A 144,179-nucleotide genomic window follows, 5' to 3' on the forward strand; every position below is an offset into this window, starting at 1 on the left:
ATATATATATATATATATATATATATATTGTTTATATTTCTCAAATAAACCTTTTAAATTTGCAAAACAAACCTACTTCTTGGCTCAGTGGGGTCAGGGGGATTCTAAGAGGGGGGTGTTATACAAGGGTTGTCATCCAGAGTACTGAACTGGACCTAAAAATATATCAATAAGGGTTTCCCTCAGCATCCCAGACTAGGCATTGACTTAGCTGTAGTGTTGAAGTGAAGCCGCTTAACAAAGTGGGGGCTCGTAGCCGGAGATTCTGGGTTAGATCTATCACTTGTGCAGATTAATACAGTGTGCTAACTGACAGGAGACATACATCCGGTTGGATCACCACGCTGTGTTACGCTGTAAAGCACTCCTCAAAGGAACGCTCTAAGGAAACGGTCTGTTTTGCAAAAATAAAATACAAACTTCTGTAAGTCAGGAAGGAACTCAAATTCCAGAATGACGACACTGGTAGACATCAAAATAGCCAGAGAGCACTTCTTACATAAGCTATTTGTGAGAGGTGAGTGGACTCATCAGGACCAAACGGTCTGGTTGCAGGCAATCGCGCAACAGGTCACTGAAACAGGGTCAGATAAATGAAGAGATCAGGGTCCCCTACATGTGGCCCTGAGTGAACTATATATGGCCCCTAAAGCCAAAGATGAACATAATAAGATTGCCAGGATAGCAGCATATTTGTACCTACATATGGGCGCCATGCAGGACAAATGTGCTGAAGGCCAAGATCTGGCAAATAGGCAACAGATGGCGTTAGAGAAGGCTGCTCAGGAGCCAGGAGTCAGAAAACGACAGCAGACAGTACATCACTAAGATAAAGGAGGATATGGATGTGCTGTAACAGGAAAAGGCTGACCAGGATACCAGATTTCTGGCCTTGCAGAAGGAGTACCAAGAAGGTTTGGACTCCCTACTGCAGAGCCAGAAAAAGCTGGAGTAATAGTTAGACTTCAATAGGGCATGTGCTGAGCAGGTAGTCACCCTGCAAAGCCACCTAGATAGGGAGAAGGCAGAGAGCAATAAACTGATTTTGAAAGACCTGGATACCCAGGCAGAGTTTGACCAGGAGCGCCAGAAAGCTGGTGCCTTCCAAAGGCAAAGGGACGACCTGGCGGCACAGATGCAGGCTCTTAGTCAGGAAAGGGATACCTTAGGCCAGGAAGTCTGCCACTTAAAAAGGAAAATGGAAGAAAATCACCAGGCCCTCCAGGGACTGGGTGACCTCCAAAAAGAACACCAGAACTTGTTAGAGCACACCAGGAGGGTGGAGGATGCTCTGGCAAGAAAGGAGCTGGCCAATAGGGACACAGCTCAGGAGGTAACCCTCCTGCAGCAAAGACTGGCCCAGTACACCAGGACCAATCAGGAGGCACAGAGAGAGAATGAGGCTCTCTGCCAGCACAATGATAGGCTCCAGCAACAGGTAGCGATGCAGGAGAGACTGATAGAGTCTAGTAAGGCCTTAACTGAGGAACTGAAAGCGCAGGCTCTTGCATTGCAACAGGGAACAGGGGCGGATAGGGATGAGGTTCGCTGGGAAAGAGAAACTCCTGAGCATAACCTCAGCAGCCCTAGTACCAGAGGCCTTCATCTCTCCCAGTCCCTGGACTCTGCCACCCCCATGTCCCCTCGCGCACATGAGTCCAGCGCCACAGGGATGGCAGATTACTATCCAGCTACAAGTATGGGGCTCATAGGCCAGTACCTCCCAGGAATGGATGGGCGGGCATCCGGGTGTGGGCACCCAAGCACAGTGCAATTTAGTGGGGAACCCCAGGAGAGTAGGCCCATTAAGAGCATCCTGAAAACCTCTGCCCAGTTAGGTCAGTGGGGGGGGTACCCATCAAATCCTGGCAGCAAGGAGGGATCTGAAGACTCCTCTGAGCATTACAGGACACAGGAGACCAGGTCCCCACATTCTGCCAGCCATTCCCAGGCTCGCAGAATCCGGGAAAACCTGGAAGATCAGACGGGCACCTCTGGGAGCAGTGCTTCTGAGTCAGAGGATGAATGGACCAGGGTGGCCCGAACCAAAAAGGTCAATAAGGCAAAAAGGGCTTTGCTTAAGGACCCATTAAAACAAATAAAGGCAATAAGGAGTGTCATCACGCCTTATCATAAGAACGCCAAGTATTCTGTTTGGGAACACTTGGAGCTCTATGAGCAAATGATGGAGACTTTCCATTTGAAGGACAGCAGTAGCTGCATCCAGTACGTCAAATGGACCTTCTCACCAGAATACTCTAGTTTCTTTGCAGGGCTGGAGGATCAAAACCATTCAAGGTGGTCCACATACAGGGCGGCCATCTTGAAACATTTTTCTGTGCACAGAAATCCTCAAGAGGCTCGCAAGGCAGCCTACAATCTGCAATGCGGGGAGGATCAGGCCCCACAAGAGTTTGTGCAAGAATTAAAGCGTGCTTTTGCGCAGACCACCAGAAGGGTGCGCACGGATAGCAGAGAATTTATCAATACGTTTTTCCATGCATTACCCAAATACATAATGACCCAGCTTGTGAGAGATTTTCATGAGAAAAGATCTTTAGACTGGGTCATTGAACAGGCTACCCGGATCTATGAGGTGCAGAAGCCCATCGAAAATATAGAAAATATAAAATAATGCGCAGAAAACCCCCAAAACCAACAGCACCCCTGCTGCTGCCAAGGTGGCAGAGGTAAAGGTCACCCCCGTTTTGGATTTGGAGATGGGGGGGCCTAAAAACCTACCTGCACCTAATATTGCCAAGCCCAGAAGGCCCTCGGGCCAGTCACAGACAGGGAGCCAAGGAGGTAGTCCCACAAATGGGGTCACTCACTCCCCTGATTATGTCAGTCCCCGCTACAAGGGAAACCGACCCATCCTGGGTTATGTATGGACTCCTCCAGCCCAAGGGGGGGGATCCAGCCAAGCACCTAACCCAGGGAACTTCCCTCCTAACGTCCCCCAGGAGGGCAGAAATTCACCAAATCTTGGGCAGAACTTTTTCCCCAGGTATCCACCCAATTTCCAACCCCAAAATCATCCATCCTTCTTTCCCCAATTCCCTGAGCCCAGACAACCTAATCCGGGAGAGGGGAGGCCAAGGGTGGAGGGGTACCCAAATCTTCCCAATCCGGGGTATTACCAGAGAAGGGATAGCTACCCTTCCCGGGATCAGCCCAGGGGAGAAAATAGAGCCCCGTATCAGCCTGAGTGGGTTTCCCAGTTAGAGCGCCGGGTCCAAAATATGGCACAGGATCTGGGTCACATACTGAGGGCTCAACAGAACCCTCAGATGAGCATGCCACCGCAGAATGCCCCAAACTCTGGGCCTGGTGCTCCAGAACAATGACGGGGGCAGCACCCCGATAACCCACCGGTTCCCAGGGAGGAGGCACAAGGGGAAGAGGGGTGTAAAGCCTTGGAGGAAGCTTCCTTCCTCACTTGTAAACAGCCCCTGGAAACCCAGGAACCGGAAACAAAATCTCCTGCCCCTGAAAGTCTGCCTCCAAAGGAGCATAGGGGGGGTAGGAGAAACAAAGTACCCAAACAGGCCCAGTTTGTGGAGGAGGTACAGATCTTCCAATTTGAAGGAGAGGGATCCTCAGAGGATCCTGGGAAAAGGATCTTCTCCTTTAGAGATGGGGGAACTCCTCCCAAAGAAAAATGGGTCCCAAGGGATGCCAATTCAGACTGGGGAGATGTGGAGACTGAGCTACCGCCACCCACCATCTCATCCCAGAACCAACAGCAAGAAAATCCCCTGGTTCAAACCCATCCTGGTGACTGCCTCCATAAAGGGGGGGTGGCCCAGAACTGGAACCAGGGGAACCCACAATGGCTCTGATCTCCAGTTGCCAACTTTTTCTTTCAGATTCCCGAGACTCTCCACAGAATTCTGCCCAAATCTATTCTCTCGCCATGTCCAAAACCAGAAAGTTAGCCCACCAGTTGTCCAAAAATGTGCATTATCTGTGCCCCCTTGAGGCGAAGGAGAGTAGATATTATGCCCCGGTACAAGTACAGGGGCAGGGTACAATTTCGGCACTGGTGGACACTGGATCCCAAGCTACCCATCTGTCCAAAAGGGCCTTTGATGAACTAAATGCAGGAAGGGGGGAGAATTACCATATTCCTCTCACCTCTCTTCCTGGACAACTGCAGAACTTTGACGGGAAGGAAATCCCTGTCGAGGGGACTGCAGATTTGGCCATCAAAATTGGGCGACACAAGGTGAAACACCCGGTCATAGTAGTGACTCCAGAGGGCACCCCTTGTTTACTAGGGAACAACCTCCTGAGAAGGTTGTCACCCTGTAACTCTCACCTGGCTCCCACGGAGGCGCTGGTCTGGTCTGGGTTGCTGTGGCCTCTTCAAGCGTGATGCACAGAATTTGGACCACCGATTGAACAGGACCCCCAAATCTTGCTTGTCTGGCCCGTAGGAATATCCTTCTGCAGATGAGAAAGGGGATTAACTTGCCGGCATAAAATCAGGCGAGTTAGTGATGAGGACGACCCCTCTAAATGTCTTTATAATTCCCCAGTAATGAGTTTTGTCCTTTCCCCATAGGGGCCGGGCTGCGGTACCTGCCAGAGATGTGGCGCCGACCCGAGATGTGGAATGGTTCACCAAGAATAGCCGGTAAGTAATATGGCTGAAAACTCAGCTTTCCTCTTGTGCTCCCTTGCTCAACTTTTGTCTCTTCTTCTCTCCCTTAGGTGCTGTGCTGAGATGTGGCTACCGGCACTGAGAGCCGCGATGGAGCCGGGCGGCGTCTCGGGAACAGGTGAGTGAAGCGCTGCGCTGCAGCGAGCAACGCAGTGCTTTTAAATGGAAGTCTTCCTTAAGGAATGCTGGCGTGAAGATTCCGGATGCAGGTAAGAAGGTTGAAATAGTTCTTGGTTTTCACCTTTCTCTTCTCTTATTCCCTTACAGGTGTTCCAGCTTCGAGGCGGGCGTGGCTGGAGTCCAGGTGCAGGAGCAGACACGGTGAGCGTTCAGCTGCTGTGATGCAGAACAACACGAAGCACGTGTGGCTGTCCGGGCGTGTCTTAAATAGCCTTGGAAGAAGTTCCAGGTGAGTATTCTTCCACAGCCCCACCCAAGTAACAAAATAGTTCCTTCAGAAAAATAGTCCCTCCTAGCCTCATTTGGCTTGGTTCTTCATGCAGCATGGTCTGCATCAGGTGAGTGTGCAGCATGGTCTGCTTCAGGTAAGTGCACCAAACACTTCCCCTTATGAGCCTGGCGCCTATGGCGCCAGGACTGATGTCCAACATGAGCCTGGTGCCAACATGAGCCTGGCGCCAACGGCGCCAGGACAGAGTCCAAGGAGCCCCTATAAAGGGCCGCTGGGCTTTTACCCGGGGCGTGATGCCTGCTCCCGGGGGTGCTGGGCCTGGCCTGGGGCTCCGGGGGTAGGCATCATGACAGCACTCTCCCCCAAGGCCCCTCCCAAGGCCTTTTCCCCAGGAGGTTTCGGTTTGTTCGGGAAATTCCGATGGAACCTTTTTACTAGCCGAGGTGCATGTACGTGGTCGCTGGGTTCCCAAGATCTTTCCTGAGGCCCGTACCCCTTCCAATCAATTAGATAGAAAAGTTTTGATTTTGAGATCTTAGAGTCCAAAATGTTCTTCACCTAGAATTCAGGCTCCCCATCTATCTGGATTGGTTCTGGTGGCTCTATTAATCTGGTTCCTGGTTGTACTGGTTTCAAAAGCGACACATGAAAGACGGGATGAATCTGTATGTTAGCTGGTAGATCTAGCTTGACTGCCACTGGGTTAATTATAGCTTTGATCGAGTAAGGGCCTAAATACCTTGGATTAAAAGTCAGAGGTCCCTTGAGCGATAAGTGTTTGGTAGAGCCAACCATACTTGATCCCCTATTTGGTATGGAGGCGCCTCCTTGCGATGCAGATCCGCATTCTTTTTGTATTTCCATTTCGCATGTTGCAAGTGTGCAGTAGCATCCTTGAAGGCTTGAGTAATCGTAGAATGCAAATGGTCCACTGTGGGCATTTTGAGACTCAAAGGTGAGTCCAGGTCTGAAGTACGAGGGTGATGTCCATATAGGGCATAAAAGGGGCTCTGACCAGTTCCAGAGTGTATCGAGTTATTGTATGCATATTCAGCCACCCATAAAATGTCCTTCCAATTACCCTCCGATTGGTGCAACATACATCTTAGATATTGTTCAAGGGTCTGGTTCGTTCTCTCCGTCTGACCATCGGTCTGTGGGTGGTGGCTGGTTGAGAGTCTTACGTCGATTTGTGCCAGTTGACAACACTTTTTCCAAAAATGAGAAATGAACTGGCTTCCCCGATCGGAGATTAGTATGGACGGGAATCCCTGCAGACGGATGACATTTTCGAGGAATTCCTTGGCAAGAACAAAAGCTGAAGGTAATCCTTTCAACGGAATAAAATGGGCCATCTTGCAAAATAAATCCACCACCACCAGAATAGTATTGTATCCATTACAAGAGGGCAGGTCAGTGATAAAATCTAGTGACAAGGTGTGCCAAGGTGCTGGTGGAATGTCTAAGGGTTGAAGAAGACCGGTGGGTTTTGTTTTTTGACCTTTGTTTTGGGCGCAAACTCCACAGGACATCACGAAAGATTTAATATCCTTTCGCCAGGACGGCCACCAGAATTGTCGTTTAATTTTTTCCTCTGTTTTGGCAATGCCAGGATGTCCTTCCATCAGAGTATCGTGATGACAGGAAATAACCAGTTCTTGCAATTCCTTTTCTGGCAAAAATAAACGACCTTGGAAGTAAGGTAAGCCATCGTTGATTGAAAAGGCAGACCCCCTTTTGATCCAATCCTGCAAGGCTGAAGAGTCCAGGAATAGTTTTACCCGTGCTTGAATGTCTTCAAGGGTTTGTAAAGTGGTTATCCCCAAGATTCTTTGTTCGGGAATTATCGGCACAGGTTCTGAGTTTGTGTCCATTTCTCCCATTCCAATTCGAGATAGCGCGTCCGCTTTGCCATTCTTACAGCCAGGACGGTAGGTGATTACAAAATCGAACTCAGCAAAGAATAAAGCCCATCGGAGCTGTCGTGAAGACTGAGCCTTGGCAGTTTTTAAATATTGTAAATTTCGGTGATCAGTGATCACGGTGATGGTATGCCTGGCGCCAAGAAGATAATGCTGCCAAGCCTTAAAGGCGGACTTAATGGCTAATAATTCCTTATCAGTGATTGCATAATTTATCTCCGGCGGCGAGAACTTTCTGGACCAAAATGCTACGGAGTGCAGTTGGTTGGTTTCAGGGTCTCTCTGAGACAGGACAGCTCCCATGGCTAAGCTGGATGCATCGGTTTCGACTATATATGGGAGATCAGGACGCGGATGTTTCAAAATAGGTGCGGACGTAAATTTAGCTTTTAATTCCTGAAAGGCCTGTTCAGCTTCCTCGGTCCATTCAAAGCGTTTATTCTTCTGCAAGAGTGCAGTGATGGGTTGCACCACCCGTGTAAATTCTGGGATAAACCTGCGATAAAGACTGGCAAAACCAAGCATGCTTTGGACACCTTTCACCGAACTAGGTGATGGCCATTTGAGGATGGCATCCACTTTCCGTGAGTCCATTCGGACCCCTTTAGGTGTCAGGATGAATCCAAGAAACTCAACCTCGGTGGTATGGAAAACGCATTTTTCCAGCTTTGCAAACAGTTTGTGCTGGCGCAATTTCTCAAGGACGGCCCTGACATATTTTCTGTGATCAGATTCCGAAGAGGAGTACATCAGAATGTCATCGATATACACGACAACACAGACATCGATGAGTTCCCGAAGGACATCGTTCATGAAGAATTGGAAGGCAGCAGGCGCGTTGCACAACCCTAAAGGCATCACCTGGTATTCGAATAGTCCATATTTTGTACGGAAGGCCGTTTTCTATTCGTCGCCTTCTTTTACTCGTACCAGATGATAAGCCCCCCGGAGATCTAATTTGGTGTATATGCAAGTGTCCTTCACCTGGTCAAGGAGTTCAGGGATCAAAGGCAGAGGGTAACGATTATTTACAGTTATCTGGTTCAATGCGCGGTAATCAATACAAGTTCTAAGGTCGCCTTCTTTTTTTGGCACGAAGAACAAAGCCGAGGATGCCGGAGACTTTGACGGGCGAATGAAACCATTGGCTAGGTATTGATCTAAATATTGTCTCAAATGCTGATTCTCCGACTCAGTAAGAGCATAAATCCTGCTACAAGGGGGTTGTGCACCGGGCACCAGATCGATTTGGCAATCGTACGATCTGTGAGGAGGTAACGTGTTGGCCTGTTCCTTTTGGAAGACGTCCTGAAAGTCTTGGTATTCCGAGGTAGTTGCATGGAGACAGAGGTTACTGATGCTAGACTGACCTTCAGATTTTCTGGGTAGCAGGTCTGTGCACACTCCGGAAAGGTTATTCTCTTCGCTCGCCAATCAATTCGAGGATTATGTGTCTCTAACCAAGGGATTCCGAGTTTAACCTGAAACTGTGGAGCCTTGATTACATCAAACACAACTGCCTCCCGATGGCCGTCCGGACCTACAAGTGTTACCTCAGCTGTGGAATGTGTTACCGGTCCCGAGGCAATTTCGGTTCCATCGACTGTGGTGATGACATCTTTGCTGGTTTTAGGACGCAGGGGGAGGTTAATCCTGGAGACCAATTCACGATCCATGTAGTTTCATATAGCCCCACTATCGATGTATGCCTTTATTGCATGCAACCGCTTAGGCTGTTCCGGATCTACGAGGACCATTGGCACAGTGAAATGCGAGGTCTGAGAGTTCGTTTTCAAGCTCGGCAAGCGGACCCCTACGCTTGTCGGGCGGGGTCGTTTCCCGATACAGAGGTTTCATGGATTTTTTCAGCGGCTCCTACCACCTTCCTGGGCGGCCTTGCCGGGCAATCTCGTAGAAAGTGTCCAGAGGATCCACAATAAAGACATAAGTGCATCTGCCGTCTTCTTTCACGTTCCTTTTGCGTTAAAGGTCCTCCGATTGCATTGGCTCAGAGGCTTCAGCCCCCTTGAGGTTAGTCTTGACTAACACCCGGGTCTCAAACTTGGACCGATCTGCTTTTCTGTTTTGCAGTCTGTGATCCAATTGGACCACTAAGTCTATATATTCGGAGCACTCTTGGGGCGGATTTACAACTTGGGCCAGGACATCTTTAAGTTCTCCGCGTAGACCTCGATAAAATAATGTGATTCTTTTATCCTCTGGCCACCCAGTTTCCACAATTAGTCTATTAAAGGTTGCAATGTAGGAAAGGAGGTCTTGATTGCCCTGTCGCAGAGATAGAAGTTCGTCATCTAGAGCCTGCCCCTGGGAGTGACGAGCAAATAACCTTTCCATGCTTGCTTGAAATCTTTGAAAATCACGAAGAATCGGGTCATCTTGAGTTACCAGTGGAACTGACCAATCGGCAGCACTGCCGCTGAGATATGACAATACAAAGGCTACCTTGGTCTGGTCATTAGGGAAGACCCCAGGTCTGCACAGGAAATGCAAACGACACTGATTCATGAATACGGCAAATCGTTTGGGGTCCCCAGCAAAGCGTTCGGGTGGGGCCAGCGGCATGTTTCCAGGTAGATTAATCTGCACCGGGTTACTGGAAATCACAGGAGCGGGGTTCCCTCCGGAACCCCTAATAGATTGTGTAAACAAGGTCCTCTGGACCCAGGATAGCCGACCAATAAAATTAAAACAGAGTGTCAACCATGTTAGTTTAAACGGCACCTGCCACATGGTTGAACAAAAATCTGACCAAGTAGAATTTCACTTCCAGAACAACCAAATTCCAGATGTGACAGTAATAGCAGTAGGACAACAGACTGGTGATGGGGGGTCCTCTCTATTTCTGAAAATCAACCTTCCTTCCAGTTTAAGGTGGTATTCCACACTGGAAGGAAACACCCTGAAAATCTTTACTAATCCACAATCAGAAACTTCCAATCCGATAGTCCAGAAAGATGTGAAATCAGCTCAGAACCTGGCTGATATTCAGCAAATTGGAGAGCAGTTGTCCATCCCTGTTCAGTTAAATGACGGGAAGGACTCTGTTCTCGCTCAAGTGTGTGTGAACAACGGTAAGAGCTTCATCAGCGAAGCCATGTTTCGCCAATTCCCAAAAGATCCAGCCATTCCCACATTCAAACTGATAGACAAATGGGAAATGGATCTGGAAACACCCAATTCCAAACATCTCCTGCCAAGCAGGTGCATGCCCAAAATCTCCATTGGCAACAAGAGCATCGTCCATAATTGTTGGGTCGTGCGAGACGTCACTGCCGCCTTTTACTTAGGCAGTGACATTCTCAATCGCTTTGCCATTAGTTTGGACCTAATAAACTTCAAAGCTTGGTCCCGATTAGCGGATAATCCCATGGGCTTTGATGATCCAGAAAAAGCATTTAGGTCAGCTCAATTGCTACCATATGCAGTTGAAATTCAGATCAAAGAGGAAGTCACCATCCCAGAAAGGACCCGACAATTCTCCCTGGAAGTGAAAGTTAAAAGAGGACAAAAATTGAAAAACCCTGATGCTTATATACATCTAAATGCTTCCCTCCAACAGCAAGGGTTGGGGGTAAACTCAACACCATTAGTCAACATAGAACATGACACCATTCCAATAGAGGTGGATAACAGCGACTTACAGAGTATTACTCTAGCCGCAGGCACCATCATTGGAATGGCGGTTGATGACCGCCATTTCTCCATTGATTTAGGAAATGAACTGTTAGGACAAATCCCCAAGGACTGTTTTGACAGTGACAGTGAGGACAATACAACACCAGACAGGATCTTCACCCGGCATGGGGGGGACTTCCTGGTGTACACTTCCTGCCCTTATGGTAAGGAAGATGTGACTTGTGACTTCAGGAGGGATGAGGTGATTTTCCAGGTCCACGAGGGTTGCCTTCCCCACCTGAAGCCGCCAGTCCAAATCAGCACTCTGACCAGGGACTTCTCCACACAGCTGGAGGAGGCCGCTGAGATAGCCAAACCAGAAGTCTTTCCAGGCTTCAGGCAGATGGTGGAAGAGAGAGTCAACCTAGCTGATGCCTGTGTGACTCTAGAACAGAAGCAAAAGTTGAAACAAGTTTTCTTGGATTTTCAAGATCTCTTTGCAGTAGATTCATATGACTGTGGTCGCACTGACATCCACACCACAACAATTCCCACAGACCCTGGAATGACTCCAGTGTTTGTGAAGCAATATCGTTTGCCTCTCGCATCCATGGAGTCCCTTACTGAAATAATTAAGAACCTTGAGTCCCGAGGAATAATCCGTCCAGTCCACAGCACTTTCAATAATCCGGTGCTGGGAATATTGAAGCCAAACGGCCAGTGGAGACTCTGCGCCGACCTTAGGGAGCTCAACAAATGGGTCCATACTTCCCGATGGCCTCTGCCCTACATTGACCAAGGGCTGGCCCAGATTCAGGGGTCACAAGTATTCACTGCAATAGGCCTGACCGATGGATACTGGACCGTGCCTGTCAGTAGGGAGGACCAATACAAACTGGCTTTTACCTTTGGGGGCCAGCAGTACACCTGGACCCACACTCCCTTCGGATACCTCAACTCCAGCAATGAATTCAACATTTTCTTACATAAAGCCATGCCCGACCTGGGTGCGAGGGGTAACCTGGCTTATGTAGATGATGTCCTCATCAAAAGTTCATCTGTGGAGGAACACATAGCGGAGATCCGTTATGTTCTGACGCAATTGAGGGCCGCCAGAGCAAAACTTTCCTTCCAGAAAGCACAGTGGTGTAGAACCCGTGTTAATTTCTTGGGGCATGAGATTACTCCTCAGGGTCTCTCTCCCCAAGAAAAGAAAGTGGGAGCACTCCAGAAACTGAAGGATCCCACAACTCTGCGGGAACTAAGGAGCCTCCTTGGACTGACTAATTACAGCAGAAAGTTCATTGAGGGCTACGCAGAGATCACTAGACCCCTGATTCATCTCCTGAAGGGGGGGGTCAAGTGGGAATGGGGTCCAGAACAATCCGAGGCAGTAAGACAACTCAAAAGAAGCCTCTCACAAGCGCCTTGCCTAGCTTACTCTGTCAGAAACAAGGAGTTCTTCCTGGAGACAGGGTTCTCTAATACATGCTTGACGGCAGTATTATACCAAAAGCATGACAAGGTCAATAAAGTAATTTCCTATGCGAGCAAAACTTTATCCTCTGTGGAGGAAAAATTCAACGGGAGAAGGCACTCCTGGCAACCGTGTGGGCATTGAAGAATTACCGCCCGTTTATCCAGGGGGAACACATCATAGTGGAGACTCCACACCAGCATCTGCAATATCTCCAAAGTGACAGAATCCGGACCGGAAATGTGAGTAAATCCCGAATTACTTCCTGGATTCTGTCAATGCAAGGCTTTCCTGTGGAGGTCAGATATGGCCAAAACAAGAAGAGTCTGTTACGCTCACCTGATTCCCATGGGGGCGTCGATCTGGACTGGCCCGCTGTTGCTTCCACCAGAGTAACACGGAGAGCCGAGGTGACAGACTGGACAGACCCACTTAGCTTCGTTTGTTTGACTCGTACGAATATCTTTCTGCAATGGAGAAAGAGAATTAACCTCCCGTAATCTGAGCGTTAACTCGCCTTCCCACTCCCCTTGTCTGCCCACAGAACACTCCTGAAGTTCCCTCTTAATCTCACCTGAAGATTTGGAAAGATGAGCTCTCCATCCTGCGTCGGGCGCAGGGGCACGTAGACGACCAGTTACTTCACTGGCGTGGAGGAATTGGTGAGTTCCAGTATTGACTCTAAGTCCAATTGTTCGTAAGAGTTCAAAAGTCTGATCTTCACTCTGCCAGATTCCTTGCAGGTTGTGGATTTAAAGCACCAGAAGAGTTCCAAGTGGCAATTGGTAAGATCCTGGTAGGTCTATTGTGGTTCTCCCCTTTGGGGCCGGGGTACAGCGATGATGCAGAATTAACTGCGCTGACCCGAAATGAGGTGAGTACCCCCCTGTGGTAAATCAGTTAAGTCTTTGGGGTTAGGTTGTATTGTCCTTCTTTTTTCCACTTAGGGGCCGGGGTGCGGCGGTGATGCGGAATTGACTGGGCCGACCCGAGATGAGGTGAGTACCCCTCCCTGTGGTTATCAGGTAAGTTTTTGGGGGTGATTTGTATTGTTCTTGTTTTTCCCCTTAGGGGCCGGGGTGCGGCAGTGATGCAGAATTGACTACGCCGACCCGAGATGAGGTGAGTACCCCCCTGTGGTAAATCAGGTAAGTCTTTGGGGGTGGTTTGTATTGCCCTTGCTCACCTATCTGTTCTTGTCTCCCCCAGGTGGTGAAGAATGGCCTGGAGATGCTGGATTCGCGATGGAGTAAAGGAATGCAGCCTCGGTTGGTGAGTTCAGCGCGGCACTGCGAGGTGCGTGGCAATGCACCTGAGAAGGCTTCTCTCTTCCAGATCGACGATGTGCTGGATCAAGGATTCAGGTAAGGGTTTTGTTCTGACCTCTTCTCCTTCTCCTTTTTGTTGTTCCAGGAGTTCCAGGGCTGAAGCGGGCGTGGCTGAAGACTGGAGCTGCTGAAGACACGGTGAGCGTTACGCTGCAGCAAGCAGAATAACGCGAAGCACGTGTGGCTGTCCGGGTGTGGCTTTAATAGCCTTGGAAGAAGTCCCAGGTAAGTATTCTTCCACAGCCCCACCCGAGAGGAAAGGAGTCCCTGAGGTAAAGTAGTCCCTTTAAGCCTCATTTGGCTTGTGGCTTCGTGCAGCATGGTCTGCATCAGGTAGGTATGCAGCATGGTCTGCAACAGGTAAGATTCCTGTAACGAGCCTGGCGCCCATGTCGCCAGTACTGACTTTATTCTTATGAGCCAGGCGCCATAGGCGCCAGGACTGTAGACAAAGAGCCCCTAACTGGGGTTTTTGGGCATGCTTCAAGTGGCATGATGCCTGCTTCCGGGGTTGCTGGTCCTGGTCTGGCTTTCCAGGGGCAGGCATCGTGACAGCACTCCCCCTCAAGGCCCCTCCTAAAGCTGTTCTCCCTCTCTGCCTTGGTTTGTCTGGAAATTCTTGGTGGAACCTTTTCACTAATTGAGGTGCATGCACATGGTCACTAGGATCCCAAGATCTTTCTTGTGGACCATACCCTTTCCAATCAATGAGATAGAAGAGTTTTGATCTCACCCTTTTAGAGTCCAAAATATTCTTGACTTCGAATTCGGGTTCCCCGTCTATGAGGATAGGTTCAGGTGGGGTGGTTAGTCTAGTTCCTGGTTGCACAGGCCTCAAAAGAGACACGTGAAGAACAGGATGAACACGCATATGACCAGGCAGGTCCAACTTGACGGCCACTGGGTTAATAATAGCCTTAATAGAATAAGGTCCCAAGTACCTGGGGTTAAAAGTCTGTGTTCCCTTGAGTGGTACGTACTTGGTGGCTACCCATACTTGGTCCCCTACTTGGTATTGCGGTGCTTCACTCCTGTGTTGATCAGCATCCTTCTTGTATTTATCCTTAGCCTTTTGTAAATGTGCAGTTGCTTCTTTAAAGGCTTGTGTGAGTCTGGTTGGTTCTCTCAGTTTGACAGTCGGTCTGGGGATGGTGGCTGGTTGAAAGCCTAACATCAATTTGTGCCAGCTGGCAGCACTTCCTCCAAAAATGTGAAATAAATTGACTTCCCGGGTCTGAAATTAACACGGAAGGAAAACCATGTAGACGGACAACATTTTCAAGGAACTTCTTGGCCAGGATTGAAGCTGAAGGTATTCCTTTTAAAGGAATGAAATGGGCCATTTTAGAAAAAAGATCTACAATAACTAGAATGGTGTTATAACCTTTGCACGGGGGTAAATCCGTGATAAAGTCTAATGGCAAGGTATGCCAAGGAGTAGGTGGTATGTCTAACGGTTGTAATAATCCAGCAGGTTTTTTCTTTTCCTCTTTATTTTGAGCGCAAATGCCATAAGACATGACAAACAACTTGACATCTTTTCGCCAGCTGGGCCACCAAAACTGTTTCTTGATTTTGTCTTCAGTTTTAGCAATGCCAGGATGTCCTTCCATCAAGGTGTCGTGGTAGTGAGAAATGACAAGTTTCTGTAGTTCCTCTAGTGGCAAAAATAGCGGCCTTGGTAATAAGGTAGATTGTTGGTGACAGAATACTCTGGGCCTTTCCTTGCCCAGCCCTGTAAGGCATCGGAATCAAAGAGTTGATGGACCTTTTCTTGAATGTCCTCCAGAGAGTGTATGGATGTCAGACCAAGGATCCTCTGTTCAGGCTTATGGGTACAGGTTCTAAAGCTCTTTCTGTTTCTCCCTTTCCTATTCGGGACAGGGCGTCAGCTTTTCCATTTTTACAACCTGGTCGATAGGTTATTACAAAATCAAACTCGGCGAAGAACAATGCCCAACGGAGTTGGCGTGAAGATTGGGCCTTGGCTACCTTTAGGTATTGTAAGTTGCGCTGATCAGTGATGACCGTAATGGTATGCCTGGCACCCAGCAGATGGTGCCGCCAAGCCTTGAAGGCGGACTTGATGGCCAACAGTTCCTTGTCAGTTATAGCATAATTTAATTCGGGAGCCGAAAACTTTCTTGACCAAAACGCCACTGGGTGCAGCTGGTTAGTTTCGGGATCCTTTTGGGAGAGCACTGCTCCCATAGCTGAACTGGATGCATCTGTTTCCACTATGTAGGGAAGCTCTGGGCGCGGGTGTTGTAATACAGGAGCGGACGTGAATTTCTTTTTTAACTCTTGGAAGGCGTTCTCGGCTTCTTCTGTCCATGTAAAGCGTTTATTCTTTCACAATAGTGTTGTAATGGGATGTACAATGTGTGAGAAGCCCGGGATAAACCTGCGGTAGAAATTGGCAAAGCCGAGCATGCTTTGCACTCCTTTGACTGAGCTTGGCGAAGGCCAATTAAGATTTGCGTCCACCTTCCGTGTATCCATCCGGATTCCTTTCAGGGTCAGAATAAATCCAAGAAACTCTACTTCCGTAGTGTGAAAAATGCACTTTTCCAGTTTAGCGTATAACTCATACTGGCGTAACTTTTCTAGGACTGCTCGGACGTGCTTTACATGATCGGATTCTGATAGGGAGTATACTAAGATATCGTCGATATAAACGACTACACAAACATCGATGAGCTCTCGGAAGACATTGTTCATGAAGAACTGGAAGGCTGCTGGTGCGTTACACAGTCCGAAAGGCATCACCTGGTACTCAAATAATCCATACTTGGTGCAAAAAGCAGTCTTCCATTCGTCACCCTCTTTGACGCGTACCAGATGATATGCCCCCCGAAGGTCTAGTTTTGTGTATATACAAGCGTTCTTTACCTGGTCTAGTAGTTCAGGGATCAAAGGCAATGGGTACCGATTCTTGATAGTTATCTGATTCAGCGCGCGGTAGTCAATGCATGTTCTAAGGTCGCCTTCCTTTTTTGGCACGAAGAACAAAGCGGAAGATGCAGGGGACTGGGACGGGCAGATGAAGCCATTAGCAAGATACTGGTCTAGGTACTGGCGCAAGTGGAGATTTTCAGGTTCCGTGAGGGAATAGATTATGCTGCAAGGTGGTTGTGCTCCTGGTATGAGATCTATTTGACAATCATACGATCTGTGCGGTGGTAAGGTGTTTGCCTGCTCCTTTTGAAAGACATCCTGAAAGTCTTGGTATTCAGCAGGTAATTGTATGGCAGCTGGGATTATTGGAGCCAGTATTGAATTTAGAGTTCTCTTTGGGTAACAGGTGTTAGCACATTCTGGGAAGGTTAGTCTCTTCTCTCGCCAATCAATACAGGGATTGTGTTTTTCCAACCAAGGGATTCCCAGTATCAGTTGAAACTGTGGAGCTTTGATTAAATCAAACACCATAACCTCTCGGTGTCCATCCTGACCCAGTAAAGCCATCTCTGCAATGGAATGAGTTACGGGCCCAGAGGCAATTTCAGTTCCATCAACAGTGGTGACGACATCGGTAGTGGTCTTTCGGGTGAGAGGTAGATTCATCCTGGAAGCCAATCCGTAGTCCAAATAGTTTCCTATGGCTCCACTATCTACGTACGCCTTTACCGCGTGCATGCGTGATGGCTGCTCTGGATCTATAAGGAACATGGGTATGGTGAAATGCGAGGTCAGAGTGTCCTTCTTTAAGCTCGGCAAGTTGACCTCTACGCTTGCCGGACGTGATCGTTTCCCGAGTCAGGTTTCAAGTGGTTTTCGTCTGCTGCTCCTATAGTTTTCTTGGGTGGTTTTATAGGGCAGTTCCGAAGGAAATGACCAGTAGCTCCGCAATATAAACATAATTGCTGTTGCCGTCTTCTTTCCCTTTCCTTCTGGGTTAAGGGTCCTCTAACCCCCCGATTTGCATGGGTTCTGAGGCATCTACCCCCTTCGAGGATACGTAGGTTTTTACCAAGACCTTGTTTTCAAACTTGGTTCGATCAGCCTTTCTGGTTTGAAGTCTTTTATCTAACTGGACCACAAAATCTATATATTCAGCACAGTCTAAAGGTGGGTTCACGACTTGGGCAAAAACATCCTTGAGTTCTCCCCGAAGCCCTCGATGGAATAATGTAATTCGCTTGGCTTCAGGCCATTCGGTTTCCACAACTAATCTATTGAAAGTTGCAATGTAAGATAAAAGATCCTGATTACCTTGCCGTAAGGATAAAAGTTTGTTATCCAAAGCCTGTCCTTGGGAATGTCAGGCGAACAGTCTTTCCATGCTAGTTCGAAAACCTTGCAAATCTCGAAGAATCGGGTCATCCTGATTTACTAGCGGAATGGACCAGTCCGCTGCACTGCCGCTGAGATATGACAGTACAAAACCTACCTTGGCTTGATCGTTTGGGAAAGCTCCAGGTCTACATAAAAAGTGTAAGCGACATTGATTCATGAATATAGCAAACCTTTTAGGGTCTCCGGCAAAGCATTCAGGCGGAGCCAAGGAAACGGCTCCAGGAAGGTTTATCTGCACAGGGTTACTCGGTGGCAACGGAGCTGGGCTGGTCCCGAGTCCAGGTAGAGGTGTTTGTCCAGCCTGGCTTTGTAATAGCTGTCTGGCCACATCATCAGTTCGTTCTTTTGACACTATCAATTCTCTACTGAGGGCATTGGTTTCCTGGCGGGCGGAATGCACTTCGGCCCTTAGTTCCCCTAATAATTGGGCCAACTGATCGGTTTCCGAGGTCTCCATGACGCCCAGGTGGGTATTTGTGGGTAGGCTTTGCGTTCTGTTACGCTCACCTGATTCCCACGGGGGCGTCGATCTGGACTGGCCCGCTGTTGCTTTCACCAGAGTAACACGTAGAGCCGAGGTGACAGACTGGACTGACCCACTTAGCTTCGTTTGTTGGACTTGTACGAATATCTTTCTGCAATGGAGAAAGGTAATTAACCTCCCGTAATCTGAGCGTTAACTCGCCTTCCCACTGCCCTTGTCTGCCCACAGAACACTCCTGAAGTTCCCTCTTAATCTCACCTGAAGATTTGGAAAGATGAGCTCTCCATGCTGCGTCGGGCACAGGGGCGCGTAGACGACCAGTTACTTCACTGGCGTGGAGGAATTGGTGAGTTCCAGTATTGACTCTAAGTCCAATTGTTCGTAAGATTTCAAAAGTCTTATCTTCACTCTGCCAGATTCCTTGCAGGTTGTGGATTTAAACCACCAGAAGAGTTCCAAGTGGCAATTGGTAAGATCCTGGTAGGTCTATTGTGGTTCTCCCCTTTGGGGCTAGGGTACAGCGATGATGCAGAATTAACTGCGCCGACCCGAAATGAGGTGAGTACCCCCCTGTGGTAAATCAGTTAAGTCTTTGGGGTTAGGTTGTATTGTCCTTGTTTTTTCCCCTTAGGGGCCGGGGTGCGGCGGTGATGCTGAATTGACTGCGCCGACCCGAGATGAGGTGAGTACCTCCCCTGTGGTTATCAGATAAGTCTTTGGGGGTGATTTGTATTGTTCTTGTTTTTCCCCTTAGGGGCCGGGGTGCGGCAGTGATGCAGAATTGACTACGCCAACCCGAGATGAGGTGAGTACCCCCCTGTGGTAAATCAGGTAAGTCTTTGGGGGTGGTTTGTATTGCCCTTGCTCACCTATCTGTTTTTGTCTCCCCCAGGTGTTGAAGAATGGCCTGGAGATGCTGGATTCGCGATGGAGTAAAGGAATGCAGCCTCGGTTGGTGAGTTCAGCGAGGCGCTGCGAGGTGCGTGGCAATGCACCTGAGAAGGCTTCTCTCTTCCAGATCGACGATGTGCTGGATCAAGGATTCAGGTAAGGGTTTTGTTCTGACCTCTTCTCCGTCTCCTTTTCTTGTTCCAGGAGTTCCAGGGCTGAAGCGGGCGTGGCTGAAGACTGGAGCTGCTGAAGACACGGTGAGCGTTACGCTGCAGCAAGCAGAATAACGCGAAGCACGTGTGGCTGTCCGGGTGTGGCTTAAACACCCTTGGAAGAAGTCCCAGGTAAGTATTCTTCCACAGCCCCACCCGAGAGGAAAGGAGTCCCTGAGGTAAAGTAGTCCCTTTAAGCCTCATTTGGCTTGTGGCTTCGTGCAGCATGGTCTGCATCAGGTAGGTATGCAGCATGGTCTGCAACAGGTAAGATTTCTGTAATGAGCCTGGCGCCCATGGCGCCAGAACTGACTTCATTCTTATGAGCCTGGCGCCATAGGCGCCAGGACTGTAGCCAAAGAGCCCCTAACTGAGGTTTTTGGGCATGCTTCAAGTGGCATGATGCCTGCTTCCGGGGTTGCTGGGCCTGGTCTGGCTTTCCGGGGGCAGGCATTGTGACAGAGTCCCCTCACGCAAGGTCTGGCTGACTTGCATGATTATGCCAGAGAAAACTGTCTCGAGGACGAAAGTCTAAAAATCAAGGACAACATGGAGGCATACCTTAATTCCCCACACAAAATCATTTGAAGAAGACAAGTGTGACTGAATGCCCACTGTCTATGTGGATGGATGCTCTTACCATGTTGAGAACAACGGGGAAAAAGAACTGGTGGCCGGCATAGGGAACGCATGGGTGAATGAGTCCCCAGAACCCTCCGCTGGATACAAAATTGGTCCCCGAAGTAGTCAGGTGGCAGAATTGATGGCTGTGCACCAGGCCATCCTCACTGCTGTCCAACATCAACTCCACGAACTGGTCATAATAACAGATTCGGATTATGTACGGAACGGGTTCGTGGAGCACCTGGTTAATTGGAAAACCAGAGGCATGTTATGTGCTAATAACAAACCCCTGAAACATGGGAAGTTAATCCAAAATATTGATGATCTGGTCACATCGAATGGGATGACCATCTACTGGAAAAAGATCAAAGGTCATTCCAAAGTAGAGGGACCAGACAAAACTGGAAATGACTTAGCTGATCAGCTGGCCAAAACCGGGGCCATCCAAGGGGATCTAATAGAAATAGAGTCCCTGTTGGGGGAAATCCAGGTCACTGCTGTCACTAGGTCCCAGACAAATGCTCACAATGATCGTTCAACTGCACAATGGAGTAAGGAGACCCCTGATGCTGATTTGATTACAGCTCAGAAGGGGGATCCAGTAAGTTTTACCAACACATTGAGGACCCTGAGAACTTTCCCCTGACGGATACCGATTACATTGGGAAAGAGGACCTAAGAGTGTTGATGAAATGTCCAAAAATGTTCCGAATCCAAGATGGTTTGTTGGTAAGGAAATCCCAAGCTGGCCATGATCAGTGGATGGTTCCTACCTCATTCTGAAGCCTGATGTTAAGTCACGCCCATGATGCGGCCACCGCCGGTCATAGGGGGTTTCATACAACACTTGAAATCTTAAGAGAGGTTGCATACTGGCCACACATGGGGCAGGACCTCGACCAATACTTGAAGGGGTGTCTTGTGTGTGCACAATTTCAGCCATCATCCCTCACACACCGTGCGCTTCTCCAAAAGAGGGGGATGACACTGCCTTGGTCAGATTTGCAAATCGACTTTGTAGGCCCTGTAATTCACTCATCTAGAGGAAACAAGTACATGTTGACCGTTACATGCTTGTTTACCAAGTGGGTGGAATGTCTCCCAGCACCAAATTGCAAGGCAGAAACAGCAGCTGCCCTGATTAACCACATCTTTTCCCGTTTTGGTCTACCTCAAAGGATTGAGTCAGACAGAGGTAGCCACTTCACCAGTGAAGTAATGACAAAGATGTGGGAGATACTGGGGGTTAAAAGGAAGCTACACATTGCTTACAGGCCAGCTTCTTCTGGAGCAGTGGAGAGATACAACCGAACCATTGTGAACATATTAAAAATGTTTGTGGCAGATTCTGGGCCAAGTTGGGATATCTGATTACCTCTGGTCCTAATGGCCATTAGATCTACCCCTTCATCTGCAACTAAAATTTCACCATTTGAGTTGATGACCGGACGCAAGATGGTGCTTCCCCAGCATCTGCTCTAGAGGACCCAAGAGCAGACACTGATAAATGCCTCCACAACTCACGAGTATGTGGAGAATTTAAGGAAACACCTTCAGCATGCTTTTGCCTATGCTCAGCAGAATCTAGAAAGATCAGCTGATAGCATGAAAACCCACTACGACCTGAAGACCACCAGGAAGGAATATACTGTAGGGGACCGGGTCTATCTATACAATTTCCAAAGGAACCAGGCCAAACAGCGAACATTTTTGCCTACATGGAAGGGACCGTTTGAAATTATAGACAAGATCTCCCCTGTAGCGTACAAGATCCGCATCCCCAAAGGCAATTTGGCAGAAGGGGAAGATAAGTGGGTCCATATTAATCAGCTGAAGTGTTGCCATCCCAGGCACACTCTGCAGCAACTGGAGGAGTCCTCTGCAATACCAGAGGGGGCCGCTCCAGAGTAATTCAGTTCCAACCCTGAAATATCCCATATATAGTCTCTAAAATATTATGACGCTTGTAAGCCACTGTCTCTGAATTATATCTTGTTTTTAAAAATTGGAATGCTATGTCTATTAAAGTATAAAATGTATATGCCGCCCCACTATATCAATAGTGGGGGAGAAATGTCTATGAATAGGTATTGCCACTTTCCTTTGTTGTCCTAGGAGAAAGAAAACATGGAGACTGACCACGGAAGGCGACCTGGGGACCGGGAGCGAAGATCTGAGGGGCACGGGGTACCGCCCAATCCTCCCTTCAGGACCAGCAAGGAGAACTGATTGATCGACTGGAGGGAGAAAAAGATGCTGAACTGTGCCATCTATGGAATTGGAAGAAGAGGAGGCGAACATCCCAGATCTTGCGAGTTCCATCAGTGAAAGGACAGAATGTCCATCGCAAGAGGGGGGGCTTGTGGGATGTTTTTACCCATGCATCCAAGCCCTACCATAAAACTGTGCAGTACTGGCATGGAAAACATCATGATGGCCAGAACTCCCCAGAGAGTGCACAGGGAAAACATGAAGAATAGGCTGCCACCCATTTTTGCCTATGTTGTGAGCACAGGAGGGCACTGCCTAAAACCACCATTGGGCTACACACACAGTAGCCTGAAACCATTGGGAATGGCAATGCTGATTGCCAAAAAGCAACTCAGAACTGTGGGGAATTCATTTTCTTAATCCCAAAAATGGTTGCAATACCGGTACTCACCACTATCAGAAAGCCGCCGTTTTAAAACCACCAGACCTTTGTGTAAAACTGAACAGAGGAACCCAAACCAGACCAAGGAAAGACTTGCTAAGAGGTGGATACAATGTAAAACTATATTCTGAAATGACTTGAAGGAAGTAATTATTTAATGTACAGGTAAAAATTGTAAGTTTGATTTAAACTGGGAACTAAAGTGACATTTAGCTGAATTCTGCCTGACAACTACCCCCGACAGGAGAAACCTGCTCAGCCACTCTTCCCAGGCCTAGCTGCATCCTGCTTCCCCACCAAAAGGAGTTGACACCTCTCTGATTAGATTAGGGGAGGGGCACCGCAGGAGGTTGAACAAAGCCTTGTCCTGGACTCAGGCAAATGTTATATTGGGGGGGCCGTAAAGTGGCTTCCTCTTCGGAGAAGTGGGAGGAGAAGTGCCTCTGGGAGCCACCCGAGCTGGAGGCGGGGGCAGACAGAAGCTTCCCCCATGTGCTTTGGAACCTAAACCACACCCATCTGGGCCAGAGCATAATTGTAAAAAAAGATGGATAATTCATAGTACGGACTTGTCAGAATTATATAAGTAATATCATTATTCTTGTGATTTTTCTGTGCATGTTTTAAGAGGCGTTAGGACCCTGTGGTGTATTCTGGGGGGTTGCTAGCAGAAAATAGGGTCTTACTCCAAATGTCTGCATGTGAAAAATCTGACACTTCATCAATTAATGTCCATACTACTTGCACACATGTGTGTCATTTTTGGTAAATGTCCGATATTGGTAAACCAGTCAAAAAGCGCAAAATGTTGTTATTTTTTAATGCAAGCCCCCAGGAAGATCAAAGGCGGACAAGCATGGACCATAAGGAATATATAATGTGTACATGTAATTTCAACAAATTGTGTATCTGGGAAATATGTATTTGAATCAAATATAGATTTGTGGGCAAATTGACCAGGGGAGGATCCTCTGACCCATAAACAGACCTCATCACTCTGACTCACACTCCCGACAGGAGAAACCTGCTCAGCCACTCTTCCCAGGCCTAGCTGCATCCTGCTTCCCCACCAAAAGGAGTTGACACCTCTCTGATTAGATTATGGGAGGGGCGCCGCAGGAGGTTGAACAAAGCCTTGTCCTGGACTCAGGCAAATGTTATATTGGGGGGGCCGTAAAGTGGCTTCCTCTTGGGAGAAGTGGGAGGAGAAGTGCCTCTGGGAGCCACCCGAGCTGGAGGCGGGGGCAGACAGAAGCTTCCCCCATGTGCTTTGGAACCTAAACCACACCCATCTGGGCCAGAGTATAATTGTAAAAAAGATGGATAATTCATAGTACAGACTTGTCAGAATTATATAAGTAATATCATTATTCTTGTGATTTTTCTGTGCACATTTTAAGAGGCGTTAGGACACTGTGGTGTATTCTGGGGGGTTGCTAGCAGAAAATAGGGTCTTACTCCAAATGTCTGCATGTGAAAAATGTACTCCTTTGTAACGCTCACCTGGTTCCCTCGGAGGCGCTGGTCTTGACTGGGCGGTGAAAACGTCTTCAACGTTAGGCGTAGGATTCGTTTGGCTCCCGGATTTGACCCCTTCCTCACCGAAAGCTTGACCTGCAGAGTGAGGTGTCTGCAAGTGGAAAATCAAGATATTAGTGGCTGGAAGGTTGGGAGAAGTTCTTAGCCCCTCTCTCCCTCTCTTCCCGTGGTACTCGGGTGATTGTTATGCTCACCTTAAGTAAGTGAATGCTGAGCTCTCCATCCTGCGTCTTGTGCAGGGGCGCTGGGTCCAGTTACTTCACTGGATGTGAGTTCCGCCTCTTGATTGCAGAGGGTAGTTGAGAGCGAAGCCGCCGTTTGCTGCACGAGCGTGACTTGTAAGTATTAAAGTTCTCTTTAGATTGCTCTCTTCAAATGTCTTTTTCCCTAATGTCTATGTCTTTTACTTTTCAGATGCTGTCGATGGCAAAGAAGATGCTCTCCCCGATTCGTGGCAGAGAGCGTAACAAGAAGATGTTGAATTCGGAGGCACGTAAGTAGGACGGCTGCTTTGGGGCCGTAGAATGCACCTTAATGTCCCCTTTTGTCTTTACAGGTGCCGGAATGCTGTGCGAGCAAAGTTGGAGAAAGCGCAACACAGGTAAGCAGTATTGTATCTAAGCGTTACTAACCAATGTTCTTTGTCTTTGCAGGCCCGATGCCGGATGAGAAATGCAGAAAAAAAACGTCTTGGATGCTGCCGATGGATCGGGTGAGTTGAAGCGCTAACTTTGCCTTTGTCTAACCTGTGCCTTTTGTTTTGCAGGAGCCGCTGAAGACTGAAGATTGGTTCCCAGCAGGTAATTTTCGTAATTACAGGATCCGGAGCTGAAGATTCACTGGAGCTGACACGGTGAGCGTCCTGCTGCAGATGCAGAATAACGCGAAGCATGTGGTACCAATCGGGTGTGGTTTAAATAGCCCATAGGAGTGCTTAGGTGTCTTCTTCCACAGCAGCCTCGCCCAGATAAAAGAGTTCCTGCTTCCAGAAGGGTTCCAGCAGCAATGATCCAGGGAGTGGTGCCTGCCCCACCCAGAAGGAAAAGTAGTCCCTGCCAGAAGAGAGTAAAGCATCATCTTGCTGGTAAGTAAGCAGCATGGTCTGCTTCAGGTAGGTTCACCCAAGCACTTTTACACTTGATATGAGCCCGGCGCTTCCTGTGCCGGGACGGATCCTTACTATGAGCCTGGCACCACCGGTGCCAGGACAAGGTCCAAAAGGTCCCTATTGGGACTTGCTGGTGCCGATGAGTCATGTTATGAGCCTGCTTCCAAGGATGTTGGGTAGGTCCTGACTCCTTGAAAGCAGTGGTCATGACAGCACCCCCCCTCAAGGCCCCTCCCAAATTCGTCTTCTCCGGGGGTTTTGGTTTATCAGGAAAAGTTCGATGAAACTTCTTAACCAGACGGGGTGCATGAACATGTTCCGACGGTTCCCAAGATTGTTCCTGGGGGCCATAACCTTTCCAGTCAATCAGATAGTATAATTTAGATTTGGAAATCTTGGAGTCTAATATGTCTTGTATTTCGTATTCTAGTTCTCCGTCCACAAGAATAGGGTCTGGAGATTATGTCAAACGGGTTCCAGGTTGCATGGGTTTCAGTAGTGAGACGTGGAAAACTGGATGTATCTTCATATGGGCAGGTAGGCCCAATTTAACCGCCACTGGATTGATTATGGCAGTGATTGGGTAAGGCCCCAGGTATCGTGGATTGAAAGTACGCGGTCCTTTTAGGGGTAAATGTTTGGTGGATAGCCAGACCTGATCTCCCACAAGATATTGAGGAGCTTCCTTTCGAAGTCGATCCGCACACTTCTTGTATTGCTCCTTGGCCTGCTTGAGGTGAGATGTGGCCTCTTTAAAGGCTTGAGTGATTGTCGAATGCAGATGATCTACAGCGGGTGTTCCAAGAGTCTGAGGTGGGTCAAGATTTGAGGTGCGAGGGTGGATTCCATATGAAAGAAAAAACGGAGTTTTTCCAGTTCCGGCGTGGACTGAATTATTATAAGCGTACTCCGCAATCCAGAGAATGTCTTTCCAAGTGCCCTCTGATTGTTGTAACATGCAGCGTAGATACTGTTCCAAGGTTTGGTTGGTCCTCTCGGTCTGCCCGTCGGTCTGGGGATGGTGGCTGGTCGAAAGCCTTATGTCAATTTGGGCTAGGCGACAACAACTCCGCCAGAAGTGGGAAATAAATTGACTCCCTCTATCTGAGATTAAAACTGAAGGAAAGCCGTGCAACCGAACGATGTTTTCGAGGATTCTCGGGCCACAATTGGAGCTGTTGGTAACCCTTTCAATGGGATGAAATGAGCCATTTTCGAGAATAGGTCCACAATCACTAGGATTGTATTAAATCCGGAGCATGGTCTGTGATGAAGTCCATGGAGAGAGTATGCCATGGGTGTGGAGGAATGTCTATTGGATGTAGGAGGCCTGCTGGTTTCTCCTTCTGGCTTTTGCTTTGAGCGCACACACCACAGGACTTAATGAAATCCTTAATGTCCTTTCTCCAAGACGGCCACCAGAAATGTCTTTTTATCTTTTCCAACGTTTTGGCAATGCCGGGATGTCCTTCCATTAAGGAGTCATGGTAACAAGAGATCACCTGTCTTTGTAAATCGGTACATGGTAGATATAATCTTCCTCGAAAGTATAGTAGGTTCTTATCCATTGTGAAATCATTTCCCTTGAGTTGCCAGTCTTGCACTTCTGCTGGAGTCAGAAGATCTTTAACTTTAGCTTCAATGTCTTCAATGGATTGTGCATCTATCAAACCCAGGATTCTCTGTTCCGGAATTATGGGTACGGGTTCAGGATTGGTCGTGAGTTCATCTACTCCAATTCGGGAGAGAGCATCTGCTTTTCCATTCTTGTTGCCTGGTCGGTAAGTTATCACAAAGTCGAATTCGGCGAAAAACAATGCCCAGCGAAGTTGTCTAGAGGATTGAGCTTTGGCTGATTTAAGGTACTGTAAATTACGATGATCCGTGATGACGGTGACTGTGTGTCGGGCTCCCAAGAGATAATGCCGCCAAGCTTTAAAGGCGGACTTGATAGCCAAAAGTTCCTTATCTGTAATGGTATAGTTGATTTCAGGAGCTGAAAATTTGTGGGACCAAAATGCCACTGGGTGTAACTGATTTGTTTCCGGGTCTCTTTGCGAAAGCACTGCTCCCATTGCGAGACTGGAAGCATCAGTCTCTACTATATAGGGAAGTTCCGGGCGAGGATGTTTCAGAACTGGAGCCGAGGTGAATTTTGTTTTTAGTTCCTGAAAAGCTTGTTCAGCCTCTGTAGACCATTCGAAACGTTTATTCTTTCTGAGGAGGGCTGTAATGGGTTGGACTACTCGAGGAAACTCTGGGATAAATCTTCGATAAAAGTTGGCGAAGCCCAACATGCTTTGAACTCCTTTCACTGACGTTGGTGAGGGCCACTTCACGATAGCGTCCACTTTTCTTGAGTCCATGTGGACTCCATTAGGTGACAAAATAAATCCCAAAAATTCGACCTCCGTGACGTGAAAAACGCATTTTTTCCAATTTTGCAAAGAGTCTGTGTTTTCGGAGCCACTCCAGTACTGCGGTGACATGTTTTCGATGTTCCGCCTCAGAGGACGAGTAGACCAGAATGTCATCAATATAGACAACTACACATACGTCAATGAGCTCTCTGAGGACGTCATTCATAAAATACTGAAAGGCTGCCGGAGCGTTGCAAAGCCCAAAGGGCATTACTTGATACTCGAACAGTCCATATTTAGTACGAAAGGCCGTCTTCCATTCATCGCCCTCTTTTATTCGTACTAAATGGTAAGCTCCTCTGAGGTCCAGCTTTGTGTAGATACAGGCACTTTTAACCTGGTCAAGAAGTTCAGGGATCAATGGTAACGGATATCTGTTCTTAATCGTAATCTGGTTCAGGGCACGGTAATCTATGCATGTTCTTAGGTCTCCCTCTTTTTTTGGCACGAAGAACAAAGCTGAAGAGGCTGGGGACTTCGAGGGACGGATAAATCCATTAGCCAGGTACTGGTCCAAATACTGCCTTAGGTGAAGATTTTCAGGTTCTGTGAGGGCATAAATTCGACTGCATGGAGGAGTGGATCCTGGAACCAAGTCTATTTGGCAGTCGTATGATCTGTGAGGAGGCAGTGAATTAGCTTGATCTTTCCGAAAGACATCCTGAAATTCCCGGTGTTCAGGAGGCAGGTGAGGACTCTCAGAAGCAGTTGCAGCTAGCTTCGTGGGGGGCTGCGGATAACAGGTAGGTGCGCATTCTGGAAACCGGATTGTCTTTGCTCGCCAATCAATTTGAGGATTGTGTTTCTCCAGCCAAGGGATTCCCAGGATAACTTGAAACTGTGGAGCCTTGATCACGTCAAACACGATTTTCTCTTGATGTCCATCTTGGCTTACCAACGTCACTTCCATGGTGGTGTGAGTAACTGGTCCGGAAGCTATTTCCGTACCATCCACGGTGGTGATAACGTCTTTCACCGACTTAGGACAAAGAGATAGATTCATCCTGGCGGCCAATTCACAGTCCACGTAATTGCCGATTGCGCCACTATCAATGTATGCTTTAATGGCATGCATACGATTGGGTTGTTCCGGACTCACGAGGACCATGGGCATGGTAAAATGCGAGGTCAAAGAACTGGTTTTTACGCTCGGCAAGCGGACCTCTACACTTGTCGGGCGAGGTCGTTTTCCGACTCTGAACTTTTGGCACCCTTATCGGAAGCTCCTACTGTCTTCTTCTTTGGTTTCACTGGGCAATCTTGGAGGAAGTGCCCTGAGTTCCCGCAATAGAGGCACAATTGCAGTTGTCTTCTCCTTTCTCTTTCCTTTTGGGTTAGAGGTCCTTTCACCACCCCAATCTGCATGGGTTCCACAGTATCATTTCCTTTAACGGAGCTCTGTGGTCTTGAAAAAACTCGATTCTCAAACCTGGAACGATCGGCTTTTCGATTTTGTATTCTATGATCCAGTTGCACCACCAGATCAATGTATTCGGAACAGTCTTGTGGAGGATTCACCAACTGGGCCAGACCGTCTTTAAGTTCTCCACGAAGGCCTCTATAGAAAAGGGTGATTCTCTTATCCTCAGGCCATCCGGTTTCAACCACTAGTCTGTTAAAAGATGCAATGTAGGCCAGAAGATCTTGATTGCCCTGTCGTAGTGAAAGAAGTTCATTGTCCAGGGCCTGTCCCTGAGAATGTCTTGTGAACAATCTTTCCATACTAGCTTGGAAGTCCTGGAAATTATACAGAAGAGGGTTATCTTGAGTCACTAAAGGAATAGACCAATCTGCGGCACTGCCACTAAGATATGAGAGCACGAAGGCCACCTTAGCCTGGTCCGTTGGAAAAGCGGCAGGTCTACACAGAAAGTGCAAACGACACTGATTGATGAACACAGCAAATCTTTTCGGATCACCTGAAAAGCGTTCGGGCGGAGCCAAAGGTACATTTCCTGGTAGATTCATTTGCACCGGACTAGAGGAAGCCGTTGGGGCATGGCTTCCACCAGGGGTAGGCAGAGGAGTCTGTCACGCTTGGGCTTGTAACAATTGTCTAGCCAAGTCGTCTGCTCGCTCCTTAGAAACCACTAGCTCTCTCCTTAGGGCATTTGTTTCCTGGCGTGCTGCGTGTACTTCTGCTCTCAACTCCCCGAGCAGCTGGGCCAATTGGTCTGTGTCCGAAGTCTCCATTGCGCCTGGGCGGGAAATGTATGGTATGGCTTCGCGTTCTGTAACGCTCACCTGGTTCCCTCGGAGGCGCTGGTCTTGACTGGGCGGTGAAAACGTCTTCAACGTTAGGCGTAGGATTCGTTTGGCTCCCGGATTTGACCCCTTCCTCACCGAAAGCTTGACCTGCAGAGTGAGGTGTCTGCAAGTGGAAAATCAAGGTATTAGTGGCTGGAAGGTTGGGAGAAGTTCTTAGCCCCTCTCTCCCTCTCTTCCCGTGGTACTCGGGTGATTGTTATGCTCACCTTAAGTAAGTGAATGCTGAGCTCTCCATCCTGCGTCTTGTGCAGGGGCGCTGGGTCCAGTTACTTCACTGGATGTGAGTTCCGCCTCTTGATTGCAGAGGGTAGTTGAGAGCGAAGCCGCCGTTTGCTGCACGAGCGTGACTTGTAAGTATTAAAGTTCTCTTTAGATTGCTCTCTTCAAATGTCTTTTTCCCTAATGTCTATGTCTTTTACTTTTCAGATGCTGTCGATGGCAAAGAAGATGCTCTCCCCGATTCGTGGCAGAGAGCGTAACAAGAAGATGTTGAATTCGGAGGCACGTAAGTAGGACGGCTGCTTTGGGGCCGTAGAATGCACCTTAATGTCCCCTTTTGTCTTTACAGGTGCTGGAATGCTGTGCGAGCAAAGTTGGAGCAAGCGCAACACAGGTAAGCAGTATTGTATCTAAGCGTTACTAACCAATGTTCTTTGTCTTTGCAGGCCCGATGCCGGACGAGAAATGCAGAAAAAAAACGTCTTGGATGCTGCCGATGGATCGGGTGAGTTGAAGCGCTAACTTTGCCTTTGTCTAACCTGTGCCTTTTGTTTTGCAGGAGCCGCTGAAGATTGAAGATTGGTTCCCAGCAGGTAATTTTCGTAATTACAGGATCCGGAGCTGAAGATTCACTGGAGCTGACACGATGAGCGTCCTGCTGCAGATGCAGAATAACGCGAAGCATGTGGTACCAATCGGGTGTGGTTTAAATAGCCCATAGGAGTGCTTAGGTGTCTTCTTCTACAGCAGCCTCGCCCAGATAAAAGAGTTCCTGCTTCCAGAAGGGTTCCAGCAGCAATGATCCAGGGAGTGGTGCCTGCCCCACCCAGAAGGAAAAGTAGTCCCTGCCAGAAGAGAGTAAAGCATCATCTTGCTGGTAAGTAAGCAGCATGGTCTGCTTCAGGTAGGTTCACCCAAGCACTTTTACACTTGATATGAGCCCGGCGCTTCCTGTGCCGGGACGGATCCTTACTATGAGCCTGGCACCACCGGTGCCAGGACAAGGTCCAAAAGGTCCCTATTGGGACTTGCTGGTGCCGATAAGTCATGTTATGAGCCTGCTTCCAAGGATGTTGGGTAGGTCCTGACTCCTTGAAAGCAGTGGTCATGACATCCTTGCGCACATGTGTGTAATTTTTGATAAATGTCCGATATTGGTAAACCAGTCAAAAAGCGCAAAATGTTGTCATTTTTGAATGCAAGCCCCCAGGAAGATCAGAGGCGAACAAGCATGAACCATAAGGAATATATAATGTGTACATGTAAATTCAACAAATTGTGTATCTGGGAAATATGTATTTGAATCAAATATAGATTTGTGGGCAAATTGACCAGGGGAGGATCCTCTGACCCATAAACAGACCTCATCACTCTGACTCACATTTCCTTCCCCCAATCATGGGAGAGGGGAGAATTGGGCCAATGACAAGTAGAGAGGGGCAGGCTCAGTTATGCCACGCACACACCCACTTCCAAAACACATAAAAAGAGACTGCTGGGACAGGTAGAGAGATTCAATTCCATTTTCTACAGGACGCTCTGCCGGGAGACTCCAGACTTCAGATCCATCAATCTCCAAAGACCAGAACTTTACTTCAGAACTTAAAGCAAGGGCATAAACCCACAAACTGAGAACTCTTCTCAGCAGGCCTCAGCATGCTTAAAATCATCTGTAAACTATTCAACAGCCGGGCAAGCTGTTTGAATTCTCTGCCAAGAACTTTTGCCGGAACTGCAGACCAGACCCAGACCGCTGTGAGCAGAACCAGAGATCCGGATCGCTGTGAGCAGAACCAGTGCCTGATTGACCCGCCGAGCAGAGAGAATCACCGCTGGACGTGTTGACCAGATCCGTGACGAGGCCTATTTCAAATTTATATTGTGAGTACCTAGCAGAACTGTGCAGAACCAATCTCTTAGTTAAAATAATCTTTCCTCTGAATGCTTAGCATCTAAGCTTTCCAACAAGCCTAGAACCGACTTCCTACTCCCTATACTTTTTCCGCAATCGCGATTTACGCACACTCGCAAAATGTACCGCGATTTGCGATTTTGGCTCAATTTCTCCACTTGTCAAAATAGCAGCTCCATTCTTTCCTTTGTTAAAAATCCGTTTGCAACCTGGTAATAACTCATAGAGCATTGCTAAAGTGAGCCTGAACTAATACCAACAAGCATCTCTCACTCACCCTGAATCTCTAGAGGGAATTAAAATCAGTTAGCACATTTTCCCATCCATTGCCATCACATTTAAAAGCATTTTGGGCCTGTGTTTTAAAAAGCATACCTGTTGTCTAAGCTTGCTGGGGGGGGAACTGAATTCCGTATTGTATTCGATTGTATTCCTGAAGACTGTGGGCCTCATTACGACCCTTGCGGAAATGGAAAAATGATGGCGGAAATGCAATACCGCCATCGAACACCGCTCGTTGCGATCATGACCCGTCACCGTAAAGTACGATGCCATTAGCGACACCGCAGTGAACGGCAACGCTAACTGCACCAAGTACGCGCACGCGCGCCTTGCAAAACCGGAATCACCGCCATGGCGCAACGGTACGCGAATTCTGACCCTAGCGGACATGTACTGAACGCCATCAAGCACGTCGTAAAGTACCATTCCGCCATGGCGAGAAATACGGCATCGTGAACCAACCGTAAATGGCCCACTGAGTGCCTGTACTCCACTCCCTGGCCACATTGCACAACTCCTGGCAGGCGCAATGTACTCACACTATGCAACCAGTGAAATCTACAATTCACCCATGCATGCCAACGTAGAAAAGCATGCAGGGGCTCAAAGCGCCCAGTGAGTGGGCATCCATGTACGGCATGACATCATAGCCGTACTGACGCAGCACAGGCATGTGAAGGTACAATACATCAAAATGAAAATCAAGAACACATGACACAAAACAACAGTAGTCCCCCATCGCTTGCCACCAGCGCAAGGCAACATCCAAAACAGCATCCTGAGGGGGATTGCACCAGCCCTGTACTCTTGCCAGTAAACAAACCAACCATCAGCAGAAGCATGTACCACACAAGTTGGCAGAGTGACTGAGCAGCCAGGCTCATCCCAAGAGGGGCCGATGGGAGCTGCAGGGCACAGATGGCATCAATACAGAAGCTATTCCAATGGACATGACCCCAGTCCCCCTCCAACAAACGCACGCAAACACAGTCACCTGTGACCAGCCACATTCTGAACATCCCATCATTCCACCAATCGACCTGGCTGACAGGCACCAGTCGGCCAAAAGCCAATCCCCCGCCCCTGAACAGCACATCATGTAAACAGTCACAATGGCAGCCCCTATCCGTGACCATACTGTGCTACGTAGGCAAACGCGGCCAGTACTGTACCACACAACTCAACTCAGAAGGCGGAACACAATGCAGATCATCTCGCAATACATACCGCCACAAAGCGAAAATCGCCACATCACCTGCAAAGAACAACGCAACACGACAAATATCGGAATACAATTTAAATGCACATCCAAATGACAAAGGCCCCACAGCAATTTGCAAAATAACACCAAAACAACCATCATCACCGAGGGCTGCATCTGCAATAATTGACCAGCTTCCACTTGTGTGACGCCCTGTACCATCATGGCACACAGGGCCTACATCAACGTTCCAAAAGGCAACATGGAAGCGGCAAGAACCGCAGGTCCGTCCCATGAGGCAGGCACTAGTCGAGCTGAAAGGCCGAAATGTTGCACCTAGCCACCAGTACAGCGTAAGGGCATGTGGCCCATTGGCGATCGTCCCATAAGATCGAAATGGTGCTCCACTGATTCACCCGAAGCTGCAGGAGTCGAGAGTAAAAACCATCTGGAGGAGTGGCGTAGAGATGGCATCTGCAATAGGGCAGGAGATACCTGTCACCCAAAAGAAACACAAATTAACCGATTGCATTACGGGACTCATGATGCATTACAATCTTCATTCAACACACCAAATCCACACCCATATGCATGCTAGCCCACTCCAAAGGAATATACACACCCCTAAATCAGTATCGAATCATAACGAAATCAATCGAGCTAAATACACCATTGGCAACGTCGGTTACTGTGCATGCGTCCGTCAAGATAGAACCCATGACATGGGATTAGTAACGTGCCTAGACACAAGTGTATGAAGGCGCGTCGAGACAGGGAGGATCCGACAAGGGCAGATAGACGTATGTCCCACTATGGCAGCCTTGCATCACATAGCGCAGGGGAAGGGGAGTGATTCAAAAAACCCATGTACATGGCAGACCCTAAACGGAATCATCAGTCCATGCATCCATTCATCATTCCCTCATCCCGCAATGAAAACGCATGAATATTCACTCACATTATATGTGAAACTTCCATCGCGTCTGTGCGTAATGCAGTCCGCAAAAACCACTGTGCCCCTGGCCGGATCTGTAGTGTTGTGAAGCAAGATGGATTTGGGAACGTCCTGCCTTATCGTCCACTACGCTATTGCGCATCCCATTCAATTCATATCATTCATTGCCTGCTCGTTATGGGCCATGTCCCAAGGACATTCTACAATAGAACGTTACATTTCCAGCCAGACCTGTGGGCGTATCCTCGCCGCTACTTCAAAACCAAAAATGCTGGCCTTCGAATTCCTCACTTGCAACATTACGTCGAAAAGGCTTCTGTGAACGCTTGCATTCACAATTACATCAATGTAGTGCGGCTGTGTGTCATGATGCTAACTGGCTGCAATCACAAATGGGACGCCACGCCCGTCGGTGAAGTACGTTACTGTGCTGCATGAGGGTCGGCCATCGATCGAGCCCTACATACCACTGACTCTTCACAGGTATGTAAGCGGCTGCAATCATAGCATGTGTAACAATGGGAGCATACCATGAAAATCAGTCAAAGTACATCACACTGCCATCGGGATTTGATACATGATTCCAATCCCAAGATGCCATGCGGCCAAATGCAGCCTTACGTGCGGGACGTGCTCGGCCAGAAGGGATAGCATCTGCCACAGAATCATTCAATCAGCACAGGTGGAGGCCATACAGGCCGACAGCACATATATAGCAGACCCAAACCCCTCCCACAACCACTCCCACTCCAAAATGCTACCGGCAGGACTAGCGATGTTGGGCCTGGGGGACCAGATAGCACTGCAAGTGCTACAACTACAAGAAGACGACGAACAACAACAGGTACAACAACCGGGCGCACAGGGGAGACGGAGGAGAAGGAGGAGGAGGAGGGCAAGGCAGGGTCAGCAAGGCCCACAAGCACTGCCACTACCACCACGCAGGCGGGCCGCAATCCCACGCCTCCGAGCCGATCCGTTCAACCTCACTGCTGAGCAGATCCACACCCTCTACCGTTTGGACCGGGACACCATAATCGCCATTGTGGACATGACACATGCTGACCTCGTGAGCATGATAGATAGCCCAACCGCCATCCCACCCCTACTGAAGGTGGTGTCTGCACTCCACTTCCTGGCCACAGGCACCTACCAGCACACAGTGGGACAGTTGCATGGCATTTCACAGCCACTGTTCTCACGGACACTCTTCCAAGTGCACGATGCCCTCCTGAAGCACGCCGACGACCACATCACACTACCACGCACGTACCAGGAGATTACCAACGCAAAAGTGGGATTCCATGCACTTGGCGGCATCCCGGGTTGCATTGGTGCCATCGACTGCACCCATGTTGAATTGGTTGTCCCACATGCCATGGAGGTCCAGTACCGCAACCGGAAACAATTTCATTCAATCAATGTGCAAATGGTGTGTGACTCCAACAAGATATTTACGCATTGTTGTGCCAGATTTCCAGGATCTACCCATGATTCTATGGTCCTGAGGAACACAAGAATACCACGCTACATGGAGCGACACGCAGGGCACAGATCCTGGCTACTCGGTGAGTCTCATTCCATGCATGACATCGTGGCCCATTTGATGCGTCAATGACCTTGCAGGAGGGGGGGGGGGCTACTTAGCACTATCATTCCACTGACACCCTTTATTCGTCTCATACAGGTGATGCCGGGTATCCACTGAAGAGATGGCTCCTTACACCAATCCGGAACCCACAGAACGAGCATGAGGAGGACTACAACCATGCCCACTCACGTACCCGTGTGGTCATTGAACAGGCATTCGGCCTACTGAAGGCTCGTTTCCGCAGCCTGAGCAGGTCTGGCGGGGCACTCATGTACAGCCATGAGAAGGTTTCTAAGATGGTCATGGCATGTGTCATGCTGCACAACATGTGCATACGTAGGAATGTGCCCATGCCCCCTGACGCTGTACTGCATGCACCTGAAGATGATGATGATGATGAGGGTGGGGATGTGGAGGCACCTCAAGGAGTCCATGAGGCACAGGATGCACGTGCAATCCGACAGAGCATCATAGATGCATGCTTCTAGCAACCACGCATGGTGCCTATTACACGGAAAGGGGACCTGTGGCACTGTGTGTGTGTAGTACAGGCACATTGTGGACTGTACGCCTATGAAGGCCTCGTACGCAAATATCAATGTCCACACATGTCATTGGATGATTATGAGATGCTGTATTGTTAATGTGATTTGATTTATACACCCTATGGACCCGCCACCCAGTGAAGCCCAACACACCCCCTCCACCCTACTACCTCCCCCCCCAACACCAGTGTCCAAATATGCATGCTGTCCGTGGTTGGACGCTATTGCAAGCCCCCTCTACGGGTATCAGGGGCACCCCTGCCCGTGGAGCGCAGGTTCCTGCCAGATCTGCGTTGGGGGCTGCCCTGGACGGAACTTGCCACGGATGATGTCTCTGCCTGCTCGCGTCCATGCATGTCTCTGAGGGTTTGTGAGAGCTCCGAGAGCACACGGCGCACAGCAGCAAGTTCAGCACAAACGTCTTTGGACGTCGCATGCAGTTCCCCCCTCAGGCTCTCGGTGCTTTTCTCCATTTGTGCTCTCAGGCTCTCGGTGCTTCTCTCCATTTCTCCCCTGAGGCTCTCACTACTTTTCTCTATTTGTGCCCTGAGTGTCTCGGTGGATGTTTCCATGGCTGCCCTGGAACCCCCGCATTCATTTGCATGGTCCTTGAGTAGCGTGGACACTTCCTGCTGTTGCTCGATCAGCAGGTCGAGGGACTGTTGCCTCTGCTGGGCCATGGACATTTGCGGTGGTGTGACAGGGGGGCTGCTCAACACATGTTGCCTTGGCACAGGACTTGTGGGGGTTGGCCAGTCGTCGTCTTCAGGGTGCCCCTGCGTGGTTTCGTCATGGTGTAGGGGATGGGACATGCAGGGGGATTGGGAAAGGTCATGGATGGTACCTACGTCGCCAGCACTGTTTTCCGTGTCGGAGCATGCTGGCATGACAGCTGTGTCACCTATGGTGCTGCTACCACCAGAGGCAGTGCCATCAGATACGTTCTTTGGGGGGACCTGTGGTGCTGGGGTTGTGGACTTGCTGGCTGCTGGGGTGCCTGTTGCAGTCCCCTCCAGTGTGCTGCCACTTGATTCCTGCTGCTGCCGTGTCTTGATCCTTGCACCTGAGGTGGAGGCTCTTGGGACGTTGGTCCTGGCCCTCTTTGCAGGCGTGCTGGTAGGGGTGTCCTGCAGCTCGTCGTTGGTATCGGACCCTGTGGTGGAGTAAAGAGGGGCGAGCGTTAGTTATGGGTCTGTCGGATTTGGAATGGCAACGTATCAAATGCATTGGGGTGGTACATGAGGCTGATTTGGGACTGGGCCTTGGAGGTGGTCTCATTTTCGTGTGGATTGAGGATGCATTCATTTGGCTGCCTGCAGTTAGGGGGTGCATGCTGCACATGTAGGGGTTGTTTATGGCATCTTGATTGATTTGTTTATTCATTCTGACTTTTAGAGGGCGCTGTCAGGGCAAAGTATGTATTGCACTATGGGGTCACATGGTACTGCACATGTTCGTGGTTTGTGGATTTCGCATTGTTTCTCTTGGCCAACCTACCTGATTCTCCGGATGTCGGCACTCCTTTCTCCATCCCTCCGACTCCCTCTATGCTCTCCATTCCTATGGTGGAGGCGCAGATATCCTCCCAGGGGGTCAACTTGATGGGCGACTCTGAACCCCCCCCGGTAGCTGTGGCGATGTTCCTGTTCGCAGAAAGTATGCTGCGTACGCGGATCCGCAGGTCGTCCCACCGCTTGCGACATTGCTGTGGCGTGCGGGGTGTTGTCCCCACCGCACTTACGCGCTGTGCCACCAGGGCCCATATGGCCTTCTTGTTGGCAAGGGCCGTCCTGGTCATTTGACTGGAGAAGACGACGGCGGCATTTTCCTGGAGGGTCTCGGTGAGCACGGTCAGTTCCTCTCGGGAGAAGTGTACCTGCCGCTTGCGGTCACACGCTTTCTTGGCTACCTTTCCCATATTTATTTTTTTAACTGGGGTTGCTAACGGGTTGGGATGTGTGTCAGGGTCGGATTTTTAATGGTTGTGTTGGGATTCGGTTTTTATAGTTGTGCGGCGTGCTGGTTCCCGTTCCGGCCACATGCTTTTACTTCCGTTTCCGTATATTTACGGTGGCCGTAATTTGCGGTGCCCGCTCGTTACGGTGACCGCTCATTACGGTGACCGCTAAGATGGGTGGCGGTATTGCACCTGGTGCAGCGTACGGCGGCGGTAAGGGCCGTTTTGGGGTCATTTCCGCCATCGCAGCCTTTCGGATTCCGCCATGGCGTAATGCTCGTGCCCGATGGGTCGTGATTAGCCGCACTTTGCTCCTTCGTGCAATGGCGGAAACGCTATTTACGCTGTTGCGGTCCGGTCAGTCACTTTCCGCCAGGGTCGTAATGAGGCCCTGTGTGTGTTACTTCCATGTCCTTGCATTGCATATAGGGGGGGGGGTGAATTGCCACCAGGGGAAAAGTGAACATATTATCTCTTGTGAAACCATATCAGTTTATTTTCTGTACTGCATTTCATTCATCATTGCGTTTCCTTGAACCATATAAAGCACACTTTCCCACCTTATTCTTCTGTTCCTATTCATAAGTTACCTCTTGCTGACTACTGTTCATATTCACAAGTGTAATATCCATTATCAATTTATTTATAGAAGTGTGATATATATATATATATATATTGTTTATATTTCTCAAATAAACCTTTTAAATTTGCAAAACAAACCTACTTCTTGGCTCAGTGGGGTCAGGGGGATTCTAAGAGGGGGGTGTTATACAAGGGTTGTCATCCAGAGTACTGAACTGGACCTAAAAATATATCAATAAAGGTTTCCCTCAGCATCCCAGATAGGCATTGACTTAGCTGTAGTGTTGAAGTGAAGCTGCTTAACACAGTCCCGGGATGATGGCTGTAGGGAAGTTGGTGGTTGTCCTTTTCACCTGGATGGGTATCGCTACTTGGGGATATATTTCTTGGTCTCCATGTATACATGTTATCTTTACCAGGAAGGCTCCTTTTAATTTCTCGGGTGTTATTAGGTTGGCTCCTACAGCTGTTTGCTTACTCCCAGAGTCTACCAGAGCCTGAACTGGGATTTCATTTACGGAGACTGCTTCATAAGTGGACTTAGATGACGTTCCACAGAAAAAGTTACTTTGGGTCTCTACATTCTCATATGAGTCTGTATCTTTCCACTCTTCTCCGACCATACACCCCATTCCCTTAGGCTCCTCTCTTTTATTCTAAGGACAATTTCTGGCTAGGTGTCCTGGTTCTTTGCACGAAAAACAAATTGGGGTTATAGGTTTGGTTGGCTTACTATCTTCTCTTTTTATCTCTTATTTGGGCTAGGCTGATCTCCTTCCTAGTTGCCCTCTCTCTCGAGTATGGATGTCTCTGGGTTGATTAGAAAATTCCGTTCTTTGCTTTGTGAAGAAATTTGGTTGAATAGGCCCCTTATTGTCTTTCCTTTCCTTCGCCCGATGTAACATATTGAACTGTTTGTTAGCATCAGCGAAGTTCTGAGCAGTCTCAATAGCTAGAGCAAGGTGGGTTTATTAAGTTGTAATACTGCTCTTTGAAGTGTGGCAGGCAGGGAATGAATACAATGTTCAATACTTAGAGTCTCTAATACTTCTTGTAAGGCTTTCTTGCCCAACCACAAGGAGAGTGTATTCTTGACTCGTTCTCCCAACTCTACAGGTGTTTCCCGAGGGTTTAATTTCAGGCTTCTTAGTTTTTGGCAGTAGAAATTGCTAGTTTAACCTACCCATTGTAAAAGCCCTTCTTTGAAGTAATTAAAAGACTCTGCCCCAGGGAGATTTAATAACTGGTAGGATGTCTGCAGTTCTCCTTTGAGTAGGGGACCCAGATAACACAGTTTAAGTACTCCTTCCCATCTGAAATGATTGGCCAACCTCTCAAAGTTTAAGAAAAATCTTCCCAGATTGTCTCCCTCTTTATATGGTTGGAGCACTCCCTGTGGAATATGGGCCTTTTTTTGAGCTGCAATCAGCCGTGCCAATCAGGTTTGAAATCGTTGCTCAGCTTGGATATAATGTGCAGCAAGCTGGGCCAATACTTCATCTAGAGAAGCCATTAGACCTGGAGATGAAATGGATTCCCCTGAACTTCCCTCAGAATCAGAAATAGAAAAGAATTCTAGATCTCCGGTGGTATCGGACTGCTCCTCAAATTCAATTCTTCTAGTGGGACCTGGATTTATGTCTCTATTCTTGTCCTCTTCTAATTTAGGGGAAGAATCAGGGACCTGGCCAGAGGTGAACCCTTGTTCCTGATGTACAGGTTTGAGGGCTCCAGGCTGAACGAAGGCTTGAGGGTTTCTGGTTGTTAACAAAATTCTAATAGTGTGTCTCAAAAGATAGGTGGTCAAGGGGAGGAAGTCAAGGTGGAGCTCTGAATTATAGAATAGATCTTGCAAGTAAATTGGGATTTGTAGCTGGTTCGAAATTGATTTTTTTAATTCCAAGATCCTATCGTGTTCTTCTAGTTTTAGAATTATGTCTTTCCCTGAGGGTTGTGGCACTACTACCCACATAGGAGTTCCTCAACGTGTATTGGTTGAGCCGCAGCCCATTCCTGACACCATTTGTGAAGGCATCATGAAGCAAGACACAGACAACAGAATCAAAGTTCAAATAAAAAAGGTTTATTATCTTAAAAGTCAGGATGGTGGACGGTCTAACTTGCCCTATGCTGAGGTGGAATTTACCTACCTAAAGAAACTAAGGATATTCTGAGTCAGTAAATTCAACTTAAATGGCTGTCTGCGTCCAAAACCTATACTTGTCCTCACAACTAAAGCTAAACAATATGTAGGGATGTAAGCATCAAAAGAAATGGTGTTCCAAATAAAGTTATGAGCTTCTTCCAGCTCTGTGCGTATTTTCCAGCTCCCCTTCCCCAAGTTCAAGACAGTTCTACAAAGTATCAAAAATGAATCTCGTGGTTCCCTTCCCCAAGAAGACAACACAGTTCCAAAACAGTGGGACTCATTATGAGTTTGCCGGTTCGGTAACAACTTTACCAGTAAGCTTGCCGGTACCGTTGTTAACGGACTGGCAAACTACAAGTTCTGCTGCCAGGTGACTTTTTGCCCACCAGGTCTGACCATGTCGGATGCACCCGCAGCCATTCACGAATGGTGCCGGTGCATCCGATCTCCCCATTCCCATTGAGCCCCATACGTTCATATGCTCATCAAACGCTTTCATTCAGTTTGGAATTCAATAGTTTCCAGTTCTTATTTGGTCACACTTTGCAGTAATCATCAAAACCATTTACTTTGGTTCCCCGTATATTGCACTTTACTTCTTGTTCATTCGGCATTCCCGTTTTACCACGTAACAGCCCCAGGAGCATGCTGTTTGAGTCATGCCTTGTCCTCCATCACCGGTTTTCAGCATCTCCTCTGGGCGGCTGTCACCTCCTGCTCCGCTCTGCATATAAGTCCTCGGTGGACGGTGAACCCTGCTCGCAGTTGGCTCCTCTCTCTCTTTCTCTCTCTTTTGGTTTCCGGCAGCTCCGCTCATGTCCGACAAACACTGCTGGTGATTTACAATGATTGGATTTCTTCTCCGGCCCGCAGCTCCTGCTGTAGGCACAGGCCAGTGAGGCTCCCAATATTGTGGCCTTTGCACGGCCCTTTCTGGCCCCAGAGCCACAGTTTCTTACAGTTCTCACCAGCGTCCTGGTTTACCGACAGGACCACACTTGGCTGCCTCGTACTCTGCAGGAGTTCTCCCTCTGCAGGCCTCTCTGCTGGTCTCTCTCTCTCTGTTCTCTCTGACTCCACCTTTTATACACCTGCAACCAAAACTGAACAGATATTCTGGTTTACTCTACAGCCAGGAATATCTCTTTTTTCCAACAAAGATTTGTTATGACAAAGTACTTCTTTAATGATTGAGCTGTGTTGACTACAGTTAACAACTGTTCTCACTTCCCCCACACTACATCCCATGTGTGGAGAATTGTATAGGTTTTGCCTTTGGATCTTTTCTTTAAAGTCTTTGGCTTATAGTAATGTAGTTTCCAAATTTCCCCAAATTGACATCTCATATAAGGGGAGTTGTACCACTTTTTTACTTCAAATCTACTTGGTCAATATCCATGATATATTACCAAGTGTTCAATAACTTATGGGCATGTCCCAGGGATCCCAACTCCTCTGGGTAAACTCACCAATTCTACGTGCAGCTGCAGCAGAGATTTTCAGTTCGGTAGGCTTCTTCCACCAGGCCAGGCCCCTCTCGGTTCCCGCGTCGGCTCCTTATTGCATTGCCAATGGAACCATTTCCATTCCCAAGGACTGCGTCCACGCCGGTCCCGCAGTGAAGATTTCTCCTGTAGCAGTCCCTCCAAGACTCCCGCTATGAAAGTACTAGAGCTCCTCTCCTCCAGCACCTTACACTACCAGGCATCTCTGCTTCACAGCAACGCTTGTCTATACTGTTCTGCCTCTGGGTCCGCTTCTCACTCTGCACAGCTGATTGAATGATTAACAACTAGACCGCAAGTTACACTTGGCATTGTTGTTGCTCTGCATTAACTCCTCACTCCTTTTCTTCATCCCAGTACTCAAAAGCATTTTGGGAATTGGAGTCCACAAGATATTCACGTTGTTTTAGGTTACATAGTGAAACACCTTTGTCTACACAACAAGAATCATGAACATCAGATGTCAAATATGTTTTAGAGTTGTTAGGTACCTGTTATGTTATGTTATTGGCCATTTGTATAGCGCCTTATTTACCATTGGTAGGATCTCAAAGCGCTGTGGGTTGAACACCCTCTGGGACCGTAGTCCAGGTCAGTGGAGAGAGTAGGGTAGTAAATAGTGCTTGGGTGCACTCAGTATGTGTGCAGCAAGTGCAGTTTAGGTGGGGTGTAGCTGCATTCTAATGCTAGGCATGGTGCAGTAGTAGTTTGAGATCAGTAGAATGTTTGCAGTAAGGCCGATGACCTTGGTATCTGCATTCTGGTGGTGGTGGAGCTTGTCTATGCGATTATGTGTGCAGCTAGGCTGAATTGATCAAGCGGTATAGCTGCATTCTATTGTTTGTTGGTGTAGATTAGAGAGTAAGCATATTAGTATGTGTGAATGTCTATGTGGTTTGGAGGGAGACCCCTGATCATGATTGCCTTCCAGTACCTGCCGAGGTGACTGTATCTGTTTAAGAGTTTTGAAGCATTAGTTCTCTGAGATATTCTCATTCTAGTGTGGAGTTTGTTTTGATTACCAGGCGTCAGCGTGTCTTTTCCTGCTTGGCAGTGTCCTCGGTATTGAGTTGCCCTATTCCAAAACATTTCTGGGCTAAGCGATTGCAGGTCTATGGTCATCCGTGTGTCTTGTTGAGTCTGCGATTGTCTATTGGATGACACCTTCTCGTTGTGCAGTTACTTCCAGTTCTGTTCTATCGGACTTGATTGATTGGTATTCAGTAACCCGAAGGTTCAGCAACAGATCAGGCTGTGTTGTACCAGGCTGTGTTGTTTGTGGTGTGTCTAACTGGCATTGTTACGTGCAGCTGGGGTTTGAGTGTTCCTGGTCTGGTGTGTGGTTTGTGTATTGATAGCATGCAACAGCACATCGATATCACTTGCATGAGCTTGCCATGCCAGATTCCTCGCTTTATTTAAGAGCATATTCCCTTGAAGGTGGAACAGAGTCAGTCCATTTCTAAGACTGGGGTGTAAGTGCTAGTGGGACCATTTTTCCAAATCCCGGGTATTTGTTTACAGCAAGTGGAAGGGAAATTCCTGTTGTAGTTCATGGTTTGAATTGTGGAGTTATACTGAATCATTGTCCATTGCGTCAACTGAGAGTGCTCATCTGATAGGAGAGCGTAGTACATATCCACAAGAGACAAATGAGCAAGCCCAATCAACGCTTCAGAGCATATTTGATATTGAACCCCGGATAAAGGAGTTCAGGGCGTCAATTCCCAGAGAGATCAGGGTTAACATAATTTGATCAGACACCACATTGCACACCCGTTGTATGACAAGATCAGGCCCAATCGTATTGTTTGACCATATGTGCTATTAGGCGCTGGGTTTGTAGTTCGGCGCATTCATTCCCAGATAAGTAAGATTAACCAAGATAGACATCTCCTGGACTGATAACGTAGTTCATACGTGGAGAAAGATAATGATCAAGCTCAGTTATTGCGTAAGAGCATAAGTGCTATTAGGACCTGGGTTTGGAGTCTTGGGTATTAGTTTCCAGATAAATAGAGATAAACATCTCCTGGTTTGAGAACGTAGTGCATGCCTTGTGGGGGACAATGAGCAAGCCAGTCATACCAGGTTTGGAGTCTTGGCTGTTAAATTAGTAGAGTGGTTTAAGGTGGCACAGTCAGCTTATTGGCACATGGGAGCAGCTAGTCATATATTTCTGAGCCTGTCGGAGGTCAGCCAGTTGCTAGTGCTGAAATTAGAGCCGGCTTCCGTGTCCCAGTTGTTCTTGCCTCCCCGTATTGATCCGGTTCCAAGCCATTTCTGGCCATTAGTGCTAAGTCAAGTGGCCAAAATGGTTCCTTACATGATTTTAGGGAAAGAGACAGGTATTGAGTGCTTTCCGGAAAGCCATGTAGTTTTGCTGTGTGGAATGGGCAGAGGCACTGAGTTCCACAATGTTGACACGAGAGTTGATTAGGCGGACCCTTCAATTCTGGCTGAATTGGAGGTGACACCACTAGGAGGAGGGCCGTGCTTGTCCCTAGGGTGGGGGTTGGGATGTAAGGCATAATCTTTTCTTGTTGAGATTTGGGGCAGGCTTTGTGCACTGCTCGGTGAGTAGTGCACAGCATTTTGAAGGTGAGCCTTCGTCCAATTAGGAGCCAGTGTAGGGGGTGGAGAGCAGGTGAGATGTGAGGAATGAGTAACATTCTGTTTGAGATGTTTAACAGAAGTAGGTTTCAAGTTCTTACAATTAAAGCATTCTGAATAATGACAACATGCCATTAGAAACTCCAGAATCAGGAGTTCTTCCTCAGAGAAAAAGGAAGAAATACAGCATCTCTCCTGTCCAAGCCATCACCTGCCCCTGACAGCCATCTCTCCCCATGTGATCCACCCTCAGAATATCACCCCAGGGTCAGGATAAGGTAGTGTCTGCCTTCCCCATGCCACATGGGAGGGGACTTTAGGCTGGGGATTAGTGATGACTCCACATGATCCATCACAGTACTCAGGGGGATGCTCCCCTACCTCTCCCTCCCACATAGAACCCTTGCAATCATCTCCCTAGTACTGTTAAGAATCAAATATGCAAACAGTCTCTACCTTGGAATGCCAGAACGGCTCACCAAAAAACCTCAATGCATCCAAAACTCGGCAGCAAGGATACTCTTGAGATTAAACAGAAGAGACCACATCACACCAGCTCTGAGAAGCTTACGTTGGCTCCCAGTAAAAAGATGCATTAAATTCAAAGCCCTCTTCATTGCCCATAAATCATTACACGGACATGGAGACGAATCCCTCCAGTCGAAGATCAGCCACTCCCAACAAGGAAGAGACCTAATATCATGCAACAACCTCCAAATTGAACCGGAACAATACACAAAAAAAGGAAATTCGGAGGAGCCGCATTCTCATGTCTAATTGCTAATCTATGGAACACAATACCAAAGATAATTATGACAACAGTAGACTCAGATGGTGAATCACTACAAGGAACATCTGTGACAATGGTGAGGGCATAAATGTTTAGCACTACTTTGTCTTCCCAGAGGACAGTCTGAGAAACCATCATCTTAGATCTTTTTACGCAAGTTCAACTTGAAGATGCAATTATTTTTTCACAGCATGGCGACTTAGTTGGACCCTTTTGGGACTCTTTTGAAAAGTTAGCATTCTACACCCTACGTAAATGATTTCAGTGTGATATAATTACCAAGTAACTGCACACAATCAATATCATACTAAGAAAACATTCACATACAAAATTATCTTCAATAGGATTATACCTACATGAATGCACAAACTGTTTAGAACATATCATAACATTTTACCTTAATTATATTAATACATTTTAGTTTGACTTTATATTTCCTCCATAACCTTACTACTGCTAAAATTAGAAACAAGTGTCTACCTGTCAAACCCACATTCATCCGTTTGTATTGAACTGAAGCTATATGCAAATGTATCAAAATATACATGCCTAAGAGAAGAGAGCTTACCACAATGCAACAACAAATTGCGGGTGGTTTCAAGTTTTGCTTTTTTAGATATCCGTCATACTCTTTTCTCTAAGTCTGGACCATCCATGGTCCCAACACCGCCAGACACAGAAGTTGGTTTAGTCTTAGTAGCAGAAATAACTTCCTCTATTGCAGGGAAGGAAATTTCACTAGATACAATTGGATACTGCAAGGTCGGTATGTATAGACTATCAAGTACTCAATATGTTTGTTTTTTTTGCCTCTCAATGTCTACGTTTTGTATCTGGTCCCAGATGTAAGCTTTTTAAAAAAGATTGCTCCTTAATATGTTATCATCTAAATTCCAGTCGACCCACCTATTGATCTTATTAAAACATTCTTCATCTAAGTCACTGAACTTGTTCACTACTTTAAATAGCCTGCTGCAAATAATATCATTCAATAGAGTATAAATCAGGTCTTCCAGGGTTTTACCTTTTTTGATATGCAGTACACTTTTATTAATGTCCTGGTGCTCAGAGAGAGCACACCCAAATCTAACCGAATGAACTGTAAAGGGACAGAATTTGGGATACCCAACAGGTATCTCAATACTTTAGTCTCCATTTTGTCTAACCAATCAATTCACTCGATGACAGACAAGCCTTGTATCTATAAAGGATAGTAATGACTAAATTCTACCTATGTACCCACAATAATCCTTTTAAAGTGTAACCTTCTGGTTGTTTGATATAGTTCTTTATTACAGATACTTTTGTCATCACCTTGGCCCATCATGAATCCCATAAGGCTTTCTCACTTGCCGATTTAATGAATAATACTCACAGATGCACATAGGCATGAACCAAATGCCACAAGAACTTCTATTTTTTCTTTCCCATGTACATTATCTTGGTTTTCTCTGCGTTTATGTTTAAACTGCTACTTCTGGAGTAAATCACAATAGTGTCCAATAATCTCTACAAGCCAACAAGTCCATGATCTAGTATTACTAGACCATCTACGTAGCTCATCCAACAGATTTGCCTTGTGCCTATTTTAGGTGGAACGTTGTTAACACTATCTAATGATTTACTGATATCAGCTATACATACATTAAACAATGTTAAAGCCAACACTCACCCCTGCTTTAGTCTGGTGTTAGTATTAATCATGCGTGTTTGCCTCCCCTGATCATCCAGTTGTTTCACTATGTAATTGTATCAGCACGTTTAGAACACCAGCTGGAGGTCTTTTGGCATCCTAGCTTTTTAACTAAGCGGGCCTGAACTATTGTTCTTACAGTAGCCATATGTTCCTTCAAATGCTGGGCTGTTTGGCAAAGGGGTAAGACGGCTTCCTCCCATTCCTCTCCCTGCAACATGTCGAGGACATCCCGTGGCTCTGTACAATATAATAATTCAAACAGAGAAAACCCTATTGAGCAATGTGGTGTTTATCAGACGGCAAAAAGGGCCAAAGGTATCATGATGTTCCAATGTTTGCCGTCTTCCTCAACTAGTTTTTGTTAGGACGTGTTTCAGGGTTTTGTTGAACCATTCTACTAACCGGTCGGTTTGCGGGTGATAAACTGTAGTCCTGTGAGTTTTTATTTACAGCATTTCCTTCCCCTCAGCATCAGCCAACTCATGAAGGTAGTCCCTTGGTCGGTTAGGATCTCCTTAGGGAACCCAACTCAGGAGAGGAATAGAATCAAATGTTTTAAAATGTGCTGGGTTGTGTTATTGCGTAATGGGAATGCTTCGAGGTACCTAATTGCATAGTCCACAATGACCAATATATAGGGGTTTCCTAACCAAGATGGCGCAAGGGGTCCAACTATGTCCATGTCTATGTGGTAAAAGGGTGCATCAATAATAGGAAAGGTTTCTAGTGGGACTGGAGAGGGCATTTCAAAACTGTTTTTTTGACACAAGGCACAATTGAGTACAACATTTTTCACATCAGTGTACATTCTGGCCCAATAGAACCAGCTTAGTATTTGCGCCTGTGTTTTGGTTGTCCCCAAATGATCACCAGAGTGAGCAATTTCTAATACCATAATTTTGTGACTTTTGGGTACCATTATCTGAGACCTGGGATTACTGTCGGGACTAAGATCACCTCTATACAGTAGCCCAGACTTAAAGAAGAAGAATGGTCCCCCTTTCTGTCTGCCCTCCTCTTCAGATATCACATGAAGGAAAGCTTCAGCTAGCAATGGGTCATTGCCCTGGAAAAGTGCCAAGTCTGGAATAATCTCTGTTTCCTCCCTGAGGAACTTTGATAGCACTGCCTCAGATGTAGTTTGGGAAACCTTTTCTGCTTCCCCAAAAACGTTGCTCCCCCTCCCAGTTATATCAGCTTTCTTAATCTCCTCGGGTCAGGGAAATAAATCTCCTCGGGTCAGGGAAATAAATCCCTCTCCAGAATTCCCTGGGCTATTCATTCCCCTGCCTTTACTTGATATGCCACTTTCCGACTGTCCTGAATTAAGATCGTTATGTCACCTCTATAGTCAGGGTCTATGACGCCTGCTAAGAGGTCTAAGCCATAGGGCCTCATTACACGGAATGCGGTAAGGGTTTACCGGTACCGGTAAGGGCACCGGTACTGGTAAACCCTTACCGCCTTACTACGAGGTCCCTTTGCGGGACCCAACCTTAACAGCTGGTGTAGACCAGCCGTTAAAGCTGGGACCCGCAAAGGGACTTTGGTGCTAATTACGGTACTGCAATTTGTTTGTATCAACAGAGCCCGCTCCCACTCCTGACACCACATGTGAAGGGTCAGGAGTGAAACTCAGACACAGGTTATTCATGATTTTGGCCATAAACATTTATTAAACAAAAATGGTGAGGAAAATGCCTCTTTGTCCCTGCTCTAGAGATATTTTCCCTGCCTAAAACAAAACGAATGGGTCGGTCCTTTGTCAAGATGTCCAAAGAAAACTGTACTGTGTACAAAGTACTATTCTGACCCTCACGTTCTAAAAAGAACTATAAGGTGAACATGGAAATGTCTTTGGCCTTGGAAGGTGTACAAATGTTCAAAAAGAAAAATGCTTACCTCAAACTCAAAGGTCCCAGATGGATCAAGTTCACAATTCCAGAAGGTGTTCCCCTTCCATTGGATTTCTGGATTCCCTGGATTCCACTGGGGGACTAGAGTGAGGGGTGGTGGTACCCGAGGATGTTGCACCTGATGCAGTTTCTATAGCGGACATATAGGATCGAAACCTAAGCCAAATATCTCTGGGTCTTGAGTGAGTGGACTGTAATAGGGACCAGGATTCCTCGGTGTCCGAAGCCCAAGTGACCACCCTGAGCCACTGTGCATGAGTAGGTGGTGTGGGCCGCAGCCAACAAAGTAGAATGGACCTCACTGCGAGTAACATGCAGAGGCCGGGCAGTTTTTTGGAGTCACGGCGGAGTTCGGGAAAGTCGTGGAAGAGACATCTCATGGGGGATGGAATGATAGGATGCTCAAGAATAGTTGACACGGTAGCACATACCAAGTTCCAGAACTGGGTAAGGCGGGGACAGGACCAGATCATGTGAATAAATTTGGCAGTATCGTAGCCACATCTGGGGCATCTTGTGGGGTGTTCATTAAGCATATGATGGAGTCTGTTCGGGGTATAGTGATACCTGTGGAGTACCTTAAACTGAATTAATTTGAAGCAGGAGTTGAAGGATACCCTGTGTATGCGTGCGTACATATGGGCCCAGCGTTCTTCGGTCATTTCCAAACCAAGGTCATTTTCCCATGCGTGTTTCAGTTTGGTGAATTCTGGGGTGGTCCTAGTTTGAACCATGGTATAGAGCCTGGATACTTTACCCTTCGTGGGCATGGGGGAGGTTAGCTCCGCCTCTGCAGGAGCATCTGGTGGTATCGTTGGAAACATAGAATGTTTGCGTTTAAGGGTCTTCCGGAGAGATGAGTACTGAAGCCATATAGATGGACCCTGTCTCAGGGATAGTGGGAGGTCTGGCCATTCAATGAAGTTGCCCTGCTCAAAGATTTCTCGGATCAACTCATATCCTACCTCGGCCCAACGGTGCACTACGAGTGGTGGTACATGTGGGACCCCCGGGAGGAAGTTCCAGAGTGGGAGGTTATCGTGGAATGGGTGGGGAGTGCCAAGTAATTTCCATGTTTTTGTTAGGGCCAGGGACGTACAGGCCACCGGGTCAAGTGAGTCGGGGACTGACGGGATGGGTTGGACAACTAGGGAACGAATGTCCCGGTCGCCAGCTTCTAGTTTTTCGAGCCTGATGTGTGGGGGGAGGTCTAAGATGTTAAACCAGTGTGACGTGAATTGGACTTGGGCTACCAGCCAGTATTTGAAAAAGTCAGGAGTTCCGAGGCCGCCACCCTCCATGGGGGTGGACAGGGTCTCAAGTTTAAGGCGGTCCACACCCGAGTGCCACAAAAAGGTGTTAATTGTGCGAGTCAATGTTTGAAAGAACTCTTCACCCGGCCATAAGGGGATGTTAGTGAACCTATACAGCAGTTGGGTTAGTACTATCATCTTTAGTATCCCTATTCTGCCTGCTAGGAAGATCAGCAGTTTACTCCAGCCCAGTGCCCTGGTTGCAAGGTTCGTGAGATATTTTTGGTAGTTTTCTTCAAATGTCAGGTCAAAGTGACGAGCTATTTCTATTCCAAGATAGGTGAATTTGGACTGAGCCCAGGCGAATCCCAGAGTATCGGGGGGGGAGTGCAGTCTGTGAGCGGGAAGAGGGTGGATTTAGCGCAATTCACTTTAAGTCCGGAGATGTGTCCGAAATGGATAACATCTTCCAATATTGGGGCCAAATTGATGGAGGGGGAGCGGATGAAGAGAAGCGCATCGTCGGCATGCAGGGACACTATATCGGCCTGGCCCGAAGTTTGTAAACCTCTATGTGCGTGGGATTGGCGTAACATATAGGCAAATAGCTCCATCGCTATGGCGAAAACCAGGGGAGAGAACGGACAGTCCTGCCTCGTCCCGCTAGCGATCTGAAAAAGGGGAGAGCATCGGTCCTCAGTGCGGACCCTGGAAACTGGGTCGGAGTATAGTAGTCTAACCCAGGAGAGAAAGGAGAGGCCAAATTTGCATTTTTCAAGAACCGCCAGAGGTACTTCCATGATACCGAATCAAATGCTTTTTGCATGTCGAGAGTAGCGACTACTGTGTGGACATTTGAGTTTATTCTGCTAATTATATTAAAGAGGAGCCTGAGGTTCAAGGAGGTGGAGCGTCCTGTAATAAAGCCTGCTTGATCAGGATGAATAATATGTGGCATGTAGGGGGCCAGGCGTAGAGCTAATAGTTTGGCGTAGATTTTGGTATCGCAATTAATGAGCGAGAGTGGACGGTACGAATCCCCTTGGGGGGAGGGGTTGCCAGGCTTGAGTAAGACCGTTATCGTGGCCTCGCAGAGAGAGGGGGGAAATTTGCCTATCTCCACTGATTCCTCCTAGAGGGCCATTAGGCGGGGGAGTAGCAGCGATTTGTAGCGTTTATAAAATTCAATTGGGATGCCATCGGAGCCTGGGGACTTCCCTGTGGAAAGTGAGTCTACGGCATCCCAGAACTCCTAGGGGGTGAATGGGGAATCAAGAGACCCAATGGTTTCGGGGGAGAGTATGGAGAGGGGGAGGGCATCAAGGTAGGAGTCGATCTCCAATGTCGAAGCACTGTCCGCATTGGTATATAGGGATTAATAAAAGGTGAGAAATTCGGAGTTGATATCTTGCGATGAAGTGGCTGGGGAGCCACCGGATCTTTCCACCCCAGGAATGTGTGGGGCACCAAGCTCGCGCCGGAGAAGCCTGGCCAGGAAGTGGCCCAGACATTCACCCTCACCATATTTCCTAGCCAGGCCAGGGCTGTCCAAGAATTTTAGTTCGCGGTCCGCCAGGGTGCAGAAGGTGTCGAGTTCCGCTCCTATGGATGCTAGGGCTTCAGGAGTTTGGTGTAGTGAGCATTGGGCTTCCAGGGTCGATAGTTTGGACTCACTTTGAGCGATGTCATTTCGGATTGTTTTCCTTGGATAGTGATATGCCCCTAATGTAGGCCTTGAAAGATTCCCAAAGTGTGGCCTGTGAGAGTAACGAGTCAGTGTTTATATCAAAGAACTCTTCGATGGCTATCTGCAGTTCAGAACTGAATACAGGGTCGAGAAGAGAGTGAGGCTTCATCCTCCAGTGCCTAGTCCGATCGCGGTCCGGGCCCCAGCACAGAGTAATAGTCACTGGTGAATGGTCAGATAGGGTTCTAGGGAGGATCAGTAGCTGCGTCACAGTTTTTATCAGAATATCAGAGACTAGCCATCTGTCAATTCGGGAATAGGAGTCATGTACCGAGGAGTGGAAGGAGTAGGGGTGGGAATCGGGATAGAGGAGCCTCCATGCGTCGACCAGTGCAAGACGGGGGAGAGATGACAATGTAGTATAGGCTGCTTTGGTAAGTTGACGGGGCCTGGAGCCGGACCTGTCCAGGTACACGTCAAAAATTGTATTAAAGTCACCCCCCAGAGTATTGGTATTAAGGGGAAGCTATCCAGGAGGGACGTGAGATGCAAATAAAATTGGGGTCGTCAATGTTAGGACCGTAGATGTTCAGTAGGACCACTTCCCTGTTCTGAAGTATGGCATGGAGTAGGACATATCTGCCCTGGGGGGCAATCTGTTAGGATATAAGATCAAACTTGAGGCTCCTGTGGATTAGGGTCATGACCCCACAACTTTGGGTGGAGTAATTAGTGAAGTATCTTTGAGGGCCCCACGTTTTTGTGAATTATTCGCAGTATTCAGTACAGGCGTGCGTCTCCTGTAGGAAAATAATTTTGACCCCATGACGTTCAGACTGCAACTGGAGTTGTCTCATTTTCTTATAATTACCCAGACCCTTCACGTTCCAGCTCATGAAAGTTAAGTTATCTTCAGTTACCAGTGTAGAGATATTTGTGAAAAAGTCAATATTTGACGGAGCGACGGTCCCGGTGACTGATGGATCGGTCCAGTAGCCCTGCAATACCACCGGTTCAATGCTACCTCGCACTCAATCCTCGCTGCAGCCGCCAAGCCTTTTACAACATAACACCCAACATCACCTACCCCCACCCACATCCCTCCCCCAAACAGAGGAATGATAACACCATACCCCATTAACCAAATCCAAACCAATGGCATCAACGCCGGGGGGCCTGTGAACCGGCCTGGTGACGATGCTCCGAACCTTGGGACAATTTAAGGATAAACATGGTGCCTGACAGTGACGTCATCTGCAAATTGGGGAGGATTTTGTACGCATAGATATGGCACGGTCGTACAATGGTGAACCAATTTGATCTGGGTTGAGAGTGGTAGCGTCGTAGGTTACTGACACAGAGTGGAGCCTAGTTTTACTAACCTCTCAACAGAGTGACACAACAGCCGGAAATATTTGGTGCGGCGGAAGGTTTAGCCAGGGAAGCGTTCGTCAATGAACCTGGAGGCCTCCTCTGGAATTGTGAAAAAATGCACCTGGTTAGAGTGTTCAATTCGTAGCTTAGCGGGGTATATGTTATATTCTCCTGCCAGGGCTTTTCCTAAATTCAAACATGTGTTCTCTTGTAGAAAACACATATGACTTGAAATGCCTGGTGTACTTGCCTGCCAGGTCTTTTCTTATATGCAAAACACTTCTTCTCATACACAAAACACTTGTGACTTGGAATGCCTGGTATACTCTCCTGGCAGGACTTTTTCTTATGTGCAAAGCACTTCTTCTCATACACAAAACACTTGTGACTTGGAATGCCTGGTATACTCTCCTGGCAGGACTTTTTCATATGTGCAAAGCACTTATTCTCATACACAAAACACTTGTGACTTGAAATGCCTGGTATACTCTCTGCCAAGACTTTTTCCTATGTACATTGTGCACACTTGCAAACGTGACAAGTTCTTAAATGTATTCTGCTTTTCTTTAAGTAATATGGTAATTTGTGTTCTTTCTCATTTGCTTCATTTACTTCTGTTCGCTTTCGGACCCCTTGCCAAAATGTCCCGGCGTCCCCTCTTCCCCTCAGGTGGACTCACTGGTGTGTTGTAGCGGGAATGGCTTCTCCCGCAGTGAACCTGCAGCAGCTAGTTGGTGTCCTGCATCCTTCCTTCATGCTCATCGCCTCTGCTTCATGGTTCCTGTCCTTGCCACGGCTCACGCTTTCCTATTCTGCGCTCCCCTGGGCTCCCACAATTCGGAAGCTGCTCTTCAGTACAACTGCACGCCAGGAAGCTGTCCTCCTACCTTTGGGCTTCCCGCAATGTACTGATCTCTGCAGTCAGCCTCCCTTGGTTTCTCTTGTGAGCCGGTTTGCTCCACGGACTTTGCATTCGCCCAGCAGTTCATCGGTCTGCACTGATAGGACTCGATCTCTCCAGGCAGCTCCTCCCTGTCAGCTGGCTTTGCTGTTTAAATGTCCCACCGGTCAACATGCGCTCACAACTAGACCGCGGCTTACTTTCTGGGACTTCATTGATCTTCATAACTCGGTTCAGCTTCCTCGTGACAGTTCTTCTATCCTTACAAGAAGGGAAGTCCGTTTTTGATAACATGTAAACGGAGTCTGGGAAGGTGTTCACAGCAATGTTACATGTCCAGTTTGATGACTTGTATGCATGGTTTGAAGAGATATTTTCAGTAGTTTTAAAGCGGAAATGAGGAAAACTATCACAGTATGCCATAAAGGCATGGTGAGTGGAGAGGGTGTCCTCAAAAGGAAAAGGGGGATACTATATCTCATCCAATGATGTCATGACATTACCCTGTGGGTAACCCCCCCATGCGGTCCTCCCTCATATAGCCGCCCCCAAGGTCAGGATTAGGTATCTTCTGCCATTCCCATGCCACATGGGGTGGAAGCCACCACTGAAAAAGGAGTGATAACACAATCTGATTCATCACGCATGCTGCTAATCCACTTAGACATTCCTTCAACACCTTTCCTATGTTGTTACTGATATGATCCATGTATTTATTTAACTGTACTATATTCTTTTGGACCAACATTATTCTGTTTCCAGAATTGCTAGTAAGTAGGTCTCCGATCTTTCTCTCTCTACATTTTACGTTTCCATTCTTTATTTTAAACGTCATAGCGGCATGCTCACTCCAACGGTTATAGATTATGTACATGTTTATTACCATTGCAAAATCCTTAATGCTAATGAAAAAGTAGTCCAAGGTAGCCGTTTTCGTACCTAATTCGTAGTGTGTTTTCTTTGGATGTCTCTGGATATGCAAATATTTAACGTACATAGGATATTACTGGCCTTGTAATTTTGCCATTTAGTACCATGTCTATTGTTACTTACCCATTCAACTGAGATAGTTATAGAGAGGTTTGCAAATTTGAGTATCTTATGTTTATTTATTTCCCAACAGTGCGCATTGAAGTCCCCTCCCACAATAACCACAAATTTACCTGATTTGTCAGCAAACATATTCATAACCTCATCAATATAGTTCATAATCTCCATAGTATGTTTTCCTCCTGGGAGATCATAAACATTGAACCATAGTAAGGATTCTTTTGTCTCAAACATGATATGAATATGAGCACTGGTGGGTTGAACTATAATTCCTTCACATACAATTGTGCAGGAAGCCCCAATCCATAATCCACTTGAGGGGCGTCCTAAATTACCTTTACAGTCAGTCAGTCAGTCAGTCAGTCAGTCAGTCATTCAGTCAGTCAAGATGTTTATTTCGGATTCCAAAAATCCATAAAACATATAAAACCATCATAATACATACAATGATACAACCCAACATTTAAGAGCATCCCCAAAAACAATATTGTAAAAAAAATGTTTAAACAGTCACAAAGTAAAAAGAAACATATAAAAATACAATATATACTGCCAATACCGAAGCAATTTTAAAACATATCTAAGAACAATATGCTCTATTCAATACCGCTCGACAGAGGAATCAACGGCAGTCCTCACCCTGAATCCTTAGTATCCTGTTTCTAAAATGCATCCCTCTTTTCAGAATGTTGAGTAATGCCCATGCAACCAAAACAGAATCTGCACTTAAAGAAATAAAATAGCCTCTCTGTAATGGCGAATCTTAGACTACCTAAGAACTGGAATGAATGTCGCTCTCCGGATTCCATTATGCCCTGACCACAATATTAACAAATATTAATAAATGTGGCAAATGTTCAATGCTGTAGCCACACACCGGGCAAGCAGCGGAATCCGGATAGCCTTTCCAGATAGCCTTTCCAGTTCACGGTGTTACCTCGCAAGAGGAGACAATCGAACCTTGCCCGAGTGATTAATCAACAATCTTTTTTATGGGCTCCCCAGATTAAATAGGGTTGAATCACAAATAGCCGGCTAATCGTTACATGCAGTTTGGCAGGATTATGTTCATACTCCACAAGTGTTCTCTGCTTAGCAAACAATTCACCCAGAGCAAGTTTGTACCCATTCACCTCTGGCTTGGATAGAAGAGCAGCTGGAGGAAAAAGAATACTTAGGTTGGCCTCCCCTAAGGTTTTAGCTATATAATCCAGCTAAGGAATTTTTTGCCACCCGTCCTCCCCAAAACAGAACTAATGATAAAGTGATAAACGGAGGCATGTACATTCGCCCATAGCCGGACCCAAAAAAGTATAGGGGCCAATGCCCACTGATTCTCCCAAAATTCCAGGCCCAATTCTCCATGATTAGCAATATACATGTCTGACATAAGCCAACTTTCTTGTATTACACATATACCACCCAATTCTTCAAAAGATGGCTAACCTTGACAATGTTCAAGAGGTGTCTAAATCACCTAGTAGTCTAGGAGAGAATTGTCAATTCTATCCATCAGTAACACAAGTAATGTTCCTACCCATTTGATCACCGATAACCAGTTAACCAACATTTTATGGGTGTAGCATTCAAGTGTCCATCTTCGTTGATAGATATGCCTTAACACCCCTGCAAATCCATTTATGGAAACCCACCCCCTTCTTTTTTTATTTTTTATTAACCAAGTCATGTAGCAGTATTTTTCAACAGCTTTTTGACACAATTAAAATGAGAAATTAAAAAAATACCTATTTACATCATCAACCAGGAAAAGAAGTTAAAAGAAGAAACTTCCCAATAAAATGGCAACTCTCTCAACGCTGCCACACCTTTCACGGGAAAACCAATGTCTGTCCCTACTTCGCAGGCACCTCACTGCTATCCAGGCACCTCTGTAGGAATGATTAATGGCGGCGCTGTGAAACTTTGTATTTCCCAAAGAAATAAGGTAAGTGTGACAGTTGGATTTAGACTGGGGGATGGGGCCGGTGCGTAATATTGAAGATGTTTCTGTTTTGATCTCTCCTTGCTACGTCAGGGTCTACGGTGCTGGTTTAGCTGAATTTGCAAGGAAACTGGTATTTAGAAATGAAGTGCCATTAGCCAAAATAACGAAATTCTAAAGAGTTTTTTTGTTTATGGCAGTTGCTTGTAGTGGGCTGGCTACAAAAGTTGGTTTGAAACGAAATCTATTGTGTGCAAACAGCTGATTAATAGCTAAGCATACATGTAAAATCAAACCCTGGAAAAATGTAAAACACATCGTTTGCACTAAAAGGTGCCAACCTTTTCTTCATGAGCCACATTGCAATTTTTAAAAAAGAGATACATACTAAGTAATCATTTATTTAAGACATCCTGGGAAAATGTATAACAAACAAACAGTATTTAAAAAACTATATACCTAATTCTGTTTTTAACCATCCAATATTATCTTCAAAAAAAGAACTTGGGGTGATGGGGCACGTGTGGAAATATGTTCTAAACTGTAATTTCCCTTGCTGTCTAAAAGCACAATTGTATTCAGTTTCTATGGCAACAAATGGATCACTGCTCCTACACAGGCTACTCTGTTTACTTTGTGAAATCTGCAGCTGACGTTCAATGACTTTCATTTTCCGAAAGAACTGCGATGAAAAAGTCGTTGTGGAAATAACATAGAACCGTTACACCCTCCCCATAGCCTAACAATGGATTCTCCAAAATGCACTTGACATTTTTCACCAAAAATCGTAAAATATATGATACATGGTTCATTACTTCCCCCCATAATGGTGTCCCAAAGTTCCTCTGCAGTAAGGTCTTTGGTCAACCCAGCCGCGTCGAGAGCCGCACTCCTGAAATTCAACAATGGGGCACAGTGGGTCAGCAGATACTGGACTTACTCAAGGGCACCACAACCACAAATTCGGCACATACTGCGCAGGCCGTAATGTCGAAGGTTTTAACAGAGTTGGTTTTTAATTTTAAATAATCCCTGACCAGTGTGTTCCCCACAAATTGACCAACATATCTAGGGGTCCCTAGCCGTTCATCAATGTACTTAGTGAAAAGACCACTATTTGACAAGGAAGTCAGTTGTATAATCAGGGGCGTCATTTCATCAAAATGCAGGGGTAGCGGAAGTGACATCACATGATGTAATAACTGGAAAGAAGCATTTGCGTATGATGAAGGTAAGTTTATTTATTACGGATATAGCCCGGCGCTCCACCTGCATACGCTGCCCTGGTCCACACACTCTCAACTGACTCTTACTTCCCACGCATTCCAACATGAACGCCCTAACACTTCCAAACATAACATTCTATGTGGGTGGATGCAGGCAAGCACCAGCAAGCGTCATGGAAACATACCATGCAGTTTACATCACAATCCCCCCCCCATTAATAAACGAACAATGATATAAGAGTAACAAGAAAGACAAAGCATTTGGAGAAATGAAGCATAATAACACAAGAGAAACATGACAAATACATAGTCTCCAAAATATTGATTCGAAAAAACACATTTGCAAAATCCTAATCCATAATATAATCTCTGGACCACACAGGACGTTTCCTGGTTCTGGTCCTCTGCTCTACACCACCACCACCCTCCAAACTCCCATCCTTGTGCACACTCTCCAAGCTTCCATTCATATGGACTTCATCATCAAACAACTCAACAGCTTTCCTTCTCTCACTCCTAGCTAAACCCTTTTCTCTCACATATGACTCCAAACCATCCCCTTGCCATCTCCAGTTGCTGACACGATCAAAATTCCAAATGGTTCCACCTTGGACTCTGACAGCATGTTTGAATACTTCTCCGACCTTCATCGGGTCCGAATATTTAGACTTTCCTTTTCTGACAACTCTCCCCTTTTTAATCCTGACAAAATCACCCGGAGAAATTCTCAATCGAACCTTACCATCATGTCCAGCATCCTCTCTGATGTTCCCTTCCCCCTTCCTATGATTAACCCACTCAGGATTCAACATTGTGTTAGGCTCCCTGCCCCTCATCATCTCAAATGGTGACTTGCCAGTGTCACTACTGATTGCAATTCTTCTGTTCCATAGTTTTCCCTGAAGGACTTCCTCAACTTGCATATTGTTCCTTAACGCCTGTTGTATGGGTTCCACCACCACCCTGTTGCACCTTTCTACCATGCTATTTGTCTGGGGATGGTAATAAGCCGAAAACCTCCACTCAATCCCCATGCGTTTAGCAAAATCTCTCATCTCCTTGCTCTTGAATTGAGCACCATTGTCACTTATCATCGTTCTTGGGTAACCCTCTCTCCTAAAAACCTGTAACATAAACTTGATGACCTCACTCGTATCTATTTTGTTCGCCAACTTGACCTCCATCCATTTGGAGTAATAATCTACCATGACCACAACAAACCTTTTCTCATTAGCCAAATTCTCATAAAGTCCCACAATATCAATGCTGACTCTCTGCCATGGTTGCTCAGCCTTACGCATGCTTATCGATGCCCTTTTGAATATCTTACAACTTTTGTCACAGTTTTGACAAAGCCAACAATTCCTTGCAAACCTCTCCACCATAATATCAATTCCAGGATACCAATATTTTGCAAGCACATTGTTTTTGGTGCCCATATCACCAGGATGCCACTGATGAGCCTTTCCTACAAATTCTTCTCGCAAACTTTGGGGTGGAACCAACTTATCCCCTCTCAATAACAACCCATCCTCTAACGAGCATTCATCCTTAACTTGCCAAAATTTCAAACAATTCTCCTCCACCATCCTCTTATCTGGCCGCCCACTTCTGGTGTACTCCATTACCTTGACCAATTTCTGATCCTTCATGAGTTCCTACAACCACTCTTCTCTTGATGTCACCTCAATTACCGCAGCTACCCATTCTATGTCCTCAAATTGACCAGCATCTGGCCCATCCAATGGCAACCTCAACAAAAAATCTGCAACCTGGTTTCTTTTGCCTGGAACATATTTTACTACATAATGATAATCTTGGAGCTTCAAACTTAAACGAGCTAACCTGGGGGGCGCCAAGCACATGCCACGTACAGAAAGCCCTTCTACCAGGGTTTTGTGATCTGTATGTACTATGAACTTGTTCCCCCACAGGTACTTCCTGAAATAGTTGATCGCCCAAACACAAACTAACATTTCTCTCTCTATTACGGAGTACCTACTTTCAATGTCTGTAACTGCCCTAGATGCATGACATATTATTTTCTGCTGACCGTCTTCCAACAATTGTGACAAAACAGCTCCTAATCCAATGCCACTGGCATCCACCGTAACTTTCGTTTGCCTCCCGAAAACAAAACCATCCAATTCAATGGACTCACAAATGCCCTTCTTGATACACTCAGCTGAATTCTTGCACTCATCGCAACAACTGAATTTGACATCCTTTTTCAGCAACCTTCTTAAAGGCTCAATCATACTGGCAACATTTTCTACAAACTTGTTATAATATTCACATAGCCCTAGAAATGACCACAATTCATCTTTTGTTTTGGGATCAGGTGATTCCTTGATCGCTTTCTTGACTTCCAGTTTTGGTTTATAACTTTTTCCATTGACAACATGTCCCAAATATTCAGCTTCCGTCATCTTGAATTTACATTTACTCCGTTCCACTTTCAGCCCCTTCTCACTCAGTCTGAACAACACCACACGCAACCTTCCATCATGCTCAGTTGCACTCTTCCCAAAAACAAAAATGTCATCCTAATAGACCAAAGTTCCTTCAAGTCTTTTTAGCACATGCAACATGACTCTCTAAAATACAGCCGCCAAAGAGGCCAGACCGAATGGCATTCTCTTATATCGGTAGAGGCCAAAAGGCGTGTTAAATGCAGTGTAGTCTCCACAATCTTCTGTCAAGCGTATTTGGTGGTAGGCACGGGATAAATCCAAAGTGGTGAACGTGTCCGCCCCCTCAATACAGTTCAGCATTTCTGATATGATCGGCAATGGGTGCATATCTACCACAATGTTCCTGTTTACGTCCCTTAAGTCTACACATAGGGCCTCATTACAAGTATTGCGAAATGGGTTAACGGGCGCTGCTAATGGTGGCAGCGCTGTTAAACCCATTCCGCAATATAACGAGGTCCCCTCCTGGGACCTGATGTGGACGTCTGGTCTTACCAGACGTCCAGAGCGGGTCCCGCGAAGGGACCAGGGAGCTAACAACGGGCCCGTTGTAATCGGCCCGTTGTTAGCTCCCATACCCATTCCCATTGAACACTATGGGGGCTCAAATGGGAATGGGGAAGGTCCGTGCCTGGGTTCCCTGAAGGAGGAATTACCGGGCCCTCCAAACTCAGAATGGCCCGGTAATTCCCCATTCAGGGAACCCAGACACGGTTTTGGAGGCAGCCATGCCCTTATCAAGGGCATGGCTGCCTCCAAAGTCGTAATAAGGCCCATATTCTTAGTTTGACATTTCTTTTCACAGCAATGACAATGGGGCTCACCCATAATGACGATTCAATCTTCTCAATCACATCCTCCTCTTTGAGTCTGTTTAATTCCTGTTCTACTTTATCCACCAAGGCAAATGGTATTGGTCTGGCCTTGTTGTGTAATACTGGTATTGCTCCTCGTTTCATCCTTATTCTGTGAGCAGCATTTTTTAATAAACCTAAACCTGGCTGAAATACATCTTCAGGGTCACTCTCATGCTTATTTGGGCATTCACTGCTGCTTTTTACCAAGAGTACGGGCTCACTCTCACATGGGTCTAATCTTATCCGCAAAGCTGCCTGGTCCCTCCAAACAAGCACATTTACTCCTTTTTCCACTACATATACTTTCACTTGAGCCTGGGGATCTCTAAATTGGACAACATTGCTGAACCATCCCGTAACGTGAATTCTTGATCCTTCAAACCCTCCAGGATTATTAATGTCTGGTGGCCTCAGTTTTGACTTGAGCCCTTCGTGAGTGAGCTTCTCCCAAGTCTTGTGTGTGATGATGGCATATAGCGAACAGCTGTCTACCATGACTAAAAACTTCCAGTTATCCACTATGATTTCACTTCAATTCCCCTCCTGGCAGTTCTTGAACGACTACTACTCTCTCTTCATCTGAGTCTTCATCTTCTTGCACCACAGATACTCTCTTCTGAACGTTATTGCTAAGTGTCCCTTTGCTCCGCAGCTACTACATTTCTGCCCTATTGCGGGGCAATTGCTCGAGTTGGAGTAATGTCCAGATCTGCCGCAGTTAAAACATCTGTCCCCATCTCTAGTTTGTGGGAAATATGCATTTGCCTCATTCTTTGCCGAAGGTCTTCTGGGATTGCCCTTGACTTCTCTGTAATCCAATCCTTTAGGCTTGTAATTCCTACTGTTGGAATCATCTGCTCGTTCCCTGTCTTTCCTGATGCGCACAGCATTTACAGCTACTTGTTCCTCCAGGTCTTGTGCTGGTTTGATGTTGCACTGTACATTGCTCTGAGTGGCCTCCAATTTCTTGCTCTTCATTTCTTTGGAGAATAGCTGGGTATGCTCCACTCTTTTAGCTATAGCGATGGCCTCAGGCAAGAAAGGATTTCCTACCATCCAAAGTCTATCCTGTATTAAGGAGTCTTTTGTGTGGATGATTATCTGATCCCTGATTAATTCATCTAAAGTAATGCCCGTACCAAATCAACATGTTCGTGCCAACGTCCTTAGGGCCGATACGTACTACTAAATGGATTCTTGTTCCTTCTGTGCCCTGGAATAAACGTTTTATCTATTAATGGCCATATTAACTTCAGGGGCATAATGCTTGTCTAACTGTCTCAGAGCCCTCTCATGCTCATCTGTGTCTCCTGCCTCATCCACTGATAGCTCTGGTAATTCTCTGTATTTCGTTTGACCCTCCAATCCCAAGGCATGTAGTAACAACAACTTCTTCTTCTGGGATGTCAGCCCTTGATATAATTGATCCAGAATTCCTTCCATTCAGGCCATACCATGGCTGGTTGGCCTGGGCTTGGTAAGAAGCTTGCAGGTGGCTGCATAGTAATGCCTTGCATGGTATCTTTCCTCCAAAGATCCAATTTGCTGTGTGTCTGCCTTGTCAGTATTTGTCCTGTGTACAGAACACGGTCTCTCCACCATTAAACGAAAAAAAAGAAAAATCTTTGTACTGCGACGAAAAGGAGCCCGATTAGCTCCTAACTGTGAAGATCGTCGCCATACTCTTCATCTGAGGACAAAATGGAGTCAGGTCACATGACGCTGTTGGGTTGTCTTTTCTAACAGTCCCACAAATTCTCCGTTTGCATCCTCATGTCATCTATATTTAGATATGGGGCTAAATGCTGCGCGGTTGTGCTTCAATACTCTTGTTACTCGTTTTCACGGTGCACAATATCTACCCAGTATTCATCACCTACATCTGCAGAGGGAATATGACTCACTCCCCCGGAGCTCCAGCTCTTGAGTATTACGTGGGTTCATCTGAGCACCGGGCTATCCTCGTCGCCAAGTGTAATAACTGGACACGTATGATGAAGGTATGTTTATTTGTTAAGGATATAGCCCAGCACTCCACCTGCATCCGCCGCCCTGGTCCACTCACTCTCAACTGACTCTTACTAGCCACGCATTCTAACACGAGCGCCCTAACACTTCCAAACATAACATTCTATGCGGGCGAATGCAGGCAAGCACCAGCAAGCGTCATGGAAACATACCATGCAGCTTACAACACATGACCCTTGACCCCCTGATGACATCACAGGAAGTGGTGTCATTTGACCCAACCCTGAAGTGACATCATGGGAAGCAAAGGAACACAACCTTTCACCCCTTGACAAAACAGGAAGGGGCATCGCATAGCATTGTTCCTAAGTACACAACGAAAGATATGGTTACAATATCACTATAATGTGATATACATGTTATACAAAAACGGATCACCATATGTATTGATAATGTAGGCCCATATTACCAAATTACTGTGATGGCAAGCAGACATCCGAGGCCAAATGATAATGATGTGTTATTATAAAGCACTTACGCTTAAGCGCTTTATTTAGAACAAATATACATACAATATCACCCAACCTGTGTTGGTACTCCTTTATCGACCTCAGAAGGATGAAAGGCTGAGTTGAGGTGTTTAAGAACAGACTGCATCAGGGACTCACCTCCTGAAGTGTGCCTGAAATAAACCTTTAATGAGCCTAGCAATTATTGTATAGAATTCCAGAAAGACACATTTTTTGTTATTCCTATTCTTTCTTATTTACGGTCACAGCTCAAAGTGTTACACTATTGCAACCCCCTGATTTTTTTTGTTTTTAAAAGGCCTGAACAAGAAAGCCAGCCACTCCAGAAACAAAGAGCCACATGGCACTGGCCACAGCCAGCCCAGGAGGTTACATTTAAAAATAAAAAATAAAGAATGTGTTTTTTAAGGGGTAGCAAGGGAGACCACAGGGGTAGCAAGGGAGACCTGTTCTGTTCACTATAGTGGTTATAGACACTCCTTGTAAGCACAGTTTTAAACCGTGGGAGGAACCAGTGTTACCCTCACCAGGTATCCACGGAGGCGCCACACGATACTGGATGGAGGTCTAAGCGATATCCCGGACCCCTCTCTGTTTGGTTATGTGCCAGACCTTGGGTAGCGCCTATAACAGGAGAATGGAGGGTTAAGATACTGGTTCTGTGATGGGTGGACTCCCACCTCCCTCTGGTCCAAATCCCCTCCCTTGGGGTTATTGCTCACCTTAGGTTTTTGTGCGTTGAACTTTCCGTCCTGAGTCTCTGTGCAGGGGCGGGCGTTCCATGGACCTAGTTGCTTCACTGGTCCACGTGCCCTTATGTCGGGTCCAGACCGACTGTGACTCCGACTCTGCTTGCTGTCTTCCAGGTGAGTTATAATGCCTTTTCCGTCTTTATTCTGTCTCTTTATTTCCCTCTGTTTCTCTGTCTTCTCGGCGTCTTGCTCCACTACGCTGTTCCCTAACAATGTCTCTTTTGTTTTCACAGGGATGGTTGCGATCTCAGAGTTGCCGCGCCGATGGTGAAGACCACAGTGAGTTATTGACACGCAGAGCACTGCGCTGTTTATTGGTGTTAATTGCTAACATGTGTTCTCTTCTCTTTGTACAGGTTGCAGTGATGTTCCGGAGTGATGAGCGATCGAAGCGCTGCTTGCCCAGGTAAGTGCTTTGTTAATGCTGTCCTTGTTTCTTTACCTTTACAGGTTGCGGCGAACTCCGGAGATGGGCGAGATAAGCGAAGCGCAGGATGGATTCAAGACCGGTTACTTCACAGGTAAGTGTTCTTGCTCGCTAATGCTGTTCTTGTTCTTCCAGGTTATTAATGGAATCCGGATCTAGGGCTTCAGGATCGGGCCGACGGAGAAGCAGGGGAGCAGGAGCTGGACACAGTGAGCGTTACGGTGCAGGAGTGCAGAATAACGCATAGCATGTTCTGCTGTTTGGGTGTGGTTTAAATAGCCCAGGTAAAGTAGTTCCAGGCCAAGTAGTTCCAGGCCCAGCCACACCCAAAACACTAGACCGCATGGCTTGGTTCTAAAGAACTGAGCTGTGTAATTGTCCTCCATGTTGGATTAAGGTCCAAAACTGGTATTGCTTTATTCCTGATAATGAACCTGGCGTCAAAGGTGAAGGGCTTTAGCCACACTGCTGCCAGGGGGCTGTTATACTCGAGGGGGTCAGTGGCATGGATCGTGACAACCAGCTCATAGCTGCGCCCGGACCCAGGCACTGCCATCCATTTCCAATAGTGAACAAACAATAAATGGCACTACCCAGTGTAAGGTGAGCCTTAGGAGCCAGAATTTAGGAGGAGGGAGTTCAAGGTGTCAGCCTCTGAGTTGGCAAGTTGCCAATACATATTCAGGAGTGATAACTGCAGGCTCGCCCTACACGAGAAGATACAAAATTCAAGAAAAATGGTCTGGACTGGGCTCCGAGTGTGGAGCCGATACAACCTCTTAAAAAGGAATGCTTCCAGTTTTGCCACTTCTTCTAAGTTGCCCGAATGCCAGAGTAGAGATCCATACATTAAGATCAGACCAATCTTAGCTAAGTCAAGTTAAACAAGGATTCCTATATGTTCCCTTTCACCTCCTCTATAATTCCAGAAAATGAAGAAGCTTCTGTCACCCATGCTGACTCAACTTTTAAAATCCTGCCCATTTTTTATTTATTGAGCATTTGTATGGCACCTATACAGCAGAAAGTGTTTCCAGGCACCAGCAGACAAAAGAGGGGGGTCTCGGTGGTGAGGACACAGGAGAAAATAACAATAATGTTCCTACTAGGCCTTCTGACATTCGGATCATGCAAGTGCGGTATCAAGAAGTGCAGGGCGAGGTGGGCAGGTCAGGAGAAGGGATGGGATAGGGGGAGGGTGAAAGAGCTAGAGGAGCTGGAGAGAGGGGCCCAAGGGGCTGCGCAAGTGCTAAGGTGTAAGTGCATTGGGGAGCCAGTGTTAGGGGTCAATAGAGGACCAGCCTCTGAAGGCTAGTCAGGGAAGGATGCTCGAGGGCAAGTGCAAGTAGGACGGGTGAGATGGGAAGACTGGACGAGGAAGGGCCTGACCCCGGAGAGACTCATAAGGGACATAGGCATCCAGTCATATCGTCAGCAGGAGACTAGCAGGGGAGTGGTAGACAGAAGGAGGAGGTGAAAAGGAAGGTCTTGAGCAGTTTCCGTAACTTAAGGAGATTCAGACTTGAGGCCAAGGATAAGTCTCGCAGTCCTATTCTGAATTAGTTGAAGAGGGCGGGTAGAGGAAAGAGGCCGATCAAGGAAGAGGTTGTAGCACTAATCAAGCATTGAGAAAACCAGATCTCTGGAGACATCGTGTTTCTGGGGGAAATTTAGGAAAGGGAGAATGCCTCTGAGGAGGTGAAGCTGATAGTGGGCTTTCTTGGCAAGGTCAGCGATATGAGGTGCGAAGGAGAGAGAGGTGTGCAGTAGCACCTGGAGCGTTCCAATTGTCAAATGAGATTACCAAATGATCTCAGGCCCAAATAACCAGACAGACTCAAAGAATATGGCAAATACTGCTTTATTATCTGTTCAATAAAATATGGAAACCTGGCGAACAGATTGTATCTCACACACTCTCAACGCATCTCCATTACGCAAAAGGTTTTATACCTCGATGTACGTCACCTATGACGTCATCCTACATGGCAAACAGTAAAAACCTATCGAGCAGATGGATTGGTTAAGGGAAAACATATACCTATAGTCTATATGAGGGTTAGTAACATCATTGGCTGCCCCTTATCTGGTAGGCACACATTAAGAAACCTTTAACTACTTAAAATACTGATAACATCATAATACCAGCATCGGATAGGCTTCTTGCACCAATGTATAGTCCACCATTACATAGCCCCTCATGATTGGTTGGCACTTTCTTCCAACCTTGGACATTCGGCTTGTTAGCAGTACGTAAGCAACGAAATCCAGGTGCAAGGGAACACGTCAGAAAACTGCGCTCCTTAGCTTGTTAGCCTTCCATCATTCAACAATTAGACCCTAAACCAAGGATTCTTCTCTGTAGTTGACCTTGCTGACTATTCTCTTTCTCAGAACTTTGGTACACTGCTATCTTTGACTGGAGCTTTATGAATAGGGCCTGTTGTCTGGTCTTGTACCATGTGTGAGGAGACCATGATTTTGTCCATTCCGCCCTTTTATTTAGTGCTAATTGATTCAATTATATTGGGTGCTATTACTCTCCTTGGCCTCTGCAGACTTGGTTGCTCCGTTTTGCAGGTGCTTTCTGCATCTTTGATTGTGCAATACTTGTCACTCACAATTATTCACTCCTTTACTTAATCTAAGAGAAATATGTCCTGCGTATGTAGCTTATCTTCTTTGACTCCTTTCGTGCCTTGCAGCTGCTTCTTGCTGCAGCATCCTTGATCCTGAGCCAAGCATATATCCTTTGTTCTTGCGCGAACCTGTATTCCAGTGCCTGTCAGCTCTGCAGCATTGGTCTTTCTCCTCAAGGCTTCTCGCTTACTATTATACGATGCTGACATTCATTTTCTCAACATGGCTGCTTTACTCACGTTATATTTCCTACTCCGGCAAGCTTCTCCATTGTCTTGTCTACCTTGCGTTTCTGCGTATATACATCTACTGCATCTCTTGTTACTTATCTTCTGTATATGATCTTTTTCATATTCGCATATGTGTTTTATTTATTACTTCAATCACGTCTTCATTCTTCAGATATCCACATATTGTTTCAGTGCGTCCACACATTTTCTCTCCATGACGTCACTTTGACTCTGTTGGACTCTGTTGGACTTCACTTACAGTTCTTTTATGTCCAGTTGAGTCTGCAGACTTCCTTCTACCACATTAGTTTGAGGGTACATTCGATAGGGTTGCCTGAGTGCATAACGTCTATCATACCTTCAATGTAGTATTGGGATGATACCAGGTGTCATACACAGTGTTTCCTTGCTGTTCTTCCAATATGACAGAGGTGAGGGGGTGGGCTCCATGAGTAATGTGTACATCTGCTTCTCTACAGAGCAGTCAAAGATGACGCCCACGTTTGTAGACTCACATAAGGGTGAGGGGAGGGGGCCCAAAGAGGGTGGCCAGAGTGTAGGAGGGAAGGACAGAGTAGGAGTCCCAATGAGAAGGATCTCAGTTTTATGGGTGTTAAGGCAGAGATCATTAGCAGCACACAATAGCAGTCAGACAGTTGAGAATGAGAAAGGAAGGAGAGGAGGAAGAGAAGGAAAGCTTAAAGGAGAGCTGTGTATCGTCAGCATAACACTGGACATGTGGAGATAAGGTGGAGATCAAGTGTGCAAGAGTAGCAAGGTAAATGTTGAAAAGCCCGGGCGAGAGGATAGAGCCCTGAGGGACGCTGCAAGTCGAGAGTGAGGTATTTATTTATTCATTTATTGGTCACTTGTTAGGCACTTATACAATTAGCAAAACTGTTTCAAAGCACCCACAGGGCAACATGGTGGGAAAAGAGGAAGGTAGACAGTGAATTACAACAATATTAGGTAAATAATTGAATTAAAAGTAAAAACAAATGATGAGAATAGAAGGGAGGGGAGACAAACCTACTATGCCTTGTGAGTGTCCATAACGTGCCAATGCAGCAGGGAGGAGGAGATGGATAGGTGCTGTGGTGCTCATGGCGAAGTGCTGAGGTTAAGTGTGAAGAGGAGAGTAAGTGCAACCACCCGTGGGTAGTGTGAGCCTGAGTAAGTGCAGTAGAAATGAAAGCGGCTGGGGTGAGAGATGTGGCGGGGGGGTAGAGGAGAGAAAGGGCTCAGTTGAACTTGGGAAGGCCGATTCGCATGGAAAGAGGTCAACCAATCCAGTGCCCAGTCTGTGATGCCCAGGGTATCACAGAACCCATTTATGAGAATGGAATGATTGACAGTGTTAAAGGCAGAGGACAGATTGAGGAGAATAAGGGCGGAAGGAAAGTTGGAGTCAAGGTTTGAGAGAAGGTTGTCACGGGTGTTCCGGAGAGCAGTTTCTGTGCCTCTGGCTGCTCTGAAGCCAGACTGGTGGTCGTGAAGGCAGCCAACCGATTCATGATGATGTATTAGTTAGTGGAGATATGGCGTTAGTTAGCCAGGCAGGAAGGGTCAGCAGATGGCATATTTTACAGGGGGTGCACAAGGGAATGCTTGCGGGATCAAGAGAAGGAGAATGTGAAAAAAGAGTGGTTACAGAACTCAGCCAAGGAGGGAGCGAGAGAGGCAATATTGTCCTTGATAGTTCTAGAGGAGCAGCGAAGCACCTGTTTGGAGGAGACGTTCATAGAGCAGACTGTCTTGGTGATCTCATCCGGTGCTATGGGTGAGAAGGAGGAGAGTGGTAGGGAGGGAGAGTGGTAGGCTGGGGAAGGCTGCAGTAGGATTGGCAAATTACTTGCAGATTAAAAAAGTTCAGCCGTGTTTTTTGTGGCCCCAGAGACGCGAGATTGGATATGGGCCCATTTCTTGGAGCGGATAGAGAGTCTGTATTGCCTTTGGAGCAGGTGACAGGCCAGTCTGTCAGAGGATGTCCTAAAAGCCAGCCACTTCCGTTCAGCAACTTTGCACTTGCGTTTCAATGAGGCTAGCTCAGAATCATACCAACTATTGCACTTGGAAGCAGGCTTTATGTGAATCCTCAAAGCAGGGTCAAGGATGTCAAGGGTGTTGGAGATGTAGAGGTGAAGGTTGGCAAGAGCTGAGTCAGTGTGAGAGTGAATAGTAGGAGTGGGGCAAAGTGAAGGAGGTGGCAAACTCAGCTACTGACACTCTCTTAATCGGTCAAATGATGGAGAAGGAGACTGGCAGTTCGGGCAGAGGCTTAGCCGGGGAGCCCGGGAGCTCCAGATGGGAGGAGAGGAGACCATGGTCAGACCAGAAGAGAGGAGTAGTGAGAGGGTTAGAGAAGGCGATATCAGCTGAGATGAGTGCATCCAAGGTGTGCCCGGTTGAGTGAGTTGGGCCAGAGTGAAGAATGGTGAGGGAGGGAGAGTCACAGAGGTTGCGAAAGAGTAGAGTGACCGCATCAGGAGAATCCAGATCAATATTCAAGTCTCCACGGAGGAGAAGCTTAAACGAAGAAGTCAGATGAGAGGAGGTGAAGTTGGCCCTCTCTGAAAGGAAGGAGGAGATCAGGCCCAGGGGGCCTGTAGATGGTAGTGAGATTGTGCAAGAGGGTAGGAGAGACACAAAGCTTGCAGACAAGACATTCAAATGAGGAGTAGGATTAAAAGGGTATGATGGAAGCAGGGACCCATTCAGGGTAGACACGGGTGACTCCGTCTCCAGACCTTTAGATCTGGGCTTGGAGAGGATCTTGTAGCCCTGAGGAAGGAGAGTGTTATAAGCAGTGACAGAGCTGGCATTGAACCACGTCTCAGTGAGAGGAGTGTTTTCTTAAATGTGTTTCCCTCCTAGCTTCGAGAGGTAAGTAGGAAAGGTGATACAGTAGCAATTAGAGTAGATAGGAGATTATAACAGTGTGCACTGAACAATAAGTTTTGTCTTTCCCTCCTAACTCCACCTCCTACTTTTACAACTAACTTCACTGAGCGGCCTGCCCTATCTGCCTCCAAATGTTAGACCTCAACCCTAACATCCAAAATATAATGTTCTACTTCAGTAACCCTATTAAATATGCCTTGATCCAGAACTGCTCAGTCCTCTTTTCTAATCTGAGATCATGCTTTCCCGTTGGGCAACAACCCAAATAATTACTGCCATACTTCATCCATTCTGTGTCAGGTTCATGGTGTCAAAAAGCCTGAGGATCTTTTTGACTAGAAGATATTGGTGTCTGTCTTCTGAAGTCACTGGACCACCATTTGTCTGGTAAGAAAAGCAGACAAATGTGCAGCAGCCCACGAGCTACATCCCCTAGTTTAAAAGCACCAGGATAAAAAAACATCCTGTTTTCAAATAACACATTTAAATCCAGGATAAGGCTTCTGAGTCCTAACCACAAAGGAACAAGGATCTGGAAGCACACATCAGACTGAAAAACACAGGCTGGGAAGTGTGTTCCGTATGTCACCGGTAGCATGTCATACTGCTCTATAATCACGTGGCAGCAAGTAAGGGAATGTCATCATACTGGAATAGGATACTTCAATAGACAATACCATGGGAAAATATGATAAATCACATAAAAAATCTTGAAATGGTATACGACTACCAGGGCCAGCCTTTTCTCAGACAGCGCCCTGTGCAAAACAAACTGTGGTGCCCCTCCCCCCAATAAAAAGTGAAAAGTCACAAATACAGAACACAACTGGGTAACACAAGTCCCGCCCTTCTCTACCCCTAACCAACAGGGGACCATGATGGCGGCCTAACAAACTAGTATCTGGGCACAGTTGGGGCCTGGCCCTTCCTTTCTTTCCCTCCTAACTAATAGGGGGGACAGGCCCAACAAAGACAACAAAGAAGTATCTGTGCAGATTCAGGGCTTGCCTGGACACAGATGAGGATTCCACCCACACTCAGGCAGGCAGCCATTACATGCCTGCCGTGGCACCACAAACACTCCACACAACACAAGACCTAAAGGCAGTGCAAACCATGTGTTAAGTTAACCTAAGGGCATAGATGCAGTGGCGTAACACAAAATGTGGGGCTCCACCTTTTGAGCCATGCTGAGAGGCCCGCCCCACCCCACAAGCACAGCAGCAAAGCATGGGCCGTGCCACACTCCAGTTCGGCCTAAACCACCACACATGCGCAATGCACATGATGATCATATGATGATCATGCTGCTGCGGGGGCATGCTGTGCACTGCACAGGGTGAATGATATAAATATGTCTTTTAATCAAACCTTAACTCTTTCACCTAGGGTAGAAACAAGTATGTGTGCATGACCCCTGCCCCCCCCCCCCAAGCACACCCGCCAACTCTGCGTGTGGCCAGTAATACTAAGCTGAGTAATTATACCAAAAGTAAACATGTTCATGCTGGCTCTACCAGTATATACCACTATCCCCAAATATGAACCTTCTCTTGTTGTCTTACCCTTAATGCTAGCAAAAATCCCCTGCCTCAGGAAGAAAACTTGTTATTGCTGGCTGCAGAAATGTGTGCCCAACTACTGCACAACCATGTAAGAATACTCTTCGTGTTGACTTTGCCCTCAACGCCAGTAAAACATATAAGGAAATATTTCCTTGCTGACTGCACAAGTGCCCCCACCCTCCTCATGTACGAACACACATCGTATTGGCCTTGCCACTTTTGTGAGTAGACAAATGCCATGTCACAGAAAATGTCCAGTCTACCGGGCTCCTTACGCTATAAACCCCCCACCACAACCCCTCCTCCATGTAATCCCATTCATCAAGTTGGCTTTGCCCAGAAATACCAGTAAAGACAACATTCATGTTCCAAAGCAACTTCCCTGGATCTTTCTTGCACATACACATTCATACCAATTCACCCACCAATCGCTCACCCGGTGGTGGCTGTTGAATTTTTTGTTTGGAACGGGGGACGTAAACATTTCCCATCAATATGCCAGAGTGACCGCGCATAGCGAAAGAGCCTGAACCAACCAAATGGGATTTGAGCCCCCCCAAGAATTTTTTTTTTAATAATGGGTTAAAATGGTGCATTATCGATTCCAAGATGGCCGCCAGCAGTGGAGGTCGCGTCTGAGCCGCGCTCCCGCCGGGCCGCCAACAATAAAGCACAGTAAATCCGAGAGATTCAGCATCGGATCCTCACCAGCAACTCCCAAGAAGCAGCGGGCACAAGAGTGGCGTGAATTCCCGCAACGAGCACCCCCTGGGCTGATATCGCCGCCGAGAGAAGCAGGGCCCCTCCCCCATCGAGGGAAAGCACAGCAGACTCCCGGGAGAGGCCGCCGGGAGGACCGCCCAGAGGGTCAGGAGGCGTGCGCCGGACCTCCCTGGGAGAAGCGCCAAGGGGGACAACACTCCGGCGACCGCGGACACCCCGCGCCCACATCGGCAAAGCAACCGCGGGTGCGGAGGGGGCGCCAGGCCTAGTGCGAGGCCCTCCCCCATGCATAAGCGGCGTGGAAGAGAAGTGATCTCCAGCTTACGGAGCGGGATGGGCGGCGGCGGGCCCCCATCGGATCCCCACCGGGGACCCTAGCGCCTGGGGGACGGGCGGAAGATCCCGCTGAGACCATGCGAGACACACAGGAGATCGGCGAGAAGGAGGGCCACTGCCACGGAAGAAAGGAGCAGCAGAGACCGAGGTGAGAGCGCGAGCAAGGCTTCCCTCCCTCTACCAACCCCACATACGGACACCTGTCCCCGGTCATACGCACGACATAGGCGCGACAGCTGCCCCCCACAACGCCCCCAGCAACATCATAGCACGCACGGAGGGAGCAGCTTCAAAGGGGGGTGGAAACGGACCCCACATAGTAAATCAACGCCACGAACAGTCATTCTGCGGCCCTCCCACCACATGTAATAGGTGGATGGTGTGAACCCTCCCTGATCAATCCCATAACCAGAGACGCCACGGGGAGTTACCACAGGCGCCGCGCCACAACCCCTCAAGAGACGTCTGGAGTCGTAACTGGACCTCCATCAGTTGGGAAAATGTCTAGGGCGAAAGGGAAGGGGGGGCGCATCTCAAGCGACGACGCAGCCACCCAGACAAGACTCCAATTTACTCCACATGTGGTCGTCGGAGGACACAGCATCCTCAAGGGACAGATCGGCAGAAGAAGCCACAGCGGATGTCACCCCCCCGAACCAGGGCAATCTCCCCCCGTCAAAAGATGACATGTATGCCTGGTTCATGGAGCTGCAAGACAAGTTTATGTCAACAGTGCAAGACCAATTTACCTCAATGAGGAACGATATCAGACAGGCAGTCCAGGAATTGAAATTAGATGTAGCCAAGCTGGAGGAAAGGACAGACACCATTGAGAGAATAGTGCAAAATGTTGAAGACGAAGCTAGACAAAACAGCAAAACGCAGGAACACCTAGTTCGGTTAACCCACAATCTTGAAATCCAGTGTGAAGACTTGGAAAACCGATCCCGCAGATCCAATATCCGCATTAAGTACATGCCCGAGTCAGTGCTGGATAAGGACCTCAAGACTGTGGTTCAAGAAGTATTCAGAGATATATTAGAGGAGCAAGAAGCGGCGAACATTGGAATCGACAGGGTGCACTGGGTGGGGCCGCGAAGAACGGGCGCCCCAGGAGAAAGACCAAGGGATGTACTGGCGGCTCTCTCATCTTACCCACAGAAGGACCAGATCCTACGGAGAGCGAGGCAAATGGATCACATTAGGATGAACGGGGCCGACATTCAGTTATATCAGGATCTGGCATCGGCGACACTACTGAAGAGGAGGGAGATGGCCCCTCTGGTGAGGGAGCTGGTGGCGAAGGAGATAAGATATAAGTGGATTTTCCCTTTTGGCCTTCTGTTCGAGTGGGAGGGCAAACAGAGAAGAGTGACCACCAGCGAGGAAGGACTTTGTATAATAGGCCTGCAAATGGAGGAGATGGACTCGAGGGGAGCCAGAACCAAGGGGGAGCCGTATAAGAGGCTGAGAGGATGGGACACTGTGCCGAAAAAAAGAAACAGAATGGGGGTGGGCTCTCAGGGCAACCCTCTGGGGAGTAGAAGAAATACTCCGACACAAATCGTCGGCCCAATCCAAGTTGGGGATAGGCGGATGTAGACTAAGATTGTAATCTCGGAATATTAGATGCACAGCGGCCTGGCGGGGGTCCAGGAAAGGACTCTATCCAGGTTTGAGGATGAAGCAGGGTTTAGGACTCCCCGCAAAGTTTTTCACAAGTCAAGTGAGGGCAAGGAGCGATAGGCGTAACGCCCTAGCAACCTTAGGTGCCTGGGCCCTCCTCGGGTTGAAAGTTGAGTTCATGTTAACTGTTAGGGGGTTGTTGGGGAGTTTGGGGGGGAAATTGGGAGGGGAGAACCCCGGAAGAGAGACGGGATCACAACTAGTGGGAAAGTCAGCAGCATTGATAGACTGAGTAAAATGGGGAAGTTTAGATTCTTCTCACTAAACGTGAGAGGGCTGAATTCACTGGCTAAAAGGAAAAAAGTGGAGGCTCAGCTAAGGAGGGAGAAGGCGGATATTCTGTTACTCCAGGAGACACATATAAAAGCCCAGGATAGACAGAAGGTAATCCTCAGAGGGTACACGGTCTGGGCACAGGCGAACGCCGGGGAAAAGAGAGCGGGAGTGATGATAGCTGCTAAAAAGGGACTGGCGACAACTCCCATAGATTCTCAAGTAGACAGGGAAGGGAGGTACGCATTTGCAAATGTCATACTCGGGGGTCTCCGGCTAACCCTAGCGACAATATACGCATCAAACACAGGGCAAGACGGCTTCCTCCGAGACACCCTGGAGAAACTAGAGGGGTTTGCGAAAGGGGAGGTCATTTTGGGAGGAGACCTAAACATGGCCTGGCAACCTAGAGTGGATAGGAGTGCGGGAGGCTCTCAAGGTCAGGGGGCCCCATCAAAACAACTCAAACAGAAGATGAAGCAGTTGGCACTACGAGACGCCTGGAGGGAACTGAAGGGTCAGGCAAGTGGGTTTACGTACTACTCGCATGTGCACAACACAATGTCGAGAATAGATTATTTCTGGGTGTCGGTGGGTCTGATAGGGAAGATACAGGGACTGGAAACGGGCTCCATCGCATTGTCAGACCATGCCCCGCTGTGGTTGGACATTCAGACTCCCGAAAGGGAAAGAGGCCTCTGGAGGTGGAGGCTGCCGCCGGATATTCTCTCAGACCAGGTGTTGGGACAAGCAATAGGAGACAAAATCAAAGAATTCTTTGAAATAAATGACTAAGGAGAAGTACCTCTAGGGACCGTATGGGAAGCCTTCAAGGCAGTGATCCGGGGGCACTTTATAGCATTAAAGGCCACTAAGGATAAGCAGAAGTACGACTGGGAACAAACGCTGGAAAAGAAAATAACAGACATCCAGGATGAGCTGGCGGTCCACCCCACCAGAAGCCTCAAAAAAGCACTGAAACATGTACAGGGTCAACTGGATATGCTTCGTAATAAAAAGGCAGAAAGATCCCTCCTATATCTAAAACAAAGATACTACATCAAGGCTAACAAGGCAGATAAATACCTCGCAAGACAACTCAGAGAAAAACAAAATTCAATGACTATCGTGAACATCAAAGATGCAAATGGAAAAATACAAACACACACTAAGGACATAGGGGAGGCCTTCAAGGAATTCTATAAAGAACTCTACATGTCAGAGCACCTGGATGAAGAGAAACAAGACAGATTCCTACAATCACTCCCATTCCCAAAAATATCAGAGGATGACAAAATAGCGCTGGAATCACGGATAACAGAAGAAGAAGTCCAGAGGGCAACAGCAGACCTTCCAAACTCTAAGGCACCAGGCCCAGATGGCTTCACGGCCCCCTTCTATAAAAGATATGCAGACATTCTCACTCCAGTCCTGACCAGTCTACTGAACACATTCAAGGACAGTGGAAATGTTACCCTCTCCATGAATGAGGCAAAGGTCCTAGTGTTCCATAAACCAGGTAAAGACCCCACCCTCCCAGGCTCATACCGCCCCATTGCCCTGATGAATTTGGATACAAAGATCTACACCAAGGTTTTGGCTGCAAGACTGTCTCCCCTCCTCCCGACCCTAATAAACACAGACCAGTCGGGCTTCATACCAGGCAGGCAAACACACGACAACTTAAGAAGAATAATACACCTGGTAGAAAAAACAGGCATTACCCATACACCGGCAATATTACTGTCCTTAGACGCCGAGAAGGCATTTGACCGGGTAGAGTGGTCCAATCTTTTTAAGACACTGCACCACATGGGATTCGGAGAACAATATATAAATATGGTCAAAGCCAACTACAAATCCCCATCCATTAGAATTGCAATTAACGGGGAAGTCACTGACAGGGTGGAGATCTCAAGAGGAACTAAGCAGGGTTGCCCCCTCTCCTATACGCCATATTCTTGGAACCCCTCCTTATCAAATTGAGGGAATCAGCATGGGTAAGGGGGATAGAGATGGCGGGCAGACAGCACAAAGTCATAGCATACGCAGATGACATGCTCCTGGCCCTGGAGAACCCGGTTAGTTCCCTACCACAAACCCTAAAAGAACTTGAGGTCTTCGGAGAGATTTCAGGATTGAAAATAAACAAGAAGAAATCCGAGATACTCTTTCTAGCGGGGGACAAGGGGACACTGATAGAAGAGGCGGGTTTCCTAGGACTAAAAATAGCAGAGGAGGGTATCAAGTACCTAGGGGTGACACTCGCACATAAGGTGGATGGGCTTTTTGTGAGCAACTACCCACAGCTGCTGGCTAAAGTGAAGAAATATCTAGATAGGTGGAATCCGCTAAGGGTCTCCTGGTGGGGCAGAATACAATCCGTGAAGATGAACATACTCCCCCGGGTGCTATATTATTTCCATGCCCTCCCAATAGCGGTCCCAAACTCCTTCTTTAAAGCTCTGTCAAAGGCTATCTCGGCCTACGTGTGGAACAGGAAACCCCCACAGGTGGCCAGAGCCATCCTTACAGCCCCAACCAAGGCAGGCGGAATGGCACTTCCACACTTCAGGAGATATTATCAAGCAGCACAACTCTGGGTCCTGAAAGAATGGCTGGGGGATGATCAAAGATCAACTTGGGTGACACAAGATAGGGCGGTCGCCAGGACCCCCCTGGAGGACCTACTGTGGAAGCAAAAACAGCATAGGCATCCGAACCTTCGCATAAGCGAGGTCATGAAAACCACTTTAGAAGCCTGGGATGAACAAACCAAGAGGGGAATAATGACCACCTCACTGGCCCCTTCACGCCCATAAATCGAAATCCATAATTCCCACCGGGTCTTGATCCGGGTGCATTTGAAAAATGGGAAGCCGCAGGATGCAGGAAAATAGGGGAAATGATCCAAAACAAAGAAATAAGATCATTTGCGGACTGCAAAAAAATGTGGCACCTCACAGAAGCGGATAGATACAAATATGAACAAATCAAACACTGGATTACCACACCAGAGGTCTTTCAGTGTGCCACCAGGGACCTAACACCATTTGAAAAATTCCTAATCGCCAATCCAGGAGACAAGAAACTGGTGTCCACACTATACCAATTTATCAACACACAAGACGAAGAAATCAAATGGACATACATGAAAAGATGGGAAAGCACGCTGGGGGAAGAGATTTCCAGACAGCAATGGACAGAGCTGTGGGAGGGAATCCCAAAACTCACCCGGGCAGTTCAAACCAGAGAAATGTGGCTTAAAATAATCACTCAATGGCATTACACTCCAGAGAGGCTCAAAACAATGTACCCGGCAACATCAGATCGCTGTTGGAGGGGATGCCGGGTATCTGGTTCATGGAGACACATTTGGTGGGACTGTCAGGGGTTCAAGGGCTTCTGGAGAGAAGTGCAAGCAGAAATATCCAAAATGTTCCCAGAGGCCGACCAAATGGGGGAGCGGGTATGGATGTGCGGCTTTAAGGACTCACAGGCCAAGAAACTACATAAAGCACAATGGAGAAGCCTCATGGATCTAATCATTGCGGCATGGGCAACGATTGCCCAAAACTGGAAAAAACAAGATCCGCCACTAGCATTCACCTGGTTGCAGAAGGTGTGGTCGCAAATGACGATGGAAAGGATTACGCACAACCTGCAGGACCAAAAGAACTCCTTCATGAAGGAATGGGGGGTGGTTTTGGAATACCTGAAGTCGGACTATATGGAACAATGGTGCCCACACAATATCAAAATTTTGGACATATACAGCACGTAAACTTTCCTGATGCGGATCTGAATGAGGAGTGATTCTTCCGGGGGGAGGACGGGGTGGGTGGGAGGGTGCTTTTGTGGGTTAAATGTGTTGTTGGTTTATGATATGAAATCAATAAAAATATGTTTAAAAAAAAAACAAACAAAAAAAAAATGGTGCATTATACAGTACACAAAACGCATGACCGTTTGCAATGAGTTTTGTAGGATAACGACAAGCCAAACATCTAGTAGATGCAAGTTGCCAACAGTGCACAGGAGCATCTCCCAATGCATTTTCAAGATGCCTCTTCCCACAATATATTTTCACGCTGGCTGTGCCCATACACTTCTATCCTGCCTGCACCAATATATGCCAGTATTCCCACATCAGAAAATACTCATGTTTGCTTTGCGCATTATGCCAGTAACAATACTATGAGAAAACATGTTCACGCAGGGTCTGCCAATATATGGAAGTATTCCCACGTAAGGACATACATCTGGAAGCCTTGCCATTAAAAATGTCATGCCACAATAAGAAAACATGTCCGAAGTGGCTGCACAATGTGGGCCTGCCTAGACACATAATAACAGTTATCATGTTTGCTTTGATGATGCCCAGTAAAAACTGCCATGCAGCAGTAAGAAATAGATAGACTGGCTGCACCAAAATGCGAGTTTAGCCACGTCATAGTACTTAGTGTGCTTACTTTATCACAGATTCCAAGGAAAATATGCCATGGCACAGTAAGAAATGGCTAAAGTGGCTGCACCCAAATGCCAGTCTGTGGGCCAATTTGGTGGAGGCAAAAATAGGTGAGTTGTCTGTAGAAAGTCAGCATATAACAGCAAATGCTGGTATTCCTGTGGAATATCGCTGATGGAATTTGATCAAACCCTGAATTGAGTGGATGCCAAATACTTCCGATTTTACTATTACCACCCAACTCTGAATTACCCTGTGAGTCTGTGATCGTTTTGCATTGTCTTGTCCAGAACACTCTTATGTGACCAACAAAAGACACACATGCTAAACAGATTCAGATTTATAGATACAAAATCACATGAACACAGATACATCTTTTCCATCTATACTTTACACAGTCACAAATACATTCAAACACATTGCCATAGTCACTGAAACTGAAACACACACACATACACACTCTATCTCTCTCTACCTTACTTGAAAACACACATAAATATAATAGATTGTGCTTGTTCCCTCTCCCTATTTGATTAGGAGGGAGAGAAAGTATGGCATGTATACACCAGATTCCCGGCAGATTCCCTTTTGCAGTTCCCTCTGCTTCTCTGAGTTGAAATATGCAGCCGACTTTCCAAGAAAATGCAACTTGGGAGCACAATAAAAACCAAGTCCCCTCTGCGATTTCACTCTGTGTTGTCCAAATGCAAACCCATGGCCACAATTACCAGCAAGAACCCGACCAAGACTTCTTGTTGTGTTTGTCAGCGGCTGACTGGCAAATCAATGTTGTCTACTCTCTACATCTGAGGCAGGGCAATGGAAGGAGGTGAGGGGCAAGTAATGGGCTTGGTATGATGGGCAATTAAAGGGGGGGAGTGGCTGTTTACATTTTTCAGTGAATCAGGTTCAGTTTACAGAAGCATTCATTGCTGCAAAAATTCTTCATGAGTGTGACGAATCAACTTCCGGGGCACCAGTGGCCCAGGGATGAATATCGGTTTCTAAACCATCAATCAACCTCAAACCTCTAGTACACCAGAAGGGATACAAACAGATTGGAAACACAAGTCAATTATAAGCCTCCTTGTCCAATTTTGGTAATGTGGATGGAACAGCAGGCTTATCTCTGCAAGGTTGTGGATCACTGGTTAGTTGCAACACAGCAAAAATACAATTATTTCCCAATAATAAAAGGGAGCGTCCTGAACTGGGGTCTTCCAGAACTTTAAGATGAAGTAGCAATACCCTTGAGATGGATGGGGATGCAGAAGTTACTCAAACATCAATAATCGAAACAACTCAGGTAGTTGGCAAAAGGATAACTGTTTTACTATCAATTATCTAAAACAGGGAGTACAACGGGCATCAACGGACGACTCAGCGTAAGGTCTCTCAATGCATCTTGAAAAAAAGCATTCTTTATAACAAAAAATCGCCATAGGTGACGTCAACCTACATATTACTAAGGTCATCCTACGTGGCAAACTACAAAAACCTAGTGGCAAGTGTGATAGGGTCTAAGGGAATATCTAAGTATACGATACATGCTCGTCTATGGCAGTGAAAGAAAGTGATTCGTTTCTTAACATCAGATGGGGCAACTAAGCCTTCCCCTAAAACAGGTCACTATGAACGTCACAAATCTACAAATTCAAAATACGCAATAGCCATTAACATCTAAGGCTAAGGGATCTCAGTGTGATTAGACTACAAGGGTTTGACCCACAATTGAATTTATAATTAGAATCCACTTAGGTTGATTCACTTGTGTTGTTTTAAGGTTTATTGAATGTTTTATGTGATATGATCATTTTTATGATGATTTTTTTACTGACTGTGTATGACTAATAAAATTTGTATTTTTTGAGTATTAGAGTATTACTTAACGACTAGATAGGATACCCATGTGTGTTTGGCACCTCTAAGGAACCGAACTTCTTTTTGTAGATAACAGACAGTGCTTCATGGAGTAAGAAGTTTGTGAATCCCCACCTGTGGCTTTGAGCCGTTATGAGAATATCCGTCACAAAATACACTAGATTCCATTGGCTACACAAACTATAGGACCCTTATAGGACCCTTAATCATGCGGTCCCCTACCATTGGTTGGCTCTCTAACCTCCGTCAATACTTTTCCACCTATGTTAGCAGCACGCAGACTTGGCTTCCAGGTGCTGGTGAGCTAGTCTTCAACCATAGCTTCCCACCAATTAGCATAATCATCCATCATCACCTCAGTGGTCTTCTGTCAATTAGGGCTTTGAACTTGTCCTTGGGAGTGTTCTTAGCTCTGGAGAATTCAGGGGAGTGAAGGCACGCTCCACCCTCATGCATAGGTGTGACCATCATGTTCGTCCAACTTCATCCCTCCACGTGACTGAAGACCACAAAATCGAGCCTCTTTTGTATTAAAAATACTATTTTCTAATAGACCTCTGACGTCTTCCTTGTTTTATTCATGCCTCCTGAACAGGAGCTTCATTCTTTCACATGCTTTGTATGCAATGTCTGCTCACCACAGCCTGATACAGCCTTGGCTTCTTGGCTCATCCAGACTCGCCTTTCTGAGATTCACTTTGTAATTCACTTGTTTCCTAACTGCGACACACTGAAATAGAGGCCTTCCTTTCTTAGCCCAGTTCTGCTATAACACGCAGTGGAAACATCCATTCTTTTCTCACATATATATATATTTTTCAATACCTTGAATGCACAGAACAGCAATCTCAAATTCACCCAACATCATGATCCAACAGAAGTGGTATTTCTGGACATTAAAGTTAAGATCAAAGATGGAGTGATTACTACGGAAACATACCGAAAACCAACAAGTACCAACTCATTACTCCATGCAGACAGTGCACATCCAAGATGCCTCAAAAACAGTATACCATACGGTGAATTCCTGCGAATGAAAAGGAATTGCAGTGAGAGTAAAACATTTGAAGAAAATGCAATCAGAACAGCGGCCAACTTTATAGCAAGAGGCTATAAGAAGTCAACAATCAATAGCGCATTTAACCAATGTGCCAAACAAACCAGAGGGGCTATCTTAAGAAAAAACAAAGAGAAAAGCCAATTGAAATTACAGGACACTAAATCTGATAATATAAGGTTTATCACAATGTACAACAACGGGGCCAGAGAAATTAAAAAAATTATGGGCAAACATTGGTCACTATTACAGAGAGATTTGGACATAAAAAAGTACATTCAGCCAAATGCAAGTGTGACATTCAGAAAAGCCAAATCATTACAATCAGAATTGTCGCCAAGTCTATTTGTAACCCCTGTTCAATCTACAACACAGTGGTTAGCAAGCAACCAAAAGGGGTTATATAAATGTACCAAGTGCAAAGCTTGCAAACATGGGATTTCTCTCAAACATTATATACATCCTCGGACACAGAGAAAGGTAACAATAACTAAACACATCACCTGTTCAACATCTTACGTTGTGTACGTAATCACATGTGACTGTAACCTCTGGTATATCGGAAGCACAAAGTTGGAAGTACAACTCTGCGTGTTGCAACACCTCCGAGCCATTAAAATCAAAGATCCATCTTATCCTCTCGCAAAACATTTTGAAGAAAAGCACAATGGGGATATATCTTCTTTAAAATATTTTAGAATAGACAAAATATCCCCACATCCGAGAGGTGGCAATCGGGAAAGAAAATTGCAACAAACTGAATGCAAATACATTGTTGATTACCATACTAAGAGGCCACAACAAAGTCGAAGAACTCTATACTTTTGTGGGAGAATAGAACATTCTAGGAACAAGCTGTGTTTACAAATGTCTTCCCATTTTGTGTCTATATGTATCCATAATATCCTTTCTTGAACTAGATATTTGGTTTTAAACAAATATTAATTTTTGTATATAACTTTGCAAAATATACGTTTTTCATTTTTCAAGGAGCTTTCCTAAAAACACTGTAATATATGCAGCAATCAAAGGTCTCTAGTTTTAGCATCTATCAGTCCATGTCTCAGATACCTTTGCATTTTTTAATTGCGCAGATCCTGGAAATGTGACGAACAAAAAATCAACTAAAGAAAACACTCTTAAAGAATATAATCCTTAGAATCGAATAGTTACATATTGGGACTGATCTAATGTTTTGAACACTAGTTCTGAAATGCAAAGATGAAATTTAATCAAATTTACGGAACTTTGTCATCACTGGTTTTTAGAAGAAAGTATTAATGAATGTTATATACTAATTGTATTCCATACAAATTGTAAGCACTACGCACTTTATTGAGGTAAATACGGGTATTAGCATTTATTTTTTATTTTTTCTTTCCTCATACAAAGACTACCGATAAACCAGGCTAACATGTCAGCCCAATGAATTTAAGACCATTATTAATCCTTATATTATATATATATATATATACCAATGATGGCGAACAATTAATAATTGTGTAACATATTTGTAAATTATAACATTGCTTCTAATTTCCAGCACCATGCACCTTAAGGACTATGCACTTTAAGGTCATGATAAAGCACTATGCACTTTATGGTCATGATAAAGCACTATGCACTATATGGCCAATATAATCCATCAGCAAATAACAATGGAAGGACATGGACAAAGCATGCCCAAATTGTCAATACAATATGAACACTAAACATTTTATGCCAATATTGGTTATTTCAATAACGTGAAGGTACTCTCCATGCAGGAATGGTTATTCACGAACTGTCATTAAGGATTATAACACTAAACATTTAGAATTTTAAAAAGATGTGGTGTTCCAAAAATATTATATGCATTTGTGAATTCAAACAAAGTTTATTTATTTATATAATTTTGATTTCAACATCAGTCACGTTTGGTTTTTGCAAAAAAATCATATAAATAAAACTCTTAAGCAGATGAAATCATGTAAGCACAAAATGTGCGAGAAAGTTGATAATGCACGTTGCAAGAAAGCATTTCCAATATGGCACCCATGTTAACCAGGTTAAGCGCAAATGTATTTTTCACATGAAAGTGAAGAGGGACTACAACATCAGAGAAATGTTAAATGGAGATACCTGTCTTCTATGTTTACAATCCGACTAAGCCCGGAAGGGTGAAACGCGTAATTGTTTGTTCTCTCCTGAAACTGCTTGTCCACCGTGTTTTTCTGGCAAAATAAAGGGCGTGTGATGGAGATCCTTTTTTGCATCTGGTGCATTTTTACTTGGGAGAAGAGTGCCGCCTAAAAAAGCTTTGATTAGCTTTTTCCCCTGTTTTTCTTTTTTCGATATATATATATATATATATATATATATATATATATATATATATATGCTGGCACATGCCGCAATCTATTCACTACTTAGCTAGCCTCAAGAATACTTTGTCTGCTTGCGTTTCTTTGCATCTGTACACGTGTAAACTGACTTAACGTCTTCATCAGTTCTGTGGCATATGTTTCTTCATCTTCATCTTCATCTTCATCTTCTTCACACAGAATCCAAGCAACACCAACACAATCAGGCCTCCAAGGAACCTGAACATGTCTGCCATCCATTGTGCAACCCAAGAAACGATTGCTCCAAACCAGCTGTCATCAGCAATATCTTCTACTTCGTGTATCATCTGTGTGTGTAGTTTCATTAGCATCTCTATGGCCTCTGTCAATTCTCGTCATCATGAGAAGGTATGAATGTGCAACATGATTCTCCGATTTTTGCACAAACACTGCCATCCATAACTGTGATCATTTCCAGGACATATCTGTTCTGAAGAGTCATCAGTCGTATGGCTCTCATCTCCTCTCTGATAGCATTGAATCCCTTTGTGGTTGTGTTGATTGTCTGCAGCAATTCCTATATGGTAATCTGCAGCCATCTGGTATTTGCTCCAACCTGGATTATCGGCATGAAGATCAACGTGAATACCGACTAAGTCTGGCTGAACAGTCTGTGCTCATAAGGGATGGAGTCAAAGGCTTCTATTGACTTGGCAGACAAATAGTTCTCCCTCTTCATTCAACTAATCAGCTCCACAGATCTCTTCTTCCTCAGGTGAGCATTTGCTTTTTGTCAAGATTCAGATCACTTTTAGGAATCACCAACGCTGGAACATGAACATTCACCAGTGTGAATATTCATCCCCAATCTTTGGGTAGCCTCATATATGCTCTAGATCGACAAGCCCAATAGTGATCCATGATCACTGCTGTCCCAATGTTCATTCCTGATGCCTCAAAGATATGATCACAGTTCTGATTCTCTCCAATCTTTCTTGTGCTATTGTTTCTGAAGCACAGCTTTGCACCCTCCAAAGGCACTATCTGCAAGGGCCCTCCTTGGTCTCTGGCACAGCACTTGTGCATTCCATATAGTTGATTAAGGATGATCAACTACCATCCAGGCTCTGCAGATAACCACTCTGTCGTCCCAGCCATCTGGTGATAACACTGATCCCCAAATCTGCATCTGGCCTCTGTTCTTCCAAATTCGAATGTCGTCTGCAGATTTTCCTGGACTCTCAAGTCTTTTGTTTACTGCCCATCTGATTCCAGCTCCTTTCACTCCAGGCTTTTCATATCTGATCACGTGATTCTTAGTATGATCTCTTAGCCTTGTCTTCGTATCCTAGACATAATCATCTTCATCTGGATCTGTCCATTCAGTTGCCCATTTGATATAGGCATCTCGGCCCATGAACTGGCCTCTTGTTCGACAGAATGCCATGTGTGAAAGACAATGGGCCTCATTACAAGGCTTGCGCTCCCGTAATGAAGGGTGCCGGTACGGGACCGGCACCGTTCATTACGGGATGCGCAATTACGAGGTTCCCTTTGCGGGACCCTGTAAGGATGCCTGGTAAAACCAGGCATCCTTAGCGGGTCCCGTGAGGGGAACAGGGAGCAAATAACGGGCCATTATTAACGTGCCCGTTATTAGCTCCCTCCCCATTCCCATTGAGCCCTATGGGGGCTCAAATGGGAATGTGGATGGGTTCCTTCAAGGAGGAATTACCGGGTCCTCCAAAGTCGGAATGACCCGGTTATTCCTCATTGAAGGAACCCGGTATGGAGGCAGCCATGCCCTTAATGAGGCCCAATGTGCTATCTGGACGTCTACTTCAATAGCTATGAATATCTTAGACTTCCCCATGCTATAACGCTTGTGTGCATAAACGAAGCATTCCTCCTTTGAGGTTCTCCTTCCCACTTCTTTCATATGCTGATACCATATGTTATTCCCCAAGTTTGCTGTACTGTCCAGGTAATCATTTAGCTCATGATCATCCTCCCTAGCATTTCTCTTAGATCTCATTATTTTCTTATGACCCTCTATAATCTTCTCATGAAGTATGTCAGCATAACTCTTCCTTATTGGACCAATCATAGGAACATTTGTCAGTGGACTGGGTGCTTTTACATGTGCTATCTGTGTAGGTTCACTCCTAGACAATGTCTTCCATTGTCTCTCCTTTCAAGTCCACTTCTGGTGCTCAGGAACAATCTCCACAACACTTTTTTCTAACAGAATAAAATATGTCTAGTGACATTTGTCATAGACCCAGGCAATTTTACATCATCTACTGGAATAGGGATGATTACATAGGGTCTTGGCTGCCTTGTAGTTTCCACATCTGTACCCTTCTCTTGTATAGGAGGATACATAGCAGTCTTTGCTCCACTTGCATCTATGTAGTAAGCAGTGTGTACTGTAAATGAGAGCAGTATTACTATAAACAAAGTGCAAAAGTAAATTATACACAGATAGGACCATTTGCAGCAATAGCTTTTTGCACATCATGGACGTCTCTCGTGATCTGCCATGGCAAAGTTGCTATTGATGCCACCCATGTTACCTTTAAGGAAGGAAAAACAGACTTTTAATCGGGCAACATCATGCACTACTTCTGGAAGCTGCTGAGCCGGCTCCACAAGTTCCTCGATCAGCTTCAGCTGGCTATACTATGATGAACAAAAGTTCCCAGTGAAGGCCACGAATTGGCCTGTTACCAGACGACATGAAGATTCTCCTTCAGCATGAAACAAAGTTCCTCAAACAGTAGACTTTTGGATCTTCTCCCTCGAAAGTCTCATTCAGTTCTCAGTGTTCTCTCAGAGTACCCGTTCACTTGTATTATGATATCTCTCAGTAACTCATTGAGCGCTGCATGGTTTCTCATATCTCTCAGGAAGGTCCTGACATCAGTTTGTCTCCCAACAAGATGCAGGGATTCATCAATCAGATAGTAAAACAACAAGCTGACCAGTCTATGCGCATTCTGTGGTGATAGGGGCATTTGCGTTTTCCCCACTGAACTCAGGAAGCTGTAGAATTTGCTCAATGATAGCTGCAAGCAATCTCCTCACAATTGGAACATTCTTAGTATCTTGCAAGAACAGATGAATGCTAGTAGTTATCCCCGCAAGCGCAGGGTAAGCGCGCAAAATGAACAGAAAAACTGCAAGAACGATCAGTGAAACGTTGTCATTGGGCAACACCATAGGCCCCTCCGAAAAGAAATTCAGTGAGAAAGGAATCAGGGAACTACTCCCTCTTCCAGTCGTTGAAAATGAACTCCAAATCTGACATGCTCTCCTTTATGCTCGAGACTTAAGCATGTCTCAGTCCAATGTCAACAAACTCCTGTGGCTCAAGAAGAAATAGCTTCCCTTAACTCCTTTTTTAGTGACTGAAAAGAGTGTCCCGAAATAAGCCACAGTCCAATTAACTCTTTATCTTTATTCAACAGCTTCTGTGCCCTTCTTCCTCATCCTAGACCTAATCTGCACGTGCTGTGGCTCTTCCCTGATGCTTACTTCTGATGGAGGTGAAGGGGGTTTACCAGCATAGATCTTCACGTCTCTGAGAAATATCCAAACACGTCTGAAATGTGGCTGCACAGGTGGCGCCTGGATGTGTACACGGTCCAGCTTCAATCCACCTTGGAAAGGTACATACTACCACTATCATATATCTAAATCCATTACATACTTGCAGCATGTCGACATAGTCCATATGCAAATGCAGAAAGGGACCATTAGGTCTTGGAATAACTCCTCTAATTGTGCACAATTTGTGCCCAGCAGCAAACGTTTGACATACGATACAATTTACTACATAAAAGGCTACGTGTTCTACTATATTTTGGTACTAACCAATCCTCCGCAATAGTTGTGGTGAGGCTCTCTCTAGTAACGTGCGCAGGGTAGTGTAACTGTTCCAATGCCACCCTTAAAAAGGCTACAGGTATCACTGGTTTACCAGTGCTGTCTTGTCACCACAATGCTTCAGAGGGGTTCAGCCACGCCAGCAGCCGCCTCGAGGAGAGGGCAGGAGTCCCCCCTCACCCACAACATTTTCAATCCAGCAGCAAGCCAGCTCCTTCGTGCCGTGGCCAATGCCTTCCACGTGGCCCAGGTGATTTTCATTGAGCCATCCACCTGGTAAGGCTCTACCACCCTGCCCACACGTTGCCTGCCTCTGAAAATTGAATTTATTGGGGCAAACAAAGCAAGCGAGGCGCCATTGCATTGCGTGATCCGCGCTGCCTGACTTAATGATGCCGGGGGCAGTGTGGCACCTGCCAAAGCGAGGCTGTTGCCTCGTTGCTAGGTAACTAGCGCATACTTGGACAGGCCACATCTGCCGGCAGGCGGAAGCGCCGGCGGTCACACGAAGGCCCATACAAAAGCCCTGTTTGCCTCCTGTTCGCCTGACTCTGCGCATAAGGAACATTCATGTAAACTGAATTTCAGCCCCATCGGTGAGTGCTTATATACTGTCTGCACTACTTCCGCACGTTGTGAAAATATGCCTGTAGCATCAAAGTAAACATTGTAACCTGTCTCATCAATATATCAGGTTCAGGCCTATGTTACTGCACTGTCTGTACTTTATAGAGCCGAACAACGTAATAACCAAGTATCTGGGACTAGCCTACTGCGTAACATTAGTTAGTAACCTTTGTCGCCACATTGTTCTAATGATTTCGGGCCTATACTATAACGGCCTACTGTACTACTAATTTCATGAGTCCTGGCCATTCTCCACTGTCTGCACTCAGACCCTGGTCAGACTAGCATATTCTGATTTAACATAGTAGACTGATTATATTATTTCTTAGATACGGATTTGCTAATAGTAATTGTGCCTATCTCAAGTGATGTATTGGATACCCACTCTAGTGCATTTAACATATCTACCCTTAAATCTGTATATATCTGTTAAATTATTTGCATAAGTCTGAATCTATTTGCTGTATCTATCACATGACTAACCCACGTTGGCTATAATACTTTGCACACGTGATTATCTGTCTATCCGTTTGTGATTACGCCAACTATAGATTTACCCAATGCATGTTAAGATATGACTAGCCTTGCAGCTAACCTTGCAGCTTAAGATACTCCTCTTATGCTATTATATGTCTAGCCATCTCTTGTGCCGCTCCTCACCAGTATTCCCTCACCTTCATATCGATGCATGATATTGCTAGTACTATCATATCTTGGGTATTAAGCTGGTCTCCCCATTGCCGTCTGAAAATGATTGTAATTCTAAACCAGCATGTTCATCATAGCCACCAACCAGAGCACTCAAATCTCACTAACTACCTTGAGCCTCTTAGTATGCTCTGCTAGACCTGTCTCATTGGCCCCTTGTGACCACTTGAGCATGACCTACCCCAATCCATCTAACAACACTCCTACTATCATGACCCCAGCGGCCAATGACACCCTGCGCACAATCCCAAGCACTCCCTGCACAACAGATTCTAGGAACTCCCGACTGCGAGCTAGACTAGCCAAAATATATGAACCACCCAGACATTTGGCACCTACCTCCAACTGGATCTCGGTCCCGCAGACTTTGCCATTACAAATACCTACTAACAAAAAGCCGTTGACCAACCGCCCAATTAGCATCAAATACCGGAATAGCCAGAATCCCAAACGTAAAGAACGCACAATGCCCCACCTACCAGCCACAGACACTACTTGCCCGCTTATCAAAGGAGCATTAATAAATGCTAGGTCTCTGGTAGCTCATGCTACAGAGATTGCCGATCTGATTCTGAGTAACAATCTAGACTTTCTCGCTATCACCGAGACATGGCTGCATGCGGCAGCAGGACCCATGCTTATGTTAGCTGTGCCAGACGGCTATACAATTCTAAGACAAGACAGACAAGAGACAAGAGGTATCGCCATCATCTTTAAATCTAGCCTATCTATCAGACTGGCCCCCCCATATGATATACAATCCTGTGAAGTCATCACACTCAAACTACATTTGCCTAAATCCCAGTCCCTTAATATTCATCTGATCTACAAACCCCCAAGTCCAATTGGGACATTTGAGGAAGATATCTATACAATACTATCCAACAACCTTAATAACTCATCTCAAGTACTACTTCTAGGTGACCTTGACGTAGGCTTTAATGACCCCTCAGATAAACCTGCACTGACAATGGCTAATATCAGATCAGAACTTGGCCTCACCCAAATAATTAAATCCCCCACTCACAACAAAGGGAGAATACTTGATTGGATAGCAGATTACAACTGCCAGGCCAACATCCTTTCCATCTCCCCCCTAGCCTGGATGGATCACTTTCTCCTTTCATTTACGCTCGCCACTAACAGGTCCCCACCCATACTCGCCCCCATTGCCCCACCTACACTAACCAGGAACAAAAAAAACATTACAGCGGAAAGACTCATACCTGTCATTCTCCCCACCCTCAACTCACTCCCATAGACTACCAACCCCGAAACATTGGTTGAGGAAGTCAATAAAATGATGGCATCCTCCCTAGATCAGATCGCCCCCCTCAAAATGAGACCAAGTAAGCCTAATAAAAATCTGAACAAGTTGTTCAGACCTTTCCTAAAAAACCTAAAACAACAAAAGAGAAACTGTGAGGCCTCATGGAGACTCCTTCCCTCTGAAGCTAATAAACTAAAGTTCACTAACATCTCATCTCTCTATGAAAAATAAATTTGCCTTGCCAAACGGGTATCCTATGTCAACCGTATTTCCCAAGCTACTCCAATATGAAAAAATGATTCACCATTTTCAAAGAATTGGAGACTCCCATTGCTATACCAGACACTTGCACTAAAGACAAAAACTGGTGCTCAGATATCCAACATACACTCGCCAATAAAGTATTGACTCTACAAAATAAAATAGCCTAAAGAAAAGCTTCTCTAAATGTCCGACCATCACCCAATGCCCCCCTAATACATCCGAAATCCAACCTGTCCATTTCAATTTCATTAAAACATCCATTATCGATGTAGAAAAAATGATCCTGTCTCTTAAACCCTCCAACTGCCAGGGCGACCTTTGCCCCGCCCAACTCATCAAGGATGCAGCGCGTGACCTATCGCCCTTCATCTCCAAACTCATCAACGCTTCCTTTGCCACTGGTACTATTCCCACGAACCACAAAGAATCCTGGGTGCTTACTTTATTAAAAAAACCTACGCTAGACCCTCAAACACCAAGCACCAATTGCAGGCCAATCACAACAGTTCCGTTTCTTCTAAAAATATTAGACAAAGTGGGATACACACAAATCCAAAAATACCTGGAACTGCACCACCTTTTAGGGGCAAGACAGTCATGTTTCCATCCTCAACATGGCACGGAGACCGCCCTTATCGATCTAAAAGCCCAGGTTGATGAACTCAGAGACAGCGGGAAATCTGCCTTGCTTCTCCTCCTTGACCTCTCAGCTGCTTTTGATTTGGTGGATCATAAAGTATTATGTAACCATCTCGAATCAGCAGCACATTTCTCCAACGAGGCCATAACATGGATTAGTTCATTCTTAAGCAACAGAACCATGAGGGTCTTCTCGCCATCAGCAGCGACCAACCCTAAACCCATCACTTGTGCGGTGCCTGTCATGATGCCTACCCCCGGGGATCCTGATCAAGTCCACCAGCCCGGGAAGCAGGCATCAAGTTATTCCAAGCAAGCCCAACAACCCCTGCTAGGGGCCATTTGGGTGCAGTCCTGGCGTCTATTGCGCCAGGCTCATATGGAGAGTCAGTCCTGGCGCCATAGGCGCCAGGCTCATAGATTAAAACTTGATGCAGACCATGCTGCAAACGTACCTGATGCAGACCATGCTGCAGAGCTCCAAGCCAAAAGAGGCTTGGAAGGGGCTACTTTTCCTAGGGACTATTTTTTTCACGGGTGGGGTCGTGGTGGAATACTTACCTGGGACTACTTTGGAGGCTATTTAAACCACGCCCGAACAGCAGCACACGCTTCGCGTTATTCTGCATCCAGCAGCGTAACGCTCACTGTGCCTGCAAGTCTGCATCCAGTCTTCTGCCACGCCCGCCTCGAGTCTGGAGCTCCTAGAAAAAGGGAGAAAGAAGGAGAAAAGGTTAGAACAAGAGCAATACCTTTGATCCTTACCTGAATTCCTGATCCACCGCGCCTTCGAGCTGGAAGAAAGAAGTTATTTTATGCGCGTCGTCTCGTCTGCTGCAGCGCCGCGCTAAACTCACCGGCCTTTGCAGCATCTTCACTATTCACCGCATCCTTCTGCATGTTCCCTCCGCACTCTGGCACCTAAGGGGAACACAAGAACAGCAAGGTGAGCCAAGGGAATAAACAGAGGCAATATTAGTTACCCCCCATAGACTTACCTGATTTTACCGCCGGGGGTACTATTCCTCTTCACGGGTCGGCGCAGCCTCCACTGCATCTTCGCCGTACCCCAGCCCCGAACGGGAAACAAAAGGACAGCAAGGTGAAACAAAGGGACAAACAAGGGGAATCCTCCTCATCACAATAGACTTACCTAATTTTACCGCCGGAGGCATTATTCCCCGAGACTTCATAATTTCTCTCAGCACCTGAATAAGGGAGAAAGCAACAGGTTACATACTGACATTATTTTATCAAACTGTGTTGGATAATACAAATCCTTACCTGAATGTTACTGGTTGCCACGAGGAACTCTTCGCTAGGGTCAAGCTGCAACCTGCAAGGAATCGGACAAGAGTGAAAGTCAGACATTTGAACTCTTACGAACTATATACCTACGGCGTCTTGCCGGAAATCTCAGAGTCAATATTGTTTTGGAACTCACCTATTCCTTCGAACCAGTGAAGCAACTGGTTATCTACGCGCCCCTGCGCTCAATGCAGGATGGAGAGCTCATCTTTCCAAACCATCAGGTGGGACTATAAGAGGGGACATTAAAGGTGATCAGTGGGGAGAACAGCGGGGGTGGGGGTAACGCTCAACTCTACGGGTGGTTAATTCCCTTTCTCCATTTGCAGAAGAATACTCCTACGGGCCAAGCAAACGAAGCTAGGTGGGACAGTCCAGTCTGTCATCTCGGCTCTACGCATCACATTGGTGGAGACCGCAGCTGTCCAATTCAGATCGACGCCCCTGTGGGAGCCAGGTGAGCGTAACAGTGCCACAGGGATCCTGTGTCTCGCCCACGTTGGACAAAATTTTCACCAAGCCCCTTTTCGATGATCTGGACCATCTTGGTATCACCTGTGCTAACTATGCAGATGATACTCAGATTCTCCTCCCACTTTCAGGGGATTATGATAAGGAATGGCCTTGGTAAATAGAGTGTACCTCATCATCAGGCATGGATGGCTACTATTCCTGAATGATGATAAAACCGAACTCATCATCTTGGGCACCCCCACCAACCTAAAAAAACTAGGCCCTGAATACTCTTAATTTATAATTGATAGTAACCTTATCAATGTGGCCAAGGAGGTAAAGACACTTGGATTTTATCTCGACTCCACCTTGTCCTTCTCTAAACAGGTCAATACACTAGCGTCTACTACCGCGTACACGTGTAAACTTATTAGAACGGGTAAACCCTTTCTCTCTAACAATTGTTGCATCATCTTGGCCAGAGCCCTTATTCGGTCCCGCCTAGATTACTGCAATACCCTCTACATAGGTTTGAACAAAACCATCATCAGGAGAATTCAAATTCTCCAAAATAATGCCTTAAGAGCAGCCCTAGGCATTGCCAGAAGAGATCACATCTCCGAGAGAAGGAGACAAAACAACTGGCTTTCAACCAATGATAAAATACTCCTAAAAACGGTGTCACTTACCCATAAATCATTAAACAAGGCCACTCCTACTTACCTCTCTGAAACATTCCACAGACGGACTTCTGTAATACCCTCCAGACTAGTCAACCTGAACTGTTTGACCATTCCCAGATTCAAATTATCCAAGGTTGGAGGTTGTAGCTTCCCTGTAAAAGCGGCCCAACCCTGGAACTCATTTTCCCCATCACTCAGAGAAGACCAATCTTACCTGAGTTTCAGATCAAACACTATCACATGGCTCAAATCCACTGACCTGTAAACCTGCCGATGTAATTTCCACCCTGTGACCCATGCCTGTGCAGCTAAGATGTACCTTAACACTACTCCTGATCCACGGTAAAAATGTAAATTAATGTATTGTGTGTCTTATTTGTAACCTGCCCTAGATCTTCCTGACCTCACCGATCCATACATAATTGTATTTCATTCTCTGTAACATTGTAACTAAGCTTTGCATATTCTTGTAACTGTTGCGCCCTGATACCCCTGGGTCTGGTGCGCATTACAAATAATAAAACAAACAAACAAACAAAGAACACCCTCTCCGCGGCCAGAAGTCTTTTTTGTCTTGAGGTGCTTCCCCTTGGATCTCTGCTAGCTGAGTCCTAGACAAGTTATTATAACATTCAGACATACTCATCATCACCACCACCATGCTTTTATTCACATAAGGCGTATTAAATGACATGATAACTTCTGAACATGCAATTCGCTTTGCTTCCTCATCTGCCTTTTGATTTCCACATGAGATAAAGTCTGGCCTTTTTGTATGGGCTGAGCACTTAATGACTGTGATGGCTACTGGGAGTTGTAGTGCTCTAATGAGTCTGTCCAATAAGGCTGCGTGTTGCACCGGAGTGCCGTCGATCAGAGGAAGCCCCTCCGTTTCCAACGTGCTAGCCCTGCGTGTACTGTCGACGTCACATAGGCGGAGTCACTGTAAACTGTTACTTTCTGGTCTGTGTGTCTCTCTAGTGCGATAATCAGTGCCACTAATTCTGCAGCTTGTGCTGAAAAGTGAGACGGTAACCGTGCACTTATCAGTACTTCAAACTCTCCATTGGCCTGGTGCTTGACTACAGCAGCACCTGTATATCTCTGTCCATCATTTTGATCGATTGTAGACGAACTGTCAATAACTAGAATCTCCCCAGCTGCCAATGCATTTTCCTTCACCCTCGGGAGTTCATCATAGAATTCCTCATAGTTCGAGCAATCTTGTGCATGCTCGTCTTCTGCCAGTGGTTCTGCTACAAACATGGCAGGATTCACTATTCTGCATCGGACTATTTTAATCGCCGAATTTGATGTGACTACCTCATAGGCAAAAGCCCTTTGGGAAGTCAACGTACCTTTTGGTTTTTCCAAAATGGCAAATAATGCATGCTCAACAAATAACTTCATGGATCATCCCATCACTATGCTAGCAGCCTTCTCAATAGTGAACGCAGCGGCTGTCAAAGATTGTTTGCAATGAAAATGACCCCTCATTACTGGGTCTAGAATCCTGCTGTAATATGCAAGGGGCTTGTACCCAAATGTGGTTCTCTGCGTGAGTATAGCTATCATAACAGTGCCATTCGTGTGCGAAAATAAGAAGAATTCCTCAGCCTAATTAGGAATCCCTAAAAATGCCTTTTTCAACTCATCAAACCCTTCTTCCATCTCCTCATTCCAAACAATGTTTTCCTGATTCACCTGTGCTTTCTTCAGAGCTTGCAACAAGGGCCTTATCAAAGACCCATGCTCTCACATAGTTAAACAGTCCCAAAAATCTCTGCATGTGCTTTATCGTGAGTGGCTTCACTGTTTTCAAAACAGCCTCAGCTATGTCAGGAGTAACCTTCTTTCCTTCATGCAAAATTAACTGGCCATGTACAGCACTTCCTCTTGACAATACTGCAATTTCTCCTTGTCTACTTTATATCCTTTGCAAGAATAATCATTTGCTGGATTGAATCGCGTCTGCGCTCTTCCTCCGATGTGCTACAGACCAATAAGTCATCCACGTACTGCAACACAACACTTTCTAAATCAGTATTGCTTAAGTCCACCTGTAGGACCCTATTAAAAATCGATGGGGACTCACAGTACCCCTGCGGTAAGCGAGTGCTTTTCAGGTGAGTTTGTCTGAACGTAAATGATGTCAGAGCTTGCAAGTCCTTATGCAATGGGATTGAGAAACACGCATTTTTCAAGTCAATCACAGTGAAATATCGTGCCTCAACAGGTATATTACATAAGATTGTCGCCGGATTAGGGACTAGAGGGAACTCGGCCTCTACAATCTGGTTAATCGGTCTCATATCTTGAATTAAATGCCACAAACCCCCTTTCCCTTTTTTAATCAAATAAATTGCGGTATTACACAGTGACTCTGACGTCACTAGGAAGCCCAGTTCCATCATAGCAGATATCGTCTTAAAAATACCTTCATCAGCCTCTGGAGACATGGGATACTGTCGTGCTCGGGGTAAATTTGCTCCTGGTTTCAATGTAATGTTCATTTCTCCAGCCCCCTTCAATAGGCCTACGTCATAGGGGCCTTTTGTCCATAATGAGACTGGCACTCTTGCCATGTCATCCTCAAAATACACGGGGCGCTTCTGTGCTAGCATCATTTTTCGAGGAACTTCACATGTAATTGCTCTCACCCAATAAGTAATACTCATCTCAAATATAACTTTGTCATCTGATGGATAATCTCTAAACATATCCTCATCAGTGACATCAGTCAATCTACAACCCTCCCCAATGGCAATTACTGCGCACCATTGTCCGCCATCATGATCATTCCCATCAAGCAAAGCCATTTCTCCTTTCACTATGGCCACTTGTAATTCTAAAGGAAAGGTTCGCCCTTCCTCTTCTTCCATGGGTATCTTTGGCCAAAATAAGAATTAATCAGGTATTCTCATAGTCCTGCCCACTAAACCTGACAGCCATGTCAACAGAATGCAAACCCCATAGTGAAAAACCTCTGGTTCTAACGGTACTCCTCGCATGGCTACTTGTCCTGCAAATGACATAATAAATTCACTCAGATTTAAATAATACCGTCCTGGTGTTGAGCACACTATGCCTTCATCAGTGAACGAAATTGTCATGTTCAACTCGGTCATTAAATCTCTACCTTATACATTGACAGGTTGCTGCCACAAATACAATAATGGCACAGACATGTCACACTCGCCTATAGAGACTGGCAATGAGTCAGTAAAAGGAACTCTGCTTGTAGCTCTTGTGCACCCTTGAGTATTCATAGCATTTCCAGACATCAAAAATTTCCCCTCTCATATACATGAGCGTGTTGCACCGGATATTAACGTCAACCCTCGGTTCCTCTTGAGGATTAGGCGTTATAGATGGTATCGAACACATCAAGTCTCCCAGTGAGCTGTCCTATTGTGGGTACATTCTCATCCCCGTTCCTGTAAAAGGATTTCCTCCATCAACAGTAGCACCCCCTATTCTAGGAGTCATTAATTGTCCCGTGCTTGTGCTTGCTGTATCTGCATGGGTGACTGCTGCAACTGCCCTTGTGGTGGATTCATTGTTACCTGCTGCGTTTGAAAGTTTTGCTGCACTATCTGCGCTTGTGTCTGCTGCACTGTTTGATTCTGAGCAAACCCATCTCCATTCTGCTGCGAATATGCAGGCAGGTTTATTAGTCCCCCCTCTTGAGAACTGCCCATTCTGCACAAATTATTGACTTCTTGTCCTGCTCTTGACCAAACGTCATCAGCCCTTTCCCCAAGGATAGAAATCAGGAGACCATTAATGTCCCCTATAGCTAACGTGTTTCCTCCTGTCATTTTCTCTAACTCATGAATCCATTTCCAGCGCCAGAAGTTAAAATCGGGAGTTTGCACCTAAAATTGTCCTTATCCATATGTGGCCAAGGTATATACTGTGGCCTTGCTCCTCCCTTTTCTAATAAAGGAAACTGTGAAATCCCAAACTCGCATCCGTCACCCATCGTCTGTCTATCCATGGCAGGGACAATGGTTCCAGTCCGCCTTCTACCTGGCAGCGACCTTAGCCTGCTTACATAAGGTGGCAAGTCCCCCCTCTGACCATGGGATCGCTCTTTAGGTCAATCTAGCCGCATCAATAATTATGACGCCCGAGATTTGGGTAAGACTAAATCCGACCATCTTACTTCCTTAGCCATTGAAAAACACCCTTCAGGGCCACATGCATTGCCTTCTTCTTCCCCACAGAAGGTTGTGGTTTATAGTCAAAAAGTCGAATCCAATAATGTCGAAAGTCAAAAAGTCGAAAACAAAAATGTCTAATTTTTTTTTTGTTGCTTTTTTTTAAATGGGGGGGTTCCCCCCACCTGTCCCCCCCCCCCTCAACCCCCCTTTTTTAATTTTTTTTTTGTTTTACCCCTTTTTTTACCCCCGGAGCCCAAAAAAAATATATAAATAAAAAAATTAAAAATTTGACATTTTTGTTTTCGACTTTTTGGATTCGACATTTTTGTAATTCGACATTATCGGTTCGACATTATGACTCGACACCAAGGTTGCTCTGTCCTCGTCTGACATATCCTGCCCCCAACTCGTGTGACTTCTCTTCTCTTCATCTCTATTCAGAGTCAGTCTATCTAAAGACAGCTCCTTTGGCTCAAAATCACATGAGGCTCCCTCTTTGTCGTACAGCTGCGTACTCTTGAGTCGATAATTTTTACCCTTCCCTTGCATCACTTTCTTAGTCCTCATATCATGATAGAATGTATCAATATCATCCCCAATGTTTCTCGAGTCAAACTCTTCCTCTAGATTTGCTCTAGATGGACCTGCTATTGGCTCATGTGCTGGGAAGAACTCTTCTATGTCGTCCCATGACACTACCGGATTAGGATCCATTACCTCCTTTTCCATATGATCAATATTGCGTGCTCTCTGCCTTCTCTTTCGTTCTAACTCATCATCAAATTCTCTTTGCTTTCTTGCTTCCTCTCTTACCTTTTCTTCCTCTTTTCTCTTCATGTCCCTTCTTTCATTTGACCATCGTATTTCCTCATCTCTACGTCTTTGCATTTTTTTATCCCTCAATTCCTGTTCTTCTTCCTCCATTCCTTTCCTTTCTACTCTTTCTCGTTCTTCGATTGCCCTGTCTGTTGTCATATTTTCTCTGCTCTTCGCCTCTTTTCTGCTTTCTCAATTGCTGCTCTTGATACAATTGTCCCCGTCTTTGTCTATCCTTTCTTTTTGTCCCATCGTCCTTCAATCTTTCCTCTCTTCCTTTATCTTTTTTGTCTTTCACATTACTCGATCTTCCCTTTGCCTTACGTCCTCGATGCTCTAACCATCAAGTTTGAGCAAAATCTGACCACCCATCCATTCATTCTTTATAAGCGCTAACTCATCAGTCTTCTCTTTTTTTTCCTTTCCATCTCTTTATTTCTTGTCCTATATCTAAGGATGTACTAGGTCGATAGCTTCTCTCTTTATCGCGTCCCTCCTTGTCCATCTGGACCTTAGAGATTACATCTCTCTCAGTATTTTTCTCTGGGCCCTCTTCGATGCTTTGCGCAGGCGACTCATATGCCGGGTTACTATACCCCGTTGTTGCCTTGAGCTTCCTTAATGGGTACAGCCTGTCATCTTTCTTGCAATCGCCGTCTGCTTCAGGCACAGTGGGTGGAGCAGAAGGCTCCTCACCCCCCTCTTTGCATACATTAAGTATCCAGCCTACAGGAGGCGGCTCCTCTCTCTCCTCCTGATACATTTTACAGAGCTATAAGTTCGCTAGTCGCTTTTCGAACTTTTTTCCCGTATATGCAGCATGCAAATATGTCGTCGTTTGCAGCAGAACTGCCTTAGATAGCGATCCCCCTTGTGGACATGGCATGAACATTTTGTCTGCTGTGTCCTTAACCCACTCTGTACTATACTGTCAGGGCTTGGGTGCATGCTTGGGTAGCTGCTTGTAGAGGTGTATAAGTAGAGTAATATCCTCCATTTTGACACGTCACTCTTGACTGTCAATACTCACCTTTACTCTTTGCAAATTCAAAAATACATTTCAGAAAAACAAAACAATATGAGCGTGCACCAATCGTCGCAGGCTCCAAACACTATATATTTCACGTTCTTTGCTTTGATCTACGTTTTCACTAAACACCATCAGTTCAATACCAGCAAATAAATAATTAATTCGCAATTCTCGTGTTTTTCTTTTTCGTGTCTATCAATTCCTCTATTGTTTTTTCACCATATAGAGTCACATAAAACAAACAGACAGATTACTCGACCGGCCACATATATCTCACAGTCTTCTCTTTAAGACCTGTCTTGCTCCTAAAAATACCCCAATATGGGATGTAAGTTGCCCTCTTTAAACTCGTCTTTAACCAAGTTCGTTGTGTATGTCACCTGTAAATAGGGTTCTAGGTGCGACTTCTTCTGTTCCGTTCTTTAAAATGCAGGTAACCTGGGCGTATCCTTTATCATGGCCTCTCCTCAAAATACCTCTTAATTGCTTGGCCTCTCCTCAAGTCAATTACTTAATATTCAACACTCGTCATTTCTCAAGTTACTTTATCCCAGCGTTCTTCACCCACTGCCCATTCACACTTTTGCCACCTCACGCAGTTTTACTCACCATTCGGTTTTCAACTTCGGACTCTCGGGACCCGCCTAACCTGCCGTTCAAGACTTTGTGTTAACTTTAAACCGCTATGTACAGGGAGCTTCATGTCCTTTCAGCCAAATGACAGAGGTTGAGCGATATTTCTGGGACCCCAAAGCTTACTTATATCGATGGGTATCTAACCATCCTATCTCTGCTACCACGTGAAATGGGGTCTTCCAGCCCTTTACGATGAAGTAGCAATACCCTTGAGATGCATGGGGATGCAGACGTTACTCAACCATCAATAATCGAAACGACTCAGGTAGTTGGCAAAAGGATAACTGTTTTAATATCAATTGTCTAAAACAGGGAGTACAACAGACATCAACGGACGTCTCAGCGTACGGTCTCTCAATGCATCTTGAAAAAAAGATTTTATAACAATAAATCATCATAGGTGACATCAACCTATGTATTACTAACGTCATCCTACGTGGCAAACTACAAAAACCTAGTGGCAAGTGTGATAGGGTCTAAGGGAATATATAAGTATAGGATCCATACTCGTCTATGGCAGTGAAAGTAAGTGATTTGTTTCTTAACATCAGGTGGGACAACTAAGCCCTCTCCTAAAACAGGTCACTATGAACATCACAAAATACACAACATACATTGGCTACACAAACTAAAGGACCCTTAATCATGCGGTGCCCTACCATTGGTTGGCACTCTAACCTCTGTCAGTACTTTTCCACATACGTTAGCAGCATGCAGACTGGGCTTCCAGGTGCTGGTGAGCTAGTCTTCAACCAGAGCTTCCCACCAATTAGCATAATCATCCATCCTCACCTCAGTGGTCTGCTGTCAATTAGGGCTTTGAACTTGTCCTTGGGAGTGTTCTTAGTTCTGGAGAATTCAGGGGAGGGAAGGCACGCTCTGTCCTTATGCATAGGTGTGACCATCATGTTCGTACAACTTCATCCTTTCACGTGACTGAAGACCACAAAATCGAGCCTCTCGTGTATTAAAAATACTATTTTCTAATAGACCTGTAACGCTCACCTGATTCCCACGGAGGCGCGGCTCTTGGCAGGAAGGTGTCTGTGACTCGAAAAGTGATGTGCAGGACTCGATTGGCTTCTGGGGGCGAACCTCTTCGCACTGTGTGTCGAACTCGAAGAGTGAGGTTTCTGCAGGTGAAAGAATATGGGGGTTAATGGCCTGGGTTGTTGAATGTCCCTCTCTCTCTCTCTCTTCCCAGCTTTTCTGTAGAGCCCCCTCAGGTCAACGTGCTCACCTTAGATAGGTGAATGCTGGGCTCTCCATCTGCGTCTGGTGCAGGGTGCCGTTGCCAGTTCCTTCACTGGTGAAACATTGGCCTCTTGAAGTCAGAGGATGGTTACCGTCGTTATCTGCACGAGCGGTGAGTTTCTGGACACCTTTTGTCTTTATAGTCTTTAAATGCGTGGCACGTTAATATTGAAGACTCTGTATAATGCTTTTCCCTTATGTATTGCAGGACTCTTGGGATGGAAGATGGAGTGAAGCGCCTGGAAATTCGTAAGTATGGCAAGCGCTCTAACTGTCTCTTTCCTTGCAGCTTAGTTCGTGTTAAAGAGACGCCGGAGTATTCGCAGGCGTTTTTATTGCGACGAGCGTGATGGGCGTGAGTAAATACCTGCTTAAAGTCTTTTTCTTTTGTCTTTCAGATGTTGGTTTGCAGCGCCGGAGTCAGCGGAATGCTAGTAAGTTTTAACTATACTTTGTCTTCACAGGCGGCGATGCAGAATGAAGAAATCTGGAATTCACAGCGTGCTGGTAAGTATAACAATGCTTTTGTCTTTGCAGGCGAAGGTGCAGCGTGAAGACACGGCCGCTGCTGATGGATCAGGTGAGAAAGCACTGTGTGTAAAGTTTGTCTTGCTAACCTGTTGTTTCTTGTCTTTTGCAGGTGCTGATGTTGACTGGATACAGGAATGGTAAGTATAATTCTTGCAGGTTCAGGATCGAAAGAGGAAAGGCTGGAACAGACTCGGTGAGCGTTCTGCTGCAGATGCAGAATAACGCGAAGCACGTTTCATCTATCGGGTGTGGTTTAAATAGCCTTGGAGTGATGAGGCGTCTTCTTCCACGGCCCCGCCTAGGTAAGAAAAGAGTTCCAGTTTCCAGAAGAGTTCCAGTGCTGTATCCAGGGAGTGGAGCTGCCCCACCCAGGTAAGAAAGTAGTTCCTGTTCACAGAGGGCTTCTAAGTGGCTGGTAAGTAAGAAGCATGGTCTGCTGCAGGTAAGTCCACCCAAGCACTTTCACACCAATTATGAGCCCGGCGCTTCCAGTGCCGGGACCGATGGTTTTGATGAGCCTGGCGCCACCGGCGCCAGGACAGGGTCCAAAAGGTCCCAGTAGGGACCGGCTGGTGCCTAGGATTAGGGTTAGGGGCCTGCTTCCAAGGACGTTGGGCTGGTCCTGGCTCCTTGGAAACAGTGATCATGACAAGACCTCTGACGTCTTCCTTGTTTTATTCATGCCTCCTGAACAGGAGATTCATTCTTTCACACGATTTGTATCCAATGTCTCCTCACCCCAGCCTGATACGGCCTTGGGTTCTTGGCTCATCCAGCCTCGCTTTTCTGAGATTCACTTTGTAATTCACTTGTTTTCTAACTGTGACACACTGGAATAGAGGCCTTCCTTCTTCAGCCCAGTTCTGCTATAACACGTACTGGAAACATACATTGTTTACTCATATATATATATATGTTGGCGCATTCCACAATCTATTCACTACTTAGCTAGCCTCAAGAATACTTTGTCTGCTTGATAAATATATGTATATGTTGGCGCATGCCAGAATCTATTAACTACTTAGCTAGCCTCAAGAATACTTTGTCTGCTTGCGTTTCTTTGCACCTGTACACGTGTAAACTGACTTAACATCTTCATCAGTTCTGTAGCATAAGTTTTTTCATCTTGATCCCAAGATGACACTTATCTTCAATGCTTTCTCGATGTCTTATATAATATCTGCATTCTCTAGTCACTGCATCACTTTTATGTACGTCAGTTCAAACTCTTGTGTGACGTCACCATTCTTATTTGCCATTAATTTGATCTGCTTCTTCTGGGATTTCATTCAAATAGCCATCATACTGTCTCGTATGGAGGTATGGCTTTCTCAATGGGAACCTTGATTCCAGGATTCTCCTTGGTATCAGTATTTTCACTGGTACCGCACGGGTCTCACACTCTGGTTCCCAACATATAGGCAAGATGAGCGAGGTGATTGAGGTGGGGCACTTAGCTCCTTCTCTACAGTCCAGTCAAGGTTGTATAAAATATCTACTTTATTATCACAACAGACAGTTCTAGCACACTACGTAATACAACCCACCCTGTAAAGGAATGCAGAGGACATTTTCAAAAAAGGAAAAGGGATTTATTTTATTTTATTTTAATTATTTGTATCACGCACCAAGACAGTCTCAACTGCATCCAGGCGCAGATGGTCACCGCCGCTGAATGCGCAGGCAAAACTGAGCATCATGATGATTCCATGTTGGAAATGCCTATCTTAACAAGTGAGTTTTTAACATCTTTCTAAACTTCCCCAGAGACTGGCAAGCTCTGATTTCCAGTGGCAGTTGATTCTAGAGATTAGGTTCAAACACTCCAAATCTCCTATCCACTCTGGAAACCAGTTTGGGGCGTTAAACAACCAACAGTAATTCATCTCCGGAGCGAAGGTCTCCGGTCGGATGATATGAATGGATCTTAGCACTGAGATAGTCTGGGGCTAGCCCATTCAGACACTTGTACATCAAACAGGCAACTTTAAACTTAATTCGATCTTCTACCCGTAGCCAGTGAAGGGATCTGCGAAGAGAACATACATGATCCCTCTTCCTCTGATGTCCATTCAATCTGATTGCTGCATTGGAATACCTGCCATCAAACTATTACTGTAGTCAAGGTGTGTGTTTGTCATTGCCCGCACTACCACTGCATGGTCTTCTGCAGGCAAGAATGGAAGAACATTCCTGAGCACCCGCAGGGAGTAATACACTGGCTTCACCTTGGCCCCTACTTGGGCCTCACTGCCCATGTTCTCCTGCCAAACACAGCCTAGATTTTTATTTTCTTGGCAAACTGAAGAATATGAGTGGAGAAAGCTTACCAGCCATCATTTTCCCTTTGGGACCGGAAAGAACAATTTCGGTCTTTGCTACGTTCATTATGCACTCTGGATACTGACAGGAGGGTAGTCGGTAAAGTAATTAATCGTAACAGTTCAAGGATACTTGGTTTCCACACAAAGGGAGAAATGGGTCGTAAAATGTCACTAGGAGCCTTAGGAGAAGCACCATGGGGACAGAACCAAAACGTACCTTGTGCTGTGGAAGTACTTGGTGCTCGACTGCGTCAAGTCAGTTTCAGGGCGCTTTGCAGCTTCTGTGACAGAGTTCATGATGGGAGACAGCTGCGGGGATCAGGCGGCAGGAAGTTCGGCAAGCAAGGCTGGCCTACGTGGTGGCTCGGGTCAGGAATCGTTATCTCAGTTCTGGTTGGTGGGTCTGAAGCACTGGTCAAGGTGTCTCGGATGGCGTTAGTGACTGCCGTGTAACAACAGTCAGCAGTGCAGTCGGTTGCAGCTCGAGGGGCTCGGCTGGCTCAGAAAAAATGTCCTTTAAGGCAGACGTTGGTAGATGCTTGTCGATGCACCCCTCCTAGTTTCTTCACTGGGCTTGTGTCGTCCCTTAAGGCGAATGTCCTAAAGCTGAGGAGGGTGTTGCAGGCAGCTGCCTTGTCCTTGGTTTGGTTCAGAGACTCTCTGGCACTTCCCACCTAGGAAGCTTGCTGCAGAGCCTAGCATGGCATGCTGTGTGCTGGCTGGGTACCGTTTCTGGAGCTGCTGAAGGGTCCTCTGGATTCGGTATCTTCCTCTGTTCCATGGGAGATGTTTAGGACGTCCTGGGCTTCCTTCACTGGCGGAAGATGCAAGGCAGACTATACCTTCAGCCAGGGTCCAATGCTGAGTTCTTCTTCTTGCTACTCCTTGTGAAGTCTTCAGATGATCTGTGCAAAATAGGGGTTCAGCCCTCTTTTAAAGCCAAATGGGCCACAGTGATTGGTGTAGGCTAGGCCTACCTTAATGAACCAATCCTGGGTCCCCACCACCAATCTTCTAAAGTGGCAGGTCTCCCTTGAAGCTGTGGCGTGACCAGAATTTTTGGCTTCTGCAAACCACATTCTTGTATCTTCTGAATGGGGTCCCCCTGCGGGGATGACTACTGTAAACCGCTGTCCCAGAAATGACAGTTCACTGCCCTTGATATTGAGAGGCAGGACCTGGCTTCAGGTTGACACAGATGCATATCAAAAGTTGTTGGGTTTTCCTCTCTCCTTTGCAGTCGGACCCCATGTGGGCATGTTTGAAGTATACTCGATTAGTATGCTAATTATGTTAATCTCTGCCACCATTATGCATGGCTCAACTAAAGGACAGGGCGGCACCGTGGAGCCTTTGATAGTTAATTAGGCTTGCCCTGGTAGGAGGAAGGGTTTGATCTCCCCATCTGAGAGGACATTGTGTACTCTTGGCTCTCATATCCCAACTAAATATGACACTGGGACAGTGTATGTGTATGTTGTGCGGTGAGTATAGGAAAATGTGTACGGATTACCCCCACACATTTTCTGGAGGCTGATCTACCATCATTCAATTTCATATAAAATTTCTGAAAAATCCAGGCGAGTGATAATGCTGTCATGCACAAGTATTGCCTTAGTGCTTTAGTATGTCTGGTATTCTTACAAATCGAAACTCATACGAAAAAACGTCTTGCTTCTACCAACCACTGCCATGTTCCACTGAAATGTTCCTGTGATGGAAGGAGAGTTAAAATATCAATTACTAGGAGACATATTTCTTAAATGCAATAGCCCTATACTCAGTTATGGTTCATGGGTATTTGATTATGAGGGAGAGAAAGTATGGCATGTATTTTTGGTTTAATGAGGGTCTGTAAAATATATTGTTTGACTATGATTCTAATCTTGCATTCCCAAATATAAGGAGGCTCTGAATAGTAAGTTGTTCTATTTTCTGTAGATTGCTCCCTTATGCACAGGCAACGACCACATTCCAAAGACCCTACACATATGAGATCAATGAAGCACATATCTGATACTACCTGCCCTGTTTGTATATGTGTGCAACAAGGTTTTAATAGAAAGGCCAAGCTAATTTATGTGTCATGAAACGCAAGCTCTATCAAGTCACCTAGCTTCTAAGGGGCCGGATTCTGAGCTCCATGTAAAATAGAAACTGTGGAATTTTGGTTCCATGTTATTTTGCTGAAGCAAATTAGTTTGATGCAATTTATTTTGAAGTACTCACTTCGAATTTGTACTTCTTTTTTTTTTATTTGGGGGGGCGTCCCTCCTCCATAACCTCCATACCCTTCACTACCCTTCACTACTACCCCTACACCAAACCTTTCCCCACCCATTTTTAACTCCTTAACCCACAACTATCTATTTAAATCGAAGTAAATTCGAAGTAATTACTTGAGAAGTAAATTACTTTGAAGTAATTGGTGGCGTTAAAACCACGTGATACCGCCATTTTGTGATGGAACAACACGTTTCTTATTTGATCCATATTCTTTATCTTTATAAACATAGGATCCAAATATGGAGAAAATAAGAACAGTGTAAGTTCATCACGTAATGACACTTTTCTTATTTTACATAGCGCTCCGAATGACGCCCTGGTCCTGATGGAAGAATCCTCCCTCTATCTAGACTCATAGATCTGATAAACATTTTTTTGGTATGATAGTTTTAGTAGGGGTCCACTAGCATAGCGGGGGCTCCCTTCAGCCCCTCCAGTGCGGGGGCCCCGCCACGCCATGCCCTGAGCGAGGGTCCGGCTTCCAAACACTACTGAAAGAAATTGTTTATTTCAGTAGCTGGAACTCAATTTCTGAAAGAAATTATTTCTTTCCGTAAGAAATGTTCCTGTTGCACTGCGGGATGAAAGATCCATTCCCGCTGTGCAACAGAACGTTTCTTTGTAATGGAAGCAACCCTTTGCACATGGCAGCATGGAACAAGGAAGCAGGGGCTGGAGAATGGAGTAAATGGTTTTGGTTGTGACTAGATGGAACCCAAAAAGTGTTGCCGGCCTTGCTCTTTTGTGCTACTTCATATTTTGACTGATCCAACAGGATATTACTGTCAAAGGAAAGTTCTTTAACCTTGCGTTTGAAAAACTTTGATGGCTGCGTTAAGGGTTACAGAGTGAAGACCTTTGAAGGAATGAGAAACCTGTTTCTACTTGAGAACATTTTTGATGCCTGCTCTCCTGAGCTGAGACAGCATTTGGCTGACTGTAAGGAACTTGATCCTAAGAAACTAGCACAAGCTGCTGACTTATGGGTAGCCAACAGGGCCACTCATAAGGATTCTGGGGCAACTCATAAAAAGGAGGAGATGAAGCAGCACAAGAAAGAGGGTAAAGAAGTTTCACATTCCAACCATCCAAAAGAGTGCCACAAACACCATAAGGGGAAATACCATGGGAAACCATCCAGGGCTAGTGAACCCTCTGGAGCCCACCCAGAGGGAGGTCATCAGAAACCCCCATTCCAGAAAACATTTGGTGAATATTTTGTTTGTGGGTCTAATGACCGTGTGAAAGGGGATCCTAAATGCAAGGGTACATTTTCAGGGGTCCACACTGCCTCCTTAGCCTTCACCCCAGTGGTTGAAGCACCTGTGGCCAGTGCACACTTTCACGTACTGGCTGAAGAACCCATTGGAATTGAAGCTAGTGTTTCTTTAGTGTCCTTTGGCCTGTGGGAGCAACAGAATATAGATGTCTATAACACCATATCTAACAACACAAAAGAATACTATAAGGACAATGTACTTGTAGATGGAAAGGCGACTCCTGCCATTAGAGACACTGGGGCCAGCATTACAGTGGTTGATGAATGTTTCTTCAAACCTGAGGATATAGCTAAGGCACCCAAAGGACCCACTAAACTCGCTGAAGGCCCAATCCGAATGGGTCCTATTTTGCAAGCCCTCATTCAGTTCAATAATATGACTGTGAGAATCCCTGGTGGTGCAGGGTTTGGGCAAGCAATGTGTGCAGCACCAGTAATGTGTTTTCTTCTTGTGGCAGGTGAGTTTTACGGGCATTAAGGGCAAAGTCAATAATAGAATGCTCATACATGGGCATACTGGCAGAGCCAGCATGAACATGTTTTCTTATAGTTTCATAACTGTGCACAATATTACTGGCCACACACAGAGTTGTCTGGTACATGTGGGTGTCAGGGCTCAGGCCAGGCACAGCCCCCTTGTTTCTACCCTAGGTGAAAGATTTAAGATTTGATTAAAACACATAGTTACATTTTTCGCCTAATGCAGCGCGTTGCATTTCACTGGAGCAGCATGATCAACAATCATGCACATGCTTGGTGGTCCAGGCATGCCCAGAGTGTGGCGCGGCCCGTGCCTCGTTGCTGAGATTGGGGGTGGTGTGCATCAGCCTGGCTCGAGGGGCCATGCCCTCAGCATGGCTCGCAGTGGGGGCTCCACATTTTGTTTTACGCCAATGTAGGGATCGCCAAGTTGTAGAGGGTCCCTGTTTTTTTCAACTCAGCACAAGCAGAGTTTTTGGACTGCGACACTGTTTTTAGCAGATTAAATCTCTGGCCAAGCGTCCCTGCGGACGAAACTCGCCCGAGAAGGATTTCATGATCTCCTTTGGCTGTGGGAACATGACAAGGGATTAAGCCCTCTGCCCTGAATCGCCTGATGCACGCGGTGCATTGATTGCCCTTGGCGACTGTCAGTCACCCTGACAGGATAAAGTCCCAGCAAGCCCACCGAGCACAGCATCTGACCAAGTAAGAGCGAGGGTTGATATGGCTCTCAGCCTCCAAACCAGCGGTCTAAGGTGAAATGAGCACTTGGGGTTTCCATACCTCAGGCAACCCTTTCTCTAAACGAAAGGTTCATCCCTCGCAAGAGTGGAGTATCCTCCAGACTATCCCCCCTCACCTGCAATTCCAGATCAGTGTTGCACATGGTGTGCAATGTAGCTGCTTGTGCTTGTGAGAAAAAGATATAGAAACAGTGAGTGACAATGGCAAAGTTGAATGTGAGATGTCTGCAAAAGCCAGTTGTAGGAGTGACTGACATGTTTGCTATAGACAGTGTATGTAAGGTAGAGAAATACGATTATTCTTATTCTTATATCTGCTAAAGTTATCATTTGCATGCAATAGTAAATGCACAGTACTGTGTAATATCCTTTCCCTGCAAGGCAATGTACGGTTTACCTTGTTTGTTCAGACCATGGCAATACGCTGTTTATGCATGTAATGTCAACCAGGCATGCTAGTAATGTTCATGTAATGTTTAGCATATGTGCATGCATTGTGCATGGAATGTACATGTACATTATTTTTTTCTTATTTATTAATATACTTACAGCACAGAGCTTTGCATATACAACATAAAAACATTGGAAAACAGTAAGAGTTAAGGCACAGTAAAACCCATGATTCCTAAAAACATTTGCATTAATAAAAACCTCTTAAATCATATAAAAGTGCTTCAATTACATCCATCTAATGAGGGGGTTATTTATATCAATAAACACCCCTCCCCCCCAGATAATATAAAATGTGGTCATACAATATAACAAGTTAAGATCATGTCCGTCCATAAACAAAGACCACAGCACAGATGTGTCAATAGCATTGACACTATTGTTGTACGATCTAAGATAACTCGTCCTCAGTTGTTGCAAGCTCTCACATTCAAATAGCAAGTGCTGGATGGGTTCAATTGATGCTGTGCCACATAATCGTCAATATCCACACTCAAGGACTATACCATAGGGAGCAGCTTCAGTGATTAGAGCTTCACTATTGTTAAACTTCAGCAGCATGTAGTGTCTCCAGGGATGTCATTTTTTGTTTGTAATGCAAGCTCCTGGGCTGTGGCCAGTGCCATGTGGCTCTTTGCTTCTGGGGTGGCTGGTTTTCTTGTTCAGGCCTCTTAAAATATTAACAAGGGTTCCACAAGTCTAACACTTTCAGAAGTGACCCTAAATAAGAAAGAATAGGAATACCAAATAATGTGTCTTTCTGGAATTCTATGAATAATTGCTAGACTCATTAAAGGTTTATTTCAGGCACACATCATGGGGTGAATCACTGATTTAGTCTGTTCTTAAACGCCTCAACTGAGCCTTTCATCCTTTTGAGGTCGATAAATGATTACCAACACAGGTTGGGTGATAGTGTGTGTATATTTTTTCCATATAAAGCACTTAAGCGTAAATGCTATATAAGAACACATCATTATCATTTGGCCATGGACGTCTGCTTGCATTAACAGTAATTTGGTAATGTGGGACTATACACACTGATCTTAATGATACATATGGCGATCCATTCTTGTATGAAATGTATATCATATTATAGTGATATCGTAACCATATTTTTCGCAGTATACGTAGGAAAAATGCTATCTGATGTCACTTCCTCTTTTGTCAAAGGGTGAAAGGTTGTGTTCCATCGCTTCCCACGTTATCACTTTGGGGTGTGGTCAAATGACATCACTTCCTGTGATGTCATCAGAGGTCAAGGGACGTGGGATGTCACTTCCACTACCCCTGGCATTTTGATGAAATGGTGTCCCTGAGTGTCTCGCTATAAAACTATTTGGGTAGGCTGGTTTAATCAAATGTTCAGATATATATTCACAAAACAGAGCACTATACCGTTTGGTGTTTAATACTACTAGATGTTGTTCTTTACTAGAAATGGTGAGTTTAGTTTTTAGCCTGGATTTCACAAGTTGTACATCTCCATCACGTGTAAGGCTAAGACACCCAACACACCACTTTGAATGCAGAGCAAGCAGTGATCCTAATGTGCCAATCGAATAACAGTTATCTAGTTCATGGTACCATTCTGGAGCCATCTAAGATGTTCATAAAATATTACTGTTTTCAAAATGAAGTCATGTACAATCCCATTTAGTGCAAATTCATGGTACAGATATTCAGTCGAAACCATTCGCGGCAAACAAAGGACATTTCTCAATATTTTACTCTGATAGCATTTCAATGCTGCAACATAGCAATGACCCCAAATTTCAATGCCATAAAAAAAGGATTGGCCGTATTTTCGTATAATGTAGGAGGAGTACAGTTTGAATCGAAATACCTCCTTGCTGACCTATAAATAGGCGAAGTATGCGGACCACTGTGTTGCATTTGATCTGAGTTTGGACCCAGTGTATTGTCCACTTCAGGGTATTTTGTATATGTATCCCAAGATATTCATACAACGATACGCATTCCAATAATGTGCCATCAAGTTTGCATACTATATTCTTCGAAAGTCGGTTCTTAGGAGCAAATGTAATTATTTTACTTTTCGTAATATTGACCGAAAGAGGATATTTTTCTCTGCATAATCGCCCTATGCAGAAATTAAGTTCTGATGGCCTTTAGGAGTATGGCCAATCAATAGCAAATAATACGCATACGCTATCCAGCTCGTCAAATGCCGGCCCAATGTGACTGGACATGTCTACAGACTATCCCCCCTCACCTGCAATTCCAGATCAGTGTTGCACATGGTGTACAAAGTTGCTGCTTGTGTTTGTGAGAGAAAGATATAGAAACTGTGAGTGACAATGGCAAAGTTGAATGTGAGATGTCTGCAAAAGCCAGTTGTAGGAGTGACTCACATGCTTAGTATACACAGTGTATGTAAGGTAGAGAAATAAGATTATTCTTATTCTTATATCGGCTAAAGTTATAATTGGCATGCAATAGTAAATGCACAGTACTGTGTAATATCCCTTACCTGCAAGGCAATGTACGGTTTACCTTGTTTGTTCAGAGCATGGCAATGCGCTGTTTATACATGTAATGTCAACCAGATATGCTAGTAATGTTCATGTAATGTTTAGCATATGTGCATGCATTGTGCATGGAATGTACATGTACATTATTGCAGAGCCATCAACCGCAATCAGTTGCTCAAAGGTTAGATAGTCGTATTAAATCCCATTGTCCACCTCACTTTTTAATGCTGCATCGCCATATTAGCTGGATGAGTCCCGTGCTAAATTTGGTGCATGCCAGTGAGCGCCTATTCACTGACACAGCAAATCACGCAGCACCCCGAACCCAACACATACCTCTGCTTCACATGACATTGCAGTACTAGTCAAGTCTGCCAAAGTAAAAGTCCCTTGCATGCCATATCAAGCACATCTTACACTTTCCTTCTCATATACTGCAAGGTGCCGTTTATCATGTCCGTTCATACTGCGGTCTGCGGAAGTCCTAAAAAACGAAGAACTTTGAGGCCATAACAATGGCACTATACAAAAATAACCTAACATATAACCTAACATTGTTAAGCTTGATTCAGGCTTGTGGCGCCTGCTGCTAGTCTCTGATGACTCCCATCCTTTGTGTTTTCGGTATTATATTTGTAGATGCTTAGGAGCCGCAGATTCACTGAGGAGCAGATGTGGCCAGGTACATAGCAATGACTCTGGAGGGCGTGAAGAGCATACACTCTCCATGTTTAGAAGGCAATGTGGGCCAAGGTGATGCAGAACATGGAGAGCAGGACAGGAGTGCAGTGTAGCACACCACAATACACAGGCCTACCATCGATGGGACAATACCTTGTGTCATGAACCTTTAGATTAGGAATTCTATGGGACTCCTTCTCTGTTATACACAAATATAGGTACACCCTTTACAACAGTATGTTTGTAACAGTTTAATTTTATTGAACTAATTTCAAATTATGTTTTAATTTTTAAGTTGTAAGGTTATACACAATTTAGGTTGCTGGGTGGACACATGGCAGCAAGTCTTAGGGGGGCAGTAGGAGCGGAAGAGAGAGAAATGGAGGTGGCTGTAAGTACAGAGAGCCAGACACTAGAGCCTTGCGGGAGCCCCTTGGTAATGGTGGCGGAGGCTTTGCACCAAGACAGGTCGAATGTGCCATTGTGTTTATTCACTCCGTTCTGTCCCCTCTTGGTAGTAGCATACCACAATATCGCATACAGCTAATAGGTACCCGGCCAGCATAGCCTAGCACACCATGCTGAACCGATCATTGCTGGGGGTGGGTGACCACATCTCAGATGGGTAGGAGCAGGAGCCATAGCTGGGATCTAGAGAGGGCAGAGCTGGCACTGCAGCAGAACCACCACCAGACCCAGAGAAGGGGAAACTAAGGCAGATGACTGCACGGATGCTGGCACCCTACCACCACCCATGTCAGCAGGCTGCAGTCAACTCAAAACATTAGCTAGCAGAATAAGCCCATCTGGCACAAAGCCACCAGGCCTACCACATGAGAAAAGCCTTCAGTGCTTTGGTACAAAAAGAACTGGCAAAGGAGCGTGATGCTGAGCCGACAGAAGTCCTAGCTGTAGCCAATTCCGCTTATGCTTGATCACATGTAGGCAATTATCAGCCAGTTTGGAAAAAGGATTCAAAAAGGTTTCTTGCATGGGTAACTTATTTTGATAGCTATTGCTTTATTATTTACATTATTTTATGTTTGTGTTTTAAGATTATTTTTGATTCTCTTATTGTATTGTATCGTAGTTGTCGGTTTTATAGCGCCTTTTACCATTATTACAGTCTCAGTGCGCTGGTGGTGGGAACGCCCTCGGGGACCGAAGTCCAGAGTGTTGAAGGTCACAGAGTAGGATTAGCAGGGCTGACCAGGCTCTGGTAGAAATCAACCCATGAGGTCAGGCATGCTGATGGGTGCTGAGAGGAGTGTCAGGAGATTCCGTGAGTGCTAGAGACTCGTTATGTGTCCAGCGTGCACACATTTGTCATAGGTCTTCGCTGCATACTGATGTCAGAGGTGTTGATGCACAGTCTGGTGTAAGTAGGCAGAACAATTATGTGGCCAGCAAGACCGAATTTGTCATAGTCATTGCTGTATTCTGATATGTGAAGGTAGCCATGCCTGCCGCCCTTGTCTACTGGAGTGGTGCGTTATGCGTACCTAGCAGTTCGGGAGGAGATTAGTTGTGTGTGTGCTTGATCAGATAGTGGCTTCCTCCAGCGATTCTTGCAGCCTCCCTCTTAAGTCTGCTTTTCGGTTTGACTTTCAATCAGCTGTAAGGTAACAGCTGTTATTTATTTGTCAAGAATTCTAATTATTTTCAACCATGAAATAAGTGTTAGTCTTTTCTTGTATAACTTAAGGGCTGATATTGTAATCTCTTTCTCTTTACATATGCCATTTGCACACACAGTACTATAGGGGAAACATGGCACTTCCATTAAAGTATGGTTATCAATTAAAAGTAACATTTGTTGTCATAATATGTCAGAGACAAATATGTTAGAAAATCTTTATGAAGACATACACCCCGCCACAGCCTGATCTTCTGTTGATTATATTTTGTGTATATTCAGGGAGTAATGATTTAAGTATTTAGGATTTCAGAGGCTGAATATACCATTCCATAAAGAAGAGAGTAATGTGTCACAACAACCATTTTTGAGTAAGGAGTTATTAATTGCACTTTTAGAACTTGCTTGTAGATCTCTTTCTGCCAATTGCCCGTCCCCCTGTTGTCACCTCCCCGCTCCCCTTTTCTCTGTTTCCCTCACTGTTTCTTCCCACTGTGATTGTAAAGCAGTCCCTTGCTTCCAGAAACTATGTCCGTGCTCAATAACTACCATAATAATAGGCTTGAAAAGAGTTTTATAAATTCCTAACCAGATCTGTACTGCATTCCAAGCCTTGCAATGCTGTATTCTATGTCTTTTTCAGCTGCAAGAAATTGGCCAATAACTGACTTCCAGATGTAGGAGTGCGATATGTGAGCTCCTCCAATTTTTGTGATGGCCTTTCTGAATAAGTATAAATGTCGGGTGTCAAATGACAAGTCATTTTCAGCATGATTACAATTTCAAAATGTGTGGCTGACGGATTTGTCCCTCTGCATTTGACGATCACCCAGGCTGCTATAAATATCTGTTTGAAGTCATAGCTGTTGACAGAATACAATAGTCATTAGATTGCCTGTCGGTTTAGTATCAACCACTGCTCCATTTTACAATCAATGGCATTGGACCTCATTAAAATCTTGCCGGTACATGGTAAAAGTGCCAGTAATACTGTTTACCAGCACTTTTACTGGTCCTGTAAAGTAAGAGTTTGCTGGAACACAATTGCCAGAATTACCGGTGCTGATATCACTCCATAATACCAGTAGCGCCAGAAGCCTGTGTCAGTAATACCGGCACAATGGTAGAACCAGCATATCATGAGATTGGATTTTCTGGTAATACCAGCCGATTTTTGCCAGTAATACTGGAAAAGCCAAGCCGGAGATAACATCACCTCAGAGCAGCCGGTAAATGGACACAGGTCAGGAAATTAAGGCCACAAGTGGAGTGAATGCACCCAGATGCACCTATGTACACAGGAAGAGTACAACCAAAAGCACTTACCAACACAAACATGCTGCCGCTCATTGCTGTAAACATTGAGCTGGAGGTACTGCATGCCAATCTACAGCTGCAGGGGCTGGAGGACCAGCAGAGGCAACAGGAAGCCAGGGAAAGCATGAGGAGGATGAGGAAGATGAGGAAGATGGGGATGCAGGTGGAGAGGCAAAGGGGTGCAGTGATCATTCGCACAAGGGCCACACTGTGGACTGCCACTGACAGGCAGATACTAACCCACGGAACCTATTTTTCTTATCACGCTCTCTATGAGAACTGCATTAATTCTGCTAAACGCACTTATTTCTCTGATCTTCTCCATAGTGAATCTACTCACCCTAGGCCTCTTTTTCGAACTTTAACTCTGCTTCTTTCTCCTACAACACCTGATCCTTCATTAATTCATCTTTATCTGCATCTGATTTTGCAAATGTTTTCTCCTCTAAAGTTCTTTCCTTAGGTCAGGACATTCTATCTTCACATAACTCTTCCCCTTTGTATGTCCCTATTCCTTATAATACTGTTTCTAACTTTGCTCCGGTTTCTGATTCTGAGGTAGCTCTTCTCCTGGCCAAAGTTCACCCCACTGCTGCCCCTACTGACACCATTCCTTCTTTACTCATTCCTAAAATCTACCTGCTTCTGGTACCCTTTCTTGCCTCCTTTTTTAATATGTCTCTCCACTTCTGCGTTTCCCTCTGCTTTCAGACATGGAATTATTATTCCTATCCTAAAGAAACCTACAGCTAACCCCCTTCTTGTTTCAAACTTTTGTCCTATATCTCTATTACCTTTTTTATCGAAGCTTCTTGAGCGTCTTGTTTACTCTCAAATTTATACATTTGTGTGTGGTCTACCTCTTCTTCCTCCTACTCATTCTGGCTTTCGTCCCTGTCATTCCACTGAAACAGCCTTGACTTGCATGCTTAACTCTCTTCTTACAGCTTGTTACTCTATACACTCTTCTGTTCATATTCTTCTTGACCTATCTGCTGCTTTCGACACTGTGGATCATTCTTTGCTTCTGGATTCTCTCTCCTCCTTTGGTCTTTGTGGTTCTGTTCTATCATGGTTTTCATCTTACTTATCTAACCATACTTTTGCTGTCTCCTGGGGTGATAACACTTCACCATCTTTTCCCCGTGATCATGGTGTTCCTCAAGCGTCACGCCTTGGTCTTTTTCTTTTCTCCTTATATACTTCTCTTCTTGCCGCTATAATTTCTTCCTGTGGACTATCACACCATTTCTATGCTGATGATACTCAGCTCTTTCTCTACTTTTCATCTTGTACACCCGATATTCATCATACTCTCACAACTTGCATTTCTGCCATTAAATCCTGGATGACCTCTCATTTCCTTACTCTAAATGCCGTAAAGACTGAAGTTCTATTCTTTCCCGCTAACACTCTCTTGCCACAGTCTCCTCACTCTTCGATCTCTTTTCCTCCCTCCAGTCTATCCATCTCTCCTACTGCCCGTAATCTTGGTCTCTACTTCAGTTCTACAATATTCGCAGAGTCTGCCCTTTTCTCACTTTTCACGCTACTTCTTATCTCTTTGTAACTTTTCTCTAGACTATTCTATTGTTCTGTCATGTTCTTTGGTCTTCCTTGTTCACATCTTGTTCCTCTTAAATCAATCTACCATTCTTCTATTCGCTCACTCTGCCTTCTTTCTTCTCGGGGCTCAATCTTTCTACTCTCAGCTTAAATTTAACTTTCTATGCAGTTTTTAAATCCCTTTACAGACTTGCCCCTGATTATCTTGCATCTCTCCTTTCATTTTATTATTCTTCTCGTTCTCTCCGTTACTCCGGTCTTTTTAGACTGAATGTTCCCCATTCCCCCTGTGCTCAATCCCGCTTTCATTCTTTCCTTGGTCCTCTTTATTGGAACATGCTCCCTCTGTCTCTTCATTCCCTTACTTCTTACTCCTTGTTCCGTTCCTCTTTAAAAACTCACCTGTTTCACTCCTCTGATTGATTGATACAGCAGTATCTGAACCCCGATTTGCATTGCTAATTTTATGTACCGCTGATTTGTTATGTAAATCGCTTTGGACAAAGGCGCTATATAAAGCACAATAAAATATAACTACAAATTCAACCCTGTACTGCCTAAATAGGGAGACCATACTTGACCTCCTGACCCACATCCAGGAGGACATTGTGAGCAGGATCAGAACATTCCAACACTCTGTGAGCCAGCTACATGGCATATGGCAAGCTGCCTTCTTCAGAGTGCTGGTGCAGGTGCTGCAGGCCATCCTGTGCCATGTGGGCCAGCACACCGCCCTCCCCACCACCCAGGCACAGTTCAACGCTGTCAACACCCACTTCTATGCAATTGTGGGCATGTTCAATGTGGTGGCAGCATTGGACTGAACACATGTTGAGCTGGTGGTCCTCAATGCCTCAGAGGGGGTCTAGAGGAACTAGAACCAGTGCCATTCCCTGAATGTCCAGGTCACCTGTGATGCTGTACTTACTATCACACACTGTAACGTGAAACAGTGTCGCACAATGAGACATGAAACATGCATGTACGGACTGACCAGATTCCGCCATCACAGGCAACACCACTGCTGAGCATTGTTACTCACACCTGTGTCCTTACCCCTTATAGGTAACTCTGAATACCCGCTGCTTCCATGGCTGATGACCCCTCTGAGGAATCCCCAGACGTTGCAAGAAGTGGCACACAACAGGGAACATGTGAGAACCAGTGTGACCATCGAGCTGGCCTTTGTGCTCTTGAAGGCACGTTTCCAATGCCTACACCGGACTGGGGTGCGCTTATGTACAGGCCAGAGAAGGTGCGGCAGTAATTCCTGTCCTGTGCAATGTTCATCAGGTGCAACATACCCCTGCCCACAGATCTGGACATTCCTCCAACAGAGGATGATGATGATGCAGAGCTACCCGGGCCCATGCATGTGCGCATAGAGGCCAGGGATGGACACATGGCCTGCCAAGAACTGATAGAGAATTTTTCTAGTTTCCCCTCCACTCTATTAACTAGCAAACAATGTAAATATATACATTTCCAATACCCCCCCAAAACCACACTTCCCTCCTCACCAAAACCCCACACCCTGAAATACCCCTCCTCCTCCCACCCCAAACACCTCTCACCACAAACATCCTCCCCCCACCAAACACACCCAGGGAAGCACCCAGTAATAGTACAATCACTTTCGGCCCCTCTTTGGCATGTGCACGTTGCAGACTCCACTGGGGCCTGAAGTCGCTGCGAGCAGCACCTTGGTCTGCCATGAAGGGAGCTCTCTGATGTTCCGACCGCTGACTGTGGATCAGACCCATGACCATGCATGTGCTCTAGGGTTAGCTGCAGTGCATGGGTCATGGCCTCCGCTGTGGCAGAGGCAATCCCATTCCCTCCCACACTCTTTGGGCAATGGTGAGTAGGGTGACAGTTTCATGGCCTCTGTTGCAGGCACTGCTGTGGCTGGAGGCCTGCAGGCATTTGTGCATAAACGCATTTTTCCTCCAGTTGCTGGCGTGCTAGTCAGGTCAGCACATTGTGGCACTCCTCAATTTCACACAGGCGTGCATCAAGTGAACGGATGCTGGACTGTGGCAGTGGAGGAGGACTGTGCAGTGTTACAGGACTGAAACACAGAGTTGGGTAGTGGTGTCATCAGCTTCCTCATCCGTGCAGTGTAGCTGCCACGATTGCCTGGTGGCTGCTGTGCCCGTGGTGATGTGGAGGACACAGGAGGGACTGTGGGGCCACTGACCATGGGTGTGTTTATGTTGGCAGCCACATGCAATACTGCTGTTGTGCCACCTACAGCAGTTGGTGACGGTGGTGCTGCTGCAGCTGGTGGGGCATTGCGGCTGGTGGTGGTGCTGCAGCTGGAAGTGGTGGTGCTGCCACAACTGGTGGTGGTGGGGCCTTCACAGCTGGTGGTGGTGGTCCTGCTGCAACTGGAGGTGGTGAGGCCATCACAGTTGGTGCTGCTGTTGCAGCTGGAGGTGATGGGGCCTTCACAGCTGGTGGTGCTGCTGCAGCTTGTGGTGGTGGGGCATTCACAACTGGAGGTGATAGGGCCTTTGCAGGTCTGCCTGCACCTGCTGGACCTGATGTCAATGGTCCAGACGCGTCGCTGTAAGAGGATGTGCCTGTTGGGGTGAGTCATATCTGCAGGCTAGCATGACACTCATTCTACATCATTGTGTGTGTCCTGCTCTTGCATTGCAGCTTCTTTGCTCTGTTTGCTCCTATGTGTGTTTTTACATGTGGGTCATGGGAGTGTATATGCTGGTCTGCCAAGGTGACTTGTTGTTGGGTGTGCGGTGGGCCCAAGATTCCTGTCCTGTTCTCCCTTGGCGCACAGAGGTGCTTGTCATGTGTCCTTGTCTTGGGCTTTACATTTTGACTACAGTGCTGGTGAATGGCTACATCTGCCGCATCCCCTGGCATACACATGTAGCCATTTGTTGTGACTGACACTTGTTGGACCTGTTCCCTTGCCCATTTGGTGTTTCTCTGCCTGGAGATACATGTATTTGGACTTAACATTTGCGTTTATATGGGGTTTGTTGTACTTACCACAATCACCTTGTGTCCCATCTCCTGCCTCTGCTGTTCTGACTCCCTCCATGCCCTTCATGTGCATGATAGAGCTGCATGGTCCTCCCAGGGCATTAGGTTCAGGGGTGCCACCGTCCCTCCTCCTGTGGCAGCAGATTCCCTGGAGGTTGAAGACCCTCAGGGGCAAGTCGTCCCACCGATTGTGGCAGTACCTTGGTGTGCGGGGGGGTCAGTCCCCACGGATATGACCCTGTCTGCCACCTCCTACCAGATGGCCATCTTCCTCCTCTGGCTGGTCCGCCTGTGACCACCCCAAAAGAGGGCCTCTGCATGCTGGACCACTGTGTCTGCAAGTGCAGCCAGTTCCAGCTCCTCAAACTTTGGCTTGCTTAGCTGGACATCAGGCACTCTAGATTTCTTACTCCCAGACATTTTGGCACTTCCAGTTCTGGTGGATGGGAGTTGGAAGTGGGAGATTAAAAGTGGATTGAGTTTTCAAAATGGCTGCCAATGAGCTTCCCATTTCGGCACTGGTAATTCTGGTAGTTTGGGTGATGATATACCTATTATCGGCATATTTCTGCCTGTAATATTGGTGCATTGATGCCGATGCCAGTAATTCCAGCGTGCCGATATTATCATTTCTGGCAGGGGGTGGGCACGTGCCCGAAGACCTGTAATGCGCCTGTAGTTCCAACAGTCGCCTTATCGGTAAAGGTAATTCTAGCACGCTGGAATTACGGGCGTTTTAGTGGCAAAGTAGGAATGAGGGCCATTATCTTCAAACTACTTCCATGCAATATCCTCAACCTGCCACAGTACTGTGGTGGACTAATTGCGCAAATGATCTATGTACCAGTTCTCAGGGTTTATTTCTGTCACTTTTGATTTTACAATCCATATGCTGTTGCCATTTTCTACTGCCCCCCCCCTTTACATTCCTCTCAGCACATAACTCCACTCCCCTTAAAACTGAAACCATTTATAAAATAAATGGCATTAAATTAAGGCACACTAGCTCATTGAAATAAAATTACAAAACAAGCATTAGCAAGTATAGAATTCTTCAACATGTAATGTGTGTACACTTTTTTAACACGTAAAACGACTAAAATATTCGTCCTTTTATATCTGGCTTTTATGTTAGCTTTTTTATGACAATGGCCCTCATTAGGACCTTGGCGGAGGACCATGGCGCTATTAGCACCATGGTCCATGGCGCTAAGTTGCCAACTCCGCCATGGTGGTTGGCGGACTTACCGCCCCATTCCGACCTTGGCGGGGCGGTAAGTCCCCAATCCCCATTTACCCTTCCCCATTCCCATTTTTGCCCCATAGGGCATAATGGGAGTGGGGAAGGCGTTAATTACGCCACCGTAAATTACGGTGGCGTAATTAACAACAAGGTCCCTTAGCGCCATGGATTTTAACACCCGCTAAAAGCAGGTGTTAAAACCTCCATGGCGCTAAGGGACCTCGGAATCAGGCGGTAAGGGTCGGCGCTGTTTACGCCGCCGTAAACCCCTTACCGCCTGGGTCCTAATGAGGCCCAATGTCATTTTAAAGAAGTTTGAAAGTTTCTGGAAATTATCAAATAAACTTGATGCTTGAATTTGTGTGTACCATATAATAGTTCTTTGTATTGAAATATCAGGACAGATAAATTGCTTACTTTATTATTTTTCTAAACAACTTAGGCTTGTGTTACTGTATACTTGAAACTCGTGTCCGTTGTTTTTGTAATTTACATGTTTCAATCGTTTTGAAATGTTTTCAAATGTTTACAGATATATTATGCTTATTTGTATCACACTGTATAGTTATATTTATGAAATTTTGTAGTAACATTTCAAGACCCCGGGCCACCAAACCCCCCAAAATGGAAAATAAGGGCATCGCTATGAAGGATTGTTTGGCCCTTTCTTACCAAGGAAAGCAACCCCCCTTCTTAAGGAGGAGGGTTATCTGAATAGTGTACTCCAAGAGGTTCTTTAAGAATTTTTGTTAAAGACTTGCAACCTCACGGAGTACTGCATCTCCTTGACGCTGGTAGACGAAGGCCAATCTAATTTTATACGCACTTTCTTGTTCTACATGCCCATGCCACCTGGAGATATCAGCGCAAATATTTCAATTTTCATATTAATATGATTTTCTTAAAACCTTTGAAAGACATCATGCAGATGCTTGTGTTGTCCTACCGATGAGGAAAACACCAGAATGTCATCAACATACATGCTCACTGGGCATTCACTGTATGCAGAAAGGTGGAATCCATGAATCGCAGGAATATGGCTGGGGCAATGCAAAGCCTGAATGGCATCATTCAATATTTGAAATGATGTCCAGAAGGAGTATGAAATGCTGTTTGCCACTTGTCCCCTAAGCAGACACAGAACTGGCTATACGCTCCATACAAACCCAGCTTTGTGAACAAGGTGGTATGGTGAACTGATTCAGGTTGACACTAATTAGTGGTAACCGATAACTATCACACAGTACACTCCTTAACTCCCCGATAGTAAATGCTGGGTCCGTTGTGCCCCGTCTTCATTGGGACGAAGAAGAGAGAGGCTCCAGCTGTGGAGCGAGATGGAATAAGAGATGGAATAATTGGGCCATTTGCAAGATTTTCATCAAGATATTGAAATAGAAGCATCTTTTCACTGTCAGAGACCATGTCTATTTGCCCAAAAGCAAGAACTGCATGTGGGCCAACGTCTGTTTGACAATCGAAGTGTCTGTGGGAGGCAATGTGCAAGAGGTGGGCTAAACGAACACATCACTAAAGTCATTATACTTCTCTGTTGGTCCCTCCTCAAAATAAAAACTGGACAGTGTCTTATCCTCTTTTAAAACTTGCCGACCAGACTTCCCACTGCCTGGAGACACAACAAATCCAGGCACAAAACTCAGGCCCCAGCGTCTTTACACTAGCCGCCCAGTTGATGTAAGGGTTGTGTTGTTCTAGCGTGGACAGACCCAAAATGCCAGGGCAATTTGGAGATGTCATTAAATCAAAAGGAATGTGTTCTTGATGTTCTCCTACTGTCAGCACTAGACTCTGGTTTTCGGTGATCGCTGGACCATAAGAAAGGATGCTGCCATGACCCACCTAAATCATTTCACGGTCTTTCTTGGACTCGAGGGGTATGTGGTGCAAATGGCACCAACTCCTGGCAATATTGATGCGGGAAGCCATGGAGTTCCACAGGGTTGAGACGGCTTTGGTAGTCAGGGACTAACATGGCTCACAGATGGCCATACACATTCTCAGACTCTAAGGTATGATTCAGTGGCTTAGATTACAAAAACTGATATTCAAATGTCTCAATGTATTGTGCCAGGGCTAGGTACACTAGCAGACATCAATCCCTCATCTTCCATGTACTCCTGACTCCCTAACCCAGGCGTTCCTGCATAACAGCGTAGTGGTTAGCTACAGGTAACCTTAACTATCTAAAAGCTGACTAAAAGTGAGGGGCTAAAGGCCATAGCCTTCTCTATCTCACATTCTCCAGGGTTCTTCTAAGGGGTCCTATATCCTATTACTCCCCTGAACAGTTTGTGGAAGATTATCAATATTGTGCCTCCACAAGCACTCCTTTGATTCCTTCCACTTACTCTCTCCTTTCACTGATGATCCTTCTCTCCATTCTACACTTGCTGTTCTCCCTCCCACTCTCTAATTCTCCTTTTCAAGCTCCACCCACTCTCCTTGTCTGTCCCTTTGATGTTCACACACTCTCCTCTCCCCTTTTCTCCCCTCTACTCTCCCTTCTGTTGCTCTCCTCTATGTCTCCTTTCCTATCCCCTATCCCATCTCTCTTCTACACTCTTTACTCTCTCCTCCCCCTCACCGCTCTCACTCTCTCCTTTCTTGAGGTCTCTCGGCCCCCTATTGCTAATGAGCTACACCTAGCCCTTGTACTCAACCAACTAAACACTCATTCACAAACTCACTCACACACCACTCTCTGTCAGTGCCAACACCACAATCTCCACCGTCCTTCTTCCGCCTGGTCTCTCTGTCCAGCTCTGCTCCTCTTGACCTTACCTTAACACCCCTCACTCTGCTCTTCATGGGCTGGTCTTTTATACCCTTCCTTTCCTTTTCCCATGCTTGCCCTTCCCTGTCATTGATCTGGCTTCCCAACTGATCCTGCGGTCCAATCTATGGTGGATTGTTCCCTCTGGGATGGGATTTCACATTGGAGGTCTTGATGAGGCCCTTTTGGCCCCACTCACTTCTTTTGTGCAACATCTGAATTCTGCTGTTGGTTTGGAGTACTGCACTACTAATTCTGCTCTCCTTTCTTTACATGCCACGATAAGTGTATTCGATTCAGCGCAATGACTGGCTCTGATAATGCGGGTCCTTTGGAATCCTTTGGAGGACCTCTGGTCACTCTCTCTGGGTCGCAGCAGTCTCTGGCGGTGCCAAGGCATGTTGGTCCTTGTATTTCTGGATTTAGACAAAAAGAACTTGGGCCAGCAACGGGGTGGAAAGGTATGGCATGATTGACATTCTCACCATCTTCATGGAGCACGGCAAAAGCTGATGAGGCAAAGACTGAGGTCTTCTCAGCACCCTCGCCCCCCACCGGTGCAGGACTGGCTCTGGTAAAGACCCTGGTAGAACTCATTCCTCTGGCTGGGAGGGGTCCCTATTTCCCCTTATGGGGTCAAGCCCTTAGTCCTGTCACATACTTCTGCACCGTCTTCTAGTCCTCTTCCTCCTCTGGCTCTCTAACTACCTGGGGCAGTTCTTTTCCCAGGGAAAAAGCTTTCTACTGATGTATAGGAAAGCTTTTTATTTCCCATCCCGAATTTGTGAGATCACTGCACCTAGTCCTAAACTGGAGGCATCAGTTTACAATAGGAATTCCCTAGAGAAGTACTGTATAGCTATTATCAGGCTGTTACAAAGTGTCACGACTGCTAGCAGCTGGCGAGTCTGGCGGAGGTGGGAACTCCAACGCCATTAGACTGTTCCGCCATGTTTCCTCGAAACGCTATCCCGCGGTCTAGTCTTTTTCCAACATGGCCGCCCGTCGAGTATTTCACATTCGTTACTCAGAGGCTCGGCGCGTTGCAACTGTGCTTTCCCATGTTGCATGCACTCCTTTCTGTGAATCCTTCTGCGGTCTTAGTCCGCCTTCATTTCCCTTTCCCCCGCTTCCTAATTTCCTTCCTTGCTACCAGTCTACCCGTTTTACCTTGCCTCTTTCTTCCTGGTTCCCTGCCTCTCCACCTTCTTCTACGTTTCTGCTCGTTCGTGGCAGTTGTGGTTTGCATCCTCACACCCCTCTTTGGAGTGCTCCTCCGGCGATTTCTGCTTCAGTAACAGCAAGTTACCTCTCATCGGATCAGCCTATCGACAGTCCTCTTTGGTGCATCGTGGGTTTTTTTTATGCCCTAGTGGCTTTTTCCTCTGAAACATATCTGGCTGTCGCGGAGAGGAGTCATTGTGAATTTCTCTATATAGAGTCACAGTGGCTTCCTTTCGAGGCAGACTGTATCTGCTCACAAAGAAGAAGTCTACTGCGCGACACCCCCGAAGAAAGAAGCTGAACTATTCTACCTCATCAGGTGAGGAGGAGGAAGGGACTCTGGGGGTGCGCAGTAATTCTAGCAGTGAGGAGGACATAGCAGATTCTGTGGTCAATCCAGTAAAAAAGTCTGATAGTCTTGACAGATTGCAACGGCAGAGTGAAGACATGGTCACGCCACAGCAATCACAAGAGCTGGTGGCAGCGGTCCAGATTCTCCAGGTTGAGGTCCAGACACGCAAGACCGATAACACAGCTCTCCAGCAGAGAGTAGCCGCTAGAGAACAACAGTCTACGGATCTACCCCCTTTATCCCTGGTGTCAGGGAAGTTTGATTGCTCCGAAAGGAAGGTAAAGGAATTTCTATAAGCCTGCAATATACATTTCAGATTCAGACAAAATGCCTTTTCCAGGGACCATGCTAAGGTGGGTTTTATGATAACGCATTTAACCGGGAACGCCTTGGCATGGGCAACCCCTTTGGTTTCCCAGTCCGATCCAGTCCTACAAGATTAGCTGCTTTTAAAGACCTCCTGAAACAGACCTTTCTTCGGACGGAATGTGCCCACATCGCCAGTGAGGACTTACTGGATGTTCGCCAAGGGAACTCCGACCTACTCTCCTACATATCCACCTTCAAGAAATTGGCTACTGAGGCTGGTTGGCAAGAACAAGCCCAATACACGATTTTCCGTAGGGGATTGCGGGAAGAGCTTAAAGACGAACTTGCCAGGATTCCTCATCCTGACTCCTTCTCGGATCTACTAGCGGCGGTTCTATGGATTGATTTCCGTTTAACCGAACGAAAAGAAGAAGAGTTGTAGCTCGACCTCATTCCCGGACACTCACACTCCTGCCTCCTCAACTGCTACCCGGAATGCCCAAGATGAACCCATGCAAATCGGTACCACCAGACCTCCTTTGACCGCAGAAGAGAAGAAAAGGAGACGAGATGAGAATCTCTGTTTGTATTGCGGTTTGGCAATTCATCTATTGAGGGATTGCCCAGATGTGCCTCCCAGAAGGTCGGGAAAGGAACGCCCTCGTAGTTGGTGGGACAGACTACCTAGGGACTCTACCTTGTTCCTACACCACACTCTCGGTAACCTCTGAAAAAACATCTGAAGACCTGCGACTGATGGTAATAGGAATCAAACTTTGTTTCAGAGATAAGGAGGTCGACACTCAGGCGTTATTGGATTGCGGAGCCGCAGGTAACTTTCTGGACACCCTGTGGGCAGATAAGGTGGGTCTACTCAGAATTGCCATGAAAGAAGATCAGAAGGTTGAAGGGGTGGACGGTACTCCCTTATGTTCTGGACTCATAACCCACACCACCGAGATAGTACAAGTCTCTATACAGCAACACAAGGAGCAGATACTGTTTGACATACTCCGCACTGCTCGTTTCCCCGTCTTCTTGGGAATCGGTTGGCATTCGGAAGCACAACCCCACAGTGGATTGGACTAACAACCTAATGAGCTTTCACTCCAAGTACTGTCAAAGGGAGTGTTTACCGGCACCATTACATGAAACCGTTAAGACGGTAAGCGCTACGGAGAAGAGTTCATTTCATTGTATTCCAGGTTGTTTTTCTGAATACTCGGATGTATTTCAGGAACAGGTACCCATTGCACTTCCTCCGCATAGACCTGAGGACTGTAGTATTGACCTGGTCCCTCAGGCCTTGGTTCCTTTCGGATGGATGTATCCCCTCTCTTTGTCAGAAAAGGCTGTACTCAGGCGTCACCTCGATGACAATTTAGCTAATGGACTGATCCGCTCTTCTAAATCACCTGCAGGAGCCTCGTTGTTTATATCCCCAAGCGAGACAGCAAGGAGTTGAGGCTGTGCATCGACTACAGGGGACTTAACAAAATGACCATCAAGGACCGCTACCCGATGCCCATCATCTCTGAAATTTTGGAAGCTGTCCAAGGCTCAGTAGTCTTCACCAAGCTCGATCTACAGAATGCCTACCATCTACTTCGGATCAGAGCGGGGGACGAATGGAAGACGGCTTTTCGCACACGCTACAGCCTGTATGAATATCAGGTGATGCCGTTTGGCCTGGTTAATGCACCCTCAATCTTCCAAAGGTTCATGGACCGTTTGTTTTCGGATCTATTGGGACAAAACACAGTGGTCTACTTGGATGATATTCAAGTGTATTCCCGCAATCAGGAAGACCATATCCCCCAGGTTAAAGAGGTTTTACACAGATTACAACAACACCACCTTTTGGTAAAGCCGGAGAAATGTACCTTTGCCCAGTCCTCCTTGTCCTATCTGGGATTTATTCTATCTGAGCAAGGAATCACCATGAATCCCAAAAAGGTCGAAGCCATACCAGACTGGCTGTCACCCACCTCCATCAAAGAAATCCAACATTTCTGGGACTTGCAAATTTCTATAGGAAGTTTATTCCAGAGTTCTCACAACTTACTCTTCCCATTACTTCCTTGTTAAAGAAATCTTCCAGACCCTTTATTTGGTCAGTAGAAGCTGAGAACAGCTTTCTCAGCTTGAAACAGAGTTTCTGTTCAGCACCCATTCTTAAGCAGCCAAATCAACTAAGACCCTTTATCCTGGAGACCAATGCTTCAGCAGCGGCCGTAGGTGCCGTTCTTCTTCAATCTGACCAAGGCCGGGAACATCCTGTGGCTTACTATTCAAAGACTTTGACCCCAAGTCAACGGAACTATTCAGTCATTGAACGGGAACTTCATGCTATGAAACTGGCTTGCCTTGAGTGGAGACATCCACTCCAAGGGAGTGTTAATCCCTTCCAAATACGTACAGACCATAAGAATCTACAAATCCTCAAACAACAAGAATGTTACAACACCAGACAAGCCAGATGGGCTCACTTCTTTGCTCAATTCGATTTTTCCATAACCTACATACCTGGTACCCAGAACCAGATTGCGGATGCATTATCCTGCCGAGACGACACTAACTCGACCTACAGGAAGGAGATGATGTTCCCACACACCCGAATTATCACCTTGGTGTCCTCCTTTATGCAGGAAGTGAGAGAAGCCTCTCTGAATGGGTCAACACTGGATACTAGTAGACTGCCAGTCAGCTGTAAAGATGGTCTATGCTTTTTCCAAGGAAGACTCTTCTTGACCACACAAAGACTCCGCCAACAGGTTCTTCGATGGTGTCATGACTCTAAAACCGCCAGACATCGAGGGATATGAGGAACGCTGGAATTGCTTAAACGTTCTTTCCATTGGCCAAACATGAAGACTGATACACAGACCTACGTACAATCGTGTTTAGTGTGTCAGCAGAACAAGCATTCCACCCAAAGACCATTGGGGTTACTACACCAAGATCCAATCCCTTTGGGTCCCTGGAAGTCCATCTCTACCGACTTCATCGTTGAACTGCCTAGTTCCCAGGGTTGTACATGCATTATGGTCACTGCGGACTCTTATTCCAAACTAGCTAATTTCTCTCCGCTGTCCAAGTTACCGGCAGCCTCCGTCATGGCGGAAGTCTTTCTCAAAGATATTTTTCGGCTACACGGCTTGCCCCAGAAGATCGTGTCGGATCGAGGTACCCAATAAACCTCCCGATTCTGGGAGGTCTTGTGTAAACTTTTGGGTATGGAGAGAGCCCTTTCATCAGGATTACATCCCCAAACAAACAGCCAGACCGAAAAGGCTCAACGGAACATTGGTACAGTATCTGAGATGCTTTGTCAATCAACAACAAGACAACTGGGTAGCCCTACTTCCTACCGCTGAGTTCGCGTTCAATAATGCAGTACATTCCGCTACGGGTCTCAGCCCCTTTTATTGTACGTATGGTTTCCATCCTCGATCCATCATACCTACCATCTGGAAAGAGACCAACATCCCGTCTTTTAGAGACTACACTCAAACAGCTTAAGGAAGCTCATGACACGGCTAAACAAAGCCTACAGGAGGCCAGCAGACGGTATAAGAAGCAATCAGATAAACATCAGAGTCAAGTGCCTACTTGGGGTACAGGCACAAAGGTTATGCTGTCCACAAGGTTCTTGCCCCGTTGGGTTTGCCCTTCCAAACTATCTCCCAGGTACATCGGACCATTTGAAATAGAGTCCAGAGTCAATCCAGTTGCATACCAATTAAAGTTGCCAAAAACCCTCAGACGGATCCATCCGGTATTTCATTCCTCTCTCTTACGCTCTTTTGTACCTGATACTAGGAAGCAAATTTCGCCCAAGTTAATGATCCAGCCCACTTCTGCCTTGGATGAATACGAAGTCTCACAAATCCGTGACTCTCGATACCATCGAGGGCGCCTTGAAAATCTCATACACTGGAAAGGCTATCCCTCCTCAGAGGATACTTGGGTACCAGAGACTCAGGTCCATGCCCCCCGACTTCTACTCCAGTTTCACAGACTTCATCCAGGTAAACCGGGAGGAAGGGGTCTTCGAAGGGGGCATACTATCACAACTGCTGGCAGCTGGCGAGTCTGGCGGAGGTGGAAACTCCGACGTCATTAGACTGTTCCGTCACGTTTCCTCGAAACGCTATCCCGCGGTCTAGTCTTTTTCCAACATGGCCGCCCATGAAGTATTTCACCATTCGTTTCTCAGCGGCTCAGGGCGTTGCAACTGTGCTTTCCCGTGTTGCGTGCGCTCCTTTTTGTGAATCCTTCTGCGGTCTTAGTCCGCCTTCATTTCCCTTTACCCCACTTCCTAATTTCCTTCCTTGCTACCAGTCTACCCGTTTTACCTTGCCTCTTCCTTCCTGGTTCCCTGCCTCTCCACCTTCTTCTACGTTTCTGCTCGTTCATGGCAGTTGTGTTTTGCATCCTCACACCCGTCTTTGGAGTGCTCCTCTGGAGATTTCTGCTTCAGTAACGGCAAGTTACCTCTCATCGGATCAGCCTATCGACAGTCCTCTTCGGTGCATCGTGGTTTTTTTTATCCCCTGGTGGCTTTTTCCCCTGAAACATATCTGGCTGTCACGGAGAGGAGACATTGTGAATTTCTCTATATAGAGTCACAGTGGCTTCCTTTCGAGGCAGACCGTATCTGCTCACAAAGAAGAAGTCTCCAGCGCGACACCCCCGAAGAAAGAAGCTGAACTATTCTACCTCATCAGGTGAGGAGTAGGAAGGTACTCTGGGGGGGCGCAGTAATTCTAGCAGTGAGGAGGACATATCAGATTCCGTGGTCAATCCAGTAAAAAAGTCTGATAGTCTTGACACATAGGGTAGCTTGTAATTTTTCAAAGGCATCTTGATCTCCCTCCTCTCAGCAGGCAGGGTTGCGGTGTGATTGCATAAGCTTGTCCTTTAGGAGTGAAATGCCTGTAGTACCCCTCCAACCCAAGGAAAGTTTGGATGCCCTTCATTCTTGGGTGGGGGGCTCTGTTTACTGCCTCAACCTTACTGTGCTGTAGCAACAGCATGCCATTTCTGACTTGGAATCTTAGATATTTTACAGACGTCTGGGCCAGGGGATATTTTTAGGGATTTTCTGTCAGTTTTGCCCTGCTCAGGCAGTTATAGACAGCATAAAGGTGTTTGAAGTGGTCTGCCCATGTCCTGCTTTAGATAACAGTATCATAAAGATAGGCCGCAGCGGAGGTTCTGCAGGTATCTAAAACCTGGCTTATTGATCTTTAAATAGTGCGTGGGGCACCATGAAGGACGAATGGTAATACTGTGAACTGAAAAAGTTCCTCCAGAGTAGAGAAGGCTGTCTTTGTATTGGCATCAGGCAAGGATGGATATGAATCTGGCATCCCCTGACGTTTTTACTAATTTGTTGCTATGTGGCAATGGATATGTGTCAAATTGGCATAATTACATGGAATCTTCTGAAGTCAATACAGAAACACCAAGTGTGGTCAGGTTTGGACACAAGCACTATTGTGGAGGACCAATCACTGTAGGATCTCTCAATGGCCCAAAGTTGAAACTTTTTTCAATATCCCCCAATCTCTTTCTGGCCTTTGGTAGTCTGTGTGGCTACTTTCGAATCATCCTCCTGGTTGCGGTCTGTGTTTTAGGAAATATCCCTTGATCTCTTGCAGGTTTCAGGGAGAAAAGATCAGGATACTCATCCAGACTTTTCACCAGGTCTTTGTGGTTGAATGTCAGCAACCTGGCCGGAAGTTCACACTATGTACTGCCATTAGTAAAGGAGTTTCCCCGATTGTTCTCATACAGAGCCTGTAGCAGAGGGTTACTATTCTCTCGGCAGGCCTTCAATTTCTTGACATGATACAACAGAGATGCCTTTCTCCGGTCTGCCTGCTTGACCTTATAGCTAAGATTTGATTTAACCTCTATAATAGTGTAGAGACCATGCCGTTCAGCCAGAAGCTTACTTTGAGGGTTGGTAGGAGGACCATCACATGTCACGTGTTTGGAAGGTGCGTAGTCCTGCCTTATGGTTGTAGGCTTTTTCTCGTTTGGCTTGGGCAGATTCAAAATGAGATCTTACTAATGTTCAGACTTTTTCCAGGTATTTGGGAGTATGGGGTGGTCACTGGTTTGTCAGTTGTGGGGTTTTAACATTGTTCCTGCATGATCTCAAGTACATCTAGTGCTTTCTGTCCATATACCAGCACAAAAGGGGAGCAAGCTGTTGAGGCCTGTGTGTTTTCTGAATGGCAGGAAGGTCCTAGAGAATCAAGTCACCCCAGTTTCTTCCTTACTCATCCACCAAGTTCCTTAAGATCCTCTCAAGTGTTTTATTACATCATTTGATAAGCCCATTTGTTTAGCGATGGTATACTGAGGTTTATAGGGTCTTGATCTTCCCATTATTTGCTCATCAGATTGGACATGAAGCTGCTGCCCTTTGTCTGTTAGTAATTTGGTAGGAAATCCCACTCGGGTGAAAAACAGATGAATACCTTTAGGATGGCTTTGGTCCTGTGGCTTTGTAAGGGGAAGGCCTGATGATACCTGGTTGAATAGTCCATGATAACTAGTATGTGCTTGTTTCCAGCCTTGAAGTATTCCAGGGGTCTGAAAATTCCCATACCAGTTCAGTGGAAAGGAATCTCGATGATGGTTAGTGGCTGCAAAGGGGCTCTCGGGACATTGTTGGATGTTTTCTGACAAATGGGAAATCTTACACAGTATTGCTTGATGTGAGCAAAGACTCCTAGCCAGTAGAAGAGGTAAAGCATATTCCATAGAATCTTCTCAAGCCCCAAGTGTCTGGCGGTAAGATTGGAATGGGCTAACTCCATTAAAACATTTTGAAACGCTTTTTGTATCGGTATTTGGTGATAGTTGGTCCCTTCTCTCTTCAGGTTGACATTGACCCAGTATAGGAGTCCCCTATGAAGTGGGGAGACTTCAGGGTCCTGCTCTGTACTTTGGAAACCAGATTTTTGTGGGCATGTTCCAGCAAGGGGTCCATTTGTTGGGCTTCTGCAAACTCCACAGATGCTGGCCCTGATGCTCATAGTAGATTTGTGGCCTACCCTTCGGACCTCCGTTAGTTCTCTAAACCCTGCTTCAGCCCTCTCTGTGTCTTCAAGATCCAAAATATAATCTATCATGGGACAGGATTCTTTCGCACACCAGTTGGGTGATGGGTTAGTCGGGTCTGATGACATAAGCGTGGTTCCAAAGATTTAAAAAGACCACTTTTACCTCCCCTCGATAGTACCAATTGATGACTCCTGCTCCCACATCTATCGAGTGTTTGTGGGCCAGCCCCAACTTCGGAGTGACTGGTCCATATGTGCCTTCAGGTAACTCCACACGAAAACTGGTCTTGATCAATGTCTTCCACCTTAGTGGGACCACCACCTCTTCGTCTCTATATAGTTCTCAGCCAGGGACTTTCCGGGTAACCCTTGTAGGCAGTTGGACAGACTTGGTGATTTAAACTATCCTTAACATCTTTCTGGGCTGTACGTGCCGTCTGTTTTAGGGTCTGAACAATCCCACGATGATACCACGTGCCACAGGTGGCATAAACATTTCCAGACACCAAGGTATCTTTCAAGGGTTTTTATAAAAAAAAGCAATTCAAGATATTCAGATGTCCTCGTGAATTGTCCCGGGGCTGAGTACACTAGCGGACGTCCCTCTCTCATCCTCCCGTTAACGCCCGCCTCCCTACCCCAGCCCTGTCTAAATCCCAGGGTGGTGTTATCAATAGGTAATCTCTACTATCTAAAAGCTGGTGAAGCTGAGGAGGCCTTAGTCTTCTCTTTGAGTTTCTTCTAGGGGGTTTCCTATCCGACTACTCCACTAATCAAAAAAGTGTATGTGAGCTCACTTCATGCGCCAGCACTCTCAGGTATCAAACTGGCTTGTGTGGCTACGTTTGCTAGGAAAAATAGAAAGAAAAACACTTTGCGTCTGTGATTGAGTATAGTATTGAATAATTTAATTACAAATTAATAGTAAGTCTTATACTTGAATTGGGCTGAATTAGATTCATTCAGACACTCAGTTTAGTTGCATTTCAATAATATAATACATAAAAGTTAACCCAGTTAGGGTTATCTATGTTCAGTTTGGGCAAATGTTCAATTGTTAGTAAGTAAATTATTCAATACTATACTGAATCACAGACGCAAAGTGTTTTTGTGTTTTTCTTTCTGTTTTTGCCTAGCAAACTTAGCCACACAAACCACTTTGATACCTGGGAGTGCTGGCGCAGGAAGTGAGCTCACATACACTTTTTTGAATATATAAATATTGGACAGGCACAATTTAAGGCTCAACCAGCGACCGCACCACTAAGCTCCACTTATTCAGCCTATTTAATATTTAGAGGTTTGCCACAGAATAGTACTATGTCTGCAAACTAGTAATTGCATTCTTATACTCCACTAATCTTTTATCAGAAGATTATCAATATTTTACCTCAGCTCCTTTCACTCCTTTCACTCCTTTCACTCTCTCTCTCTCTCTCTCTCTCTCTCTCTCTCTCTCTCTCTCTCTCTCCTTTCCCTTACGTTCCTACTCTCCACTCTATTCTACTCTAGCCCTTCTCCCTCCCACTCTCTACTTCTCCTTTTCTGTCTCCACCAACTCTCCTCGTCTGTCCCTCCAGTGTTTACACACTCTCTTCTCTCCTTCCTGATACCCTCTATTCTTCCCTCTCCTCCTTTTCACCACTTTTATCTTTCCGTTCTCGTCTCTCCTCTCTCATTTCTCCTCTCCCCCTCTCCTCTCTCACTCTCTGCCCTCTCACTGGATCTCTCTCACTCATCTGTCTCTCTTGCTACACCTAGCCCTTTTTACTGAACCCACAAAACAATCACAGCCTCATTGTTACAATCGTTTACCTCTCTCAATGCCAACACTGCACCTCTAATACCCTCTGCCACAATCTCCTCAAAGCTCGTCTCCACCGTACTTCCTCCACCTGGTCTATCAGTCCACTGCCTCTCCTACTGACCTCACCCGAACACCTGTCACTCTGCTGTTTGTGGGCCAGTCTTTTATATCTCTTCTTTCTTGTTCCTATTCTCCCCCTCTCCTCCATTGGTCTGACTCCCAGCCTGACCCTACGGGCAATCTACAGTTGCTTTTTCAACCTGAGGTGGGCTTTCACATTGGAAATCTTGATAACCGCCTTTTCACTCCGCCCCTTCTTTCGTGCAACACCGGAATTCTGCTGTGTGTTTTTGATACTGCCCTGCTCATTCTGGTCTGTTTTCTTCACTTCTTTCACTTTCTTCAAAAGATCCTCTTTCATGGGAACAGGATTCTTTAACACACTTTTTGGGCGATGAGTTCACTTGATGCAGTAAGTGCAATCGATTCAGTGTTGCAAGTGAATCTGTTAGTTTGGTGCTTTGGATGCATTTGGCAGACCACTGGTCTCTCTCTCCAGGATGTGGTGGTCTCTGGCGGTGGCAAGGAGGGTTGTCCTTGTATTTCGTATACAAGACAAAAAGAACTCGGTTCAGCAACGGAGCAGAAAGGTATGACGTTATCGACAGTGGCACCATGTTCACACAACACAGCACATGCAAGGACTGGGGCCTTCCCAACTCCCTCACCTCCCTCTGGGGTAGGACTGGCTCTGGTAAGGATCGTGGTATGCCTCCTGCCCAATGTTGGGAGGAGTCTCTGTCCCCCCGACAGGGTCAAGCTACTGACACCCTCAAACATGCCAAAAAAGAACAATTGATACTTGGAACAATATACTAGACCTTTGACCCTCAACAACCAAAGGGAGATGCCATTTTAACTCCCATCAACTTGTTTGCACGTTGCCCTACAAAGTTCCCAACAGGTTTATGCAGATGTACCGGATACTGTGTAACCATTTGATCCTTCTCACCACAGTATTGGACAGGGTCATAGTCAACACTATGACCCTGTCAAGGGGAACCGAGGATCCCTTTAAGCCTAGGCTAAGTGGACTACCAGGGTAATGCCAGAGTGAGTCCTAACCTAGAGGTGGTGTGGGGATTTGAGGGGGGCCACTGTTCCCGGCTCCCCAGTGTGCACAAAATCATTTACGTACATACGTGACTTTGTTTCAGGCCCGATGCCTATCAGCATCTGTCCTGGTTAGGCTGCTTCCTCTTCTCTTTCACATGGTCCCCAAGAGGCAGCTGTTAAGATGGATTTCTGAACTCTGACCTGGAGGGGCAGAGGTTCAGAAGGCCAGCCTAGTTTCTTGGAACAGGGTAACCTCTAGACAAGCCAGACCAATCAGGGTAGCGATGGCGGCGGTCAAGACTAAGGGCCTCATTACGACCCTGGCGCTAATGGGTCAACAGCGCCATTAGCGCCTTACTACGAAGTCCCTTTGCAGGACCCGACCTGAACGGCTGGTCTAGACCAGCCGTTAAAGTAGGGACCCGCAAAGGGACATTGGTGCTAAGTACGGTACCGCAATTTGCGGTACCGTACTTAGCGCCTACCCCAGTCCCATTGAGCCCTATGGGGCAAAAATGGGAATGGGGAAGGGAATATGTTCAATGGGGAATTACCGCCCCGCCAACATTGGAATGGGGTGGTAATTCCCCATTGAACATTGGCGGACTCGTTACGATACCGGCACCAACCATGGTGCTAATAGCGCCATGGTTTAGCGCCAGTATCGTAATGAGGGCCAAAGTCTCAAGAGGGGTGAGGGTGACTAAAAGACCTCAATGAGCACACAAAGCAAGGACACTTACAAATTACTCCAGACAGGTGTTATATTAAAAATATAGACACATTTATTACAAGGCCTTTGTAACATCGACCATAGCAAAGAATCACAATAATACTAAAGTAAACCAACACATCACAATCAATACAATATATATAGAAGACCGAGGGGTCTAAGGAGTTAGAAGCACGAAATATGTAGACCACATAGATGGGGAGGAAAACAGGCAGTGCAAGTAATCGTTAGACCCAGTTCGACATCAGAAATACACCCAACTAGGAGGCAGTCCAAGCTCTACGAAGAGAGGAGCCTTGTGCTCAATAGTACATGCACGTGCTTGTGCCAATGGAAAAAATAGGGTCTCTTCAAGGGTCTCTGACAGTTCACAAAGGTAGATGAAGCGATGAAGTCCCCACTACTCAAGCAAGACCTCCACTTGCGGGCAGAGGCAGGGTGAGGGTGCGGAATGGATCCGCTATTTCGCAAAAGCGGTAGAAAAGAAATGGGTTCCAGCGCTAGGGGCCACCGGTTGGGGTATGGACTACTCATCGGTCCCAGACGCAGGCAGACCCAGACTTCGCCAGTTCAGTTCACGTTGCTGGCAGGTTCGGATGCGACAAGCAGGACGTCACGACACTGTGTAGATTCCGTGGTAGAAGGATTCAGGGTCCAAGGGGTCACAAATGCGGCGAACGTGCACAGGTCGTTACCACAGCAGGGCAACACGGCAACCGCGTTTACTCTGGTCCGGGCGCACTCGTCTCACTTCAGGCCTGGGAATGGCAAGTGTATGAAATTCGGTGTGAGGGTGCCGTGTACACAGAGCTAGCAGCAGACCAAGTTTCGAGGGCTTCCCCGAAGCGGTGGCGGTGACAGAGCAAACGTCCTGGGTAAGCTGGTCAGCCCACTGGTTGGCCCAGGGACGCTTCCGAAGAGGCTTACTTGCAGGGTTTGATGAAAGTGCCAAGAATAGTTGGTCCCATTATTCCAATGGGTCGAAGCGCCTTCGCAGACCTTCCAGGATGATCAGATGCAGAGGGGTCTCGCAGGACGACAGTGGGCTCAGGGTGCCAAACCTTCCAGCGGGTCACCAACAGTTCCTCGATTCGGCTTCTTGTTGCAGGATACTTGGCTCCTTATCCCTTGTTCGGTACGACATGGTAGTGGTGTTTTCAGCCTCCTCTTATCCAAAGTTCCCTTCGCGCAAAAACAGAGAGGACCCAATGGGAGATCTGCTCACAAACACTCACTCCATACGTGGACCAATCACGGACCACCGTGGTCCCAGGAACTCAAGACACTCCAGACTCTCTGGCACCCAGGATGTGTATTGGGAACAGACATCCCAGCCCACATCTTGGAGGCACACACACAAGGCATGCAGAAGCCCGCGAAAGCTTTGGGTTTCGCTGGGAAGTGCATGACCAAATAAGGACTGACCCGGGTCTACTCGACTTGGGGAAGGTGAAGGGGTAAGATGGCCAAAGGACAGGACAAAGAACCGCGTGGCATGGCCATTTTGGAGCCAGGCCACCTTTTCGTGCCAAAAGCGGCAAGCGTGGATTACATGGCAAAAAAGGGTTCAAAACATAAGATAAACGATAGCTGCCACCAGTCCTGTCCGTGACACACTTGCACAGTTCATAATAAGTCCAGCGAGAGTTTCTAGGGCCTTTGGAATGACTAGAGACCCAAGAGTGCGGTAAAGTAAGTAGTTACATGTAGTTACATGTTGCACAAAAGCTGTAACATGAGGAAAGGACTAAGGGAAATGAAGTCTCCCAGTAGTGACTGTCTTAAGGGTATGTCAGTTTCCCCATAAGAATTGAGCGAAAGCCCAGAGGAGTGCAGCTGAGGGCTGTGCTTCTCTGGCAAAGTTTATATCACGGTGTAAAACAGCAGCAAAAAGTTTGGGGGTTGACACAGGGAGGGAAAATTACATTCAAATATGAAATCTTTCCGAACAGCAGGAACATCCAGAAAATAATTTGGACTACAAGTACCACAATGCACCTGGACCGAACAGACACAACCTGAACTGGAACAGGAGGAAGGGATCAGTTAAAAAATGGAAATGCGATTGGTCTCCTGTCCCGCTCCTGAATGGAGAAGCCTAACACCCACTATAGACTACCCAAGCATGATACAGGGGCAGCAGCAGCAGGGCTGTAACCAGCAGAGCGCTACACTGCTCTAGAGGAGATGAGGAAACACTTTTATGGACAATGACTTCCTTGATCCAGGATGGAAACATAGAGAAAGTGATGCAGGAACCCACATGGGTGGAAGGAAATGGAGGTTTAAAAGCAGGTGGGTCTAAGGGCATTATGACATTATGAAGACAACCTGGAATAATTCTGACCCACAACGGTAGAAGATGGGACTCATCATCCAATGGGAGCAGATAGAACATTCTAGACTGGAAGAGGAGGGCTATCAAAAGCCAGCAGAATCAGCTGTCAGTGAGAGGTGTATGGGTGAGGTCAGAGAACGGGTGCAGGAGGACCAAAAACAAAAAGAGTTGTTTAGCAGCTGGAGAAGGAATTGGAGGAGACTTTGTAGTGTTTACTGAGAAAGGAGGTATGATGTTAGGGGTGAGAAAGAGGTAGCAATTGGGATTGAGTTAGAGAGTGGTTGTAATTCTTGAGGGAGAGTAGGAGGCCGGTTGAGAGGAGGAGAGAGAGGGAGTGACAGAGACAGAGGAAGGGGAAGTGTGAGGCAGGAGGGTACAGGAGAGCAGAGACGGGGTAGTATGGGGAGGAGTGAGATCTGAGGGGAAGAGGATAAGATCAGGAGGGAGCTCGAGAGTATTGCTAGGAGGAAGAGGAAAGAGAGAGTGAAGATCAGGAGACCGAGTACAGTGAGGAGACAGATCAAGAGGGAGCTGGAGAGAGGAGGCAGGAGAGAGAGAGAGAGAAACAGAGAGAAAGAGAGGGCAAAAGACAAAGAGAGAGACGACCAGGAGATGGAGTGTGGAGAAAAAAAGAGAGTCAGCCGTAGGCAGATAAGAATGAAAAACCATTTGAGAGATGGTTCTCTGGAGGGTGGGTGCCAGGGCAAACACACCAAGTTTGGTTACTTTACATCTCTTAGACAGTCACTGAAGGTGTGTTATAGATAGGCTTAGGGCTTTAAGGCCTCCATATAATAGTGCTATCGTAGATAGTAGGGGTCATCAGGCCATAACAAGAACGTATAGTGTCAAAAGACGTTTTGAAGTAGGGAGACTGGGCTAGGGTGGTAGGAGCCCCCTCAAAGGACAAGGAGAACAGTACAGGAATCACCTCCAAGATGTGAACACCAAGTGCCATTTTTTTAGAATAAAAATTAAAAATGTATTCCGGGTGTCACTGATAATCTTGCCACACATATTAACAGAGACCTGTCAATGTCGCATCTTTTCCACTTCAAGTAATGGACCTCTTGCAAGAACAATCTTCATGGGTTCTTCCTCTGAACCATCGGAACTTCTAGTTTTGGAGTTGCAACTGCAGGTGTGCTGGTTGCTCCTCGTTCTCTTTTTTTCTATACCCATCTCTCCTTTAGATGATAATTGATCTGCAAGACAAATTCAACCATACATTGCATAGTGGCGGGACGACTTGCCCTAAGTCATTGTTGATCTCGTCTCTCAACTGGGTATTCTCCTGCCAACCCTTTTCAGAAGACAAATGACGAAAATGTATGACTTATGATAATATGTCAGGGTTGCCTTGGTGAATGTACACCAGATATTCTTTTGCTGAGTGAATGCAATCTAAGTGTTCAAACATATACTAAACCACTGTTTTCTATTGCTGCCTGTGATAACCCTGTAATCTTTATCACCTGCTCTCCAGCACCCAGATACCTACGGGTTTGACGTGCGGTACAAATGCTAAATAAATACATTAAATTAAATAGCCTTAAAAGCTACAAAGAAGAGTGTACAGAGTGTATAATTATGAAGGCAAGGATCAAGAGCAGTCACTAATGGTGTTTCTCAAGATTGATCACTGCTTGCTATTTTAGGGATGATCTAACGCACCTTGGTTTGATCAGAACTAAACTGTTGAAGTTGGGAGGTATACTGAAATAAACAGGCATTGAGAAAATATTGACATTTTCTTGGGTTACCATGACACTTCCTGCCTGACAAGCCTTCCAATGCAATGGGGGATCTAGAGTTATACTATTCTGAAAGAGAGAAAGAGGCTCCTGCCTGACTTAACACAGTATTGCCATTCTTTAAGGTCTGAACCTCAGCTGTAAGACAACTGCAACTATCTCTTGTATCTGGGCCATGTGCTCAGTAAAAGTAGGGCTATTTTGGTGTCTCAGCCTGTCAATAGCTAGACGAACAGGAGGCTGCATCAACTCCTTCTTTCCCTTGGAAACAACAGTCTACCCATCCCATCATCTAGTGCCTTAGCCTGCTAGAAAGAATCAAGGCTGAAACATTTCCGAGAGGAAAACCTTGAGAGAAAAAACTCTCTCCCAAGACGAGTACAGAAATATGCTGGAAAACACTTCTGGGAAAAAGCAAACAAAAAACCTACAAAAAGGAATCCATACACCTGACCCTATTCTTTTTTTTGTTTAATAATTTTTATTAGAGTAATAACAGATGTACAATTCA

This window comes from Ambystoma mexicanum, chromosome 1q, assembly GCF_040938575.1.
Source record: "Ambystoma mexicanum isolate Mex_15411 chromosome 1q, UKY_AmexF1_1, whole genome shotgun sequence".
Taxonomy (NCBI): Eukaryota; Metazoa; Chordata; class Amphibia; order Caudata; family Ambystomatidae; genus Ambystoma; species Ambystoma mexicanum.